The 144,179-nt window shown below is 41.2% G+C and overlaps 3 protein-coding genes and 3 long non-coding RNA genes across 7 annotated transcripts in view; 2 read left to right on the top strand and 4 right to left on the bottom strand.

Annotated features, from left to right (window-relative positions):
• abcc1 (ATP binding cassette subfamily C member 1 (ABCC1 blood group)) overlaps nucleotides 1-63,323 on the bottom strand; it is a 96,910-nt gene extending 33,587 nt beyond the window's left edge. Inside the window, exons 1-20 of one of the 2 annotated variants that reach the window (XM_081609656.1) lie at nucleotides 63,144-63,323; nucleotides 56,011-56,187; nucleotides 54,990-55,118; nucleotides 54,148-54,285; nucleotides 53,870-53,995; nucleotides 53,095-53,156; nucleotides 52,051-52,182; nucleotides 51,242-51,463; nucleotides 49,882-50,059; nucleotides 42,867-43,028; nucleotides 42,698-42,790; nucleotides 42,383-42,586; nucleotides 42,113-42,259; nucleotides 23,465-23,552; nucleotides 22,623-22,692; nucleotides 22,357-22,483; nucleotides 12,468-12,644; nucleotides 11,882-12,049; nucleotides 1,203-1,377; nucleotides 926-992 (exon numbers count right to left, since the gene is read on the bottom strand). In XM_081609656.1, the coding sequence (XP_081465782.1) occupies nucleotides 926-992; nucleotides 1,203-1,377; nucleotides 11,882-12,049; nucleotides 12,468-12,644; nucleotides 22,357-22,483; nucleotides 22,623-22,692; nucleotides 23,465-23,552; nucleotides 42,113-42,259; nucleotides 42,383-42,586; nucleotides 42,698-42,790; nucleotides 42,867-43,028; nucleotides 49,882-50,059; nucleotides 51,242-51,463; nucleotides 52,051-52,182; nucleotides 53,095-53,156; nucleotides 53,870-53,995; nucleotides 54,148-54,285; nucleotides 54,990-55,118; nucleotides 56,011-56,187; nucleotides 63,144-63,182 (2,681 nt within the window). In that variant the 5' untranslated portion in view covers nucleotides 63,183-63,323. The remainder of the gene's footprint in view (nucleotides 1-925; nucleotides 993-1,202; nucleotides 1,378-11,881; nucleotides 12,050-12,467; nucleotides 12,645-22,356; nucleotides 22,484-22,622; nucleotides 22,693-23,464; nucleotides 23,553-42,112; nucleotides 42,260-42,382; nucleotides 42,587-42,697; nucleotides 42,791-42,866; nucleotides 43,029-49,881; nucleotides 50,060-51,241; nucleotides 51,464-52,050; nucleotides 52,183-53,094; nucleotides 53,157-53,869; nucleotides 53,996-54,147; nucleotides 54,286-54,989; nucleotides 55,119-56,010; nucleotides 56,188-63,143) is intronic. The other variant, XM_081609657.1, reaches the window with a different exon arrangement.
• On the bottom strand, nucleotides 3,473-9,840 carry LOC145552580 (uncharacterized). The gene is made up of 3 exons (XM_081610086.1): nucleotides 9,063-9,840; nucleotides 4,829-9,014; nucleotides 3,473-3,743 (listed from the first exon to the last, which is right to left on the bottom strand). Exons 1-3 carry the CDS (start codon nucleotides 9,751-9,753, stop codon nucleotides 3,473-3,475), a joined length of 5,148 nt encoding a protein of 1,715 aa, XP_081466212.1. The 5' UTR covers nucleotides 9,754-9,840.
• A 255-nt stretch (nucleotides 63,324-63,578) lies between the features above and the next one.
• Nucleotides 63,579-65,804, top strand: LOC145552456 (uncharacterized). The gene is made up of 2 exons (XR_014088517.1): nucleotides 63,579-64,897; nucleotides 65,579-65,804. It is a non-coding gene; the product is annotated as an uncharacterized LOC145552456 (long non-coding RNA).
• LOC145552455 (uncharacterized) lies at nucleotides 65,406-68,534 on the bottom strand. Its single transcript, XR_014088516.1, has 2 exons — nucleotides 67,731-68,534; nucleotides 65,406-66,695 (listed from the first exon to the last, which is right to left on the bottom strand). It is a non-coding gene; the product is annotated as an uncharacterized LOC145552455 (long non-coding RNA).
• Nucleotides 68,535-88,018: 19,484 nt separating this feature from the next.
• Nucleotides 88,019-131,820, bottom strand: LOC103468136 (uncharacterized). The gene is made up of 6 exons (XM_008414999.3): nucleotides 130,857-131,820; nucleotides 128,186-128,253; nucleotides 127,992-128,060; nucleotides 122,140-122,191; nucleotides 89,417-89,453; nucleotides 88,019-89,078 (listed from the first exon to the last, which is right to left on the bottom strand). Exons 1-6 carry the CDS (start codon nucleotides 131,377-131,379, stop codon nucleotides 89,045-89,047), a joined length of 783 nt encoding a protein of 260 aa, XP_008413221.2. The 5' UTR covers nucleotides 131,380-131,820; the 3' UTR covers nucleotides 88,019-89,044.
• A 2,298-nt stretch (nucleotides 131,821-134,118) lies between these two features.
• Nucleotides 134,119-137,790, top strand: LOC103468135 (uncharacterized). The gene is made up of 3 exons (XR_534162.2): nucleotides 134,119-134,189; nucleotides 135,487-135,625; nucleotides 135,707-137,790. It is a non-coding gene; the product is annotated as an uncharacterized LOC103468135 (long non-coding RNA).
• The last annotated feature ends 6,389 nt before the right edge of the window (nucleotides 137,791-144,179 follow it).

Below are 144,179 nucleotides of genomic sequence, written 5' to 3'. Positions count from 1 at the left end.
GGTAAAAATGATGTGTGATAAGGAAAAAAGCAGAATATTGGGGAGATTTAAAGCAGTTCGTGCAGCTCTGATGTTCACATTCACTTATTATTGAAGAGATGTCATATTCATTTTGGTTGAAACTCAGCTGGATGTTCAAACTAGATAATGAGCCCAAATACGCATCAGAACTGGTTTTAGATTGGTCAAAGCAGGCTAACATGAAGCTTCTGAAGTGGCTTTGACCTCAAACCAAGTTTTGACACTTTTTTATTTACTGATGCCTTAAATGTTAATTCACACTGACGGACATTAAAACAAGGATTAAACATTACCGTTTTGCTGCTGCGAAGGAAACTAAATGAGGGCTGACGGATAGAGTTGGAGGAACGAGTCTGCAGTTGAGTGCTTAAATGACACGCTGTGAGGCTCATCAATGGTGTAGTTACTTCTCTGCATCCTGGTAGTTGCCAAAGAGGTGAATATATGACTTTGTAGGCGGGCCTTCTACGTGTAATCATTTCAGTGAACAGCCTCTCTATCACCCTGGATTTTCTGCAGGCAACTTCCTGCATGCAGTCTGAAACTGTCCATGTTGTCAGGGTTCAGGCCAGGTTTTTTTAGAGACGTCTTTCTTCCAACAATGCAATGTTACTCATTTCACTGCTCATTTCCACAGTTTCATAAACTCCACTCCTGCAACAGCATCCTACATGAACTGTGCTCCATTGACCACGTCACCCCGTTCAATACCAGACACAATACAAACTACTCTTCACTTACAAAGCCCTCAGTAACCTCACACCTCAATCCCCCAGATCTCACTGACCATTAAACCTCACTAAAAGGCCAAAATAAAAATACATTAATGCCTATAATGCATGGATGTAAACCTCAGATCAGAAATGCATATCTAAAGCTTGTCATTTTATCCAGATTCACTCACCCAATAAGAGCAGGTAGATCACCATTTTCTACTGCTTTGGATCCTCTCTTTGGTGCAGTTTTTAAATCTAAGACAAAGTAAAAATGAAAACTTTGTAATGGAGGGTCTACATCTAAATTAGGCCCTTCTACAGACACTACAGGAAGCATTAAGATTAATAACTGAAATACTATTGAAGCCTCCACATGGCAAAATTAGCAACTTTACTCTGGAGAGTAAAAAAACAACTCCTAGAACTGGCAACTGGAACATGTTGAAATGATGAAATGTTGCTTACCACCATCTTCAGTTTGGTCAACAGTGGCATACGTTCGCAGGAACTCGGCAAAGGCTCCCTCCTGGACCATAAGCTCTTGGTAGGAGCCTACTTCTGTGATCTCCCCGTCTACCATGACCAGGATCAGATCGGTTTGTGGTAGGAAGCTCAAACCATGAGTCACCAGCACACGAGTCTGTACACATACACATTGTTGCCAATTAATTCTGCTGCCTATTAATGCAGATGTTTTTGCTAAAACTAAAGGAGACAAGAAAGGACACTTCTATTCAGAAGTTTAATCACTAAGGGCATGAATAGCATTTAAAGTATGGGCCTTTTGGTCAGTTAGTACCACTTATCTTTCAGAGTTGAGTGAATATGCAGTAAACAATAGCCATACATTTTATAACCAAGAACTGGCTGCAAAAGTAAAATATTTTTGCAGATTTTCACAAATCCAAACAGCTTTAAAAGCGTATTATAAAGAATGACATGTATATTTACATCCTCTAATACTTAGTTAAAAATCCAATATCACAAGGTTTTGTAGTCATCAAAAAGTTTCCATTAAAAATTCTGGATGGTACAGGAATGCAGAGGCCTGGCTTCAGCAGGCTTCTGGAAGTAGAGGTCAAAACATTTTTGTACGTCTTAAGAACTTGAAACCGGATAATCAGACCACTTTTCTAGAAGTTCTCAAGTTAACACTTCCAAGTTTTTAAAAGTTTTTTTCTAGGAATTTAAAAAGAAACATGCATAGAGCTATAAAGAAAGATAATATCAATTGTGGATTAGCCTTTTCAAGACTTCAAACCAACGAAGAATTTGTGGACTGTGTTAATCGCCTTCTGCTGCATGCTTGCTTAATGTATTGCTGATTATGTGCAATACATTAAGCATATAATGTATTGCATATACATTATATGCTTAATGTATTGCATTAAGCAATACATTAAGTATTGCTTAATGCAATACTTAATGTACGTAAGGGGTGTGAAATAAAGGGTTTATTTCACACCCCTTGAAATAAACACTTTATTAGTTAAGTGTTTATTTCAAGGGGTGTGAAAAAGACTGTCATGACACTGTCATAAATATGACATAACTTTCATGAACATCAGTAAGTCTTCATGAATATCTATGACTGTTGTCATAAAGTGTCATTCGGTAAATCATGACGCTTTTAATACAAAGTTGACATTATTCAAATTGTCTTTGTTATGACAACTTGACATTAATCTAGACAAAATGTCGTCATTATGACAACTTGTCTTTAACCAAGAAATTATGATCTGACATAAATTTGTTATAAAAGTAATACTGATTAAACTTTAAAAATTAGCTTTATGTAGTAATATTATATAGCTCTGCCATGTTGTTTAGTCTTAATTTTCTCAATTTAATTGATCCTAAAGTTTTACAGCAAGATGTCTACAAAGCACTCAGGAACTTAGCATTTGAAACATTATTTAAAGCTGTTTTAATCCTTGTGCGTGCGAGAACTGAGACAAATGTAGAGGACTGTGGCAAATGATGCAAGTTTTACATGTGTGGGGTTGGTTGGACACCATTTCTAAACACAAGGGTTAAGTAGTGCAATACACCATCTCCACCAGTGAGAGGCAGCAGTGCACGAACAGGCGTGGAGTGTGTCTGTGAAGAAGAAATCTTTCATCTGGTGAGGCCTAATGGCCAGACCTCCTCTTTAAAAAGAAGCCGAAGTTTGACACCTAATACATATGAGGTATGTGTCTTATTAACTTTACATTTTCTTTGAGAAAATAACATTGACTATGTTCTTTTTCTTTGTAATGTTAGCTATGAGCAATTCAAGCCAATCCTACCTTGCTGTGAGTTAATGTTAGCTACAGTTATTGAACTCCATTACTGTAATGTTAACCCTTAATGTTAAACATATTTTAAAGACAGGCAAATTGGCTTTTTCCCTTCAATTTTAATCTAGCAAAATAAAAGCTAATATGTTAGTCAAAGTTATCCTTTATGTGCATTATTTAGCAACTTGGCTGATATGACACAGTGCTAGTGTTCTTTGCTTTGGCAACTTTAGCCACATGAAGACCCATGTTAGCCTAAGGAGACATGGTGGGGGAGACAAAGTTGGTTAATGAAGACATGCTACGTGTGTGGAGGATGATAATGAGGACCAGCCACCAGAAACTATCAAGGACTATGTGGAGGCTATGGCGAAGCCGCACTCTGCCTGCAAACGGCTCGGCTTCGCCATACGGATGGTGCTCCAGCTGGAGGACTGGATTTTACGTTTTCTGTCAGTCAGTGGGGTTGGAGGAGCTCCTGCTGGAGGCAGAGTGGGAACGGCAAACAGCGCTGGCCATCATGGCCAGCAACCCTCTGCCTCCCAGACCAGATGTTTCCCGTCTCCGCTCCACCACCACAGCTCCGAACCCTTCAGCCTCTCCGTTGTTTCCAGCCGCCACAGTCTGCCCATCACTTAAGCGAGTTCCAGTTTCCTCTCCAGCCGCCAATGTCAGCCCGTCTCCACCCGCCACCATCTGTCCGTCTCCTGTCGCCACAGTTTCCCTGGCCATGGGATTCCAGGTGGCCAGACTAGCCCCTGTTCAGCAAGCGGCACGGCTGCTGGCATGGCCTGCGCCTGCTTCGTCCGAACTCCCAGTGTCTGCTCCGTCCGAGCTCCCAGTCTCTGCTTCGTCCGAACTCCCAGTGTCTGCTCCGTCCGAGCTCCCAGTGTCTGCTCCGTCCGAGCTCCCAGTGTCTGCTCCGTCCGAGCTCCCAGTCTCTGCTCCGTCCGAGCTCCCAGTGTCTGCTCCGTCCGAGCTCCCAGTGTCTGCTCCGTCCGACCTCCCAGTCTCTGCTCCGTCCGACCTCCTAGTGTCTGCTCCGTCCGTGCTCCCAGTCTCTGCTCCGTCCGAGCTCCCAGTCTCTGCTTCGTCCGAGCTCCCAGTGTCTGCTCCGTCCGAGCTCCCAGTGTCTGCTCCGTCCGAGCTCCCAGTGTCTGCTCCGTCCGACCTCCCAGTCTCTGCTCCGTCCGACCTCCTAGTGTCTGCTCCGTCCGTGCTCCCAGTCTCTGCTCCGTCCGAGCTCCCAGTCTCTGCTTCGTCCGAACTCCCAGTGTCTGCTCCGTCCGAGCTCCCAGTCTCTGCTCCGTCCGAGCTCCCAGTGTCTGCTCCGTCCGAGCTCCCAGTGTCTGCTCCGTCCGAGCTCCCAGTGTCTGCTCCGTCCGAGCTCCCAGTCTCTGCTCCGTCCGAGCTCCCAGTGTCTGCTCCGTCCGAGCTCCCAGTGTCTGCTCCGTCCGAGCTCCCAGTGTCTGCTCCGTCCGAGCTCCCAGTCTCTGCTCCGTCCGAGCTCCCAGTGTCTGCTCCGTCCGTGCTCCCAGTGTCTGCTCCGTCCGAACTCCCAGTGTCTGCTCCGTCCGAGCTCCCAGTCTCTGCTCCGTCCGAGCTCCCAGTCTCTGCTCCGTCCGAGCTCCCAGTGTCTGCTCCGTCCGAGCTCCCAGTGTCTGCTCCGTCCGAGCTCTCAGTCTCTGCTCCGTCCGAGCTCCCAGTGTCTGCTCCGTCCGTGCTCCCAGTGTCTGCTCCGTCCGAGCTCCCAGTGTCTGCTCCGTCCGTGCTCCCAGTCTCTGCTCCGTCCGAGCTCCCAGTCTCTGCTCCGTCCGAGCTCCCAGTCTCTGCTCCGTCCGAGCTCCCAGTCTCTGCTCCGTCCGAGCTCCCAGTCTCTGCTCCGTCCGAGCTCCCAGTCTCTGCTCCGTCCGAGCTCCCAGTCTCTGCTCCGTCCGAGCTCCCAGTGTCTGCTCCGTCCGTGCTCCCAGTCTCTGCTCCGTCCGAGCTCCCAGTGTCTGCTCCGTCCGAGCTCCCAGTCTCTGCTCCGTCCGAGCTCCCAGTCTCTGCTCCGTCCGAGCTCCCAGTCTCTGCTCCGTCCGAGCTCCCAGTGTCTGCTCCGTCCGTGCTCCCAGTCTCTGCTCCGTCCGAGCTCCCAGTGTCTGCTCCGTCCGAGCTCCCAGTCTCTGCTCCGTCCGAGCTCTCAGTCTCTGCTCCGTCCGTGCTCCCAGTGTCTGCTCCGTCCAAGCTCCCAGTCTCTGCTCCGTCCGAGCTCCCAGTCTCTGCTCCGTCCGAGCTCCCAGTGTCTGCTCCGTCCGAGCTCCCAGTCTCTGCTCCGTCCGAGCTCCCAGTGTCTGCTCCGTCCGAGCTCCCAGTCTCTGCTCCGTCCGAGCTCTCAGTCTCTGCTCCGTCCGTGCTCCCAGTGTCTGCTCCGTCCAAGCTCCCAGTCTCTGCTCCGTCCGACCTCCTAGTGTCTGCTCCGTCCGACCTCCCAGTGTCTGCTCCGTCCGACCTCCCAGTGTCTGCTCCGTCCGAGCTCTCAGTCTCTGCTCCGTCCGTGCTCCCAGTGTCTGCTCCGTCCAAGCTCCCAGTGTCTGCTCCGTCCGAGCTCTCAGTCTCTGCTCCGTCCGAGCTCCCAGTGTCTGCTCCGTCCGAGCTCTCAGTCTCTGCTCCGTCCGAGCTCCCAGTCTCTGCTCCGTCCGACCTCCTAGTGTCTGCTCCGTCCGACCTCCCAGTGTCTGCTCCGTCCGACCTCCCAGTGTCTGCTCCGTCCGACCTCCCAGTGTCTGCTCCGTCCGACCTCCCAGTCTCTGCTCCGTCCGAGCTCCCAGTCTCTGCTCCGTCCGAGCTCCCAGTGTCTGCTCCGTCCGTGCTCCCAGTCTCTGCTCCGTCCGAGCTCCCAGTGTCTGCTCCGTCCGAGCTCCCAGTCTCTGCTCCGTCCGAGCTCCCAGTCTCTGCTCCGTCCGAGCTCCCAGTCTCTGCTCCGTCCGAGCTCCCAGTCTCTGCTCCGTCCGAGCTCCCAGTGTCTGCTCCGTCCGAGCTCCCAGTGTCTGCTCCGTCCGAGCTCCCAGTCTCTGCTCCGTCCGAGCTCTCAGTCTCTGCTCCGTCCGTGCTCCCAGTGTCTGCTCCGTCCGAGCTCCCAGTCTCTGCTCCGTCCGAGCTCCCAGTGTCTGCTCCGTCCGAGCTCCCAGTCTCTGCTCCGTCCGAGCTCTCAGTCTCTGCTCCGTCCGTGCTCCCAGTGTCTGCTCCGTCCAAGCTCCCAGTCTCTGCTCCGTCCGACCTCCCAGTGTCTGCTCCGTCCGACCTCCTAGTGTCTGCTCCGTCCGAGCTCTCAGTCTCTGCTCCGTCCGTGCTCCCAGTGTCTGCTCCGTCCAAGCTCCCAGTGTCTGCTCCGTCCGAGCTCTCAGTCTCTGCTCCGTCCGAGCTCCCAGTGTCTGCTCCGTCCGTGCTCCCAGTGTCTGCTCCGTCCGTGCTCCCAGTCTCTGCTCCGTCCGAGCTCTCAGTCTCTGCTCCGTCCGAGCTCCCAGTCTCTGCTCCGTCCGACCTCCTAGTGTCTGCTCCGTCCGACCTCCCAGTCTCTGCTCCGTCCGACCTCCTAGTGTCTGCTCCGTCCGACCTCCTAGTGTCTGCTCCGTCCGTGCTCCCAGTCTCTGCTCCGTCCGACCTCCTAGTGTCTGCTCCGTCCGTGCTCCCAGTCTCTGCTCCGTCCGAGCTCTCAGTCTCTGCTCCGTCCGAGCTCTCAGTCTCTGCTCCGTCCGTGCTCCCAGTCTCTGCTCCGTCCGAGCTCCCAGTCTCTGCTCCGTCCGACCTCCTAGTGTCTGCTCCGTCCGACCTCCCAGTGTCTGCTCCGTCCGACCTCCCAGTGTCTGCTCCGTCCGACCTCCCAGTCTCTGCTCCGTCCGACCTCCTAGTGTCTGCTCCGTCCGACCTCCCAGTCTCTGCTCCGTCCGACCTCCTAGTGTCTGCTCCGTCCGTGCTCCCAGTCTCTGCTCCGTCCGAGCTTCCAGTCTCTGCTCCGTCCGAGCTCCCAGTCTCTGCTCCGTCCGACCTCCTAGTGTCTGCTCCGTCCGACCTCCCAGTCTCTGCTCCGTCCGACCTCCCAGTCTCTGCTCCGTCCGAGCTCCCAGTCTCTGCTCCGTCCGAGCTCCCAGTCTCTGCTCCGTCCGACCTCCCAGTGTCTGCTCCGTCCGACCTCCCAGTGTCTGCTCCGTCCGACCTCCCAGTCTCTGCTCCGTCCGACCTCCTAGTGTCTGCTCCGTCCGACCTCCCAGTGTCTGCTCCGTCCGAGCTCCCAGTGTCTGCTCCGTCCGAGCTCTCAGTCTCTGCTCCGTCCGTGCTCCCAGTGTCTGCTCCGTCCGAGCTCTCAGTCTCTGCTCCGTCCGAGCTCTCAGTCTCTGCTCCGTCCGAGCTCCCAGTGTCTGCTCCGTCCGAGCTCTCAGTCTCTGCTCCGTCCGAGCTCCCAGTGTCTGCTCCGTCCGACCTCCCAGTGTCTGCTCCGTCCGACCTCCCAGTCTCTGCTCCGTCCGACCTCCTAGTGTCTGCTCCGTCCGAGCTCTCAGTCTCTGCTCCGTCCGAGCTCTCAGTCTCTGCTCCGTCCGTGCTCCCAGTCTCTGCTCCGTCCGAGCTCCCAGTCTCTGCTCCGTCCGACCTCCTAGTGTCTGCTCCGTCCGACCTCCCAGTGTCTGCTCCGTCCGACCTCCCAGTGTCTGCTCCGTCCGACCTCCCAGTCTCTGCTCCGTCCGACCTCCTAGTGTCTGCTCCGTCCGACCTCCTAGTGTCTGCTCCGTCCGACCTCCCAGTCTCTGCTCCGTCCGACCTCCTAGTGTCTGCTCCGTCCGTGCTCCCAGTCTCTGCTCCGTCCGAGCTCCCAGTCTCTGCTCCGTCCGAGCTCCCAGTCTCTGCTCCGTCCGACCTCCTAGTGTCTGCTCCGTCCGACCTCCCAGTCTCTGCTCCGTCCGACCTCCCAGTCTCTGCTCCGTCCGAGCTCCCAGTCTCTGCTCCGTCCGAGCTCCCAGTCTCTGCTCCGTCCGACCTCCCAGTGTCTGCTCCGTCCGACCTCCCAGTGTCTGCTCCGTCCGTGCTCCCAGTCTCTGCTCCGTCCGAGCTCCCAGTCTCTGCTCCGTCCGACCTCCTAGTGTCTGCTCCGTCCGACCTCCCAGTGTCTGCTCCGTCCGACCTCCCAGTGTCTGCTCCGTCCGACCTCCCAGTCTCTGCTCCGTCCGACCTCCTAGTGTCTGCTCCGTCCGACCTCCCAGTCTCTGCTCCGTCCGACCTCCTAGTGTCTGCTCCGTCCGTGCTCCCAGTCTCTGCTCCGTCCGAGCTCCCAGTCTCTGCTCCGTCCGAGCTCCCAGTCTCTGCTCCGTCCGACCTCCTAGTGTCTGCTCCGTCCGACCTCCCAGTCTCTGCTCCGTCCGACCTCCCAGTCTCTGCTCCGTCCGAGCTCCCAGTCTCTGCTCCGTCCGAGCTCCCAGTCTCTGCTCCGTCCGACCTCCCAGTGTCTGCTCCGTCCGACCTCCCAGTGTCTGCTCCGTCCGACCTCCCAGTCTCTGCTCCGTCCGACCTCCTAGTGTCTGCTCCGTCCGACCTCCCAGTGTCTGCTCCGTCCGAGCTCCCAGTGTCTGCTCCGTCCGAGCTCTCAGTCTCTGCTCCGTCCGTGCTCCCAGTGTCTGCTCCGTCCGAGCTCTCAGTCTCTGCTCCGTCCGAGCTCTCAGTCTCTGCTCCGTCCGAGCTCCCAGTGTCTGCTCCGTCCGAGCTTTCAGTCTCTGCTCCGTCCGAGCTCCCAGTGTCTGCTCCGTCCGACCTCCCAGTGTCTGCTCCGTCCGACCTCCCAGTCTCTGCTCCGTCCGACCTCCTAGTGTCTGCTCCGTCCGAGCTCTCAGTCTCTGCTCCGTCCGAGCTCTCAGTCTCTGCTCCGTCCGTGCTCCCAGTCTCTGCTCCGTCCGAGCTCCCAGTCTCTGCTCCGTCCGACCTCCTAGTGTCTGCTCCGTCCGACCTCCCAGTGTCTGCTCCGTCCGACCTCCCAGTGTCTGCTCCGTCCGACCTCCCAGTCTCTGCTCCGTCCGACCTCCTAGTGTCTGCTCCGTCCGACCTCCCAGTCTCTGCTCCGTCCGACCTCCTAGTGTCTGCTCCGTCCGTGCTCCCAGTCTCTGCTCCGTCCGAGCTCCCAGTCTCTGCTCCGTCCGAGCTCCCAGTCTCTGCTCCGTCCGACCTCCTAGTGTCTGCTCCGTCCGACCTCCCAGTCTCTGCTCCGTCCGACCTCCCAGTCTCTGCTCCGTCCGAGCTCCCAGTCTCTGCTCCGTCCGAGCTCCCAGTCTCTGCTCCGTCCGACCTCCCAGTGTCTGCTCCGTCCGACCTCCCAGTGTCTGCTCCGTCCGACCTCCCAGTCTCTGCTCCGTCCGACCTCCTAGTGTCTGCTCCGTCCGACCTCCCAGTGTCTGCTCCGTCCGAGCTCCCAGTGTCTGCTCCGTCCGAGCTCTCAGTCTCTGCTCCGTCCGTGCTCCCAGTGTCTGCTCCGTCCGAGCTCTCAGTCTCTGCTCCGTCCGAGCTCTCAGTCTCTGCTCCGTCCGAGCTCCCAGTGTCTGCTCCGTCCGAGCTTTCAGTCTCTGCTCCGTCCGAGCTCCCAGTGTCTGCTCCGTCCGAGCTCCCAGTCTCTGCTCCGTCCGACCTCCTAGTGTCTGCTCCGTCCGAGCTCTCAGTCTCTGCTCCGTCCGAGCTCTCAGTCTCTGCACTGTCCGAGCTCCCAGTGTCTGCTCCATGCAAACCCCCGTCTCCAGTGTCTACTCCGTGCGAGCCCCCAGAGCCTGCAGCAGCCGGCGCTCCGCCCGGCCCACTGCGGCTCAAGCTCTGCCTACTGTAAATCATTTTACAGTGTAATAAAGCTTAATGAAATCTTTATTGCTTGACCTACTTGCTTCACTTTATTTCAGGGAGTGGAAATATTAATCACTGTTTTGGTAAAGCTTTTGCTAGTGTAATAATTAAATCATTATGACTACTATTATGACAAATTTATGTCATGTCATGATTTCTTGGTTAATGACAAGTTGTCATAAAGACATTTTGAATAATGTCAACTTTGTATTAAGTGTCATGATTTACCGAATGACACTTTATGACAGTCATAAATGTTCATGAAGACTTACTGATGTTCATGACAGCTGTTATGTCATGTTTATGACAGTGTCATGTCAGTCACAGCCCTTCAAATAAAGTATTACCAAAAACTTTTACAGCCTTGAGCTAAATATTTTCTCTGGAGCAAGTTTATTGTACATTTAAGTGCTGTATTGTTTGCTACTGTGTATTATTTCTGAAAGTTTATATGTTCATTTTTCAGTTTTACCCTGGCTTCAGTAAAGAGTCTTCGTAAGCCCTCTTGTCTGTGTGGTCATTTTTTAGAGGAGTTTTTCTGAATTTTGACTCCAACAAGGTGATGGAGGTTGAGGACACGACAGTGCCTGTTTTAGTATGTAACGCTGATACATTTAGATGCACTAAAACCCCATATTTGAATCCTACCTTCATAAAATAGACATGGTAGCACATGTTGATCTACCAAAACGGCAATCAAAATATCCCACTTGGTAAATATTTGGGTAGCACATTTACTAAAGCAGATTCCTTCATTTGGATATTGTTATAAAATATAGAGGTAGCACATGTTGATCACTAAAACTCCATCAGAATATCTTACCTGGTAAATGTGTGGGTAGCTCATATTGGTACATTAAGACAGTGCATAAGAATATCTAAAAGAATAATATTTAAATATTAATATTTTAAATACAGAGGTGTTTGTAAGAATGAAAGTATCAGAAAGAGGAACACATTTTTATTGAAATTAAATTAAACACATCTACAAAAATACAGATCCCTGCAAAAGATGTAGGGCAGTCTTTATCCAATGCAGTGCAGTGACCTGCGCATCGAACTGCGCAGGTCACTGTGCACCTGCAATGATAGGGTATGCTTAATTTAAAATATTACGCTGTAGACATACACAGATACAATTTCGCATAATATCACTAAACATGCTCTATTTAGCATGGTGTAAATTATTATTATTTTTATTAAACTAAAATATTTTAAAGTGTAACGACAAAATAGCCCACAAAAACAATGTAATTGGTCCTGATTCATGTGGTTGATGCCAAGCAATGGCTTTTGTGTTCACAGTATACAGTATAGTAACAACATTGCAGATGGCAAACTGAAGCCATTTATCAATATGCTGCCTCTCATCTAAACTTAAAACATTAAGTAATACAGCAGCTTAAGGAAAGCCAGGTATAAAATAAATGAAATAAAGCTTACCTTAATCTTTGACGAAATAAAACGGACAAAACGAAACCTCCATAGGTAGGACGTATAGATAAGAAATCTGCTGAGTAAGCAGTATGTGACGTAGCATCGATGTGTGCATGTGCCTTACCACAAGGCAGGACAGATTGATGGGTAGCACAGATAATTAGAACACCGGTTATGGGCTGGGAACATATTGATGGAGAAGTGCAGACTAATGTAAAACCACAATACTGGAAAAAGTTCTGGTACGCAGTGAATGCTGGAAAAAAGTACCAATACACTCAAAGATAAAATTTAGGGAGTATTCACAGCTAGAATCGGTTCCATTAGGGACCAAAATGGCAACATTTGCTACATTTTTCAGCTGGTGGGGTTTGCTTTCACATTGCAATGTGCCAAACCACAAACCAAGCTCTTTGAAATCCTTGTTCTGTCATGCACCTGTGGTAGCACTGCACGAACAACGAATGAAGGGAAAGAAACCTTTATAGGGAACCTATAAAGAAAACATGAGCGCTTCCTTCTTCATGAAATGTAAACAAAAATGGAGTGAGCTCAGATTCAGGTTGGTTCACCCACCTTGTCCCTCAGTATGCCCTGTGGGCCGATGACATAATCGAAGATGTACTTTCCAACATGAGCATCAACAGCAGACAGTGGGTCATCCAGCAAGTATACAGCACGGTCACAATACACTGCTCTGGCCAGGCTCACCCGTTGCTTCTGGCCACCAGACAGATTCACTCCCTAAACACAGAATGGGTAAGGAACTATATTGAAAACATCTCAGAGGCTACACAGAATTAATTACTTTTGGCTTTGGCATCACATAGAAAAAATGTTACTGCTTATCTATGGAATGAGCTCCAGAATGAGCTACATTAAAAATCTTTAACTGAACAAATGCCTAATATTTCAGATAGTCAAAATAGCTAAATGAGTACATCCCGGATATTCCTGCAGATATTTAAGCATATTTTTTCATGGGACAACAATGACAAAAATGACACTTTGACATAATGAAAAGTAGTGTGCGTGCAGCTTATGTAACAGTGTAAATTTATTTCTCCCTCAAAATAACTATATATACTGTCATTAATGTCTAAATACTATATACTATGTTATGTTATAGTGATTAATGGACAGACGGATCCTCAGTCAACACCTTCTCTCCAATCTCTGTCTCATCCCCAGCAGGGAGAATCTCCAGGTCTGGCTGGAGAGCACACACTTCCACCACATGGTTGTACCAGTCCTCCCTCCTCTTCTGACCAAACATGATGTTTTCTTTTAGTGTGGAGTTCTGGATCCAGGCCTGCTGTGGAACGTAGGCCACAGAACCCTGAAGACAACATAAATGTACACAGATTCATATTAAATCATCTCATTTTCAGATTAAATCTCACATTATTATTTCAGACAACAACCTTCGCTTTAAACCCAGGACATCATATATAGTGTAATGGTGACATGCGCCCGGTGTTTTTGTTTTGAGACCATCCATATCATGTCCCCTGCAACAGACTGGCGACCTGTCCAGGGTGAACCCCACCTCTCGCCCGGAACATTAGCTGGAGATAGGCACCAGCAACCCTCCCGACCCCACTTAGTGGGACCCTTGTCCCACTAAGGGACAAGCGTGTAAAGAAGATGGATGGATATCATGTCCCTCATCTCCCTTATTCCCTGCAGCTGTGTCGCTCCCTGATTGCTTCCCTTCTTAAGCCTCCCTCAGTAACCCACTCACTGCCAGATTATCGAACGCTTTCAGCAAGTAGTTTCTAGCTCTCCCTTCAGCCCTCTGTGTTACTGCCTCGCTCTTGTTCTCTGGATTTGCCCCTTTTGCCTTACCCTTGTTGGACTGCTGTTTTGCCTACCCGGATCTCGACCCTAGCCTGTTTCTTTGACGCCGCTCACGCCCACTCCCTCGGACTCTGCTCTCTTCCCCTTTGTGTATGACCTCGGCCCGGCTGACCAAGAACTTGGATCTGGACTTAATACCTGATTCCACGGTGAGTACACTGCCCTGCATCAGCGCTTCTCCCCCCGCCTCCATGCACCATCTCCTAGCCAGTGCTACAGCTGTCTATCCAGTGTGCCGCTCTTAACTATGTCTAATAAAGATCTGAGGTTTTCTGCTCACTTCTGTCTCGTGGCTGATTTCGGATCCTCCTAGTGTGCTTTTACAGTATAATCTGGCCACTATGGACCCGACGCCCGCGCAGGAGTGGTGCAGTTCTGTAGAGAGAGCCATTACCAAGCTAGAGGCTAATATGCAGGAAATGATGTCTATGCTCTCCAAGTTGTCTAGCCCCACAGCGCCTCCCAGTGCTCCGGCTCCCGCACGACAGCCGCAGCAATTAACTCTTCCCCAGGAGCCCCGTCTGTCCCCCCTTGAGGTCTTTTGTGGTGAGCCCTGCCTATGTCGCCCTTTTGTTACCCAGTGTGAGATTCAGTTTGAGCTTCAGCCCAGCTCCTTTCCCTCTGAGCGAGCTGAAGTCGCTTACATGATTTCGCTATTATCTGGCAAAGCTAAGATTTGGGGTACAGCTGAGTGGCAGAGGGACACGTTCCTCTGCTACAGTTTTGATGATTTCTCCAAGGAACTTATACGTGTTTTTGATCCCTGCCTCCCAGAGAGAGAGGCAGCTAGTGGGCTCTGGAGAATTAAACAGGGCAAGAGATGCATTAATGAGTACATTATTGACTTACACACCCTTTCTGCTGACAGTGATTGCAATGATGAAGCCTTGTGTGACGCCTTTTACCAGGGTTTGAGTGAAGGCATTAAGGATGAACTCTCTACCTGTGACCCCCTAAGGACCTGGCTGATCTGGAATCCATGGCGTCCCGGATTGACCAGCGGATGCATGAAAGAAGGCTAGAGAAGGCTTCTGACCAACTCTACCCATCGCCGGGGGCCCCCTCCAGGCTCGCAATGAGGTCTCCATTTCCCAAACCTTCTTCCTCTCCCCCCCAGGACCGACCTGAACCTATGCAGATTGGTCGCTCCAGGCTGACACCTGAGGAGAGGGATCGTAGGCTCAAGAAAGGCCTATGTTTCTACTGTGGCAGTGAGGATCATCAACTCCGCCAGTGTCCCTCCAAGAGGTTAGTTCCTTCGGTCTGTAGTGTTCTACTAAGTCAGTGCACTACAACAGCATCTTCATTAATTACCATTAAAGCTGAGATTTCTATGCAGGGTCGCTCCCACTCCTTAGCAGCTTTTGTTGATTCTGGAACTGACGCTGAACTTATGGATGCTGAGCTAGCTCGCTCTCTCCATTTGAATTTAAAACAAAGTACTCGCAAGTCTGAGGTCCAGGCTATTGATGGTCATGTTTTACACCAGGTCAAGCTGGAGACAGAGCCAGTCCGACTGATCATGGGAGGTAATCATCAGGAATCCATCACCTTTCTGATCATCAACTCTCCTAAAATCCCTGTAATTCTTGGTGCCACCTGGTTGAGACTGCACAACCCACACATAGACTGGGAGCAGGGTTTTGTCCTCGGATGGAGCCCTCGTTGTCTTTCCTCCTGTCTTCAAGCTGCCAATCATCCTGAGCCAGTTTCTCCTAGGTCTCCCAGATTTGGACCCTGTACTTTCAGGGATCCCCAAGGACTACCACGACCTCAAGGAGGTCTTCAGTAAACATCATGCTACTTCATCTGCCACCACATCGCCCCTATGATTGTGCCATCAACCTGCTTCCTGGCACCTCTCCTCCCAAGGGTCATCTTTATCCACTGACTGTCCCCGAAGACCGAGCCATGCGCGACTACATTGGGGAGGCCCTCCAGGCAGGAATCATTCGTCCTGCATCATCTCCTGCTGACGCAGGGTTTTTCTTTGTAGGAAAGAAGGATGGTTCATTTCGTCCCTGTATTGACTATGGAGCAGTGTTTTTCCAACCACTGTTCCGCGGCACACTAGTGTGCCGTGAGTGATCGTCAGGTGTGCCGTGGAAATTATTCAATTTCACCTAAGGTACCGTATTTTTCGGACTAAAAGCTGCTACTTTTTTTTTCTAAGCTTTGAACCATGCGGATTGTAGCCCGCTGTGGCTTTGCTGTGTATTTTTTTTCAACCACCAGGGGGCTCTCTAGCAGGAAGTGAATCATTAAAAGTCAAAATTGTAAATCAAAAGAAGAACGTGCTAATTTTCAACCTGTTAAGGGATATTTTTAAGCAGCAGGCACGATGAGAAATGTTTTCAAACTCATATGCAGCTTTTAAGTTGAGGGCTGTCGATCTGGCACTACAGGAGGGAAATGGAGCCGCTGCATTTAAGCTCGGTGTGAACGAAACCATGGTTCGGCTTTGGAGACGGAGTGCTGCGTCCTTAATATATGCAGCAGATTTATTAGGACGTCGCCCTCTGCTGGGTCCTTATGGAAAATCGAGAGCAGCTTCTAGTATTTTTTGTTTTTCAAAAAAAAATTGAAGGTGCTAGTATGGTGCGCTCTATAGTCCGAAAAATACGGTAATTGATTTTAAAAGATTTTTTGAAAATGAATTATCTGCAAATAATGCCATCTTTGAGTGTCTGCTGTAGCAGTGACTAGTGGCGTAATCATGTAATTTTCTTACCACTAGATGGCAGCAGGTACAGAGCATTTTACATTACAAGAGAATTAGTGATGCATGAATGTTACAGGTAGCGGTGAGAGCAAGACAGTGATGGAAAAGACAGAGAAGCTCAGCAGTAGTTGGGTTGGAAAGAACATGGGTCCATTTCCCAAAACATGTCTGTGTTAAGTGAGCTTCTCAAGTCTGGCTACTATAAAAACTAAAACCAGAGAAAGACTGAGAGCTGTGGAGGAAGAGCTTTGTCTTTCTTCAATTTCTGCCAGAAAATCAGCTGTTTTCATCCAAACAGGCACAGGTTTCACACTAGGTGGGTAAAATATACAGATATTGACATTTTGTACATGCAACTCTTCATATTGTAACAGTGAATATAAAGTGAAATGTTTTCCAAATATTATTGCTTCTTTCAGAATAAGACTTATTTTCTGTATTCCGGCTAAAAGATGCTTGTGGATTAGTTTGTAAAACACTTTGAAGTTTTCTACAACTTCTTTAAATTTAACACCACAGTGTTGTGGCACTGTTCAGGGGTATTTTTGAAGTGGACATGTTAAGTGCAATTTGAAATAAGAAATGTAAAATGTGATAAAAATGCATTTTTGGTGTTGATTCCTATTCAAGAGACTTTGATAAGAATGACTATATATGTAATATAGGCGGCTACAGAGTATCTTTGATTACATTTTTGGTTGGTGGTGCGCCTTGAGATTTTTTCAATTAAAATAATGTACCTTGGCTCAAAAAAGGTTGAAAAACACTGCTATAGAGGACTCAATGATATCACCATCAAGAATCGTTATCCCCTCCCACTCATAATCACTGCATTTGAATGCATCCAAGGCTCTACCATCTTCACAAAGTTGGATCTGAGAAATGCGTACCATCTGGTGCGTCTTCGGGAGGGGGACAAATGAAAGACTGCCTTCAACACCCCTACAGAGCAAGAGACGCATTAATGAGTACATTATTGACTTCCCCTTAAAGGGTGCCAGGGTCGTCTTTATCCACTATCTGTCCTCGAAGACCGAGCCATGCCCGACTACATTGGGGCACTATGAATATTTAGTGATGCCTTTTGGTTTGACTAATGCACCCGCAGTCTTTCAGGCCCTTGTGAATAATGTTCTTAAGAGACATGATTGGTCTCTACATTTTTATCTACCTACCTGGTTTTCTCTAAGGATCTTCCCTTGCATATGACCCATGTTCGTTCTGTGCTTCTTCGCCTACTACAGAATAAATTGTTTGTCAAACCTGAGAAGTGTGAATTTCATGTGTCCCAGACTACCTTCTTATGTTTTCTGGTCTCCCCCAACCAGCTATCCATGGAGGACCACAAGGTTTCCACTGTTCTAAATTGGCCAACTCCGCAAGTCCGTAAGCAGCTCCAAAGGTTTCTAGGTTTTGCTAATTTCTATCGGCGTTTCATTCGCAACTACAGTACTATTGCCTCACCACTTCATGCCCTAACCTCTCCCAAGTCTCGTTTTCAGTGGAATCCTAGAGAGGAGGAAGCTTTTCGAAGACTCAAACACCTGTTCTCTTCTGCACCTGTTCTCCAATCTCCGGACCTGAGTCGTCAGTTCATTGTGGAGGTTGACGCCTCTGAGTCTGGGGTCGGCGCAATCCTTAGCCAGAGGTATGAGGATGGTAAGATTCTTCCTTGTGCCTTCTTTTCCAGAAGTCTCTCCTCTGTTGAGCGCAACTACGACGTAGGGGACCGGGAATTACTGGCATTGGAGGAATGGAGACATTGGCAAGAGGGAGCTAAGGAACCCTTCCTAGTGTGAACCTCCAGTACCTCAAGACTGCCAAAAGACTCAACACCAGGCAAGCCAGGTGGGCCCTTTTCTTCTCTCGCTTTGTGTTCTTTGTCCTACAGGCCAGGCTCCAAGAATGTGAAGCCTGATGCGTTGTCATGAACCCCTGAGTGAGAGAGATTGACTGGAGATTTTATTCTTCCGAAGTCTGTTCGGCTGGCAGTAACCCACCTTGAGGTCGAGAACCAGGTCCGGGAGGCTAACCAACAACAACAGGTTCTTCTTCTGGGCTGGGCTTCTTCACCCTCTAACCCATTCCCCACGGGCCTTGATCTCATATTTCGATGGACTTCATCACTGCCTTACACTCCTCCAACAGGTACACCACCATACTCACTATTGCCGATCGATTCTCCAAGATTACTCACCTGGTTCCCCTAGTGAAGTTGCCCTCCTCCAAAGAGTTGAGTGAGATCCTCTCCAGGGAGGTGTTCCATCTTTATGGGCTTCCTGTAGACATCGTCTACGACCATGGTCCTCAATTTGTCTCTCGCTTTTGGAAGGAGTTTTGTGGACAACTAGGGATCCAGGTGAGCCTTTCCTCTGGTTTCCACCCACAAACTGATGGCCAGACCAAGCGTCTCAACCAAGAGTTGGAGATCAAGCTTTGCATGCTCTGTGAACAAGACCCTACCAAGTGGGCACAGAATCTGCCTTGGGTGGATCATGCTATCAATTCTCTTCCCTTCTGTGCCACGGGGCTGTTTCCCGTCCATAATGTTTATGGTTTCCAACCACCCATTTTCTCCTTGCAGGAGCGGTCTGCCATGGTTCCCTCTGCCCATGCCTCAGCCAGGAGGTGTCTTAAGGTATGGAGAAGGGCCTGCAGGGCATTCTTAACTACTTCTGCCATATATTCTAGGTCTGCCAACCGACACAGGATCCTGGCCCCTGCTTATCTGTTTGGGCAAAAGGTATGGCTGTCAACCAGGGACCTTCCGCTTCGGATGGTAAACAGGAAGCTGGCTCCACGTTTTGTCGGACCATTTCCCCTCTCCAAGGTGGTTAATCTGGTGGCCGTCCGTCTCCGGCTGCCTGCTTCTCTGAGGGTCCATCCCACCTTCCATTTCTCATGCATCAAGCCTGTCTCTGCTTCCCGATTCGCCGCTCTTAGCTATGTCTAATAAAGATCTGAGGTTTTCTGCTCACTTCTGTCTCGTGGCTGATTTCGGGTCCTCCTAGTCTGCTTTTACAATATAGTGCTTTACAAAAGTAAACATAGCCCTTACATGTTTTTACACTGTCACATTACAACCACAAACCTACTTTATTTTTTATTTTACTATTTACTTTTTCAACAGCTTTTATCAAAAATCCTGAAAAGCGACCTGTGAAGCATTCGTCCAGGCAAGGCAGGAGAATTCTACGAAACTCTTGAGCTTTCTGACATATGTTCTGCTCTCTGGGTGAAATTTACTAGCCAGTCTACCTTCTGCCGTACACTTATGCAAATGGTTGGTCCATATGAGTTTACTGTTGAAACACAGAGCTAGACTCTCTAAACTCTTAATGAAAAAGATTTTTGCGGGCCCAATGAAGAGATGGAATCTTATGGAACAGATCACTGTTGTTCAAGCTTGGTGCCACCTCAGATCTTCCGAAGTCTGACCATCTTATCAGAATGCAACAAATAGTTCTTATACTGTCCCAAAACATGCGTTATTTTCATGAGGCATGTGATAATGATGGAGCAAAAACAAGAGCCTAGGTGGATGTTCCTTAAGGATAGTTCATTAACCATGTAGGTAAATATTCACATATCAATTCTGGTGCCATACCTTTTCAAAGACCCCTGTTATATCCATGGGAGCAACACACTTCATCACTTCTAAACACATTCTGGTGTTCAGAATTGTAAGAATATCGGCTGTACTGAGGTATAGCCTGATTATCAGCTAACCCATTATGATGGGACAAACATGCTCTTTCATACTCTTTTTGTGTGCTTTGTTACCTTAACATAATTTTGTGGTTGTGACAAAATATCAGAAAGCTTGAGAGGTGTGAATATTTTTGCACAATACGATAAACTATACATAATGCTAGATTTCCCACAAAACTATACGTAGACTACCCACAAGACTAGACTACACAAAAGCCTATAGACTACACACAGGACTATAGACTACACACAAGTATATAAACTACACACAAGACTATAGGCGTGACATCACGTGCATAAGATCCCCCTCACTCCGCTACCCCCTTCTGGAGCTTGCAGACAATGACTATTAGTTTTAACTTTTAAGTTAACATAACGCACTAAATCTTAAATGTATGCCTGATATATAAAAGAAAAAGGGATGCAGCTTTGACAGTTATTGTCAACACTACGACAACTAGATAACAAGGTCAGGGAAAAGTTTTAATAAAAAATTTATTGAGAGGGTGAAGGTAGGTCAGTTATGATAACTTCACTTTGACAATGTCAACATGTAGATATTCTGCAAGAGTATTGTGTTTCAGTTAAATTAAAACTAAAATAAGCCAGCCCATATACCAACTTTCTGACAGGTCATAAGTAGAGCAGGTATTTCAATTAGTTAGCTACCACATTGGTAGTTAATCTACAACAGTGATCACTTAATAATCGCAAATCGCAAAATAATTGCAAAATAAACATCAAGCTAAATTAACATAAAACTAATGGACTGAATTTTCTGTTCTTTGTGAGGAAAATTCATTTAGTTAACGCAATTGTGTGTGTATATATATATATATATATATATGCCTTTGTGATGGGTAAATTTCCACCAAAAAGCTCAGATTTTCTAGAAAGAAAAGAACATTTCTGAGTTCTAAAACTTTAAAATTGACTATAAAATACTCAGAAATTTTGCAGAATAAATGTCAGGTTTTTTTCCCTGAAACTAAAAAAAAAAAAAAATCCATGTTTTTTCTAGAAAGTTTACTAAAAAATACTCTAGTATTTGCTAGAAAAAAGAACATTTAAATTTCTGAGTTTTTTGGTGGAAATTTACACTCTTTTTCTAAAATGACTAATTTTAGATAGTCCATCCATCCATCCATTTTCTTCCGCTTATCCGGGGTCGGGTCGCGGGGGCAGCAGCTTCAGAAGGGAGGCCCAGACTTCCCTCTCCCCAGCCACTTCTTCCAGCTCCTCCGGGGGAATCCCAAGGCGTTCCCAGGCCAGCTGAGAGACATAGTCCCTCCAGCGTGTCCTGGGTCTTCCCCGAGGCCTCCTCCCGGTGGGACGTGCCCGGAACACCTCACCAGGGAGGCGTCCAGGAGGCATCCTGACCAGATGCCCGAGCCTCAACTGGCTCCTCTCGACATGGAGGAGCAGCGGCTCTACTCTGAGTCCCTCCCGGATGACCGAGCTTCTCACCCTATCTCTAAGGGAGAGCCCAGCCACCCTGCGGAGGAAACCCATTTCGGCCGCTTGTATCCGTGATCTTGTTCTTTCGGTCATGACCCAAAGCTCATGACCATAGATGAGGGTGGGAACGTAGATCGACCGGTAAATCGAGAGCTTCGCTTTTTGGCTCAGCTCTCTCTTCACCACGACGGACCGGTACAGCGCCCGCTTCACGGCAGACGCTGCCCCAATCCGCCTGTCGATCTCCCGCTCCCTTCTTCCCTCATTCGTGAACAAGATCCCCAGATCTTTAGATAGTCATTTTATCTAAAATTAGATAAAACTACTGAATCATGAATCAGTAGTTTATGATTCAGTAGTATCGTGAACTACTGAACAGTAGCAGTAGTTCAGGATACTATTCAAGTAAAAGTAAAAAGTACAGTGCAGTAAAACTACTTCTATACCCTTCCCCCCGCAAAAAAGTTACTCAAGCAAATGTAATCAGTATTGCCCCTGAACAGACAACAAAGTTAGTAGCTTATTTTTGATACATAGTCATCAATTAGCCAAAATTATCGGCATCCAACAGCTTACTCGGTAGGTTTGAAAAATAAAAAAACTGTGCAAAGATCTTTGCCATTTGCTCATTTTCTGCCATGATTCTAACACACACTGGCATGCAGATTTACACAGCAGCAGCATGTCTCCGTTGCCGTCCCACAGGTACGATGTGCAGTCATGTTGTGTTTAAAGACGGCTCGGAAAACATGTTTAAAATGGGAGTGCGGGAGACAGATACAGGAAGTGCGGGAGCTCCTGCTGTATCAAATTGAGACAGGACTAATAGAAAGTGGGCTACTCTGAGATAAAAAAAAGAAATCTTAATCCCTGCCAGCATGCCTAGGTGGGCCGCATGTGGGGGAAAGGACGGCTGATATATGGGTCCCATATGGGTTTGTCTGCGGGTTCCACGATGGCCCCACATGGGTTTGCCCATGTGGGGCCACAGCCTACATGGGCCCTACATGGGCAAACCCATGTGGGGCCACCGTGGAACCCGCAGACAAACCCATATGGGACCCATCTGGTCTGCCCTTCTTTTCCCCACATGGGGTCCACCTAGCCATGCTGGCAGAGAATGCTCATTACGAGGATCACAATGAGCTCAAGATTATTTAGTACACATCACATTTTAGGTGCACAACAGTGGGACCAGATTTGCCAGAGTGAACCAGCAGTACAAGCACCAGGGTTTGGTTCAATGTCCACTATGTGTCTTTGCTTTGTGACAGTGTGAAAGAGTAAGAGCAGCCACCACCTTCACAACCACAGATCCTTCAACTTTGTCCATCTCCCCCAGGAGGGCAGAGAGCAGAGAGGACTTTCCTGAGCCAACGTGTCCCACCACTGCTACCAACGAGCCTTCTGGGATGCACACATTCAACCTGAACACAAACACATATACACAACAACAGATTCATCTTCTCAGTTCACTTTTAATCAGGAAATTCTCAGGCTCATTTGTACATTAATTAAATAATAAAGCTTGTAGGTTTCCACATACTCAGGGTAAATGGGACCTACCTCTTGAGCGTTGGTGATTCAGCTCTAGACCACCTGAAGATTCCGTCTACTATAGAGATGCTGTGTGGGGCTGGAAAAGAATATCTACATAAATAAAGTAACTTAACAATAAATAAGAGCCCTTTTCTTCAAGATTGGGTTGGAGACATATTGCTTTTTTTTTTTAAACAAATTTTCTTCTACAACTTGAACTTTTGGAGTGAGCTATATTACAGAACCCACTAAGGGACATGGGATTTTTTTTTCACAAAAGTATCACATTCCCTTGCAATACGTTTTGCATTCTCTCGCAATAAGCAAATACATGCTGGTCAATTTTGTATACAGTGAAAACTTCAGATATCTCACAAACGAGATATTAACATACATGGAAAAACCTTAAGAAAACCTTATAGCAGAAATACGGTGGCCACTGTAAGAAAGACTTTCAGTATTCAAGTATGCTGAATCAACTGATCAGTGCATTATTGCAAGAGAATGCAAACCTTTTGTGAGATAACTCGAAGGAAAAAAATCTTCCATGTCCCCCATGGGGCTCCGTACTATATAATACAGCTCTTTAGTAATATGTCCAACTGTTTCTTAAGACTTTATTTACAGAATTTTCAGTTAATCCTTTTACAAGACTAAGATCGAAATCATATCTTTCATTTTCATTTAGACATTTAACATATTGAATTAACAGCAATCCACCATTGAGGTCCAAAATTATCGACAATTAATTATTATTGACAGTTAGTTAATTAATAACTGTCAGCTTGGTGTGTAATCCTAATAGTATAGATCTGTAAAATCTTAAAGGTTTGTATTTCCTATTAGACAATACATTTGGGGAGACTTACAGCCAGCCATTGTTTTGTGCTCCACACTGTCTTCTTGCAGCTCCTCATGTGACAAAAATACTCTTAGCCTCTTCAGAGACACACTGACCTGAAAACAGACCAAATGAATGAAGTCTACAGTCAAGATTGATCAAGTTTTACAACATTCATGCAAGCCTTGAGGTAAGAATTGAACCAGTCTTTGTTATAACAGTTACATTACTGTGCAACAATGTTCTCATAGAAAGGTTGTACCATTTAATATATATATATATATATATATATATATATATATATATATATATATATATATATATATATATATATATATTTTTTTTTTTAGTTTTTTTTTGGCTCTAGTGGCCTTAATTTGAGAGTGGTTACACTCAAATTAATTAAATGGGTAATGAAAGAGAGGGAAGACATGCTGGGATCCAACCCTGTGACATCCACAATGAGAGCTATGGCCTCCATATGTGGGTTGTGCTTTACCCCATACCAACCCTGTCCTCAGCTTTTTAAAGTTGAGGACAATGTAATAAAAGTCGAGTCGACCAGTGGCTATCATGTCATAGAAACACCAAAAAAAAAAGACTTTATTAATTATACTGGCAGCAAAAAAAGACAAGACAGCTTGGAAAGAGATCTATAATGCAGAATAAAAATAACAAAACATCATCCCAGATTTCTTCAGTAGCAGCTGAGCAGTGATATTCTGTCACTGTGTTCTTGAAAGTTGCACAAAGTCAAGACTGACCTTTTTTTCTTCCAAACTAGATAGTGTAATGATCAGGTACATGCTCATCTTGGATAGCAGTATTTACTTATAAGTCAAATTATTATGCTGACCACAACTATGAATGTTGGAACATCATAAATTAAACTTTATCACCTTTTGATTCCAGTTAAATTCAGTGCACCCTATGCTTGCAACTGGACAATAGTGCTGGGTCATTCATGATCAATCTGTTCAAATGAACAAATCATTTGAGACTGGAATAAGGACGTTCACTGTCTAATCCCTGAGACAATCATGCAGGCTTAATGCAAAGCAACATAATAAATATTTAATTTGATGCATCAGAGTTATTTTGACTGAAGACTGAAGAATGAACACCGTGCGAATGCATTTCCAGCCTGTCAGACATCTAAATGTCTGACAGGTACGTGACCAAATCTCTTGTGGCTAAATGTTTTATTGCATTAAAATGAAAACCAGGCACATGCAGGCGGAGGGGGGGCTAAGGGGGCTTGAGCACCTGCCCCTTTTGCTCCTTGCCCCCAAGTGCCCTTTTGGTCAATTTTGTTTTTTTAGATTATTATTATTTCCTAAGGCCTCTGACACATAACATGTACTAAATTTATTTGTTTTTGTTCGTTTTTTTTTTCAAGAAAAACAACATAATAAGCCCTCCAGTCACCTTGAAACCTTTGACCTTTTTTTTTTGAGTCGATCTCGGCAGCAGGTGACAAACTGAACGCCGCCAGGACGCTGAGTCAGCACTTCCTCCTCTGATAGGCTTATCAAAAATATTCACTAAGATCCTGAACGTTTGTAGCTTCATTAAAAAAGAATAATTATAAAAAGTCAACGAAACATGTTAAAATGAATAATCTTAGTAATTATTGTTTCAACAAGGTGTTGCGCAATTCAGTGCGTTTCGGTTCCATTAACAAACAAAAGAGAAAAAAAAACGACTCAAAGACCGACTGAGAGCAGAGCAGGAGTTTAAATCAGCTACTCAACCACCGCTGTGTTCATGAGGCTTATTAAGAATCGAGAAATAAATGTCAAGCCTGGAAACCTGATATCATAATGGACTGAATGTTATGTTTTTAATGTAATTTTTGCTCGGCTTGTGGAGCATAGGCGGTTGCCACGGCAACGGGTGTGCTTAAACGACAAAGAGAGAGAGGGAGAGTAAAAAGGTAGAAGTGGTTTTGAGTTGATCTCTGTTCGGGTTGTTTTACCTTTGTTAACCTTTGCTGTGGCTCATTACACCTGCTGTAGTTTCTGACAAACTTGGACTAATTACCTCCTTCGTTTGTGAGTATAAGTCACAACAAACATCAAATAGGACAAACATATTTCATTAAGTTTTAACAAATTCTACCACGATAATTATGTGAAATTAAATTAATTATATCCCAACTTCAGAAGATTTGCCTTCACCTTTACTAGGCTCTGTGTTTCTTCCTATCAGTCTGTAGTTTCTCATATTTCAGTCATCAAACCAAATTTCAGATCCACCATGACTGACTGGTACCTGCTGGCTTCAGGTTTGCAACCAGCTTCTGATTGAGAAACCAGTAAGCTGCTCCCAGTGTCAGAATGAGGAAGAAACTGCATTAGGTTTTCTATCACTTTATTATTTCTGCTCTAACTGATGTATATTCGCATATAAAATAAGCCAATAGAGTTTAATTAACTATTTTGATGTCTTTGTGTCATAACGTAGATCTCAGGCGGCTGGTGAGAGAAAAAGTAGATCTTGCTCTCAAAAAGTTTGGGCACCCCAGGTTTAGAATTAGATTTGTGATTCTATGAATCATAATTTCAGGGATGGAAACATCTCGTCTCCTGTCCTAACATAGCATGAACTTCACTTTTTTGCCACTAGTGGCATTTATTTTGAAAGAAATCCCACTGAAAGGGTGGACAGGGACCGTCTCGTTGCAGAGAAACAAGCTCAGGGCTCCGTTAGTCAGTACCGTGAGTTAAAATGTTCACGAAAGTAAAATGTTCGTTTTTGTGGCGCTTCTGTATCTTATTTTGAAGGGATATATAAACGTTACCATAGCGACCAGAGTCAGAGCGTTTGGGCAGTGGTCGAGAGGAGATGAGTAGAGCTTGTGAGTCTTAAGTCTGGTTTAGACGGAAAGATTTAAGAATTGTCGGCCGATTCTCCAAACCTCTGTGACCACAGAGCTGATAAAAGTCCAACAGGTTCAATCGGTTCGTGTCTCCAAGGCAGGAGCAACACGAACATCCCGATTCCAGAGGATAATCCAGTAAAACCCCCAACATAGCGGGAATTTAGAATAACCAAACACGGATGAGGATGTAGAAGCAACAGTGATAGTTTGTAGAATCATTTTAAGAGATAAAAGACGTAACACAAAGAAAAGGCGGTGGATAAAAGACGACGGGAGCAGCCGCTCTATTTGCTGCACTATGATTTGGAGGTGAATATTTTTTTTCATAATGAACATTTTTAACTGAATTAACATAATAATGAACTATAGATTTAATAATAAACATTTCCACATATCATTTCCAATATCCACCGGACCCAGTTGCGCGATATGTCAGCTGTTTGGGATTCCCCTCTTTTCTACGTCACCGCGCTTTTTGATTGGCTACCTGTCACATTCAGCAGGTCATATTCTCGTTCCCAGTCTGGGAAAAACCCCACAGGTTGCGATAAAAACTCCAAGACAACCCAAATTGGGTATATTCAGGATTTAGCGGGAACACCAACACCGCCTCCCCCAGTTGCTTCTCAAATTGATCTGATAGATCCACATCCCATAAAAATACTCAGATATTAAATACTTAAGAGCTGAAATAAATTTAACTGGCATCAATTCAAACTCTTCTTCATTCTGTTTTGCTTTCATCTCTGTGCCACAATCCAGAGGTCTCCTGCCATCCATAAAAAAAATAACACCCTGGGTGGTTGCCTATACTGCCCATGTCAGAAACCACAACTGTCTGCACCATGAAGCATAGCAATTAATGGTAAACAACGCTTAACTATGAACACTGTCCAAGGCGCAATAAGCAATAAGTAACCAAGCAGAAGGAGGTGACTGTTCTCACCCTCCTGCTGCAATGTCTGCCACCATGACAAGAGACGAAAACAAAGAGCAATGAGCATGTTCTATGTTCTTATGTTCTTGTTTTATTTATTCAGCAATTATATTTTTTATGAAATAAAATAACTACTGCAGTGTACGCACGCAGAGCATTACAAGAACACAGAGCAGCTCTCAGTGAGGCTTCAGTACTATCAACCTTAGTAAAGATCCCTCCAGAAGAATTGGATTGTTCCTGAATGTCATATCACTATATTGCACTTTGGTCACAGTGTTGTCCCATATTTGCGACACCTCAGTCAAAACCTCCACACAATAATTCAGAGCATGAGTGACAACTTTTTTTCATCGCAGATGCAACATGTGTCTCAGTCAATACAGCTAGCTTTGCTAGCACAGATCTTACCTTTCTTAAAGCTTTCCTTTCAAGTGACGCTAAAAGTTGGACGAAGTCCCACCGTCTGTGAAAGCGAAGCAAATTGTGATAATAATATATCACAATTTGTTAGATACGGCAGGAGGCCGTGAGTTAATAGTATGGCCAGGGGAAAAAAAAAGAAGGTTCTTACCATGATCAACATGCAGTTTTTGGTAGTGAACAACATATTTAATACTACAAGGCAGTTATGTTAAGATGTACTAAATCTAGTTGTATATCTCACAAGTTGTAATTTATCATTGTTTATTAAACTCTGAAAGCTGTGTGACTTTAATATTTTGTCCTAGAATGCGGTTAGATGTGCCCTTTTTTTTGAGCACCTGCCCCTTTAGTGGTCTCTGCACGGCCCTGATGAAAACAAAAAAATAAAAGTGGTAAATAATAAATCAAGGGGAAATGAGAAACTAAGCCTAATACATACTGTACTTTTTTATTTTATTTTATATGTTATATGTCTCCTTTTCTCAAATTCAAAAATACTTTAATACCAAAGGGAATTAATACCAGCTCTGTTTAGAACATTTTAATCAGAATAATTTGTCTAGAATGTCTGATTTGTTGGGGAATGTGATGAAAATTTGAATTCCAAAACTGACTAAAAAAGTGAACTCTGATCCACTTAAAAAACTCGGTGTGGGGCTATCAAAATATGGGCAAAACAAATAAATTATTTTCCAACATAGACTTGTTTGTGAATAAAAAAGTAGGTCTGATGTTGAAGTTAGAAAAATTGCTTCGTAGTTGTCCTCAAGACAGTGGGGGGAAAATACCCTCCTCGCTCCCAAACACAGAAATAGTTCGGCAGCTGAGAAAACTTCACTTTAATTTTATCAGGCTGCCCCAGTCCTGGATTAATCCCTGGTTCGCTATAGCCAGTCAGAGTCAGTCCCACCGCTGTGCTCAGACATCCTGATATAAAGAAACAGTACAGCAACTGTCACTGTGGCGCACTTCAAAGTCCCAGTACCTGCTCACCGGCAACTCTCTGTCATGAGACCTTTATAATTGTGACATTATCCTCCTCAGTGTATCACAGTAAACTAGTAATGAAGATGTCATTGAGAGTCATTACACTATATGTGGTAATGACACATTTAGTGTGGTCCACTAAGTGACTGTCAAGGATTGAAAGGAGCTCAGTCCCGATGATTCTCTCAGCTGTCCTCACCACTCTGTCTACACCGTGTTCCAAATGATTAAGCAAGTGATATTTTCTTAAATGGTCAATGCAAATGATGGTCTGTATAATTTTCAAGTCATGAACTATTACAGTATAAATCAAATTTTACTGAACAAACCTCCCAATGAGAACAGTATTTTTGAAAAAAGAAAAATACTCAAAATGCAGTTCTAAATTATTATTGCACAGCAGATTTTCTAAATATTTTATTGATTATAAAGAACTGCAAATGGTAATTCTTTGAATGTGCAGCATTAAGTGGTCACAGGTACTAAAATCAAAAGCTATTTCAATGTAAAACATCTTAACAGACTGAGTTGCATGTTAACATAGGACCTCTTCTTTGATATCACCTGCACAATTCTTACATCCATTGAACTTGTGAGTTTGTGGATAGTTTCTGATTTAATTTCTTTGCAGGATGTCAGAATACCTTCCCAGAGCTGCTGTTTGATATGAACTGCATCTTGATATGAACCCTTAGATCTTCTGGTTGAGGAAACTCCAAAGGTTCTCAATAGGGTTGAGGTCAGAGGAGGATGGTGACCACATCATGAGTTTCTCCCATTTTATGCCCAATAAAAGGGGCACACAGGAATTCCTGTGTCATGCTGCAAGGAATAACACAGAGGTATTCCTTACTTATTGATGATTTTGCTACTGAAGGTATGGCTCTTCTTTTTGAACCATAAAAGAAGGTGATCAGTCAGAAAGTCCTTATACTTTGCTGAGGTCATTTTCACACCTTCGGGGTCTCTGAAGGGGCCGACCAGCTCTCTCCCCATGATTTCGGCCCAAAAAATGACTCCACCACCTCCTTGCTGACGTCACAGCCGTGTTGGGACGTGGTGACCATCCACCACCAATCCACTGTTGCGTCCATCTGGACCATCCATGGTAGCACAGCAGTCATCAGTGAACAAGCCTGTTAGAAAATTAATCTTCATGTACGGCTGGGGCCACTGCGACTGTTTCTGCTTGTGAGCACCGGTTAGGAGTAGCCAAATAGTAGGTTCATGCACCGCAAGCCTCTGGAGGATCTGACACCTTGAGGTTCCACAGGCACCAGCAGCTTCAAATAACTGTTTGCTGCTTTGTAAGGGCATTTTAACAGCTGCTTTCTTAATCCGATTAATTTGTCTAACAGAAACCTTCCTCATTGTGCCTTTATCTGCACAAATCCATCTTTGTTCTGAATCAGCCACAAATCTCTTCACAGTACAGCTTCAGTTTTTGTTAAATATCTAATGTTTTCATACCTTGTCATACTATCTGATGATTTTGGTCAGCAGAGATCTTTTCTCTTTCCAATATTGCTTGAAACCTGAGGCCTGCTTAATAATGTGGATCACCCTTCTTAAGTAGATTTCCTTTAATTGAGCTCACCAGACAAACTAATCAACCCAGCTCTGAAATTAATTATAGTGATTCAAAGAGCCCTGACACACAATACCATCTATAAATTTAATAGCACAACAAAACATTTAATCTTTGACACTTAATTCCAATTTGCATAATAATTTGGAACACGGTGTATACGTTGCCAGTCAGAGGTGTTGCAAGCTCCAAACCAGCCACAGATGCTGCTGGCCAATATGCAGTGTTGTGTTCAAGACCACCTAACCCGAGACCAAGACAAGACCAAGACCAGAGTGTATCAAGACCGAGGCAAGACCAAGACTTTTAGGGTCCGAGACCGAGTCAAGACCAAGACCAGCGTCCCGCGCTACATGACACAATAAAATGTAAAATATCATCAAAATTACTTTTCAAATTGATCTGAAAGATCCGTATTCCCATAAAAACATAGATATTAAACACTTAACAAATTTAACCAATATTAAATTTAACAAACTCTTTGTTCTGCTTTGCTTCCATCTCTGTGCTACAATCCGCAGTGGTCTCATGCCATCCCTAAAAACATAACGCCCTGGGTGTTTACCCATGTTGCTCATGTCAGAAACCATCTGCACCATTAAACATAGCAACTGAGGCAAAACCCTGACACTCAACTATGAACACTGACCACGGAGCAACAAGCAAGAAGTAGATACTTGTATGCCAGTGGTTCCCAAACTTTTTGTCCAGCGCCCCCCCAGTGGTTTCCAAACATTTTCAACCCCCCCAATCCCCCTGCACCCCTTCTCCTCAGCGCTTGAACCTGGGTTGGGATTCAAATCCCAATTGTTATTTAAGCAACTCTAAACAGGAGGGTTTTAAGTTGAGATTTAAAGGCACCCAGTGTTTCAGCTGTTTTACAGTTTTCTGGAAGTTTGTTCCAGATTTGTGGTGCTTAGAAACTGAATGCTGCTTCTCCTCGTTTGGTTCTGGTTCTGGGGATGCAGAGCAGGACCAGAACCAGAAGATCTGAGGGGTCTAGACGGTTGGTACAGCAGTAACAGATCTTTAAGGTATTGTGGTGCTAAACTGTTCAGTGATTTATAAACTAACATCAGTATTTTAAAGTCTATCCTCTGAGCTACAGGGAGCCAGTGTGTTCGAAGCCAGAAGCAGAAGACAAGACATTTTGGATACTGAGATGATGAAAATGTAATATGTGATTCCGCAGATGTGCATTAAATGTCTTCCTGGTTGTCAGTGAGCCGGAGAGAATGGAGTTTTGTGTATCGTCTCTTAATTCATGAGTTTAGCACCTTTGAATTCCTCCATAAAGTGGTGACCCCGACGTGCCGATTGAACTGATTCAAGTTAAGGAGGATGGAAGGTGACTCTTCGGACTGGCTGCAGTACAGAGAACCGCGGGCCCAGACACAAAAGAGGTGAGAATTTATCTCTTATCTCTTACTTATTAAATTGTAGAGCGGTTTCCTGTCTGCTGCCGGTTTGAAGAGCAAAAAAGAAATGAAGTTCTTTCCTGCTCATTGACAAACAGAACCTTGCGCAAGGTGGGGTTGTCACAAAACGTTAGACTCATAGGTATCTAGTACATTTTGGAAAGACAGACACCCTAAAGAATAAGCACCTTAGTCAGTCTGGCACCGCCCGTTTGGCGATGGTAACATTTAGGAATTTTTATTCCACGTTATAAGTTACCACATATCAGCAAGCCTGGTGTAGCTCTTCTGAGCAGGCACTTTCGCGAGCTGACTAATTAATAATATATCACAATTTGTTAGATACGGCAGGAGGCCGTGAGTTAATAGTATGGCAAGAAGCCATGAGTTCAAAAGTACGGCAAGAGGCCGTGAGTTAATACTAAGCCAGCTGAATCTGCGAAGAGAGATTGGGATCTCTGTGAAAAGCGCTATAGAAATAATAAGAGGCCGGAAGGTGCGCCTTCCGTAGTGGAGGAACGTATTTTCCTCCGTGGAGTGATTTACTGTAAAATCCTCCACGATATTGTCTGGCCTGGAAGAAGTTCAAGTGAATAAAATAGAGTTTTTACAGATTATTTTGTGAGTTAAACTGCAGTAATTGTTCTTTAATTTTTGTCTGAGATTTTGGTGAGGAGTTTAAAGTATTTCTCTCTGCCTTTGCTAAAATAACTTAAGTTCTAATCTAATTAAATGTGTGCACACAAAAATTGGACAGTGGCTAGATCACAAGCAAATTACATTTTATATATGTTTCACAAACGAGCATACTAACAAATTGAGCTCATATTAACTAGTTCCCCGGGGAAGAATGGAAGGACGGGAGAAATAAAAAATAATAAATAAATAAATGGCCTAAACTGCAGTGAAATCTGAGATCTCTGGTTTAGTTAAAATAAATAAAACTTGAAGTAATGATTAAATCAATTGTTCGGAAAAATAATGTGTCAATAATGTACACAACCGTGTACACCACAAATTAGAGAATGAACTAAATTTCCATGAGACTCTAAATTATGCCCTAAATACCCAGGAGGAAGGTATGGAGTGTGTGTGAGTAGGCCTACTGGAATGATGTGGATATGTGTGCAATGGGATGTATAGTGAATATAAGTGTGAAAATATGTAAGTCTGGATGAGTGTTGATGAAATATGATTGCATATGATGGCGGTTAAAGTTTGCATGTTTTGACTGTAAGCACCAAGAGTTTCGTTTTGTCACTTATCAGTCACTTTTAGCGCATATACAAATTTAGACAGAAAGGCACTGCCCTCGCTCCGTTCCAACAACAAAAAAAAAAGGAGCCTGAGAGCAGCTGACTATTGGACTTTCCGCTCGCTCTCTTGCTTGAGCGCGTCTTAACCTTACACACATACCACCACCCTCTCCGACACACTCACACACACATGCACATACATACACACCCCCCCCCCCGCCCACACACACACACACACACACACCCCGCCCATGATTATATGTACGAAGCAGTGGGATGAGTGTGAGCGAGATTATCTATGATATTGTTCCCATGTTGTCTGTTTGTTTAAATGTTGATTTGTTTGTCATAAGTGTGTTTTACTAAAATCTGTACAAACCTGTATAGTTGGTTATATTGCTGGGGTACAACTTCGAGTTCACTTTGACGGATCCATATCAAACTACAATTTTAAATATGTTTCAAGGCCTTTAGTCATCCACAGCATGCCTGACTCCACAGTACTCAAAAGTCTGGACTGTAGAGCAGGTTGGCAGGACACCTTTAAGATTCTGCAATTGATCATTTCAAATCTGTAGGAGTACTGGGTGGACAAAGTCAAATATGTGGATCTAAATTGTTTCCTAGTTCAAAAATTATTATCAAGGTTTGGGGAGAAATGGGCATAAAGCGTACGGAATGTAAAAGATGCTGTATATTGAGAAAAGAATGATTTTATTTTTAAGATTTATGATCATGAGACCCAAATGAGACCTTTTTGGATGAGTCGAAAGTGTTTGTTATGTTGAGTTAATTGTCATGTGAAAGTGTAATGTGTCTTATGAATTGTGTTTCAGTCTCTGCGCCTCTACGTCACACGAGGCAACAGGCCAGCAGCTGCACACAGGACGCAGCTCAGGCAGAGAGAGAAAAGCAGAGAAAACAAAGAGGGGGGTTTAGCTCCAGCTGCAACACGGGCGATCCAAAGGAAAACAGGGCCCTCACCTACCCATTCTGTTAGAGGGAATCGGAATATAGATTCTTAATTATAAGAAATACATTCAACAATTTAAAACAACTAACTGGCAAATGACTGTTGATTACGTAGAAATTAGTTAATGGAACAGCATACACTATTAGGAATTTGTTGCTCATGATTACCATTACTCATTAATATACACAGGAAACACAGTGAATCAGTGCAATAATAGCTAATAATAGGTTATGGGAAAACGTATTCTAGATAGAAAAAAATAGAAATTATTGTAATAAACTACTTATTGCTTTTCAAATTATGGTTAATATGGGGGTGAATTGTTTTGTTATGGGAGACCTCTGCAGTTGGAACATAAAGACACGGACAAAACAACAATTCTATCCATCCATCCATCCATCCATTTTCTTGCACCCTTTTTCCCTCAGTGGGGTCGGGAGGGGTGCTGGTGCCCATCTCCAGCCAACGTTTCGGGCGAGAGGCGGGGTCACCCTGGACAGGTCGCCAGTCTGTCGCAGGGCAACACAGAGACACACAGGACACACAACCATGCACACACACACACACTCATACCTAGGGGCAATTTGGAGAGACCAATTAACCTGACAGTCATGTTTTTGGACTGTGGGAGGAAACCGGAGTACCAGGAGAAAACCCACGCATACACAGGGAGAACATGGAGACTCCATGCAGAAAGACCCCAGGCTGGGAATCGAACCCAGAACCTTCTTGCTGCAAGGCAACAGCTCTACCAACTGCGCCACTGTGCAGCCCTCACAACAATTCTAATTGATCAAAATTAAGTGTGGCGGTGAATGAAAATTGATAAAACAATTAATTGATCACAGGTGAAATACAACAACTCAAATAATTACAATATTACTCACTAAGAGATGGATCTGTTGGCCATGATAGAGTTGCATGTGGCAACTTTGACAACTTTGGCACTGGAGGAAAAGTGCCTATAAAGCTGCTGACTGGTGACGATGGTTCCTCACAGCATGTCAACATGGAGAACCAAAACTCCTCTCCACAGCGGAAACCTGCGTGGACCATGGAGCACTGGCACAACGCCTGCTCAAGGAGTGATGCTCAGACCAGCAACAACAACGGCTGAGCTCAGGAAACGGTCTCCACTGGTTGACGACAGCCTTGGACGAAGGAGCAGCAGCACAGGAACCATCATGCAACCAAGGCCAACAGACTGTCCATCAGGAAGATCATAAAATTACCAATTAATTACATAAGTCTTCATTAATACCCTCTGAACCTTCCTTAATCTTAATTTGGCAATCTGGACGTTAATTTAATAGATTATCACGTTGAGCATTCAAACAATAGAAATAAATCCATAATAATTATTGAGAAGAAATTGAATCAATTCAACTGGACTTAAAAATAGGTGTAAATGCTATTTTTATTCTAATAATTTTTTCTCTCAATTCTTGTTCAAAGGTTGCTGGTTAACACTTTGTCTAAATTGTTCTAAACTAAACTAACATATTCTGTCAAAATTGAAGGTCATGAGTTCTCCCATGACAAAATAATTTATAACACTATACTCTGCTAAATAGGAGACAGATATTGTTCCTTTAGGAGTGAAAGGAAAAAGAATGCAGACATATCTGGATAGTAAAGGAGTCAGATAATTAAAAGCTCAAGTGAACCTGACAATGACGAAGTTCCTATCTTAGAGCCAGGAATATTTTCAAGGGGGGTCAGCAGGTTAAAGGTTAGACCAAAATATATTTAATTCTAGGAACTGCGTCTCAATAGGGTTTTTGCATTAAACAGTTGATGTTAGAGACAAAACAATTGGTAGAAACCAACTAGATCCAGTCTTCAATATGGCAATACTACATAAACATCATACTCAAAACAATGCTAAGAGACACATAAATCGGAAATTGTTTTGAAAATTTATACATTTATTTGAACTCTGAAGTAGGTGTTTCATTTGTACCCTTTCATCAGCAGACAGAATGTGCACTTCAGTTCATTTTTCTCTCTGTATTTTATTTAAACTCGTGTAGAGAACTTGAAATTTTACTCTAAGGTTAAAATATCATGGATTTCTGTTTGATTGGTCATGAATTTGTTTCTGTAACTTAAGGCTGTGGATAAGAATAAGTTTATATCTGGTATCTATCTGATTTTACTATATTTGTCAATTACAACACATTTCGTCAGCAACACATTATGGAAGAAGAAATGTTTCATATTCCGACCAGGACAACAGATTCAGCCTTGGTATACTAGAGTAAAGTCAGGACCAGGGTTGATTGCATGCTTTGTCTAATCAAATCACTAATTGTTTCTGCTTTTAAATCTGTCCTTTCAGAAGCTGTAAATCTGTCCTATTCTAGCCGCCTTCTCCTGATGGAAGACATCTAAATATCTCCAAAACAGGAGGAGTGAATCCTGGAGAGACGGTATGATGAAACAAAGTGAAATATGGATAATGTTAATTCTTGATTTAGGTCATCAGAACTACAGGGAACTGGAACAGATCTCTCCTGATATTTGGTCATCAAAACTCAATATAACAACTTTCTATGGAACCTATGCTATTGGACCGAACAAACATTGGAGTCACTTCTGACACATAGTGTACATTTAATATTATGACTTACATTTATGTACGACAGTTCTTCTTCAAATAGAAGACTTTTTGATAAATGGGTTGGCAGTTATGTAAGATTAATCTTGTGGAACTAATTTAAAGTGCTCAAGGTAATGTAATTTTAATTCATAAGCACCTTTTTAGCAAACAGGCAATTCAAAGAGTTTAAGAAGGGTTGAAATTTTCTAAGCTGGGGAGGCAACACATTTCACAGAGGAATGAAATTCAACAAGCTTGCTGAAAGGTTAAACGTTTAGAAAGTAAACTTAAGTCGAAGCTTCTTTTACCTGTGGCATAAACTCTGGCCTTGATGACTGAAAGTAGAGAACATGTAAAAGAGTCGAATGTAGAACAAAACTGCAGCACTATTTAAATTCAAATTATATACCTGTTTCAATTTAAATCGATAAGCTTGACATAAGACTTGTACACGATCTAATAGGAAACAAACTACTGACAGGTTATAGTACGACTTTTACAACAAAATCCTTATTTGGCCTTAAATAAATAAATGGACATATTATGATATTCTAGATGAATAGCATAATGTTAAATTGAAGGTGGAATCAGGAGAAGAGATTTTATGACAATTATGTTATAAGCTGTACAGAGAAAAAGTTTAATCACATTTGTAAAACTAAATTGGGACCTATCAATAATTGGCGGTTGTGAACTAAAGATAAACTAAATAGTTGATGGATATTTGATTTGGACATTTAAATTGACATTTTCCTTTTTCATAGTGGGGTAATTATGGTCATATGGGGGTATTTCACAATTTATACCTAGCCATTGCATGATATGACTCATGTAATAATGTGAATAGTTAGGCTTCGCAGCGCTGGATTGAATTAAAGGTTATCCAGCGTATCGGACCAGACAATGTTTCTACACATTCACAAACAAATTAGATGTTCCTAGATCTTTTGAGTGAAGATGGAGGTCTTCCAGAGGAGAAGGGGGTTTCTGATTCTCTTGCTATTCACCCTTGCTTCTTTCCTTGTTTCTCTTGCATGAAAACCCTGATCAATAAATTTATACAATCCCAAACATAACTCAATCCCGTTTAATGTATATTCCCAGCAGAACTATGTTTCAGAATCTGCAATCAGGTAGGAATGTTTACCCAGGAGAATGGCTGAATCTGAGTACTGGCTGAGTGAGTTGAAGCAACAATATCCTTTGAGTTGAGAATTGATAATTCATGATTGTTACATCCTTCATGTAATGTTCCTTACGGTTTTGATTGTTACTGTGACGTTGTTTTGGTGGTTATTTTATTGATGTGTTTATTTTTTGTTATTTTGCGTCTCGGTGGAGTCGTGGTTCCGGGACAACCATGTGGACTGTGAACAAGCGGACTGTGATAACTGGGGGAACTGACACCGTTAGGTTGCAAAGGTGATGTCATTATTATGCATCTAGATGGATAATTTGATTCTGTAGTGACATGGTTCGGATCAACCACATTGGATGTTGTGTGAACTGTTTTCTTTTTTATCAGATTCCTTTATTGTATTGTCACATGTTTTGTTCAATTCTGATTTACGATGTTCTTTCACTGAGTGATGGTGGGGAGGAATGTTGAGGTGGTAATAATATGACATGGACAATATGTTAAATGTATATGGAAGGTCCTCATGCGCAGGTCACATGTGAATTATTAATAGGACTTTAGAATCCAATAAGGAGCATCAAGGATTTCTCCATACAAGCAATGAAGACCTTTAATTGGAACATATTGTACTATAAGATACTGCTCAGTTTTCCTGTCTTCTCAGGACAACCAGAGTGACTGGCGGTTCAGGGACCCTCTGTGTGTTGGACTCAGAGACTCATGGACATGGGAATGTGTTGGAGCCCTGAACCTGGACAGTCAGAAGGCAGAGTAATAAAATCAAGGAAACATCAAACCGGAACAACAATTTGCTTCTGCGACCGAGGACAGGAACTGTACTACACAACGCTGCACTGCATCGCTGCTGAGAAGTCAAGCTACTGCTACTCGGTTCAAACCAAGCCGATTGTCCTATGACGGTGTTTGAGCAGAAATCATTGTGGGTACCATGGTCATTGATTTCACTGGAGCCTGAGGGCGGTCGCCTAGGAGGGCCATAGGATAATTTTTTCCCTCAGATGAAAGGATTGTCAGAGAGGGTGTTTTTCGATCCTATACCAATGGAACCTATGACCATGGGAGAGCAATGCCATACGAATTAACTAGAAAATAAGTGTACTTATTTTAGGGGGGAATGTAGAAGAATATAATTATATTAATAGTTAAAAGTTATGTTAATTTACATTAAGATATGTTCTACTGTCTTTTCATTATGTCGGAGCCGAAATATTATTAATTGAGTTGTTATTGCAGAAGATTTTGGTGCGTCTCTTTTCCTTCCATTGTGCGTTGCACGCAAATGGAACGAAAACAGAACATGGAAAGGACGTCTGTTTGGACAGATAAGAACTAACAATCTGACTAATGGTCCTCTGAAGGAGCAGATTTAACTTCCACGAGGTCAAACCCAGAATTCTCGGAACTTCCAATACACACTCAATGTAAAACAGAGCCAGAAGCAAGATTCAGAACGCCATTGGTCAAACAGTTTCCAATACACAATAGCAGACTGAAACGGTATAAATGCTCGAAGCCAGAAGCAGAAGACAAGACATTTTGGATACTGAGATGATGAAAATGAGATGATGAAAATGTAATGTGTGATGCCACAGATGTGCATTAAATGTCTTCCTGGTTGCCAGTGAACCGGAGAGAATGGAGTTTTGTGTATCGTCTCTTAATTCATGAGTTTAGCACCTTTGAATTCCTCCATACGTTATGTCTCTATCTTCCTGGTTTTAGTGAGAACATGAGCAGCAGCATCTGGATCAGCTGTTTGATTGATTTATTAGTCAGACCTGTCAAGACGCTGTTGCAATAATCAGTGCGGCTAAAGATAAACTCATGGATGAGTTTCTCTAGATCCTGCTGAGACATCAGTCCTCTAACCCTGGAGATGTTCTTCAGGTGATAGAAGGCCGACTTTGTGACTGTCTTAATGTGGTTCTGAAGGTTCAGGTCAGAGTCCATCACTACTCCCAGGTTTCGTTCTGATCGCTGGTTTTTAGATGTGATAACTGAAGCTGTGCATTGATTCTGGTTCGCTCCTCTTTAGGTCCAAAGATAATAACTTCAGTTTTGTTTCTGTTCAGCTGGAGAAAGTTTTGGCACATCCACACATTGATCTGTTCTAAGCATCTATTCAGTGATTGGATGGGTTCAGAGTCACCTGGTGACATCGTGATGTAGAGCTGTGTATCATCCGCATAATTGTGGTAGCTAATCCTATGTCCTGTTATAACCTTAGCCAGTGGGAGCATATAAATGTTGAAAAGAAGGGGTCTTAGGTTTGAACCTTGGGTACCCCAAAAAAGCAGAGACAATGCTGATCTCTCTTCACCAGGCCAGAGGTTTGGAAGGACCAGGTCAAAGTGTCAGTGATCTGTATCTCCAAAAATTTTATGTTTCACGTCCCACCGAGAGGAGACCTTGGGGAAGACCCAGGACACCCTGGAGGGACTATGTCTCTTGGCTGGCCTGGGAACGCCTTGGGATTCCTCCGGAGGAGCTGGAAGAAGTGGCTGGGGAGAGGGAAGTCTGGGCCTCCCTTCTGAAGCTGCTGCCCCCGCGACCCAACCGGGATAAGCGGAAGAAAATGGATGGATGGACCTGCTCCACTGCAACATCAATGATGAGGAGGGGGTGTGTGACTTGGCTGAGTTTTCCTGAAAACAATTATAATATATCTTTTGTGTTGTTAGCATTCAGGATTAAATTGTTTGTATCACACCAGTCCACCAGATGTTTCACCCCTTTCCTGTAGGTCAGTTCGTTGTTGCCCCTGATGGCACCCACCATTGTGTCTCCGATGAGACCCACTGACATGGCAGTCATGAATCATCAGCGTCCATGACTCTGCAGCCAGTTGCATATGGAGGTGATGAGCCCAAGAGGATCTAGTTTGCTCACCTAGTGCTGGGGGATGATTGTGTTGAATGCTGTGCTGAAGTCCAGAAACAGAATTCGCACAAGTATTCTTCTCCTCCAGGTCTTTCAGTTACAATGCAGTGTGGTGGAAACAGTATCCTCTGGGCAGCGGTTAGAGCTGCAGGCAAATTGGAGCAGATCAAATGAGGAAGGAAGGTTTGAGATGATCTGATCCTTCACCAGCCTCTCGAAACACTTCATCCTGCAGATTGGAGTTAGTGCAACAAGGTGGTAGTTGTTCAGTGATGAGATTGTTGGTTTTTAGGGCTCTGGTATGATGATGGCCGTCTTGAGGCAGAATGGAACAACAGTACAAGTCAGCGAGGTGTTAAATATGTCCATGAGGACGTAAGCCAGCTGGCCAGCACGGTTTTTGAGAACCAGACCTGGTATGTTAGCCGGGCCTGTTGCTTTATGGATGTTGAGTCTTCTCAAGGTCCTCCGGACATCAGCTGTCTCAAGTCTGAGTATCTGTTCACTTGGTCGAAGAATAGATTTTCTCACAGCAGCTGCTTAGTTTGCTTATGCCTTGGGCTGACCCTGGTTTCAACATAAATTTAATGAAATCTGGGAGAGTGAGGTTAGTTTAATTGGCCAACCTTAAAAGCAATCAGTAAAAATTAAAGGTTAAAGGTTTACTGAGATGCCTTTATGAACAAACAGAGCTCAAACTCAAAGATTAAACTCAGCACCAGATTGTAGCTATGTAACAAAACAATTTAACTATGAAGACTGTTCTTTGACCTTTTACAAAGTAAATTTGCCAGCTACTTAAAATCTTAAATTAAAATTTTAAACAAATGATAATCTTTTAATTAATCTCTGCTGAAACCAGTTAACAGTAATATCATTTTGAATAAACAAATGTTAAAAATGTATATCTATGGTTTGTATTAAAATGTAAGCATTTATGGGGCCCCTGAAGCCCTGGGGGGCCTTTTGCAGCTGCTTAGTTCATTTATATCATGGGGCGGTTCTAAATGTGATCAGCATTACATCATCCCTTTATATCCACTAACTGATTAATTAATTTGGATTTAACATAAGCGACAAAGGACAACCTTGGCATAGTTCAACTCTCACTGGGAACAAGTCTGACTTAGTACTGGCAATGCGAACCAGACTGACAGTGGCCACACAGGGGCCCAACAGCCAGTATAAAAGGGCCTTGTGCCCTATACTCCTGGAGTAACCCCCATTGGAGTCCCAGAGGATCAAAACACATGTAAATTGGTTGGGTGAATTCCCATGCACCCTCCAGGATCCTGCTGAGAGTGTAGAGCTGCTCCAGCGTTCCACAACCAGGACAAAAACCACACTGCTCTTCCTGAATCAAAGATTTGACTATCCAACGGACCCCCTTCTCCATAACTCCTGAATAGATCTTGCTAGGAAGGTTTAGGAGTGTGACCCCCTTGTAGTTGGCGCACACTTAAGTAAAGCACGTCTCCACACATTGAGGCTGTGTAAAAGTGGTAAATTGTTTAGCAGGTTAGTATCAAACAAAACAAGTTGAGGGTCCCTCAGAAGTGCACCAACCTGCACAATGCTACTTATGACCATCGGCAGCATGTTGAGAGGAAAGCGCAGAATATTGAAAAGTGCCAGTGACACAAAGGCCTTCTGCGCATCGAGCACATTCTGATCATCAATCAGCACATACACGGCAAATGTGGACAGGGCAACCTGTAGAGCAGCAGAAAACACTCAATCATTTTAACATTTTTATGGGTTTTTAATCACTTAAATGTTTTTATAGGCAGAGAAGAAGTGGAATGATGAACATAATTCTCCCAGAGAAGGACTCACCAGAAAGGGAGCACAGACCCAGGTGAAGGTGGACATGGCACCCAGGTAAGCTGTCTTCTTCAGCACACGCAGCTCGCTCTCTCGGATTTCTGACACCTTTTCTTTGAAGGCCAGCTCCCATGCATAAAGCTTTAGCACCTTTATGCCATTCAGCATCTCATTCATTAGCTTAATGCGACTGTCCTTGCTTTTCATCTGAGCCACCTGTTCAACACATGATTACGGCAAAAGATTAGCTTAACCATGCAATGTATTTATTGTGAAGAGTCATTAGGATATAGACAGCCAGAGGTGAGGAGTTGTGAGACGGTGTACCTGGTACGTTTTAGTTTTCATGGCAATCACGGCATTAATCGGAACCATCAGAACCATCACAGCTACTCCTGCTAGGACAGATGGACCCAAGTTCTGGACAAATAAACAGATAGAAAAGCATCAGCAATCAATAATTTAAAGAACAGCTTTACATTCTCGGTAAATTTACCTGCCAGAGAAAATAGAGAGCTAGCACCACCTGCAGAGGGGCAGACCAAACCATATTGATGTATGTGACCAGATCCATGAAGCGCTGAGCATCCACAGACATCAGATTGACAATTTCTCCCACAGTTGATGTGCGCCGTGCTGCGTTGCTTATGACCAAAGCCTGAAAGAGCAAATCCACTAAGTGATATGTCCCTATGTGGGTTAAAGTTAAACTCTACATTGGCATTTAAAAGTATGATCAAATCTGACTACAAACAAGCTAACTTTCAATTGTGCATTGTGTTCATTCGTTTTGTAATGACGGTTAGGATTAGAGTTAGGGTTAGGACATTGCAAGGAATGCAATGTCCTTCATGCATTCCTTGTCCATGAAGGACACGGCACTTGAAAGCATTGGGTTCTCTAAACTGAACATATATTAAGGCATACATGATTTCAAGAAAACAGCCAACATCACCCACTGAAGAAGAAAAGAACGTCATTATTCTGTATGTGGCTGGATTATCTGAGAAACTAAGGAAGATATTTTGTAGAAATAATATTCTGGTGCATTTTAAACCCATCAACATTCCCAAAGATTGGTTCATCCCAAGGACTGAGCATCCAAACAAAGCAAAGCAGTGCCTTGCAAAAGTATTTGGCAAACTTAAACTTTTCAACCTTTTGTCACTTTTCAGGCTTCAAACATAAAAAAATCTAAAAACTTTTATTATTTTGTGAAGAACCAACAAGTGGGGCACAATTGTGAGGTGGAACAAAATTTATTGGATATTTTAAAGTTTTTTAACAAATAAAAAACTGCAAAGACACAAGAAACTTGAGGCCCAGTCTAAGGTTTCCACAATCTTTGATGGTTTAGGTTCCATGTCATCTGCTGGTGATGGTTCACTGTGTTTTCTGAGGTCTGAGGTCAAAGCAGCCATCTACCAGGAAGCTTCATGCTTCCTTCATCCATCCATCCATCCATTTTCTTCCGCTTATCCAGGGTCAGGTCGCGGGGGCACCAGCTTCAGAAAGGAGGCCCAGACTTCCCTCTCCCCAGCCACTTCTTCCAGCTCCTCCGGAGGAATCCCAAGGCGTTCCCAGGCCAGCCGAGAGACATAGTCCCTCCAGCGTGTCCTGGGTCTTCCCCGAGGCCTCCTCCCGGTGGGACGTGCCCGGAACACCTCACCAGGGAGGCGTCCAGGAGGCATCCTGACCAGATGCCCGAGCCACCTCAACTGGCTCCTCTCGACGTGGAGGAGCAGCGGCTCTACTCTGAGTTTCTGATGACCGAGCTTCTCACCCTATCTCTAAGGGAGAGCCCAGCCACCCTGCGGAGGAAACCCATTTCGGCCGCTTGTTCCCGTGATCTTGTTCTTTCGGTCATGACCCAAAGCTCATGACCATAGATGAGGGTGGGAACGTAGATTGACCGGTAAATCGAGAGCTTTGCTTTTTGGCTCAGCTCTCTCTTCACCTTGATGGACCGGTACAGCGCCCGCTTCACGGCAGTTCTGCCCCAATCCGCCTGTCTATCTCCCGCTCCCTTCTTCCCTCATTCGTGAACAAGATCCCCAGATACTTAAACTCCTCCACTTGAGGCAGGACGACCCCCCTGACCTGGAGAAGGCACTCTACCCTTTTCCGGCTCAAGACCATGGCCTCGGATTTGGAGGCACTGAGCCTCATCCCGGCCGCTTCACACTCGGCTGCGAACCGCTCCAGTGAGAGCTGCAGATCACGTTCCGATGAAGCCAGCAGGACCACATCATCCGCAAAAAGCAGAGATGTGATCCTAAGGCCACCAAAACGGATCCCCTCAACACCTCGGCTGCGCCTAGAAATTCTGTCCATAAAAGTAATGAACAGAATCGGTGACAAAGGGCAGCCTTGGCGGAGTCCAACTCTCACCGGAAACGAGCCCGACTTACTGCCGGCAATGCGGACCAGACTTTGACACCAGTCATACAGGGACCTGACAGCCCGTATCAAAGGGCCCGGTACCCCATACTCCCGGAGTACCCCCCCACAGGGCTCCCCGAGGGACACGGTCGAACGCCTTCTCCAAGTCCACAAAACACATGTAGACTGGTTGGGCGAACTCCCATGCACCCTCGGGACCCCAGGCTCAGCTTCCTCAACAGAAGGTATGTTGGTGGGATTGAGGAGGGCTTCATGCTTCCTGCTGCTGAAAACTTTGTTTGATTTTCCAACAGGACTTGGCACCTGCACACAGTGCCAAAGCACCAGTACCTGGTTTAAGGACCATAGCATCTCTGCTCTTAATTGGCCAGCAAACTCGCCTGACCTCAACTCCATAGAAATTCTATGGGCTATTGTGAAGAGGAAGATGTGATACACCAGACCCAATAAGTCAGAATAGCTGAAGGTCATCATCAGGACAACCTGGGCTCTCATAACACCTGAACAGTGCCACAGACTGATCAACTCCATGTCACACCACATTGCTGCAGTAATCTGGGCAAAAGGAGCACCAACTAAGTACTGAGTGCTGAACATTCTCATACTTTTATGTTCACACTTTTCAGTTGGCCAAGATTTCTAAAAATCCTTTTTTGTATTGGTCTTAACATCCCAATTTTCTGAGATACTGAATTTGGGGTTTTCATTAGTTGTGAGTTATAATCAACAACATAAAAATAAATAAACATTTAAAATATGTCAGTCTGTGTGTAATGAATGAACATAATATACAAGTTTAACTTTTTGACTGGAATTGCTGATTTAAAACAAATTTTTCATAATATTCAAATTTTTTGACCAGCACCTGTACTCTTCCCACTCTGGCCAAGATGCTGAGAATATGGTATCACTTGATGCTGAGAGCGCATTTGATCGGTAGAATAGGAATATCTATACTTTATACTTTTCTCTCTTGAAATAAGTGTAATCAGTGTAAGTGTAATCTGGAAAAATGCATAAGATATCAACAATTTAACATTACCAACAGATAGCTGCTTTCTCTTTACCTAGAGCAGTGTTTCTCAACCTTTTTCAGCCCAGCGCCCCCCTAGCCTTTATCCAGATCCCTCACCGCCCCCACCAGAGAATTTTTAGGCCACTTTGCACTGCATTATTTTATTATTAATATTACTATCACTATTGTAGATGTTTTGATTTTTATGCTTGTTTCTGTATTTATCATCAAAAATAATTTCCCAGAGAACAAAAAAGTCATGGGAATAGAAATTATTTTCACAGGCGTCTGAAAAATGCAATGAACATTCAAATTAAAATTGGTAGGCCTAACAGTAGCCAATCAGAGTGGAACAAATATTCTTATTCTTTGCTATTTTCTAGTTATTAAATATTCCACAAAATGAGCAGATAAAAGATGTTCAACATGCCAGTTTGAACTTTGAACTATTTGATCTATAATGACTAACTACATTAATCATAACTCTTCTTCTCTTCAGTGTTTGTCAGTTTCTGGTGGTGCAGCTCTGTGCTGCCTTCAGGAGAATGGGACATCAGAGTATCATCCATAAAACTTCACCCTCATGGCATTTATTGTGCAAACCAGAGCTTTCAGTGGAAAAACAAAAGTTCCAGATCCTTTTAATGCCATAGAAATATGAGACAGAAACATGGATTATATCTTTATATAGATCTGTCTATTGATTTATAGATTAATAGTTTTACTGGACAGAAATGACAAAGAACAAATCGGGTTCTTAATCAAATCCTAATGAGTCAAATTGAAAGTGTCATGGAGTCATCAGCCTCATGACATTAACACTGACATGAAAAATAATATTGAAGAAATAAATATATCAAATCTAGTTAAAAACATGAATAAGTGATCAGTTCTTTACTGTTATGGTCTGTAAGATATATTTATTCTCAGTACTAGATATGGTCTTAAACTCATGGCACTTCAACAATATTATTTTACCTTTTATCTGGAAATAGTGTCTGTTTATTCTTGCCATACAGTCTCTGTATTAATTATTGCTAGAAAGGTCTTGCCATACCAGTTTATTCCTCTGTATTTACTTTAGTTTCTTAGTTTATTCTTGCATTTTGTTCTTCATTCATTTCCATTTAGTTTCCTTTGATTAGTTTTATCCTCTCTTGGTTTATTGCTATGTCCACTTTAGTTTCTTTCCTGTTGCTAGATTTATTTGATCATTTATTGACCATCAGTAATCTTCACTCATCACCTGGCGTGATCACTCATCACGCCTAATCGTCATGTGTTTCACATCATGTGTTGATTTTTCACTGTTCAGCGTCGGATTCTGTTTTTATGCCATAATTCACATCTAGATCGTTGCTCCGTTTTATGTCCCGCGTCTCCCGTTTCAGAATTTTTCGCAATGTGCACGTTGTTTTTTTTTTTTGTTTGTTTGTTTGTTTTTTTAACCCTCTAAGGTGCAGGGCGGTCGGGAAACGTATCGATGGGGAAAAGGCAGACTGACATAAACCTTTTAAAAACAATGGAAACAATTTCGGTATTCTGATTATTGAAATTTAAAAGTGCTGTGATACCGTTGTTCTATCACACCCGTTTCATATCGGACCACTTACAGCTCCGTGTTAACGCTATAAAATGAACGCTCTCTATCGTGGTATCACCCATGGAGGGATTTCTTTATTTAAATGGGTTCATTTTTCAGAGGGATACAAAGTCAGGGTATCGTGATTTTAGTAATTACATGTTTATAAGAGCAATTTTCTGTTGTCCTTCCATGGAAGCGGGCAGCCTTCAAACGGAAATAAAACACTTTTTAATATAAGTTGCTGCTTTGACATGATCACAGAACTGCCAAAACATGTACAAAAATACCAGACAAAGTGAATCACAGCAATATCATCAGCCGGTGTAACACTGAACTGATGCGGTGAAGCTACTAGCAGGAGCAAAGCTGCACCAAGAAGCTACAAACACTGAATAGAAGAAGAACTGCCATCAATACAGCTGCAGCCAAGTATGATTTAATGTTACACAATACAGTTTTAGCAAGTCGCTAAAAGTCTAAACTGGTATTGTTATGCATTTACGGTGTAAAGTTTGCCTTCGACGAAACGCCCCCCAGAGGAATCCCAGTGCCCCCGTTTTGTAAAAATTTCTGCCAGCGCCCCCTGCTGCCCTCTGAATACCCACCCCCCCCCTCCCCCCTGGGGGCGGAACCGCCCACGTTGAGAACCGCTAACCTAGGCTGAAGAAGTAACTTACTTGGGAATTAAAATTACTAGGGCTGCATGATAAATATCGGCCTAATAATAATAAATTATGACATCATTCTTATGGGATATGACTTATCGGTCACAGCACCGATAACACTTTTGGTGCCATGGGTGTATTTTTAATCAATCACTCCCACTCCTGCATGAGACCTGTGTGAAGTTCAAGTGGCATATACCATATTTTCCGCACTGTAAGGCGCACCTAAAAACCTTAAATTTCCTCAAAAGCCAACAATGCACCTTATAATCCAGTGCGCCTTATATATGGACCAATATTGAGCCAAAACAGGTCTAGCAACTACGGTCAGCAGCCGCCGACTTCATTTTCGCCCACAGAAGAAGAAGCGCACGGTGCATGCTGGGATAGTTGTCAGAATGCTGGTTTGTTAATATAACATGCTGTGTGCGAACGGAGAAGGGTGACCATCGTCCGGCCACGCCGCGGCCCAGTCGCGGAAGGCTCTCCTCGCCGACCCGAGTGGCTTTAGATATTCATCCGGGGTGCTTCGACTACGGTTACCAAGGGACCAGCCTCTATACATTTAAAGTCTGGGGGGGTCGGGGGAAGAGAGACAGAGACTCTCTTCCCCCGAAGAGAGTCTTCCCCCGAAGAAGGGAAGACTCTTCGGGGGAAGAGTCTTCCCCAGCGTGTCGGTTGTTCTGTGTTACCCAGAAAGCAGTTGGGCACAATATCGCAACACCAACACCGTGAGTGAAACAATGACTGGGGCAGACTACTATATAAAGTACTCGAGGACCACTTCTTTATTATTACACATCCACATTTGTAGAGTACGGAACAAATCGCATCCCGTATCGTAAATAAATCATACTAAAATTAACTCATGTCAGAAATTTACTCAATCATAATTTAAATAATAGCTAAAAAAATAATACACCAATTTCAGCAGTGCGCTACACGCAAACAACAGAAACATAAACAAAAAGGTCACAAATGACCCACAAACTGGGAACTTTCAACGCCATGTGAATGGGACCCAGCTTGTCAGTAAAGAGAAACCATAAACGCTGTAGTTTTGTTAGAGGTTAATATGCTGGCTTTGTTAAACAAATGTTGAAAGAAAGTTCCATGAGAAGCAAAAACAGCATGACCTTTAACACGTAAAATTTGATCAATCACCGTAAACATAACCATAACCAATGCTTTGACAGAGTATTCAAAGCATTTGAGGACACCCACAGTGCTAAAGATGGTAGCAACATGCCAGCCTAATTCAAGCCATTGGGACTGAAATCCATCTGTGAAGTTTTGAAAAAACTAAAATTTCCCCGAGGGGATACAAGGGCTAGAGCTATTAAAGATCTCATAATGAAATGTCGGCATTTCACAACCAGCTGTCTGCCCTTGAAGACAGGGGCTGTTTTCGGCTCATTAGCCTTATGTTGGTCTGTCACATAACATTCGATGAAATGCATTGAGGTTTGTGGCAAGACAAAATGTGGAAACAGTGAAAATTCAAGAGGTACCTCAAGTATTCCATACTTAAAGTAAACTCAATTTCTGCCTTTTTCTGGACTTTTCCCCATAAATTTATTATACTGGTTTAGAGTATTTGAAACATAATCAATTACGAATTTAGTGATGGCACTTGCCTTAATGTAATGTTTTGATTGTTGATTCTATGTTGCATGACTTTGTGTTTTTGTGTTTGTTATGATGTAAATGTGTTTGTCCTGCTGGAATTTGAAATGCCTTGCTGCTGAAATGTGCTATACAAATAAAATTTGATTTGATTCGATTTGATATACAGAGAAGGTTCTACAATGTTTTTGAAGCACAGTGCTGCTGTTGTCAGTACCTTTCTGTAGACAGCTCCAACGATGGCAGTCCGCAGACGCATGCCTGAGACAAAGCAGACATGAAAGTACCTCTGAAGAATCAGCGACTGCACACAGGTGCATATGAAGAGCAAAGCAGTGTAAAAATAGCCCTGCCAGGAGGGGGCGCTGGAGTCATTCACAAAGTGTATAAGCAGTCTGGTGGAATCAAGAAAAAAGACAACATAATGGCCACAATGAATAATTGTTCCTTACATGAACAGTAATTTTTCAGTCTTGTTCTAAAGGACTTCTACTATGAACAACCATGGATTCAGTTGCAAACTTTCTTCATCTTACTTTATTGCAGTTTTCTAGCCAATTACCGATCTTTAAAAAGCCTGACCTGTTGATTCCAATTTTGACCAATATCAATTTCTTTGCCAGAAATGTCGCTAAATATAGCAAGAAAGTTGCTGAGCTGGCAACCACTATTGTTACCTGCTGTCATGTCTGCATGTCTTATTCAGGCGTTGGCTCAATAAACTCTGTCTACTTAGCAACAACTGCATATGCGGCACCTTTTGTAAATTGCAGTTGGTGATTTTACAGCAGGCATATGAATTCGACACTTTCAAATGACAAACTCAACTTCTGATTAACTTTGCAATGCCTTAAGACAGGGGTGTCAAACTCCAGTCCTCGAGGGCCGGTGTCCTGCAACTTTTAGAAGTGCCTCTGCTGCACCACACCTGAATAGAATAATTAGGTCATTAGCAAGGCTCTGGAGAACTGAGGAGGTAATTAAGCCATTTGATTCAGGTGTTTTGTACCTGTGGCACATCTAAAAACTGCAGGACAGCGGCCCTTCAGGACTGGAGTTTGACACCCCTGCCTTAAGACCTCTAGTGGAGCCAGTTGTGCATTGTCCACAAAGGCCAGTGCCTCCAAACAAGCACTTTGCTGCAGCATATTAACTGGAGTAGCTTGTGTGGTGCAACAAAAAGTGTATTTATTATATGCATTATATAAATTTTAAAAAATGGATGTATTATTTTTTGTAATTCTAATTTAGTCAATTATGTCAGTCGAAACCCAGAATGTAACTGTTCTGACATCTTTATTTCTGTCAGCCACTGTTTGGAGGCACTGTTCTGAAATAATTTAAAAGTAATGGAAGGTTTAAGAATCGCCTTGTCCAACCAGCTCAAAAGATAAAATTTAATAATTCCATCTACAAGCTTGATATAGATACACTAGCCCATGCAATTAATACTTTAAGTGTGATTAGAAAAACAATCATGCAAGCCATTAATCATTAACCAAGCAATGCTACAAATAGAATTTCATTGTATAAAACTCTAAATATAAAGTCAAAAACTTGATATTTAATATACTCACCTAAGGATCTCGGGACCAACAAACATGAGAATGTCCTGGATTATTTTATAGAGGCAAGAGATGAGGAAGTAGGGTCCGAAGGTCAAGCACAATGCCCAAAGCAACGAAGGCTCTTTTGTTTTCCTGGGAGACTTTAGGAGCAGGATTTCAGACTCTTCCACAGGTTGGCCCTCTCTGTTCTGAGCCCGTTTAGGGGAGTATACCATTTGTTGCTCGGTTCTGCTTAAGACAGAATGGATGGGTATTTTATCACGCACTACCTTGCAAAAATATTCACACTACTTAAATTTTAGTTATATTTGCATCACAACCAAAAATGTCAATGTCAATTATTAGGATTTTAAAAGACAAAACAATTCCAAATAGTGCATAATTGTTAATTGTGGAAGGAAAATGATACATGGTTTTCAAAATATTAATGGTTTCAAAAATAAAATTTGGAAGAGTGTTGTATTCAACTACAAAGTCAGTAATTTACAAGATCATCTTTCAGCTGCAGGTCTTTTGAGGTATGTCTGTACTAGCTTTAAACATCTCCAGACTGATTTTGTCCCAAATCTTTTTTTGAACCTGGGTGGACCATTATAACACATTAATCTGCGTTGATTTAAACAATTCCACAATATGCTTGTCCCGCTGGAATGTGGATTAATTAATTATATGTCTTAGGTTTACTGAAAGACATTGAATACATCATGTAGAAGGTGCTGAATTCATAAAAAATGGTTGGAGAGAAGCAGCAGAGATTACCAAGATTACCAAGTTAGTCCTGCTTAACAAAGTTGAACCTCACTGTTTATCTTGCTGACCTCTTGACTTTTTGGCACTCTGAATTCCAGCGATGCACCAACTGTGGTACCACTCTGTGGGAGCAGTCATCAGCGTTTAAAGACCAAAGATCTTTCTCTTCCAGGGGGCGTCTGTATCCAACCATCATCATCCTGAGAGAGAGAAAATGACTCCAAAGATGAACACAAATGATCTAAAGGTATAAATTCTTCATCCCTCTTTATCCTGCATTATACAAGTCTCCAGAGATGTAGTGAATAGAATTTCTTCCTCAGTTCTGATTTACTGTAATTTATCTAGTTTTAGTGTACTTCAGTAATCACTTGCACACATTTCACTCCTCTGACCATTTATTTTAGTCCAGGGTTTCCCCAAGTGTATATTATAGGCCTGGCGGGCGCCATACTTTACGTGTCCCCCCCGCCAAGCGTTGTTTGATTTTGTTAAATAAGCCGGACTGCAAGCGTCTCTCTTCTGCAGTGCGCATTACACTGGCAGGGCAGAATTATTCCTAAAAGAAAGATGGGTTTGTAGTCTTTATAGTTTTTAATAGTTGATGCACTGAACAGGGAGCGCCTGTTCAGTGCATCAAACTCGGCGCTGTTCGCTCATATAGACTCACCTATATGGACATTTTATATCGAAAATCCTAAATGTACTCTATCTATTACTTGAAGGAAAATCTCAAGGTACGTACAGTGCAACCATACAGCTGAAGGCCCTACTGCCCTCTGATAGTAAGTAGGCACCCTTGCGTCTGCGCATAATTCCGAACTTTAACCCTAGAAAAGATTACTACGTTTTATACATTAAGCAATTTATTTTAAACATTCTTTTTTTATTTTTTTTTATTTAAATTCTACATATAAACAAATATTATTTCAATGTAAAAATATTTAATTACATATTTGTTTTGGCAGTGCTCTCTGATGACAATTGCTATTTTTAGAACTTTCTATACGGGGCACCATGTTAGTGACTCCTGGTTGTGGTGGTTGGACCACCAAGATAACCAACAAGTTAGCACTACATTCACTGTACTGGTATGCTTTCTGTGTGCTTACCCTGTAATCCACCAGAAGGTTATCCTGGAGAGGAAAGAAGCTCCAGGCTCAGGACAGGGATTCTGTGGGAGGAAACTTTACACTTTACAACTAGAAAGTATGTGATGATTCTTTGGACTTGGATTCAGGAAGCCAGACTTTGGTAATATTTTTGATTAGCTACCAATTTGCAGTAATTGCCAAAATGTTTTTCAATGACATAATAATGTTTTGCAAACTTTAATTTTTGAAATCTGTAGATTTTCTAGAATTATGTACCAGAAGGTAAAGTTATGACAAAGAGTTTCAGGTATCAGAACATTCAGGAAAATTCTAGGATTTTACCCCCACTTAGAAGCTGTTGCCAGTTCTGAGAAACAAGGAGAAGAAACAGCAGCAACCAAACGTCGATAACCTTCAAGCTCTAAGACAACATTTGGTCATAGTCGATTAGGATTTTGTTCAGAAGTTAGTTTCTAGCATGTGAGAGAGATCTACTACATAAGTTGGTAAGAAAATGATCAACAATGAAAACATTGATCTTTAGAAAAATATTATTTCTTTGGTAATAAAACATTTAAACTTCTGAGAAGTTCTTAAAGTTTTTTTCCAATAAACCATAGAAACAAGTGAAAAGTAAAATGAATGAAGCCACAAAACGACATGTGGGTCACAGCCAGAGAAAGCTGTGGTCGTCTCAGTAAACCAAAGTGATAAGTGTTGCATAATTTAACTGTGAAATAGCAGTGTGGGTTAGTGTTTACAACATTCCTTAGACTGTAGGTGACTGTCTCACCAATTCCTTGACAGCCTGGGAGAAAAGCGGTGGTTGGTCAGTCAGGCAGGAGAGAACCAGAGCGACCAGAAGAAAAGCATAGTAGATGTAGAAGGTGGTGTACTTCCATATGCACACAGTCTCTGGCTAAAAGAAAAAAAGAAAGAAAGCATAACTAATAACAATGGTCTTTTGTGGTACACTAACTGTAATTTTTTAACTGTTTAGATAAAATCAACAAACATATCCTTGAATAATTGATTTTCTGGTAGAAAATGTGCAGAATCTTTTAAACTGACCTCATTCAGCGCCTGGAGGATCTTTGACCTAAAGGAGACCGTAGCACACAGCAGAGCTAACAGCCAGAAGATCAGCAGAACTCCACAGGACTGCACCCCTTTTATTCGTTCATATTGAATTATGAAGGTGGCCAGCAGCTGGAAAAATTAAAGCACATTTACATGAATTAATTTCAGCAAACTCGTCACAGTCATGCAGAATTCTATAACCATCTAATCACTGACAAAATATCTGCGCACCTGTTGGAATAATGGTTGGGTAACACTTTGACTGGGTGTGCATAAGACTGACATGACACTGTCATAAAGATGACATAACATCTGCCATGAATATGAAGGAGTCTTTATGAATGTTTATGACTGTTGTCATGAAGTGACATTCGGTAAATAATGACATTTTAATGCAAAGTTGCTCTAAAAGTTGCATTGAAAGTCCATTAAAAGTGCCAACTTTGCAATAAAGTGTCATATAAAAACATAAGGCAAAATTGGTCATTTTAATGGCCTTATAATGCAACTTTTAAAGTAACTTTGAATTAAAAGTGTCATTATTTACAGAATCACACTTCATCACAACAGTCAAACATTCATAGACTTCTTCATGTTCATGACACATGTTATGTCATGCTTATAACACTGTCATGTTAGTCTTATGCACACCCCGTCAAATAAATTATAATTATAATAAATCAAATGTTTTTACAAAATTTGAACAAACATATAGCAATCCGTTCTAAATAAGAGATACAGAACAAAAACAAGAATCTTTTAATTAGAAATGTCACAAAATATTTTCTCTGTTCCACAGGGAGATGATGGATAAAAGTCAAAAAATCTCTCACCATCGTGAGGCCAAGTAAGGTTGGACTGACGAGGTGGACGGGTGCAGTTTGGCTGCTACTGTGATTTCTTTCCCAGAAAGAATAGAACACATCTGACCAGCAGACGACCCACAATAGAAAACCTACCACCTGGAAAAAGGAACAATTCTGGACTTCAGAAAAAGCAAAATCTAAAATTGGTGAAATTAAATCACACAGCTTGCATGTTAATATTAATAGTCTCCCTGAATTATTAAAAAGTCACTATTGAAAGCAACAAAATTCATTTTTCATTCTAAGTACCAAAAATTGAGAGAAGAAACCCCCTTCAAGTTTTACATATCAAGACATGGTGAAAAGAAATTAGCCTCTAGAAATTCTGACCTCATATATAATAAAAATACTAATTTCACAACAGTATTGTTTTCTCTCCATATATAAAACCAAATTGCGACTCCCTCCATTACTGCTTCTAATAAATTTTATCATAAAATAGTAATGGTAGTAGTGGTAACTAATTAAAACATGGTTAACTGATCGACTGCGTCAATCAAAACAAACAAATCATATGATGATAATGTCATACTTTAACACTTTATTTGAAGGGGGGTGAATAAGACTGTCATGACACTTTCATAAACATAACATAACACATGTCATGAACATGAATAAGCCCCAAGACAACTTGGCATTAACCAAGAAATCATTACTGATATAAATTTGTTATAAAACTATTACTGATTGCACTTTAAAAATTAGGCAACTTTATGTTATTAAAAGTAGTTTAAACAGTAATGATTTATTGGTTAATGCCAAGTTGTCTTAACAAAGACATTTTGAATAATGTCATCATTGTATTAAAAGTGTCATAATTTACCGAATGACGCTTTATGACAACAGTCATAAATATTCATGAAGGCTTATTGATGTTCATGACAGGAGTTATGACAGTCTTATTCACCCCCCTTCAAATAAAGTATTACCAAACTTTTAACTTTAGAAAAAAGCAGAGCAGAAAATAAGACCAAAGGCTTTCACTCACAGTTTTTGCTTTGTTGAGATGACTCATACATATGTAGCCACGGCCATGACTGTGGAGGTAGAGGAGGTAGATGGGGGCACACATCCACAGGTAAAAGCATGGCACCCACACCAGGACGGTATTTTGGAAGCACTGAGTTAGGTCTGGATTAGACGTGTTCCACGTACTGTTCCAATCCTGTCGGAGACAAATGGATTGAAAAGGATTGGAAAAGGGCATGGTAAAACCAAAAAGTAGTAAAAGATTTGACTATGAATAATCCTAATAAGTGGCAATTTACTTCTTCCTGTTTCATGAAGGAAGAAGTAAATTTATGCACTGGCATAAATTTGGGAATTGTAGAGATTGCAATGAGGATAAATTAGCTCTGAAGTTAACAAAGAAAACTTGCTAAATGTTCAAACAACCAGTCCAAAATACAGACATATCAAACATTAAACTACCGTATTTTCCGCACTATAAGCCGCACCTTCAATGAATGGCCTATTTTAAAACTTTTTTCATATAAGACGCACCGCATTATAAGGCGCATAGAACAGACGCTAAGGTTAGTGTTGCAACCCATCCCGTATTGAACCTATACGGGACACGATTTATTCTGTACTCTACAAGTGTCTCCGAGTACATTTTATAGTAGGCTGCCCCAGTCATTGATCATATATAAGGCACACCAGATTATAAGGCGCACTGTCGGCTTTTGAGGAAATTGAAGGTTTTAAGGTGCGCCTTATAGAGCGGAAAATACGGTAGGTGTGCGCCAAGTAATCGCCCAACTGATTTATCAACGCTGTTTTCCTTAGTTTTGGGAGATCGGTGATTGGCCAATACTTCCATGTGAAGTTGATTTTATCCTCCGATCTTATGGACCTCAAAAAAAGTCTAAAAATTAACCACTGTCCTCTTTCTGCTCTGCCATGAGACTGACAAACTGGACCACCAGGTCATGTCTGCATGTTTGAAGTTATCCCACTCTCGCCAATTCAGCAACTTTCTTGTTATATTTAGCGATGTTTCAGACAAATAAAAAACGGTATTGGCTAAAATCAGAATTGGCAGGTCAGGCTTTTTAAAGATTTGGTAATCGCCTAGAGAACACCAATCAGTGCACCCCTACATTAAACCCACAAAATGCTGTGTACTGTATTGCGATCTAGACAAAGGACAACGTTTAAGTAATTGTGGAAAGCGTAAAATTAGGAAGACAAAATAAATGATAAATGGATTTTTAAAAATTCAAGTACAAAAATAATAAAATATGTTCAGAATCATTGCTTTGATTCTGCCAAATAAAAATCAGTGCTACCAATTGCTTTTAGAAGTCACTTTCAAGCAGACACCCTGACACACAGTCCAGGCTACAATGGCATGGGCAAACTCACTCACATTATTTCACATCCAAACTATTTTCAGTCAAAAATCCAACTGGTACTGGTAAACTGTGGGAAAAGATCCATCCATCCATCCATCCACCCACCCATCCACCCACTTATCTGGGGCCGGATTGCGGGGGTAGCAGCCTAAGAAAGGAGGCCCAGACTTCCCTCTCCCCAGCCGTTTGTTTCAGCTCCTCCAGGGAAATCCCAAGGTGTTCCCAGGCCAGCCAAGAAACAGTCCCTCCAGCATGCCCTGGGTCTTCCTTGGGGTCTCCTCCCGGTGGGACGTGCCTGGAACACCTTCACATGGAGGCGTCCAGGAGGCATCCTAACCAGATGCCTGAGCCACCTCAACTGGCTAATCTCGACGTGGAGGAGCAGCGGCTCTACTGAGTCCCTCTCGAATGACTGAGCTTCTCACCCTATCTCTAAAAAAAAAATCAAATATAACAGCCAAAGGGGCTGGTGGAGAAAATGTTTAATTCTCGCCCTTGCTTAGGGTTAGTGTTCCAGAGGTTCCTCTTCTTAGTCTGCCTTCTCTCAAATTTAGATTATAAAATAAAATTTCAGATCTGCCATAACTGATTGATACCTGCTGGCCTCATTTTTGCAACCACCTTCTGACTATAAAGAAACCGGCAACTTGACCAGTGTCTCTATTTTCTTAGATAACTCAGATTGTTATTATGTTGATCTTTTATAAGACAACCATCGACTCTATTCTAAAATATGGCATTACTGGATGGTTTGGAAATCTTACTGTTAAATTAAAAATCCAAATTTAAAGTCAGGTGAAGATGGCAAGTAAGATCATTAACACTCTGGGTCTATTCTCTACACATCTATTTGAGGAGGCTACCATCAGGCAAGATCAGAACATCTTGTCAGTTAGGTCAGATAGGTTGCATCAGAATATGTCCTCCTGAATTCAGGGAGAAGATTCAGGGTTCCTTTGTGTAAATAAAACTGTCTGAAACATTCGTTTGCACCACTCTCCATTAGCCTGATCAATGACCGACTAGTGGGGCCTGCACAGAGTACTAGGAGGTCCAGACAGTGATCAAGAGTAGCATGAAGAGAATGTGTTATGTGAATGGAAATGAGATGATTATGGGGATGTACTGATGATCTGACATTTGTGTTTTTATTTATTTTTGTTTTTATGTATTTATGGCTATTGTCCTTTTTGGATGTGCTGTTTTTATTGCTGTACTGCATTGCTTTCTAGACACATTTATCCAACAGGAGACTAATAAATTATCTCATTTTTTGGTGATAGAAATTTGGCGCATCTAGCCCTCCATATTGTCTTGATTTTGGTAAGGTTGATAACATTATTATTGGTGGCTTATTTTTCCAATAAAATTTGGTGATTATTCCATGTGGAGACTTAATCTTAAATTCATACCTCTTTTACAAACACCACAAAATATATTTAAACAATGGTTACATTTACCACTTTCACCTGCTGGCAGAACAGCGACTATTGAAATGAAAATAGTTCCTCAAATTAATTATTTATTTTCCAGGTTACTCATCCAACCAACTAAAGAAGTGTTTAAACAGTTCTGACAATCTAGGAAATCATTTAATCCCAATGTCATATGGCTTGTGCATATTGCCATATTACATGGTAGTTATCTAAGGATAACCACATGTAATTAGATTACATGTAATCCAATTATCTAAAATAATTAGATATTTTCAGAATATCCAATTATGAAAATTACATATGAAAATAATTGTAGCATTAAATGTGGTGGATTATTGATAGTTATGTTGTTTAGCAATATTAAATCTAAGTCACTGAACTTATTCTAGCCGTTAACAAGTGCCGTTATGTTAGGAGAGGAGCTACCGTTAACAGGAGTGGTTGTAGGGGTTATGCAGCTGTGAGGGCTACTCAGCTGATTGTTCCTCAACTGTAAAGGGTCATAACTTCTGGATCGAAGGTAGTCAGAGCTAGACGAGTCCTTTCTGCCCCCAGTTTAAACAGATAATTCTCCACAAACTATCTCTAGGGTAAGACCCGAGTTCTGGGGATTTTCCGGACCTGTTAGACAGAGAACTGGGCCGTAGTGAGTCCAAAGAGTTGTGAGGAGTAGGAGGGACTTACTATTGGGTAGTAACAAACAATTTACAATGTCTGAATCTTCTTTAAAGATGTGTTAAAGCCATTAAGTTCAAAGTCTCCATATATTGTATGAGGATTGTCTGTTTTTAATCAAGCTAGTTTGAAATGAATTAATTATGGATGAAATTATTTTCTCAATTCTGTTAATGTCTTGATTATAATTTTCATATCTGTATTCATTAGTGAGTTTTCAAAAACTCTCATTGATTAAGAGGTGACAGTGACTTTGTCAGAACAGACCACTGGAAAGAACTATAAATAGCAGTTGTTAAATTAAGGGAAATTATACCAGTTTGTTTTATTTCTTCTATTCCTTTTTAAATGTCTTGGATTAAGCATACCCCAAAATGTTTATAGAACTCAGCCGGAAAGCCGTTTGACCCTGGTCCTTTATGGTTGGCATACAATTTATTGCATTGGTATATTTTTTTTCCGTTAATGGAGCTTCAAGCATACTAATCTGTTCAAATGTCAAATGTTGTAGATCAATATTGTTTAGAGATTAGTTAACAAGTACTATAATTCTAAATATATATAAAAGGCAACAATAAAAACAATATTGATCTGTTGAGACATTCAGTAAAGATATATAATTTCAGACTCTAAGGGGAAGAAGATTATTAAACTGGCTGTAATTTTTATAGCAAAAACTGGTTCTACAAATTACTGACTGTGGAAGTAATTTGTGTAATTTGTAATTTGTGTTATTCTGAAAGTGTTTTATATTAAACACTTTCAGAGTTTAATACAAAATAAATATGTTTAAAATCCACAAATCACATACATTTTGACTGGTAGTTGACAAAACACCACAAAGCAAATTTTGTATAATTTCCGAGAGCTCTCTTATGAGTGTATTTAATGCTGTCTAGTATTAAATGCTAATGTTCCGGGTGAGAGGCGGGGTCACCCTGGACAGGTCGCCAGTCTGTTGCAGGGCAACACAGAGACAAACAACCATGCACACACACACTCACACCTAGGGGCAATTTGGAGAGACCAATTAACCTGAAAGTCATGTTTTTGTACTGTGGGAGGAAACCGGAGTACCTGGAGAAAACCCACCATGCACAGGGAGAACATGCAAACAACGCAGAAAGACCGGGGCCGGGAATCGAACCCAGAACCTTCTTGCTGCAAAGCAACAGCTCTATCAACTGCGCCACTGTAAGAGCCGTGGGATTTTAAATAAAATGTTTAAAAAGATCAACTAGCTGTTATTTCATATCTCCCTCATATTGTATGATATTTCAAATAGATATCCACAGAAACAGCAAAATCTTGTAAAACACTGTTTCTGTAACATGTTATAGCTTATATCCTAGTTCATTTACAGAAGACATGGCTACTGCAGAGCTATGTAGCAGTGTCATTTCTTCGTTATTGATATTTTTTTCTTGTAATTTAACTGAACATCTTTATTCTTTTCATCAAGTGACCATAAACTCAACCATAGGAGAAAATGCTGAAAAAACAATTGTCTTATAATGGGTTAAAATATTCACTCAAACAGATTCTGAAAGTGTCACCAGTTAATCCAGGTTCGCTTCTTAAAGTGCGTGGTGTCCGTTAGATGACGATCAATGACAAGTAGGATTGTCGGACTTCTGACGGCCCATATAGATTAGTGGGTAAAACAGCGCTGTTGGAACTCAGCGACCGCTGGTACGAGTTTAGTTAGCACTGTCGTCTGGTTAACGTTTTGGACCAGTTTATCTTATTGTCTAAAAAAACATAATATTCACTTGCTGCCAGCGTTTTGGAGGTAATATTGTTTAACAGGTTTGCCAGACAAACTTTAACTGTAAGAATATTGTCAGATTACCAAGGTGCACAGCTTTGCTTCTGCAGCCCAGCGAAGTCTTAAAGTGAAAACGAAATAATGTGGCTTCCATTAAATGAGCAATGAATCAGTTTGCATGATATCAGAACTGTTTACATTTATTAATATGTTTGCATTGCATGTCAGTCAATATAAGACTGAGAAAATGTAAAATAATCGTCAGTACTAACAATGCTGGATGATAGTACAAATTCTGACTGTTTAGTCTCCTCCTGAAGTGTAGTATTGTGGAAGTCAGCAGAAAAAGACAAAAAAGTCATTTGAGTCCTGATTTGTTCTCAATGTCTTCCAACCAAAAACAAAAATCAAATGAATAACAACCGTTGGTGTCTTCACACCTCACCTTCTCCCCTTCACAATAAAAGCGTACATTCGGGTGTGAAATATATATATTGTATCCGCCACAGTATATTTTGGTGATCTTTCAATATATTCTTCAATATTCCTTCATATACAAGGAATTATTATGTTTTGAAGAGCTCTTAGAGAAAGTAGAGACATTTTCATATTCGTTTATTGTTTGTCGCGTTTTGATCAGGAAACGACACCCATAATTTTTTACAAACATCTGCATTGATGACCCTGTTTGACTGTCGCTAGTTAAATCTTAATGCCGCTCATTTTGTTTTTAAGTTTATTTCCCCTCGTCAACAGCCTGCAAACTGTTTCCCAGTAGAGAACACACGAACAAATACTGTAGATATGACTCATAATCTGTTGGTGGCATCCAATAGTAGGAACTTTTATTATTATAATTTTAACTTGTCAATTTGGATATCACCACCAACCAAGTTGGTGTTAATTGGCTGTTAACTTTATATTATTTAGATGAGATTATTTTTGCAGTACAATTTACTGACATTACTTAATATTCCTCTATTTGGACACGTAAACACCACAAGCAATACCATCAGGTATGTGATTTAAATTTTATTAAATATTATGACACCAAACTCATTGTTTAGCGACACTTAAAAAAAGTTCAGAAAAAGGGCATTTGCATTACAGAATTTGAGCCAAAAACACAACTGCTAGAAGTGTTAAGAAACTCACTACAGGTACTTGAGATCAGTGCTGGTTACAAAAAGCAGAAACTTTTCACTTATGTTTACATTGCGGTTAATCATGAGTTGAAATTCATTTATCCTGGTGAACCTAAATGTGAATGTCTTGTTACTCATTGATGTGGTTATGCTCAAATGCGGTGTTTTCAAAGCGCACTGAATGCTGCTTGGTTAATTTTCACATGCAACATTAAACACATATGCGTCAAATGGGATTTATAGTAAAGTTTTGCAAACGGTTTTGTCAACATAAGTAGCATTTTTCAGCAGGCATCGACATAGTCACCTGCAATTTAGAAACATCTGCGCACGCATAGTTTCAACCAGTTCATTTTACATAACTCCCGTATAAATCTAAGGTTTACTGTCCCACTGATCACTGATCGCTGCTAGTGATCGTGTGTCACGTGCCTGGTTCAGTTGCCACGATCCAGAAGGTTAGTTACATCATAGACTTCAATCTCTGCTACAATGACACCGGAACACTACATTCAATTCTGTTAGACTAGTATATAAACGTTGAGACTAAAGTAAATGGCTTATTATAGCTGTATTATGTAACAAAGACCAGCATTGACTCTGTCAGGGAAACCCAAACCAAACTTCCGGGGTCATAGCTACAGTCTGTTAGCATGTGCAACCCGGCGGCTAACGACAGCCGACCGGCCGGCAGACGACTTTAGACAGAGGAAATAAAGAGGGACCGAAAAGAAACGCACCCAAAACGGATCCGAACTGCAGAACCTTTCCAGCCCCATTCGCCGCCACGTTCAGATCCCCACAGTTTTCTTCGTTTTTTTATATTCAGCAGTTGTTTTGTAACCAGAAGGTAAACCTAATCTAAAGGTACAGCAGAAGGTTGTTTTCTCATTTCTTCTTTTGAGTAGTGAAAAAAGCAAGGTGCTGCCACCTACTGTCAAAAAGATGTGTTACCGAGAATATCTTTTCAGGTTTGGCCTGACTATCCAACTGCAGTGAATCAATTCATTGTCTTTTATTTGCATTTATACAAGTATTAGGGGGGGAAAGTCTCAGGGAAGAAGCATTATTTGTCTTTGTTTTGTTGTTTTTATTCTACTTTAAAATAAAAACTTCAAATTCTGCTATCAAGGTAAAATAATTACTTCACATTGTCATAGAGTGTGCACAAGTATGGAGAGCCATTTCAGCCAAAATTAAATAAATAAATGGGTGAAATAAATAAAAAATGAGTAAAATAAATCAAAAAATGAAGAAAATGAGTGAAATAAATAAATAATTTGTTAAATAAATAATTTAGCTTTTTCATTAACCCATTTTTTCATTTATTTATTTTTCATATTATCAATTTCTCAATTTCCCTTTTTTCATTAATCTATTTTTCATTTACCCACTTTTCATTAATCTATTTTTCATTTAACCATTTTTCAATTTAGCTTTTTCATTAACCCCATTTTTCATTTCTTTATTTTTCACATTATCAATTTCCCAATTTCTCTTTTTCATTTATCTATTTTTTATTTATCCCTTTATCCATTTACCCATTTTTCATTAATTTATTTTTCAATTAACCACTTTTCAATTTCCCTTTTTTATTAACCCAATTTTTTCATTTATTTATTTTTCCGATTATCAATTTCTCTATTTCTCTTTTCATTTATCTATTTTTCATTAATCTATTTTTCATTTGTCCATTTTTTCATTTATCCCTTTATCTATTTACCCATTTTTCATTAATCTATTTTTTAATTTAAACATTTTTGATTTCCTTTTTCCATTAACCCGATTTTCTATTTCCCAGTTTCATTAATCAATTTCTCATATATCCCTTTTTTATTTACCCAATTTTCTTTTATCTATTTTTTATTCAACATTTGTTTGAAAAATCTTTACTTTTCCCATTTTCCAATTCCCCTTATTCATTTAGTATTTCCTTATTTTCTTATTTATCACATTCTATTTCCCCGCAAAACTTAGGGAAAAAATAAATGCAAATGAGGAAAGGCACGTCATCAGGCTACAACTTCCCCAATTGGTTGGTTAGCGTCACACCCATACTTTGCTTCAAGAAAGATGGCGACCTACTAACGGGTTATCAATAAGCTGAAGCTCATTAACTTCATTAGAAAATAGTGTTATTACTCCTGGCTTTAGTTCTCGTGTGGCCGCTCAGACAGAACGTGTTTCAGTTGGCGGCTCTCATGGACTCAGAGCTTCACCGTCGGGAGTTTTTATAGTTTGAACGAACCGGCCGCTGAAGTTGGCTTACGATTGAAGGTTCGGGACACCTTCGTAGCTACCAGCTGTGATCCAACTATAAGGAGCAACTTTACTGTACATCGTAAGTGAACTGCAATATCCAGAGGCAGCTCTATGGAGCATCGACCTGAAAGAATGAGAGTGGAGAGCCTTGGAGATCTGCATCGGAGGCCATCTTTCAGACATGCACCGCTGCTGTCCGTCCAGGATCCTCCGGTTGTCCAGACGTTGCACGGTAAGCTACTAACGCTGATGTTTGTTTTCCAACTACAGTCATATTTAATCAATGGGGCTCAATTACGATCGCGGGAGGTTTTGAGTTGATCTCGGCAGTAGGTGACAAACTGAACGTCTCCAGGATGTTGAGACCAGCACGTCCTCTGATCCAATACATCTTATTAAGGATAAAATCAACAAAACGTCTTCAAATTAATGGCCCAACAGGTTGATTAAAGACAGTAAAAAGGTTGGAGTGGTTTCGAGTCGATCGCCTTGTTTTACCTTTGTAAACAGACAACCGGAATACAGTGACATTTAGTGAGGGTTCAGAATGGATAAAAGCTGAACTCCTGCTACAATCTTTGCCTCTCTTGGTTACATCCCTGAGGTGTGCCAAGTGTGGCCCACATGCATATGCACTGTTGAAAATGAGAAGCTGACATTCACAAATGACATTGAAATAAATTCTAGTCCAACTTCTGGTTTGTTGCGATTCCTCTGGATCCTGTTGGAGGAAAAATATCCCAACTTCACAAGATGTGGCTTTAACCTAACTCCTGTCAGTCTGAAGCTTCTCATATTTAGGTCATCAAACCAAAGTTCAGATCTACCATAACTGGTTCCATCGCCACCAGGTCAAAAGTACAGCTTTTTGGCGCAGCACATTCATTAATGTTTCCATCATGTATGTTTTCAGATGCAGACCATCCTGCAGGCCTCTGGTCTCAGTGTTTCCCTTCAGACTCCCAGTGGGCTCACAGCTTCAGGATGACCAGAGACCTTCAGCTTTCTGGAGCAGGAACACTCGGCCACATGCACTGGTGACACATTCATTTAAAAAAATGTGGCTGTTCTTATACCATTGATATGCATTAACCGTCTGTATTTTACTGTTTTGAATAAACAAACTGATTATTATGAAATCTGTGTTCCTTCTAATATGTGAAGTTCTAATTTAATCAAATCTCATGTTTTCACGTCCCAGAGACAATAAAATGATCGTTTGTTTGTGGCTTAAAATAAAGGAAGCGATCTTAATAGAACAAAGCTACAAAAATAGAATACAGATTGAAAGTTTTGGATCTGTTTTATTTTTTGGTTTCGTTACACTGAAGATTCTTCAACATGAAGCTAAACAGTGAGTGGAGGACCTTGTATGTACGACAACGTAGAAATGAACAAACATGACATATTGGGTTCTTAATAGCAACCCTAGCAGTTATTTTACACAGCTTGGTTTATTGAATAATGATTGTGTTCATTTACGGACGCCTTCAATTGGAAATCTGCAATCTGAAGTGTCAGTGAAATAGTTTAACCAGTCAGTCTTCAGGTCGTCTGCCCTGCATGTTTCAGGCCTCAGTAAATGTCTGATGGATGAGCTAATGCTATTGTTTGTATCAGGTGCTCTGGAACAAACACTTTAAAATGTTAATGTCCTGTATAACAGAGTGATATAGACAAATGTTTTCATCTCACTGTGTCATTTCCACTCTATAGCTGAAGTTCATCACATTTCTGGATGTTCTGTGTTTCAGTTAAATTGAAGTTAGCAGGTTTTTAATCAGGCCACAACACCCTGTGTGTGTTGGGTTTAAGAAAAGAGGCTGCTCTGTTGAGCACCAGCATTCATTTTTCCTCTGATGTTTGGGTGAACTCTTCTCTGTGGAGGTCGGCCATCTCTCTGCTTCTTCCTGAAGGAGACCCATCAGGAGTTCTGGTGCTGCTCACAGTGCAGACGGTTCTCCTCACTGTTTGCCATGTCAGCCCTGGTCCCTCTCAGCCAGAACCTCCAGTCATTCTGTTCCTTCACCCTTGAATAAACATAACAGAATATGTTCTGGGTGTTATGATTCATTTGTTAATTGAAACAATGTTTAGTATCAAAATAAGATTAATTTATTTCCTTAACAGTTCCTTCTCCCATTCCCTCAGAAAGGCAGAGTTTAGGAGTGACTAATTACATTTACTTAAATATAGTTGAGTAACTTTTTGAAACTCAAATGAACTTTTAGGAATACTCTTACTATGCTGAACTTTTTACTTTTACTCAAGTCATTTTATTATGAGGCATCACTATTATTTAAACTAATTTTTCATTTTGTCTTTAAAATACCAAAATTTCCACTGAACTTAATATTTTGGGCCTTCTAATTGTGTATTTTTTTTAGATATGAAATAATTGATAACTTGATCAGTTACTCAGTACTGATCAACTTTTTACCAAATGCTTATTTACTCTTGTTTAATTTCTTATTCAGCTACGATTTACTTTGAGTAAAAACATGTTGTAGTGCTACTGTTATTCCTGGAGGATAAATTGTGGGTCCTCTGTCCACCTCTAAGGAACAGTAACCACATGTTGAGGCACACGTTGACCAAAAACAGGCAAACTAAGGTGGGCAAGTTATACATACAAAGAAATACTTAAATTAATAGTCATATTTACTTTATATGCATGTGGGCCACACTTGGCACACCTCAGGGATGTAACCAAGAGACGCAAAGATTGTAGCAGGAGTTCAGCTTTTATCCGTTCTGAACCCTCACTAAAGGTCACTGTATTCAGGTTGTCTGTTTACAAAGGTAAAACAAGGTGATCGACTGGAAACCACTCCAACCTTTTTACTGTCTTTAATCAACCTGTTGGGCCATTAATTTGAACGCGTTTTGTTGATTTTATCCTTAATAAGATGTATTGGATCAGAGGACGTGCTGGTCTCAACATCCTGGAGACGTTCAGTTTGTCACCTACTGCCGAGATCAACTCAAAACCTCCCGCGATCGTAATTGAGCCCTATTGATTAAATATGACTGTAGTTGGAAAACAAACATCAGCGGTAGCTTACCGTGTAACGTCTGGGCAACCGGAGGATCCTGGACGGACAGCAGCGGTGCATGTCTGAAAGATGACCTCCGACGCAGATCTCCAAGGCTCTCCACTCTCATTCTTTCAGGTCGATGCTCCGTAGAGCTGCCTCTGGATATTGCAGTTCACTTACGATGTACAGTAAAGTTGCTCCTTATAGTTGGATCACAGCTGGTAGCTACGAAGGTGTCCCGAACCTTCAATCGTAAGCCAACTTCAGCGGCCGCTTCGTTCAAACTATAAAAACTCCCGACGGTGAAGCTCTGAGTCCATGAGAGCCGCCAACTGAAACACGTTCTGTCTGAGCGGCCACACGAGAATAAAGTCAGGAGTAATAACACTATTTTCTAATGAAGTTAATGAGCTTCAGCTTATTGATAACCCGTTAGTAGGTCGCCATCTTTCTTGAAGCAAAGTATGGGTGTGACGCTAACCAACCAATTGGGGAAGTTGTAGCCTGATGACGTGCCTCTCCTCATTTGCATTTATTTTTTCCCTAAGTTTTGCGGGGAAATAGAATGTGATAAATAAGAAAATAAGGAAATACTAAATGAATAAGGGGAATTGGAAAATGGGAAAAGTAAAGATTTTTCAAACAAATGTTGAATGAAAAATAGATAAAAGAAAATTGGGTAAATAAAAAAGGGATATATGAGAAATTGATTAATGAAACTGGGAAATAGAAAATCGGGTTAATGGAAAAAGGAAATCAAAAAATGTTTAAATTAAAAAATGAAAAATGGGTAAATAGATAAAGGGATAAATGAAAAATGGACAAATGAAAAATAGATTAATGAAAATAGATAAATGAAAAGAGAAATAGAGAAATTGATAATCGGAAAAATAAATAAATGAAAAATTGGGTTAATAAAAAAGGGAAATTGAAAAGTGGTTAATTGAAAAATAAATTAATGAAAATGGGTAAATGGATAAAGGGATAAATAAAAATAGATAAATGAAAAGAGAAATTGGGAAATTGATAATGTGAAAATAAAGAAATGAAAAATGGGGTTAATGAAAAAGCTAAATTAAAAAATGGTTAAATGAAAAATAGATTAATGAAAAGTGGGTAAATGAAAAATAGATTAATGAAAAAAGGGAAATTGAGAAATTGATAATATGAAAAATAAATAAATGAAAAAATGGGTTAATGAAAAAGCTAAATTATTTATTTAACAAATTATTTATTTATTTCACTCATTTTCTTCATTTTTTGATTTATTTTACTCATTTTTTTATTTATTTCACCCATTTATTTATTTATTTAATTTTGGCTGAAATGGCTCTCCATACACAAGCATGACAAAACTGGGCCACAGTTCTTGGTGCAAATGTGTTTCATAATAAACATAAATAAATATAAGTATAAACAATAAAAACAAACAATCCTTCAAGCAAACAGTGTATGAAAATAAAAGCACTTTCTGTTACATTAATTTAGAAAATCTATGCAAACAATAGATAATTAACATAACTCATTATATTGTAATCATGTCTTAAATTTGAGCGACTGCTATTTAGAATGTTTTTTTATTTAGATTTAGGAAAATAATGAAAAACTATCTCAAGCTCAGAGAGAAGAAAATGCTCCAGACCAGCGGAATATCTAAAGGGGTGGAATTATGTTACCATAAATGGATATTGTAACAGGATTCTAAAGACTGTTACCTTTTATGTCAGTTAGGGTAAGAAGCAATTTGTGATTTCAATGTCTGTGACAGGTGCTAGAAACATACATTTTACCAACTTACTCTCAGAAAAATATTGTACACTCAATAGAAAACTATCAAGTGCATTGTGGTTAGTGGTTAGCTCATACTAGACCACTCTGCGGTCGAGTCTGAGCTCAGTTGGATGGAGAAGCCTGCCACTGAAGGAGATGCTTGGTGCTGACAGAGGGCAATGCATTGAGTGGGAGATCAAATCAAATCAAATTTTATTTGTATAGCATATTTCAGCAGCAAGGCATTTCAAAGTGCTTTACATCATAACAAAAACAAAAATACAAAGTCATGCAACATAGAATCAACAATCAAAACATTACATTAAGTCAAATACCATCATTAAATTCATAATTGATTACGTTTCAAATACAACTCTAAACAGGTGGGCTTTAAGTCGAGATTTAAAGGAAGTCAGTGTTTCAGTTGTTTTACAGTTTTCTGGAAGTTTGTTCCAGATTTGAGGTGCATAGAAACTGAATCCTGCTTCTCCTCGTTTGGTTCTGGTTCTGGGGATGCAGAGCAGAACCAGAACCAGAAGATCTGAGGGGTCTAGACGGTTGGTACAGCAGTAACAGATCTTTAAGGTTTTGTGGTGCTAAACCGTTCAGTGATTTATAAACTAACATCAGTATTTTAAAGTCTATCCTCTGAGCTACAGGGAGCCAGTGTAGGGACTTTAAAACTGGTGTTATGTCTCTATCTTCCTGGTTTTAGTGAGAACGCGAGCAGCAGCATCTGGATCAGCTGTTTGATTGATTTATTAGTCAGACCTGTGAAGACGCTGTTGCAATAATCAATGCGGCTAAAGATAAACGCATGGATGAGTTTCTCTAGATCAGTGGTTCCCAACTCCCGGTCCGTGGACCGGTACTGGTCCATGGACCAATTGGTACCGGTCCGCGCAAGAAATAATTAAATATTTCCTTTTTATGTATTATTTGAGTCTGGAGGATCTTTTATTTTGAAAATCCTTTAACCCACAGGTGTCAAACTCAAGGCCCGGGGGCCAAATCTGGCCCGCCGCAGCTTTTTATGTGGCCCTCTGGACTCCAAATTACATCAATAAGTCCTTCCAGTTTTTCACAAATCTGCAAAAATCACACAAAATCAACAAATTTCCAAATTTTTCCTGATTTTACTGCTAATTTTCGCAAAATTGGTCAAAAACGTTGAATCTGTAACCAATACAACGAGTGATAAAGTCACATTTGACATCATACATTAGCGTAAATATTGTAAAAAAATAATGATTACAAATATTTCTTAATATTCACCACACAATCTGTCATTTTGATTGCAAAAATAAACACTAAAATAATCACAAATCCCAGAGGAAGAGCTATTTATTGATATTTTAACAGTTTTATTGGTTTTATCAATAGATTCTGGTGCAACCGGCCCTTTAAGGACATTCAGATTTTTGATTCGGCCCAAAATAAAAATGAGTTTGACACCACTGCTTTAACCGGATTCTCTTGGTTACTTGCGCGCCAACGCTGAGTCCCCAAGCAGCAAAATGAGTCAGAAACAAATCAGATGTCTTTGGAAAGTTTCTTTGTAAAGGGGAAAAGGCCCAGAGAAGAGACAGGAGAATGGATTCATCCCGGACCGGTAGGTGAGTCCCACATTACAAGCCGCTCTGCGTAACATGCAGCGACCGGTGTTACATCAATCCGCGTTTCCCCATCAGATACGGTTCCCCCGGCGTCTTCTTGCCGCTCCGCCCCGCCCACGCGGCAAAATACGCGCGTGCTCGTGATGAGCACTGAGAAAGCACGCGCTTTTTCGGTGCGCTTGTCTGAGGAACTACAGACACCGTTAAAGCTCAAACAACATGTTTCGGCAAAGTTCTCAAACTTTCTTCACGTTTTTGCGGGAAACTAATAGCTACTACTATTAATAATAATTTTATTACTATTATAAAAAGAGAATAGTAATAATAATACAAAATAATAGCAATCATAAATACATATCAGTCACATATATATTATAATTATTATTAATGTGTATATATATATATATATATATAAACCACCCATCAGATACCGTTCCCCTGGTTTTACAGTGGGGGAACTGTATCTGATGGGTAAAATATGGCCATCAGATAGGGTTCCCGGGCGACTGTGGCTCTGCAGGTAGGGTAGGCGTCTTGCGATCGGAAGGTTGTAGGTTCGATTCCAGCTTCCTCCTGCCATGTGTCAATGTGCCCTTGGGCAAGGCACTTAATCCTAAATTGCCTACCGAGCTGCGTATCGGTGTATAAATGTGTGAGCGTTTGTGAATCCGAATGGGTGAATGTGACTCTAGTGTAAAGCGCTTTGACTGGTCAAAAATGATCGGATAAAGAGCTATACAAGTTCAGTCCATTTACCATTTACCATTCCCCCACTGTAAAGCAAGGTGAATGATATCTGATGGGTAATATTGAGCATTAAAATGCATTGCCCTGTTTATATATATATATAATAATTATAATATATATATATATATATTTATAATAATTAATATATATGTGACAGATGTATTTATCATTACTATTATTTTGTATTATTATTACTATTCTTCTTATTATAATTATAATAATAATTATTAGTAGTAGTAGTATTACTATTAGTCTCCCGCAAAAACATGAAGAAAGTTTGACAACTTTGCCGAAACATGTTGTTTGAGCTTTAACAGTGTCCGTAGTTCCTCAGACAAGCGCACCGAACAAGCGCATGCTTTCTCAGTGCTCATCACGAGCACGTGCGTATTTTGCCGCGTGGGCGGGGCGGAGCGGCAAGAAGACGCCGGGGGAACCGTATCTGATGGGGAAACGCGGATTGATGTAACACCGGCTGCTAATGAGGCAATGAAGCTTCAAACTGCTTCGCCACGTAGAAACTAGCAGGCTGTGGATATAAGCAACACTTCAGGTGTCATTGTCTCCCATCACTCCCTGATGAGACCGTTTCGTTGCAGAGAAACAAGCTCAGGGCTCCGTTAGTCATTATTGTAAGTTAAAATTTTCACGAAAGTAAAATGTTCGTTTTTGTGGCGCTTCTGTATCTTATTTTGAAGGGATATGTAAAAGTTACCATAGCGACCAGAGTCAGAGCGTTTGGGCAGTGGTCGAGATGAGATGATAGCTTGTGAGTATTAAGTCTGGTTTTGACGGCAAGATTTAAGGATTGTCGGCCGATTCTCCAAACCTCTGTGACCACAGAGCTGATAAAAATACAACAGGTTCGATCGGTTCTTGTCTCCAGCCACACGGCAGGAGCAACACACCACATGAACCGATTCCAGTCACAAACATCCCAATTCCATAAGAAAATCCACAAAACTCCCAACATAGCATACGGGAATTTAAAATAACCAAACACGGATGACGATGTAGAAGCAATAGTGACAGTTTGTGAAGTCATTTAAGAGATAAAAGACATAACAAAAAGAAAAGGCGGTGGATAAAAGATGACGGGAGCAGCCGCTCTATTTGCTGCACTATGATTTTGAGGTAACTGTGTTTTTTCATGGTTAACATTTTTAATTGAATAAACATAAACATATATAATAATGACCTTTACCTATAATAATAAACATTTCCACATATCATCTCCGATATCCACCGTACTCTCAGTTGCGTGATATGTCAGCTGTTTCCCTCTGTTCTTACGTCACCGTGCTTTCTGATTGGCTGACAGTTCAGTCAATCAGAAAGCTCCATCCTCACCACCACCACCGCCCCCCACCTCCTCCCCCCGCCCCCCGGGCCACAGCAAAATTTCCAAGTCTTGACCGGTCCGCGGTAATAAAAAAGGTTGGGGACCACTGCTCTAGATCGTGCTGAGACATCAGTCCTCTAATCCTGGAGATGTTCTTCAGGTGATAGAAGGCCGACTTTGTGACTGTCTTAATGTGGCTCTGAAGGTTCAGGTCAGAGTCCATCACTATTCCCAGGTTTTGTTCTGATCGCTGGTTTTCAGTTGTAATAACTGAAGCTGTGCATTGATTCTAGTTCGCTCCTCTTTAGGTCCAAAGATAATAACTTCAGTTTTGTTTCTATTCAGCTGGAGAAAGTTATTTCACATCCAAACATTTATCTGTTCTAAGCATCTGTTCAGTGATTGGATGGGTTCAGAGTCACCTGGTGAAATTGTGATGTAGAGCTGGATATCATCTGGATAGTAATGGTAGCTGACCTTATTTCCTGTTATAACCTGAGCCAGTGGGAGCATATAAATATTGAATAAGAGGGGATTGAACCTTGGGGTACCTCATATGTGACCTTTGACCTCTCTGATGAGAAGGTTCCGATTGAAACAAAGAAATCCCTGTTCTTTATGGGTACATTAATTCAAACCAGTTGAGCACTGGACCGGAGAGCCCGACCCAACTCTCCAGTCGATTCAGTAAAATGTCATGGTCAACAGTGTTGAAAGCTGCACTGAGGTCCAACAGAACCATCAGTCAGTGGCGCAACTACACATTATTCAGGTGGATGCGAAAACATAGATCGGCGCCCCCTCCCCCCCACCCCTGAGGGAAGGAGCATCAGGGTGAAGGAGCGACGCTCACTCGCTTTCCCTCCCCCCCGAGGCGACGACACGTGAAGGGTAAAACTCCCTACATTTACCTCGTTATGTGCACGAGGTGAAGGAGCGTAAGGCGCGTTGAAGTGTATGCGAAAACATCATCGGCGCGCTGCCCCCTCCAGACGGGGTTTTGGCGCCCCCTCTGGTGCTGTGCCCCTATGCGTTGCATACCCTGCATACCCACTTTTTGCGCCACTGCCATCACTGTGGCAGTGGCTATTTGGATCAGATCATTAGCAACGACAGGCAGGACTTTCTTAAAGAAATGTGTGGGTAGGACATCCAAACAGCAGGAACTGGAGCTTGATTGACTTATAATTTCTTCTAGGGTTTTATAATTAAGTAGTTGAAATTGGGTAATTTTTCCTGTACTTGCTTTTTGTGGGCACAGCATGAATAGTGGCTTTAGAGTTTTTTTAGATTTAGATTTTTTTTTTAAAACAGCTTTATTTCTGTTCATTTTCAAATGCATAACAAACAATTAAAATAACCTGCCTAATTCAACACAACTGGTCATTAATCCTCAGATTTTTTGAAATTTCTCTTAAAAGGAGCTGAAAAACTTGTTGCAGGTGGCATTAGATTGAAATTCAGGTGGAAACGTCATAGGAGGGTTTGTGAGTTTATGACTTTATGACATCTGCAAAGAAAGCCTCTCTTGCATGTTTTAGTGTTGAGTGATAGTTACGTAGTCTTTCTTCATAGATTTCATAGTAAATGTGAAGTTGAGTTTTATGCCATTTCTGTTTGGCCCTACGCCTGAATTGTCTTGCAGATTGAACTGTTAGTGCATTTCTCCATGGAGATTTGCACTCCATGGAGTGCAGACACAACCTTCACTTTAATGGGGGCAATGTAATCAATATCAGAAACTTTAGACTCAAAATCATCAGGCTGAGGTTTGAATTAAGACCACTGTATTTTACATTTTTGTTTTTTGTAACTTTTCTTGTAATGATCCGGACAGGTAATGTCCTGTTATGCTGTGCCGGGGGGCCAGACACATTCTGGATGAAAACGGGTGCAAAGATAATATCTGGACCTGGCCTCAGACCTCAGAAACGCAGAGTGCTGGATCCTCTGGGAAGTCAGGTGGCTTAGATGAAGTGAGGTCTGCTATGTTAGCGCTAAGGAGAGACGTGCCGAGGCGAACCTGTTCATTCATTCTATCTGTAAATTTGAGAAACTCTGGTCCAGAAGACATTTCTTTGAAGGTATCTTGTGAATGAGTGGAGGAGCAGAGAGGAAGGAGGGGAGGAGGAGGGGAACCAGTTGCTCTGACCCAAGTCGATGTTTTATCACTTTGTTTTGGGACACTTTGCTCCTGATACACAGAGGGTTCCATCCTAGTCAGACATCCTTGAGCCTGTTCTTCTGAAGCAATGATCACATTGTTGTTCTTGTTGATAAAAGGAAAAATGTTTGCAGTGAGCAGCTTGATCCCATGTTTGTTAAGATTGCGTCCACCTCTTCCAAAGAGGTGAAAGCGCTACCAATAGATCCAGAGGATGTCGATGAAGGTCACTGAGCTGGTAGAGCAGATTTTAATCAGCCATTTGTTTATCATGTCCAGCCTGGAATGTTTTTTGTCTCCCCATTGAGGTGATGGAATTGGACCACTGAGAAATAACTTCATTTTTAATTTTTCCATAGTGTTCAGAAGGACATTAAAGTCCTTTTACAGAATCTCTGATTTTTGCTTTGCCAGATCGTTGGCTCCAACATGTACAACTAAAGTCTCCATGTTTGGCTGATCAGTGGTTAGAGAGAGCACTTTGCGAGTTAAATCAGATACCGTGTCACCAGAAAAAGAAATCACTCTCGTTTTCTTGGGATTGGAAATGTGACTGATTCCATTTACTGCCTCATCTCCAAGAATAAGCATTTTTGGCATACCTTTCATTTTCCTGGTGGTCGCTTTGGCCTTTGGAACTTTGTAGGGTGGATGTGTTGGTCTAGCCTCATTGTTGATGTTTGAAGGTGAGGTTTCACTCAGAAGCTCGTGCTGGAGTGCAGGAAATCTGTTTTTCAGTGGGATTCCCATGGAGTCCGAATGTTTTGAGGCTTGGGCTGGTCACTTTATCCTTGGGAGCAGGGTTGGTGCAACCGTTTTGGTTCCAGCTGGTTGTGTTTCTTTGGCGGAGCAGGTGTTGAAGTTGAAGGTGGGTTTCGGCTCGGAGCCGGCCCCCTGATTCGTCCAGGTGAGGGGGTCTCCCTGTTAGTCGTCTCATGGGATCTGCAGTGTGAGACTTTTGTTTCGGCTTGGCGCTCTGAGCGATCCAGCAGGGTGAGCTGCTTGGTGCAGGGCTTACGACCTCTCTGCTGATTTGAGAAAGAGTTGTTTCATTTCCACAGATTGCGTTGATTTAAAAGTTCACCTCCAGCCGTTTAATCTTCATTTCTATTGAATGAAATCTTCGTGTAATACTGCTGGGGTCGAACGGAGGCATTTTGCCCTGGTTCAAAGGCAAAGATAAAAAACTGGATTATGTCAAGAAAAGGATGACAGCTTCACAACCATTCTCCTTTCACTCACCACCTTCACAGGGTTGCATAGGGGAGGGCATCCTATTATTAGGCCCGAGCAGCTAAGCGCTGCGAAGGCCTATTGTTTTTCAAATGTTTTTTTTTTTATCCTGACAAATGAATTGGCCTTTTGGGGGTTTTAACATATTCAAAAACTCACCAAAATAGGTAGGCCCATAGAGACTGTGAAATATTTACGTATTTTAATGTCTACGCAAAAATCTCAAAAGAAACGGCTCAACAGCGCCCCCTAGAAAATTTCAAAAGTCCCTTTCCTATTCAGTTACTTTATCATAGAGACTTGAAATTTGGTATACTTGTAGAATTCCCCAAGCCACTCAGAATTTATAATTATTCTTATAGTGTAAGTCAAACAGGAAGACGGCCATTTTGGATTGAAGTTGCGAATTTGACCCCATTTAGGCCGTTTATAGCCTTCGCATTTGATCAAACTCCTAGGGCTTTTGATGGATTGGCTTCAAACTTGGTCAGTTGGTTCATAAGGCATGCCCGATTCAAAGTTATCAAAATCATTGAAAATCATGCATGCTGAAGGGGTGATACCAGGGGTCAAATTTCACCGACTCACCAAGAAAAATGACACTGTTATATCTCCTACAAAGAAACTCACAGTGCCACCAAACTTTCTGTGTGTGATGACCTTTGGATGCCCTACAAGACCCAATCGTGAAATTTTTAGGTCACCTAAGCCACGCCCCCTTAGAACAGGAAGTGTCATGTTTTACTGTGAACGGGCGCTATCTGACCCCTTTATCCTAATCAACATGAAACTGTGTCCACAGACAGAAGACATGTTGGTGCGTTATGGTTTCCAACCCTATGTGGTTTGGATGCAGCAGGTGGGCGTGGCGGCGTGGCGAATTGACCTGTAACGCCATATACATACGTTTGGCTCTAAATTCCACAATTTTGAGTGCAGCTGCACCAAACTCACGGGAATGGATCCTTATCCGACTCCGGACAGGAATCCAATGCAATATTTTGTGGGCGTGGCCTAATGTCTCAACAGCGCCCCCTTGAATATTTCAAATAATCAGCCCCAAGCCATGCTTTGACCTAGAATTATGAAACTTGGTACACATGTGTATCTTGTCAGGATGTACAAAAAGATCTCTTGGAGCCATGGTCCAAACCAAACAGAAAGTCGGCCATTTTGGATCAAAGCCGCCATTTTCCGGTTTTTCATAGACATGGCATCTGATCAAACTGCTCCTACAGCTTTTAAGATACAGACTTCAAACTAACTCAGCACACACTTAAGACATTGAATATGAAAATTTATCAAAAGAATCCTCGTACATCAAAGCATGTGGGCGTGGCTAAATGTCAAACTTTGGTTTGTGCCATGAAATACTGAAATGCAATAACTTCTAAAGGAAAAGTGACAACTTCATCAGACTTTCCATGTCTCATTATTGGCCAGCCTTTATCACATTCACAAGGTCATATGATGACATCACCGTAGCCACGGCCCCCTCCAACAGGAAGTCACCTGTTTTTGTCTGCCGGAAGTCTTACTTTTACTCTGATTCAAATGGGTTCAATGCTGTGCAAATTGATATGAAATGACATGATGATGAACTCTGTGTATGTTGGCTGCTAGCTGAAGCATGTGGGCGTGCCTTATTAGCAAATAGCAATGCCAGCCATGTCTACGATCATCTCTAAATCAACCAGGCTTCATCCAATTTGCACCAGATTTTCTATGAACGACTCTGGTGAACCTCTAAAGAGCCCAATAGCATTAGATTATAATTTGACTCCACTGCACCCCTTAGGTTAATAAAACAGCTGTATCTCCTCTCTACATTGGCTAATCTGCCTGAGAGGTTGCATGCTTCACCAAGGAGCGCTGCTGGAAACACAATGCAGCTAATGCCAACATAAGTGACTAGATAAAGTATCAATCCAGCTGTTCAGATACACATATTTTCTCCCAAAACTTAAACTGTTATAAACTGTGGTTGGTGGTGGTGAGGATGAACGCTGAGACCAATATGATGATGATGATGATGTTTATTATAATTTAATAAAGAGAAGCTCAAACACAGTCCAGTACGGGCAACACAGCAGGAAAACTTGCACACAGCTAATACACGTAGCCACTGAAAAAACTGAAGACTGAATGTGACAGCTACATTATTACATTATAACTTGACTCCACTTTGCCCTCTAGGTTTATCAAACCAAACCAACTTTATTTATAAAGCACTTTAAATCAACCACAGCTGATACAAAGTGCTGTACATTAAAACACAACATAATAAAAAAATAAAAACTTACAGTTTAAAAACAAAAACATACAATTTAAAACTAGATCCTTCTGGTGTTGAAAGCCAAGTAAAATAGATGGTGCAGTGGTGCATGCACAGCAGCTATGAAGGTTGTCAGCCTGTTTGGTTCAACCTATCTCTGTGAATCAGAGTTTTCTGACATTAACTTCATCAAGAAAAAACACAGAACATGCCTCACTGATGCACATCTGAAAGATGCACTCACAGTTGCAGTTTCAAGTTACACACCAGATTATGGAGCACTGGTGAACAGCATGCAATGCCAGTCTTCTCACTAATAAGGAAACCAATACCAGATGTCAGTGGCAACATGGCAGTGTCATGGCAAAGTTTAATTAAAATACTGAGGAATTGTGTTCAATTTAAAAGTGTGTTCATGACATATAACAGTTATAATTTTGTTAAAAATGCAGCAGTCATGAGTTCAAAATGTGATAAGATTTATTTAAAAATATGTAAGTTGAATTTTCTTTAACATTACATAATTGATAACTTTTTGAAGCATGGTGCAACAAAGTTCATGATTTGTTTGAATATGTGCTGAGTTTAGTGCTGAATACTGATATCTGTTTCCCCCCTTGTTTTCAAATCATTAACGTAATCAGTGTCTTCTCATAGATGAGTATCATTAATCATTATTGATAATGTATAACTAAAGGCAAACTGAGTAAATTTGTTATTTCAGAAGAGCGTGTCAAACTGGTAGCCCATTGTATCACTCAGTACCCATGAAGTAGCTCTCAGTTTCAAAAAGGTTAGTGACCACTGATCTACTTGCTGCAGCCAATCAGCAACAGATTTTTGCGCATTGTCTGTGAGCAAAGCCAAACTGACACACTGAGTAATTCAAGGAGGGCGGGTTCGACTGCTCCGTCAGAGCATCAGGGGTGGCTGGGGGAAGGCGGTGCTGGGACCACGCGGTGGCTATCGGCCGAGCGGCGCTTGGCTGCGAGGGCCACTCGTTGTTGTAGTTGTTGTTTTTCTTATTATTTTTCCGTCACTTCGCGGGGCTGTTTGGGGGCTTTATCATTTTCAAAAACTCACTAAACTTCACCCAAAATTGTCCCCCGACGAAAATATTCGGATTCTGGTGGAATCCAAAGTGGGGGTTGCCAAACGGCTCTACAACCCTCCCCCCCCCAAAGTGAGATGTGGGAAAACGTAGGTCGTAGAGATCTGAAATTTGGTATGTAGGTAGATCTCCCCAAATCAAGAAAAAAAAGTCTCTTGGAGCTACCCCCTAAAATGCTCAGGGAGGTGGCCATTTTGGGTCAAAGATCAAATTTTGGCCATTTTTCCATTTTACTCACGTTGAACTTTAACGAACTCCTCCTAGGGACTTTAACCTATCGACTTCATTTTTGGTCAGGATGCAGTTAAGGGGTGTGGCATTAAAAATGATCAAAATGGTGAGTTTTCGTACATGTTTAGGGGGCGTTCCGGGGCGCCGAATTTGGCGTACTCGCCACAGAAAACCAACCGCTCCAACTTTCGCATAGAAAGGTCAATTGGCATCAACCTCGGTATGAGTGATCCTGGTTGAATGCCTGACAATCCTATGTCGTCATAGTCTGACCTCACCTAAGCCCTGCCCCCTCAGTACAAAAAGTGACCTTTTTTAACTGGGAAAGATCCAATTCTGGCTCTCTTGATCTAATCAACATGAGCTTGTGTGCGATGACTGATATTAAATTGCTCTCACTTGCTTTAAAGCACCAAGAGGGAATGTGGAGGGTGTGGCCAAGCCTCAAATCTGGCCATTCGCCATAAAACATAAAGGCTGGGGGGAACTGCCAAAGTGTCAGCGTTTAATGTCAGTTAAAGTTAATGTCAGAAAACTCTGATTCACGGAAATAGGTTGAACCAAACAGGCTGACAACCTTCATAGCTGCTGTGCATGCACCACTGCACTGCATCTATTTTACTTGGCTTTCGACACCAGCGGGATCTAGTTTTAAATTGTATGTTTTTGTTTTTAAACTGTAAGTTTTTATTTTTTTATTATGTTGTGTTTTAATGTACAGCACTTTGTATCAGCTGTGGTTGTTTTAAAGTGCTTTATAAATAAAGTTGGTTTGGTTTGATAAACCTAGAGGGCAAAGTGGAGTCAAGTTATAATGTAATAATGTAGCTGTCACATTCAGTCTTCAGTTTTTTCAGTGGCTACGTGTATTAGCTGTGTGCAAGTTTTCCTGCTGTGTTGCCCGTACTGGACTGTGTTTGAGCTTCTCTTTATTAAATTATAATAAACATCATCATCATCATCATATTGGTCTCAGTGTTCATCCTCACCACCACCAACCACAGTTTATGACAGTTTAAGTTTTGGGAGAAAATATGTGTATCTGAACAGCTGGATTGATACTTTATCTAGTCACTTATGTTGGCATTAGCTGCATTGTGTTTCCAGCAGCGCTCCTTGGTGAAGCATGCAACATCTCAGGCAGATTAGCCAATGTAGAGAGGAGATACAGCTGTTTGATTAACCTAGGGAGCGCAGTGGAGTCAAGTTATGATGTAATGCTATTGGGGTCTTTAGAGGTTCACTAAAGTCAACCATAAACGTCTGGTGGAAATCACATGAAGCCTGGTTGATTTAGAGACGATCGTAGACATGGCTGGTATTGCTATTTGCTAATAAGGCACGCCCACATGCTTCAGCTAGCAGCCACATTCACAGAGTTTATCATCATGTCATTTTATATCAATTTGCACAGCATTCAACTCATTTGATTCATAGAATAAAAGTAAGACTTCCGGCAGACAAAAACAGGTGACTTCCTGTTGGAGGGGGGCGTGGCTACGGTGATGTCATCAATTGACCATGTTAATGTGATCAAGGCTGGTCGATAATGAGACATGTAAAGTCTGATGCAGCTGTCACATTGCCTGTAGAATTTATTGCATTTTAATGTTTCATGGCACAAAGCCAAAGTTTGACGCTCAGCCACGCCCACAGGGTTTGATGTACAAGGATTCTTTTGATAACTTTTCATATTCAATGTCTTAAGTGTGTGCTGAGTGAGGTTGAAGTCTGTATTTCCAAAGCTGTAGGAGGAGTTCGATCAAATGCGTCGTCTATGGAAAACAGGAAATGGTGGCTTTGATCCAAAATGGCCGACTTCTTGTTGTGTTTGGACCATGGCTCCAAGAGACTTTTTGCACATCCTGTCAAGATACACATGTGTACCAAGTTTCATAATTCTAGGTCAAAGCATGGCTTGGGGCTGATTATTTGAAATATTCAAGGGGGCGCTGTTGAGACATTAGGCCACGCCCACAAAATATTGCATTGGATTGCTGTCCGGAGTTGGATAAGGATCCATCCCAGTGAGTTTGGTGCAGCTGGACTCAAAATTGTGGAATTCAGAGCCAAACGTATGGACATGGTGTTACAGGTAAATTCGCCACGCCCACCTGCTGCATCCAAACCAAACAGGGTTAGAAACCATTACACACCAACACGTCTTCTGTCTGTGGACACAGTCTCATGTTGATTAGGTCAAAGGGGTCAGATTGCGACCATTCACAGTAAAACATGACACTTCCTGTACTAAGGGGGCGTGGCTTTGGTGATCTCAAAATTTCACGATTGGTTCTTGTAGCGCACCCAAAGGTCATCACACACAGAAAGTTTGGTGGCTTTGTGAGTTTCTTTGTAGGAGATATAACAGTTTATTATTTTCTGGTGAGTCGGTGAACTTCGACCCCTGGTATCACCCCTTCAGCATGCACGAAAACTCACCATTTTGATAACTTTGAATCGGGCATGCCTTATGAACCAACTGACCAAGTTTGAAGCCGATCCATCAAAAGCCCTAGGAGTTTGATCAAATGCGAAGGCCAAAATGGGGTCATATTTGCAAATTCAATCCAAAATGGCAGACTTCCTGTTTGACTTGCACTATGAGAATAATTATAAATTCTGAGTGCCTTTGGGAGTTCTACAAATATAACAAATTTCAAGTCTCTACAATAAAGTAACTGAATAGGAAAGGGTCTTTTGAAATTTTCTAGGGGGCGCTGTGGAGACGTTTCTTTTGCGATATTTGCGTAGACCTGAAAATACGTAAATGTTTTACAGTCTCTATGAGCACACCAATTTTGGTGAGTTTTTGAATATGTTAAAGCCCCCAAAAAGCCAATTCATTTGTCAGGAGAAAATAAAAAAAAAAATAAAAAACAATAGGCCTTCGCAGCGCTTAGCTGCTCAGGCCTAATAACAAACTAAAGGAAAAGAGGAAGGGACACATCAGGGCAGATGGCAACATTCAGATATTCAGACAAAACAAAGGGGCAAAACAAAGACATGAGTGAAAGCGGTGACGTCAAAGGGCCATGGAGCCAGGAGGCTGTGTCCGACAGAGGTGTTTGTTATCGAGGAACGATGTCCTTAGGAGCGCTCAGCTCCACAGCTCCATGGAAAAAAGACAGGACAAAAAACAGAGCAAGCAGGGCATGCATGGGCAGGGAGGGAGCAGAGGAAAAAAAGCATCTGCCTTCATCAAGAGGAAGAGAGAAAGATAGTGCAGTACTATACATATCCTCATCACACCACATGCTTCTTACCATGTCTCATGACTGCCTGGATTTTGCAGATGTACTTCAATGTGCAGCTGTTCTTGAATCATCTGCATTTATTTTAGCTACTAATACGTAAGATCTTTCATTTGTTATATTTTTTCAAAAGCTGTATTGTTGCGCTTCAATGGGAATTGCACTTCCAGTTATGACAGAGGTCTGCAGCAACTATATTTCAGAAAGATTTATAGATTATGCCAGTCAACAGCAACAATTCTTTCATAAAATTTAAACCTGTATTTCTGTTCTCTAAATTGCAAAGCATTAGAAATGTCTTGGGTTTCTAATAAAATGAACGTGAAGTTATTTAAATCCTACATTAATAAGGTTTTGGGACTTAATTTTTACACCTGTGGCAAAACTAGAAATATCCTTTAAAGGAGTAACACTAAAAAACTAGTCTATGCATTTGTTTCTTCAAGAATATACTACTGAAATTCGTTGCCATAAGAAAGTCCACAAAATGCAGATATTAGCCTTTAGCTGATCAAAAACAGAGATCATATTTCTCCTTTTTAGCTTCTCTTCTTTGATGATGTTGATATTAAATTTAAAAAAGAATTTAAAATTCTCCTTAACACATAAAACCATGTTCCATCATACATCAGATTGTTCTATATTCCTAACAGAACAATTCAATTTCATACCACATGTTTACTAGCGGTTTCTAAAGGTTCTAAAGGTAGAATGACAGATCTATTGGTTATCAGGCTCCTCTCCTGTGAAACCACCTCCCAGTTTTAGTTTGTGAGGCAGACATCCTGTCTACTTTAAAAACTAGACTTAAAGCTTTCCAACATATGGTTAGACTGGCTCAGTCACTTTTCTGAGAAAGTACTCTTAGATCAGTGCTTCTATTTTTTGTGTACATCTGTCTTCAAATCCCAAGTTGGTCACGGCAAATGACTGCTCACTCCAAGTTACCCAAGCTCGCATTATGATCATTACAAATTTACATATTCAATAATTTAGAATATATGTTCCAGTGAGTCTTGTCAGATTAAAAGTACCTTTTGAAAAAAAAGGCAACCTTCAACAGATGTTAAACATACTTTTCATTAAGCACACAACTCTGTTTTTACAAATAGATTTTTATTGGTCTGATGTAATATTCAAATGTCAAATGTCGTGTTCAAAATGTGTTCAAATTAACAGGTGTAATTTATAGACTTTCAATAGGGTTGTGGAGAGACCTTTGGAGGGGCAGGGGCTCACAGTTAAAAAGGGGCACATTGAATAAAATCTTAAAACACTGTACAACAATATAGCAACAATCCATATTAAACAAGAGTAATATTTTTTTTAAAGGTTTTGTTGGGTCTAGTGGCCTTTATTTGAAAGTAGTTTGGCAGGAAAGAGGGCAATGAGGGAGGGGGAACATATGCAGCAAATGTTGCCAGGCCAGGAATCAAACCTGTGACCACAAGGACTAAGATAATACATGGGTTGTGCTTTGCCCCTGCCACTACCATGGCACCCCAAGAGTCTAACATTTAATCGGATCATACTGTATCATTGTCATTATGTGGGGACAATGAAAAACACATTCAGTCCATGCTTTTCCTGATCAATATAATGTTGCTGTTTCTGCTGTTGGCAGTGCTAGAGGGCTGTGTTGATCTGAAACTGTAGTTTTTAGCAAACCAGGCATTTAGTCCAGCCTGATAAAAATTTAAGTCAGAAGTTTTCTCAGCAGCCGAACTATTTCTGTGTTTAGGGTCCTGGAGGTTTTTTCCCCTCTTACAAGGACAATTATGAAAATAAATAGAAACAGTTTTTCTAACTTCAACATCAGACCTACGATTTTATTCACAAACAAGTGTGTGTTAAAAATATTTATATTCTTGCATGTAATCTGATAGTTAGAGGGTGCAGTTCCACCACCCTCCTCCTTACCATGGGCCCAGTGTCTTAACAGAGGTAAAGGCACTGAGAATCTGTTCAGAGATACATATTATTAGACCAAGAGCACAAGCAGGCTTCCTGACTCACAGATAAAAATAACAATATATTGTATCTGTAATAATAATAATAATAAGGGAATTATATATATATATATGCTCGGGTCCTCTACCAGAGGCCTGGGAGCTTGAGGTTCTCCTCCAGTATCTTGGCTGTGCCTAGAACTGAACATTTCTGGACTGAGATGTCTGATGTTGTTCCTAGGATCTGTTTTAGTCACTGCTCCAGTTTGGGGGTGTCTGCCCCGAGGGCCCCAATGACCACAGGCAACACTGTGGTCTTCACCTTCCAGGTCTTTTCCAGTTCCTCTCTGAGGTCCTGGTACTTCTCCAATTTCTCATGCTCCTTTTTCCTGATGTTGTAGTCACTTGGTATTGCTACATCCACCACAACGGCTTTCCTCTGTTCTTTATCCACCACCGCAATGTCCAGTTGGTTCGCCATTACCATCTTGTCTGTCTGGATCTGGAAGTCCCACAGGATCTTAGCTCGGTCATTCTCCACCACTTTTGGGGGTGTTCCCCACTTTGATCTCGGGGCTTCCAGTCCATATTCTGCACAGATGTTCCTGTACACTATGCCCGCCACTTGGTTATGTCGTTCCATGTACGCTTTCCCTGCCAGCATCTTGCACCCTGCTATTATGTGCTGGACTGTCTCAGGGGCCTCCTTGCACAACCTACACCTTGGGTCTTGTCTGGTGTGGTAGATCTGAGCCTCTATTGCTCTGGTGTTTAGGGCCTGTTCCTGGGCAGCCAGGAGGAGAGCCTCTGTGCTGTCCTTGAGTCCAGCTTTCTCCAGCCATTGGTAGGTTTTCCTGACATCAGCCACTTCAGTTATTTGTCGGTGGTACATCCCATGTAGGGGCTTGTCCTCCCATGATGGTACCTCCAGCACCTTGTCCTCTGTTCCCCATTATCTGAGAAATTCGCTGAGCACATCGTCCGTTGAGGCTTTGTCCTTGATGTATTTATGGATCTTGGATGTTTCATCCTGGACAGTGGCTCTCACACTCACTAGTCCTCTGCCTCCTTCCTTACGGCTCGTGTACAGTCTCAGGGTGCTGGATTTGGGGTGGAACCCTCCATGCATGGTTAGTAGCTTCCGAGTCTTGACTTCTGTGGTCTTTATCTCCTCCTTTGGCCAGCTAATTATTCCTGCAGGGTATCTTATTACTGGCAAGGCATAGCTGTTTATTGCACGGATCTTGTTCTTGCCATTGAGCTGGCTTCTCAGGACTTGCCTTATTCGTTGGAGGTATTTGGCTGTGGCTCCTTTCCTTGTGACCTCATCAAGGTTGCCATTTGCTTATGGTATTCCCAGGTACTTGTAACTGTCCTCAATGTCTGCTATTGTTCCTTCTGGGAGTGAGACCCCTTCTGTGTGGACGACCTTCCCTCTGTAACCGTCCGACCACACGTCTCTCGTCCGAATGACATCCCAATGTCAGTGCTGTAGATCCTGGTGGTGTGGATCAGTGAGTCGATGTCTCGCTCGCTCTTGGCGTACAGCTTGATGTCATCCGTGGAGAGGAGGTGACTGATCATGGCCCCATTCTTGAGTTGGTATTCGTAGCCAGTCTTGTTGATGATTTGGCTGAGAGGGTTCAGGCCTATGCAGAACAGCAGTGGGGACAGAGCATCTCCTTGGTATAGACCACATTTGATGGACACTTGTGCAAGTGGTTTGCAGTTGGCTTCAAGGGTGGTTTTCCACAACCCCATCGAGTTTGCAATGAAGGCTCTTAGAGTCCTGTTGATGTTGTACATCTCTAAGCATTCAATGATCCAAGTGTGTGGCATTGAGTCATAGGCTTTCTTGTAATCAATCCAAGCGGTACACAGGTTGGTGTGTCGGGTTTTGCAGTCACGGGCGACTGTACGGTCTTACAAGGAGTTGGTGTTTGGCTCCTGTGCTATTTATGCCTATGCCCTTCTGTGCCTTGCTCATGTATTTATCCATGTGCCCACTTATCTTAGTCGCTATGATGCCTGACATGAGCTTCCATGTTGTAGAGAGACAGGTTATTGGCCGATAGTTGGATGGGACTGAACCCTTTGAGGGATCCTTCTGGATCAGGATTGTACGCCCTTCAGTTAACCATTCAGGGTGAGTCCCATTTTGTAGCAGGTGGTTCATTTGAGCTGCCAGTCGCTCATGGAGGGCAGTGAGTTTCTTCAGCCAGTAGGCATGGATCATGTCAGGTCCTGGTGCTGTCCAGACCTGTTTTACCTGAGACTCTTTCTTGGATGTCTGCCATTGTGATAGTTACCGGGGCTTGCTCAGGGAGGTGGATGTGGTCCTCTCGTAGAGAGGTTCGCCATTACCATTTTGTCTGTCTGGATCTGGAAGTCCCACAGGATCTTAGCTCAGTCATTCTCCACCACCTTTGGGGTGTTCCCCATTTTGATCTCAGTGCTTCCAGTCCATATTCTGTCAGGATTTGGGCATCCAAAAGCTTCCATCCACTGCTTATTTAGAATTTTTTAAAGCTCTCACACACAAAACATTGATAACTCTAACATTTACACACACTAAAATTATAATAATAGAAAGTAGCAATAAAAACAGGATCTGATCCTCAGGTGTAGTAATAAAAAGTGAATTTATTTAAAATAATTCTCTATCCTTGGGTTACTCTGGGTCCTTCAGGCAATGTTCACAAACCAAAGTTTATATTGTTTCACAGATTGACATGGCAAATACAAAACCTGTATAATAAGTTAATATAAACTGTATGTTTAAACATGTAGTTTAAACATATAATCTAAACATACAGTTCAGTCTAAACATGTTTGTTGCTTTGCCTGCACAATTTCTGGTTTATCTAATAATCTAATAAGGTGAAGTACAAATTGCAATCAGGTAATGGTGAATTTAAGGGTCAAGCTTAAGTTGCAGAAATGATTGAAGCAGCTCCATTTCCCAAAAAGGATACATGTGTACATTGGTAAGGAAAGGAGGTTATTTTTTCCTTAGATGCATTAGCCTTTTGGGGACCTAAACAATGTTTTAGTTTTACTTCAGATTTTAGGATGTTTAGATAAGAAAGGTTTAGATAAGAAATGTCATGGTAAAGATTAGAATTGTTAGCTAAAAGTACAATATGCAGGATAAGATTATAATTTGTTCTGATAGAACAGTGTATAATATACTGTCTCAAACTGTAGTGAAAATGTATTATTATTTGTACAAAGTTTTGAAAAACCATACCCTTCCTTCCTTTTCAATATTGTGTGGTTCTTAGTGTTGGTCCATCATGTAAAATTCCAATTAAATAGATTCAAATTTGTGGGTGTAATTTGACAAAATGTGAATTCCTGGGTTACGGCTAGATATGCAAGGAACAACACTCTCACTTTTCAGCATTCTATATCCAATACATTGATTACTAAGCATATCTTTTAGATTTTTATTAGATATAATTCAGAACAAATTAAAAGTAACATTTTAAAAGTACGGATGGACAAGTAACAACAGTAAACATATATATTATTGCTTATTTTTCAGTTTTTGTTCAGTCATATTAATCAAATGTATAGGGAACTCAAAAAAAGAAAATGAAAGTGAAATGTATTAGTTGGGCCACATTGTGGCAACATATGGTTGGCCTCAGTTATCATCATCAAAGACGTCAGCTACAGTCCTGTGGGTACAGAGAGAAGAGTTTATTAGCTACCGGTTAGAAATACTTCAACAGAACTAGTCAGAGTCTACAGTTAGGGTAAAAAGAAAGTACATTCCCTTTAAATTCTTAGGTTTTTGTGCCACTTTATTTTTTGGACTACACCTAATTTTTCCACGGATTTCCAATTTAAAATAACAAATGAACAAAAAAAAAAAGTTAAAATTTACATTTTGAACACATGAAGTTTTATTTGAATAATACTTCAACCTATTAAACATCAGATCATGTTTCACATAAGAACCCAGAATTGGTGAAAGGGAGTACTTTCTGGTGTGACTGTCAATCATAAGACCTACTTGTAAATTGATCCAGTTACTTCATCAACTAGTCCTCCTGGGGTAAAAAGGGACAAAGAAAAGTAACAGCAAAGGCAAAAAATTCTGGTTATACAGAACAGCATTGTCTTTGTCTTTGACCTGTTGTCTTACTTAAGCCAGATATGTTCATACATACCTTATGTTGTTTCAAGAGTCTTTGACAACTTAGAAACATGCTATATAAATAAGATGTATTACTATTTACATAACCTGCATGTCATATAAATTTATGGCGTTTCATGATTTATTTTCCTAGTGAAATTATTAGAATATCAATATTTCTATCAATTTTAATTCATTTAAAAGAAAGGAGCTATGTTCACTTGCTTGAATTTTTTTGTGGGTTTCTTATAATCCAAATAGGCACAAATATAAACAAACAACCCAACTAATATTTGATGAAATGGTTATTAGCAAATTGCAAAAAAACATCTAGCTTCTGCCATAACCTTGGCTGGGTAGTTGACCACTCCTCAACTTTTTATGTAAAATATGGGCTTTTAAGCATAGTCCATAGATTTTTAACATGACTTGGATAAGAGCTTTTCCAGAAGTTTCAATTTAGCCTGCTTTATCCATTCCAAAACCAGGGTAAATGTGTGTTTTGTTATGATCCATCCAAAACACACACTTGAGATCATTTAAGTTATTATATTTTCATATATTTTATTACATTTTCTCACATCTTAATATTGCAAACAAGCATATATGCATACTTACATTCACTCACATGCCCATAACTTAAAGAGAGCCAAGTTACGAACCTTTCAACTTTAACTTGACCAACTTTATATTAAAAAAAGCAAAAAGTGGCTCTTATACGTACACGGGCCAAAGGGTTCAAAAAGGGGGAACAAAATTCAAGCTACTTCTTCAAACTTGAAAAGCAAAGAAACTAAAAAATGGTATCACTAAGCAAATTCAAATGACACAATTATTGATGACCCAAAAATGATTGCAAACATATGTGAAACTTTTTACAAATCATTGTATGAGTCTAGACCAGTGGTTCTTAACCTGGGTTCGATCGAACCCCAGGAGTTCGGTGAGTCGGTCTCAGGGGTTCGGCGGAGCCTCTGCCGCAGAGGTAAAGACACACTTGTGTAAAGTCGTGATGACGCCCCGCTTTGCCATCACTTGCTGCAGAGGATCACGTTACATTGCTTAGCTAATCAGAGGATCACGTTACATTGCTTAGCTAATCAGTGCTGCAGAGGAGCATGGACTCTCAGCATGGATTTGAACTTGTGTCTTTAATTACTTCAGCAAAGCTCACAGTTTTTACCCAATTCTGTAGTCTAAATCTGCTCCTTAGTTGCATCTTTTCGGGGTTGGTACTGCCTCTAGTGGTGTGGGGGTGGTAACACAGCTAATATAATTACATTACTAAATCAGAATGCCGCAACGTATTTTGTGTGTCGGGGGGGTTGGAATAAGGTTAAGAACCACCGGACTAGACATTCTCTGAAACAATTAGTGACCAAAACAAAGTATTATGTGACTCTCTAATCACACATGACGAAATTAAGCTATTAAGATTCTTAAATCAAATAAATCCACTGATACAGATGGACTTACATCACAGGGTTTCCGTCAGTGTATTATAAACATGGCGGCCTGCCAAGCTTATAATACACCACCAGGCTAAACATTGCTTGATTGTGGTTTTAGAAAAATAATAAAAAATAAAAATAAAAACTTTATTTTTTTTATTTAAAACCGGATTGCAAGTGTCTCTGTTGCTCTGAGTGTTTCACTGGTGGAGCAGCTTTATTTCTAAAGGATAAGTTGATAATTGATGCATTTAAAGCCAGGAGAGCAGACCAATCACACAGCTGGCGCCTCTGCGCATTGCCTTTCACTTTATCTCTGAAGTTTACCTCAGCACGGATCGCACACGCCTCCTTTCACTCAAACTGGACACAGGCACATTAAGCTCTATGTGAACCGCAGGAATAACTTGTAGTCGCACTTTCAGAAGTGCGTGTTGAGGGAGTGTTTAGAATGATTCATCTCTGTGAACAAAGCAAGGGCGGCTCAAGGCATAAGCACACAAAGTGGCCTTTTAGGGCCCTGGGGCCGCTAGGTGCTAAGTGGAACAGATTTTTTTTGTAATTATTTCAATGTGATTATATTAACAATAACACATAAATTCATTATAAAGTTGTGATTTTATTTTACACAACTTTATAATATATATGAAGGTGATAATATATGGTAATTACCAGTTTCTGGGGCTGAACAATCTGGAAGGAATGTGTTTAAGATAAAAGCATGAAAACAACCCCGGCAGCGGTTGTACAAGCGTGGCGTCGTGTTTGTACTGGAGAGGAAGACAATGGCTGTAAACATTTAAGAAATGGTAATGAGATAAGTACTGTATCCCTTCCGGAGAACACATGTATTTTAGCTCTCTCTTTCCTCTATGCTTAATGGCGCTCGGAAGAAAAGGAATTAACAACGGAGAGATTTGAATCTCTCCGTACATATAATATATGTATATAATATATACATATATTATATGTATATATTATATACATATAATATATGTATATAATATATACATATATTATATGTATATATTATAAATATACATATAATATATATTTGATGATGTATGTAGAAATATTTCTTTATATGGGCAAAAAGAAAAGTAAAAAAATAAATTGCTCTTGGGGACCCCTGGTGGCAGCGGTAGGTACCGTACTGCACGGTAATACAAGCTGCTCTGCAGTGCACATCCAAAAGCCAAATCACCGGCTTTTTTGCAACATCACAATGTTGCAAAAAAGAACTTATCCTTCACGGAGAGAGAAAAGAAAAAAGAACAGAAAAAAAGCCAAGATAAAAGTTTGTTTTCATGTGTCTTGGTAATGTAATGTTTAGCAAAAAGATTTGCTGAGCTTCTAATAGAAACTTAGCTTGATAGCGACCTTGATCAGTCCAGTTCAACAGCCAAACATTTATGCTAGAATGTTTGCATTGGTGTGAAATTGAGTTTTCACTTTAAAACAGTTTATTCTCATGACTTTTGAGGGCTTTTTTGGTTTCAAAAACGGCGTGTTTGATAAAGTTTGATAAGAATAATTAAAACTTCTCAATGTTTGACATCCATTTTCTTTCACCCTTGTCCCTCAGTGGGGTCAGGAGGTGCTGCTGCCTCTCCAGCTAACGTTCCGGGCGAGAGGCGGGTCACCCTGGACAGGTCACCAGTCTGTCGCAGGGCAACACAGAGACACACAGGACAAACAACCATGCACACACACACACACTCACACCTAGGGACAATTTGGAGAGGCCAATTAACCTGACAGTCATGTTTTTGGACTGTGGGAGGAAACCGGAGTACCCGGAGAAAACCCACCATGCACAGGGAGAACATGCAAACTCCATGCAGAAAGACCAGGGCCGGGAATCGAACCAAGAACCTTCTTGCAGCAAGGCAACAGCTCTACCAACTGTGCCACTATGCAGCCCACAATGTTTGACATTGTCTAGCAAAATTTGTTTGGTAACACTTTATTTGAAGGGGGGTGAATAAGACAGTCACTTGTTATACATACCTTTTGCTGTCATGAGACCCTTATAATTGTGACATTATCCTCCTCTGTTAAAGTGTATCACAGTAAACTAGTAATGAAGATGTCATTGAGTGTCATTACTCTATCACTTTAATGACAGAGTCATGAACATTTCCAGTTACCTCAAGTAAAGTGTGGTCCACTTGAGGTAACTGGAAATGTTCAAGACTTGTTAATGCTGTCTTATAAGGATAACATTTTAAAATTCACCTTTTATTACATTCATGACAAGTTATAATTTCTTGCTTATGTCAAGTTGTCATGACAATGACATTTTGAATAATGTCAATTTTGTATTAAAAGTGTCATAATTTACCTAATGACGCTTTATGACAACAGTCATAAATATTCATTAAGACTTATTCATGTTCATGACAGGTGTTTATGACAGTGTCATGTCAGTCTTGTTCACTCCCCTTCAAATAAAGTGTTACCATGTTTTTCTATCAGGTTGCATGGGTACTACATTGACATATCAATGAGCAACTCTAAGCTCTAGTTAGTTTGCCACTGAGCATGATCATTTATATATCTAAAACAAACATTATTTTTACATCAACTTCTAAGTAATGTGAGACTTCTCCAATTAAAATTTTTTGAAGGCTCAGAATCAGCCCCGTACTGGTTCACATTCTCAGGTGAGAAAGACTCACCTGGTATAAACAAAATTTTAATTACACCTAAGAAAAAATAATTTAATCAAAGTATGTCATGATTATGTGTGTATGTGGGGTGCACTGATTGCAGTTTTCTGGCCAATCCCTGATTGATTTTGGCCAATACCATTTTTTTTGTCTGAAATGTCGCTAAATGTAGCAAGAAAGTCACCGAGTTGGTAACAGTGGGATGAATATTAACTGCAAACGTGCAGACATGACCCATTGGGCCAGTCTGTCAATCAAACCTCTCACTGTAGAGCAGAAGAGGACAGAGGCTATTTTTTAAACCTTTGCTGAGGATAAGATCGGTGAATAAGATTGATTTCACATTTCAGTATCGGCTGATCACCCATTCCCCAAAATTAAAGAAATTGGTGCCGATAAATCGACCAATAAATGTATCCTATATTATGTGTGCATATAGGATATAATGTAAACAGCACTGTCAGAGATGCAAAAAGTTTGGCAGGCGTGTGAAATATGTAATAATATGATTGTTGATTGCAGCCAGTCCACAATATTAGCAAAACTAGAAAATTCCTGCAGAAATTTTACGGGGCCTGCCAAAGTGTGCCCGACAGATTTTTAATAAAGTGTTCTGATGCTAAAAATTAGCAGTAATGCTAAAGAAAGCTGCAATGTAGTCAATAACCTGTGGGGAGTCAGAAGCATGTTCACTAAGCTGTACTTGTACCATTTAGTATGTTGCATAAGCTAAAATGAGCCAAAATGCTAATAATAGCATGATTGCTATCAGTATCATGTTTGGCATCATTAGCATGTTGTCTGTAATTACTTACTCCATTCAGTATATGAAATATTGCTAATAAGTAAGAAAAGCATTCTGATGCTCAACAATAGCATCAATGCTAAGCTGAGCTAAATTGTAGTCAGAAACCTGTGGAGAGTCAGAAACATGTTGATGAAGCTGTACTTGCACCATAAATTTTGTTAAAATTAATGCATAAGGTGAAATGAGCCAAAATGCTAATCTTAGCACGATTGCTATCAGTATCATGTTTGGCATCACTAGCATGTTGTCTGTCATTACTTACTCCATTCACTATACAAAATGTTGCTAATAAGTAAGAAAGGTGTTCTGATGCTTATTATTAGCATCAATGCTAAGCTGAGCTAAATTGTAGTCCAAAAATGCTAATGCTCTGGCTTCCACAAGTCAGTTCTATAACCTGCAATAAATTGCTAATACTATCACCCTACCTATGGCAGTGCACTGACTCACACAGTAAGACTGGCGTATTCCAATTCAGTATTACACATACTGATGGATTTTACACTGTTCATCACCAAGGTCCAATGACTGAAGCTCTCATCAGATCCATCACATTTATATAGCTGATCTGATTCACTGCTACAATTCAACAGCTGAACCAAGTGCTCAATGAAATTCAGTCCCAGACTGACGACTATAAGCTTCGCACATCTTCTTCTCACTCACGGTCCGAAATAAATAAAAAAATAGACAGTCGGTAATTGTTATTTCTCTAATTTTTTCAAGCTTCATATGAAGTATTTCAATTCACACTCAAAAATTCAGAGAAAGAATTTTATGTAAGAAAAAATATAAACAGTCAAATGAAATATTTATTCTTCCCACAATGCATTGTGAGACCTGCCTCAGCGCCTGTTTGTGAGACTACTCACTGCCTCTCTCTGGGACCCGTTGCTATGGTAATCTGGACCTGGGCTGGCTCTCTCTTTCAGACAGTTTGCTGGAGTCAGAGTTTCTATACTTTAGACACTCAGCGTCGGTCTCAAGGACCCTGACAAAAAACCATAACTGTAAACTGTTGTTAAAAGCGTCACTAAAATTACTGACACCTTCCAACACTGTTGTTAAGAAAAGCATTTTAAATATTGATTTAAGCGCTATCTGCCAAATAATTTACATATTTTGATGTGATTTATTAAGAGAGGAAAAGTTATTCTAAAACTTTAAAAACCTTTTGACTCGTTATATCCTCTCTATGCCCGGATTCAGAAAATGCTGTGCGCAAGGACTGAGATCACAGTGATGACAGTGTCACAATAATCAGCATTTATTCAAGACAGATGAACACTATCACCAGAAAAGCACATCAGATAACATCATAAACCTCAGAGCACAAACAACACATGAATTTACCTGAGAAAAGGAAAAAGACAAAAAATGGAAATGAAAGACAGCAAAGACGTCTTTGGAGAATTGCAAGCGCAAATCTGATTTGTTACTCTGTGTGGAAAGTTTTATCTCCCTTTCTTTAATTTATTCAAATAAGGCGAATCTTTGCTCATCCAACCAGGACCCGTCTCTGACCCTCTCTAAAGCTATTTGCTCCCATTGTCTAAGGAGAGCTTCTCCGAACTCCTGCTGGTTTATGGCCTCCACAGATCAGTGTGAAGAGCTGGAACGTCCTACTGATTGTTTCCCGGACAGACAAAGGGCAGATCAGAGATCTTGGCCAACAACTACAGGTAAAATAAAGATCAATAGGCTAAAATAAGTTAGAATTTTAAAACTATAATTAGGCTATTTCAATCAAGTCATGTTAAATTTTAAAACTAGCTTATTTTAAATATATTTTCTTAACAGATTCATAATTTCTCCATTTGTTTTGTTGTCCATCTTTCTCAACAGTAGCCGACCTAACAACCTACCATATCTGGGATGGTCTTGTTCCTCTGTCCATGGCAGGTTCAGTCAATCAGCTGTGGGACACTTGCTGCCTAGTCAAAGTATCATGGGCCTCTAGATTTAAAAGGACAAACCAGTACAGAGCCTCTCTGCTCCTGCAAGTCATACTTCTTGGATGAACAATCACTACTGCTAGCAGCTGTTAGAAATGAAATCTTTGTGTATCTATTCTGTAGTTAATATCTATATGTATCTATTAATAAATGAATTGATGTTGTGTAGAGTTCTGTAAAAACTATTGTAAATAGCTTCTCTTGAGTAATCTACATATGTGTAACTTTTACATTTAAATTGCATCTTTTTGTAAATTTTAAACATGTGGCAACAAAGTATGTGGAGGATAGGAAATGCTAAAATTAAAGCTGCCATTGTGGAACAAAGACATAAGGTTTGTGGCTGTTTCTTTAAAACATTATTTAATAATTATATTAAACACTGTACATGGTTACTACATTACACAAACATAATTACCACAGTTAATAATTTAAGTCATTGACAGAGAAAATGTATTTACAAAAAGCATATCAATTTTATTTCAACAGTATGTACTCAGTGTTTACAACTTAAGAAGACGTCCATGTAGGGTCCTTGGCGGGTGCCAGTCTGCAGTGAACTGGTGGATGACAGAGACAATGCTATACTGTAGTGAGCAGTTTGAAGCAAAGTCCCACCATGTGATCCACAGGGTTTTCCCACCTGAGCACAAACTTCATGCACTTCGTTTCCATAGGCACCACAGCAGAATCAAGTGTAACCTGTTAAAAGGGATATGAAGTTGTTATTCCTATGTTATCAATTTTCTACTGCCAAGTCTACAACCACAGGAAGACAAAGTATAAGAAACTTAACCTTCTACTAACATTTGATAAATATTTATTGGAGAAATGTGAAGTTAATGAGCACATATATATATATGTATATACATACACAGGACAAAAAATGGGATTTTCGTCAGCTATTGACACCTTGTTCTGCCGTGCGCATGGAGATTGACAAAAACCTCTTGCCGAAAGCCCTCAGAGTCGAACACTGCCAAAAATGGTCAAACGCTGTGTGTCCATGTTCCCCTATCACCCCCCTCCCCTTATGCCTAGCAGAGGTTTTTGTATTTAAATGAAGTTGCTGAGTGCCATGCAAATGCAAATCAACTGTTGAGCACCACCTTTTGACTCTTATTCATTTTGTAGCTAATCCTTTTTAATTTCTGTTCACCATTAAGAAGTATGTTTGGAGAAAGAATATTAAAACAATAATCTATCTTATCCATTAAAATATATATTACATGTGTGTTAGGATCACTGAAAAACTTAGTTTTGGTTGAATTGATAATATAAAAGAAGAATATGCATGATTACATACAATAGACTTTTTGTGAAACGTGATCTTACTTTGACATTCCTTCTATCTGAAGATTTATCTTGTGATGGGAGGAATAAAAAAACCATGTTCCAGAGTGGTAGATTGTACATAAAGTATTAACCAGGCCTGTAATTATACAGGTCTAGTGTGTCCAATAGGTTGAAATCTACCGACCAATCACATGTAAGTAATGAATTGTGATGTCATTGTTTTTTCATCCAATGACTGACAATGGACCGCCTTTCATTGGCTAATGCCCATTTTACGTCACAGCGCAGCTATCACGTGGGTTACCGGGTCACAAACTCCTGCTAATGCACATTGTGGACTACCAGACCGACAAAGTTTTTGCGTCAGGACTCGAAAAAAAAAAAGGTTTTCCGTCAGTGGGGTATCTGTACAGGCGATGTCAGGTATCCTGATCGTGTTTGTGGAACTAAAATTCACAGATTTCCAAAATCTGAAATGGAAAGCCTTGCTTGGATCAAAGCTTGTGCACGACCGCATTTGCAGCTCAACCGTCGTAGGATCAATAAGAACAAAGTGTCTGCTGGCGTAAGTATTATAGCTTTGCTTTCTTTGTGTTTAGTGAATGAAAAAAATAAAGTCAATAATAAACACATCCATTATGAAAACCTTTTAGCCAAGTACAGCATAATGGCAGTACTGATACAACTTCTACATCCTGAAGCCTGTCTGTTACACAGCCTTACGTTAGCTGAACAGATCAATATGCAATGTATACCGTATCTGACATATATTAAAGATTTTATTTAACCTGAAAAAGCTTTTTACTAAACTGTAATTGTGTTAGCCACACTAACTATTACTAAACTGTAATCGTGTTAGCCACGCTAGCACCGAGTACCGTGTATAAGTCCTAGGCACATTCGAACCCTCTAAACCATGAATGCCCAACTTACCCAGCCTTGCAAGAACAATAGTCATCAGTGATCTTGTCCACAGCTACATTTATGCTGAGGGTCTGAGGATCTGCTGTTTTCCTCATCGACTGGTATCATTTAGCTGCAACTCGAACAATGTTAGAGGCATCGCGTAGTTAAAACATCTTGATGTCGTCCAAAAAAGATGACATGAACTTGTTGGTTTCCTTGTCCATCGTTGTGGCTGATATTTTGTGAAAATCCGGCAGAAATGTTAAACTAATCGACTCAGAAATACTCTGCAGTCAGTCGAAACAAAAAATCCCATAGAAGCTAAGCTCTGAGAGGAGGTTAATGTGAGACATAAAGTCACGAGGGGCGTTTCTGGGCGGAGCTTGGTAAGGTCCATTCACGTGGGTCTCCTGTTGCTATTCACATGTTAAGTAAAGTCGTTAAGCTGTTAACAACCCCCCCACCTCCCCTCCCCCCCTTGTAGGATTCCGCATTCGACAGCATTCGACTGCGGCCGGCGAAACTGCGCTGCCCCGCCAACTGTCGATTGCTGTCGATATCTGTCGCTGACTAGTTGCATTTGTGTCAGAATATAGGGTCAAAAATCCCCCTTTTCGTCCAGTGATATATATATGCAGTGCAGTTATGCACAGCCAAGAAACTGCACAGAACCCTCAAGCTCCCAGGCTCTGATAGAGGACCCGAGCTCAGAGGATGAAAGACAGAGAGCAAGAGAGAGAGAGACCACCTGCGGAGGGTGAAAAGGAAATTATATACTGTATATATATAAATAGATAGCTCATCACATTTCTCCAATGAAACGTTAATATCTATCTATCTATCTATCTATCTATCTATCTATCTATCTATCTATCTATCTATAACAGCGTCTTCCTCCTCATGTCTTGATCGTAGCAAGAGTTTGACTTCTCAGGACGTGATGGAGTAGCAGGTGTTTGGCATAACTGTCAAGTTTTGGACTTGTGGCTACAGGTAATGTCGCTACTTAGCGGGTGGTGAAACTAGCGTAAGTGAGGAGGGTTTAATACGATCACGCATTTTACATGACGCGTGGCAACCCCTGTCTATACTATAAAAATGTGATTAAGATTAGAGCCTAAATACGTTCTATTTCCAAAACAGAAAGCTGGCTAACATTACGTAACCTAACAAATTACTATTGCTAGCCTAGCATATCAACTAACAGCTATAAAAAAAAACACGTACCTTTGTAGTCAAACTGGTATCATTCAGCGAGGAATTTGTCCAGTTTAGATTATGTTGATGAAGAAAAATTGTTTGCAAATAGTGATATATCTTCAAATCATATTTGTGGCAGCAGCTTTAGAGTCCAGAAACAGCGTTCACTACACACACCGGAACTAAAGATACACTGGTTCGAGTCAAAATGGATGTTGTCTGACGTCATGTGAAAAGGGTCTATTCTCTGTTTAAACCAGCCTGTTTCTCGCAAAAACAGCACTTCGAACAACTCCTTCCCATTCAGGAACCATGACACATATTCGAAAACCGTTTGAAGCGTATGAGAGGGCTATTTGTCTTCTCTGATATTCTCGCGATTCATATCTCTACCTCGCTCACAGTATTAACAGTGATGAGAGAAATATGATGTGCGCTCAGGTCTGACATTTTTCAGAAATATATGGAAAAACATAGGTCTGAGCCTGATTTTATCCTGTCGCGCCACATCGGTCGAAAGCACCTGGAGAGAAAACTGTAAGACCTAGGGACATTTTGAAAACATTATACCAGAGCAGGCATGCTTATCTATGTCCTGACCGACTTCGAGTCAAATCGGGTGATATTTGTGGGCATGAGGGCGAGTTAGAAATTATTTTGGGGTCAGAAATCCAGTCTTTCCCACACTCTTGCGGAAATTGGGAAAGGGTTAGTGTAGTGATAGGGTTAGGAAAGTGAGCTGTGCAAGGCAGCTCACTATCCTGAGAAAAAACTCTTAAAAACAGCTAATTAATGCACCGCCTATGGCGGTGTACTGATGTAAAAGGAATTAGGCAGGCTTTTATTTTGAAAGTTTTAGTAAGCTTTATTTTAATGACCAAACTAGTTCAATGTGTAACTGTGGTTTGTTTAAACCAGTCACATAAAGCCCAAAAGAGCAATTACCTGATGTGAAAAATGTCAAGGCTTTTATTTTGAAATTTTCAGTAAGCTTCATTTTAAATGGCCACACTAATCCAATGTGTAACAGTAGTTGAGTTAAACCAGTTATATAATAACCAAAACAGCAAGTAGCTCTAACTGCAAGCTCAGGCCTTCTCTATATTAACTGAGTATTCCACCATGTTGTAGTTCTGACCTTCTGGTCTTCCCTCTGTAATAAAGTGTTCCGCCATGTTTAGAACTACAGAGACTCTGTAGTCCAAACCAGCAGCCTTTCTATGTATTCTGTTGCCATAGTGATCAAGCCTCAGTTTTAATGAAAAAAGCTGTCCGAACGACCCCTTCCCGTTCAGGATCCGTAATGCTGATCCAAAAACCTTTTGAAGCGTATGAGAGGGCTATTTGTTGTCTCCGATAGTCCCGTGATTCATATCTGTAGGTCATTCACAGTAATTGCAGTGATGAGAGAAATATGGTGTGCTGAGCTCAAACGGTTTTCAAAAATCTATGGGTTCGTTCACACTGCAGCCTGAAGTGACCCAATTCCGATTTTTTTGACGTAATGCGACCTGTATCCGATCTTTTCATGGCAGTGTGATCAGCACAGGTCGGATTCTTTTAGAATGTGACCCATATCCGATACGTATCCGATTCAAATGCGACCGATTCAGTGACGTTCATCCAAACTGAACGTCACTGATTCTCAACAAATCTCACTATTCTGCGTCCTGAGACGCGCAAGTGGGAAGAAAAACAACAACCATGACGGACTATATGAGGATTAAGTTGTTAATTTGCTGCTCTGGCCGGATAACAACTTCAAATATGTAAGCTAAGCTCCACCGTTAGCCTCCATGTTTACTTCCGCAAACACTGAGCTCTTCTTCTTCTTCTTATGGCGGTTGGCAGAACACTGGGAATGCTGACGCTATGGCGCCCTCTACTGCGCATGCGGGACACTTTCAGGTCGTTTGCCCGTTTACACTGCAGAACACATACAGGAAGCATTTACTGGCAGTGTGAATGACCCGGGAAAAAAAAACGGAATTGCCAAAATATCGGAATTGAGTTACTTCAGGCTGCAGTGTGAACGCACCCTATGTGAAACCCTGGGGAGGAGCGTCAGTTAGTCCTGTCCCATCACTTTGCTCTGAAGCACCATGACAGAAAACCGTAAGCCCTAGAGAAATTACGAAAACACTTTACCGGAGCAGGCATTCAGTGCGATTTCATGACCAACTTTCATACCAATAGTACACGTTTTGCGGCCATAAGAGCAATTTCAAAATTATTTTGGGGTCAAAATTCCACCCCGTTTCAAACTCTAAAAAAGCGGCAGTTGGTGTCAGTTACACTCTGTGTTTCGGCAGTTGGAAATTTTGCTCATTTTTCACTTTTTACGTCGCCGTCATAACTCCGATTCCCAATAAAAAAAAATAGCTCCCTTCGTGGGATTGAGCCGCACATTTTGATAGCACTTTTGTGGGTGAGCACACAGCGGTATGAGCTGCATTAACGATAATGTAAGAAGATGTTATGATAAACAGACATTCTATTAGGTGTAGAACAATAGGTGCCTGCCATGCATTACATGGGGGGGCATGCCAAAGTGTGCCCGTCGGCTTTGACCCAGCGTTATGATGCTAAAAATTTGCATTAATGCTAAAGAAAGCTGCAATGTAGTCAATAACCTGTGGAGAGGCAGAAGCATGTTAACTAAGCTGTACTGGTACCATTCAATATGTTAAAATTCATGCATAACCTAAAATTAGCCAATATGCTAATGTTAGCCTAAATGCTGGCAGTAGCATGTGGAGCAAAAGGACCATGTTGTTTTAATTTTACTTGCTCCATTCAGTATACTAAACATGTCTAATTATTGAGAAAATTAACTAATAGCTAAGTTTAGGTAAAAGGCTAGTGCCAATGCACTGCCTTGCTGTGCAATGTGTTACAGTAGTTTGTTTAAACCAGTCTCATAAAGCCCAAAAGAGCAATTACCTGATGTGAAAAATGTCAAGGCTTATATTTTAAAATTTTCAGTAGGCTTCATTATTGTTACACATTGGGTTAATGTCCACATTAATCCAACGTGTAACAGTCCAGCTATACAATGCCCAAAACAGCAAGTAGTTCTAAATGCCAGCTCAGCCCTAATGTGTGCTATTTGAGAGTTCTGCCATGTTGTAGTTCTGCTATAGTAATTAATCCTCAGCCAACTGCTGTGTGTGCTGCGCAACGCAATGCACTAGGGGGCAGTGAAGTACTACTCATTGTGCTAATATCCTGAGTAAAAAAGGTTAAAAAAAGCTACATATTATTGCGCCGCCATAGGCGGTGCACTGACATGAGATGAATATGCAGGCATTTATTTTGAAAGTTTCAGTAAGCTTTATTTTAATGACCACACTAATTCAATGTGCAACTGTGGTTTGTTTAAACCAGTCACATAAAGCTCAAAAGAGCAATTGCCTGATGTGAAAAATGTTCATGCTTTTATTTTGAAATTTTCAGTAAACTTCATTTTAAATAGCCACACTAATCCCATGTGTAACAGTGGTTTGGGTAATCCAGCTATACAATGCAAAAAAAGTAAGTAGTTCTAAATGTCAACTCAGCCCTCCTCTGTAATAACTGAGTGTTGCACCATGTTGTAGTTCTGACCTTCTGCTCTGCCCTCTGTATTAGTATTCCGCCATGTTTAGAACTACAGAGACTTCGTAGTCCAAACCAGCAGCTTCTAATTTCTCTATATTCTGTTGCCATAGTGATTAAGCCTCTGCCCACTGTGGTTGTGTGTGTGAGAGACTTTATCTGTCATTATGGGACACCCTGTCAGTTTTAATGAAAAAAGCAGTCCGAACGACCTCTTCCCATTCAGGATCCGTAAGACCGATCCAAAAACCGTTTGAAGTGTATGAGAGGGCTATTTGTCGTCTCCGATAGTCCCGTGATTCGTATCTGTAGGTCATTCACAATAATTGCAGCAATGAGAAAAATTTTGTGTGCTGAGCTCAGAAATTTTTCAGAAATGTATGTAAAACATGGGGAGGAGCGTCAATTTGTGCTGTCCCATCACTTTGCTCTGAAGCACCTTGACAGAAAACCGTAAGCCCTAGAGAAATTTTGAAAACATTTTCACGGAGCAGGTATTCGGTGCGATTTCATGACCAACTTTCATACCAATAGTACAAGTTTTGCGGCCATGAGAGCAATTTCAAAATTATTTTTGGGTCAATATTCCACTCCGTTTCTCACTCTAAAAAATCGGCAATTGGTGTCAGTTACACTCTGCGTTTCGGCAGTTGAAAATTTTGCTCGGTTTTCACTTTTTACGTCCCCGTCGTAACTCTGATCCCCAATAAAAATAATAGCTCCCTTCTAGGCATCGAGCCGCACGATTTGATACCACTTTTGTGGGTGGGCACGCAGCGGTATGAGTCGCATTAACGGTGACGGAAGAATAATAACTAGAAAATTCCAGCAGAAATTTTAAAGGGGCATGCCAAAGTGTGCTCGTAGGCTTTGACCCAGCGTTACAATGCTAAAAATTAGCATTAATGCTAAAGAAAGTTGCAATGTAGTCACTAACCTGTGGAGAGGCAGAAGCATGTTGACTAAGCTGTACTTGTACCATTCATTATGTTAAAATTAATGCATAAGCTAAAATATGCTAATGTTAGCCTAAATGCTGGCAGTAGCATGTGAAATCAACAGGACCATGTTGCTTTCATTTTACATGCTCCATTCAGTATACTAAACATGTCTAATTAATGAGAAAATTAGCTAATAGCTAACTTAAGGTAAAAGTGCTAGTGCACTAGTCAAAAGCTGTGAAATGCTAATGTTAATGTTCATTATCCTGAGAATAAATAACATAAAAAAAGTTTAATATTATTGCACCGCCTATGGTGGTGCACTAACCTGAGGGGAATATGCAGACTTTTATTTTGAAACTTTCATTAAGCTTCATTTTAACTACCTTACCAATTCAACGTGTAACAGTAGTTTGTTTAAACCAGTCACATAAAGGCCAAAAGAGTAATTACTTGATGTGAAAAAGGTCAAGGCTTTTATTTTGAAATTTTCAGTAGGCTTCATTATTGTTACACATTGGATTAATGGCCACGACTGTTACACGCTGGCCACATTAATCCAGCGTGTAACAGTCCAGCTATATAATGCCCAAAAAAGCAAGTAGTTCTAAATGCCAGCTCAGCCCTAATGTGTGCTATTTGAGAGTTTCACCATGTTGTGGTTCTGCTATAGTAATTAATCCTCAGCCAACTGCTGTGTGTGTGCTGCACAGGGCAATGCACTAGGGGGCAGTGATGTGCTATTCTTTGTGCTAATTTCCTGAGAAAAAAAGGTTAAAAAAAAAGCTACATATTATTGCACCGCACTGATGTGAGAGGAATATGCAGGCTTTTATTTTGAAAGTTTCAGTAAGCTTCATTTTAATGACCATTGTCGTGAAACCTGGTATAAGCATGTGAGATCTGTCCAGGTACACGCAGAAAATGGAATAAAGGCCTGAGAAATAACAGTAAACCTTGTATAATGATTTAATGATGATTATGGTTTGTAACAGGTTTAAAATAATAATACACATGCCAATGAAGGAATGTCTGTAATCTATGATCAAAAATATATGTTCTGTACTTTTAATCAGCTGAATGTTATAATGTTATAATGGAAATTGAGGTTTGAACAACTTGATTGTTGTATAATAATAATTGATTATTAAAGATTAAAGATAATGAGTGAGGAAGAAATATACTCAAGTAATAGGTCGACAAAGTAACACATTGATTATGTTTTGTAAGAAAAGAAAGACTTAGAAGGAGAAACTGTGTGGAATGAGTCATTACTGAGTGGGGGCGAGGGCGCGGCAGAATCAGAAACAGATGGTCAACGGAAAACAAGGAAAGTACCGGCGATGTTGTAATGAGGTATGAATGAGTCATAAGAGAGTTGGGGAAAGTTGGGACTTTCCACAGACAGTGAGACGCAGTGGGAAGGTTCTGAAGTAACGCAGCCCTGCCCCGTAGACCGCCCTGGGTTGAGAGGGCTTAAAAACTGGAGCACAGGGGAGGAAAGGAGTTCTTCGTCCGCGGCGCAGAAGAGGAGCCAACAAGAGGAAGCAGGCTAAAGACCAGCAGAGGACTAAACCCCGGGACCAAGGGAAGCTCAAAGACTTCACGCCGCCAAGAAGGGACTAGTTCCACTAGCCACCGACCCTGGTTCCAGATCCGACCAACTCCTCTGCCTCTACCCAACGCTCTCAACTCTGTTGCAGCCGACTTGGAGAAGAGACGGAGGTCATTTAATGACAAAGATTCTGCACGTTATAAGGACAACGCACAGTTTTGCTCCGCTTCTCTTCAGAAAGAGGACTTTGCTCCGACTGAACAAATACTCTGACCAAGGACATCTAAAGATTACAGCTGCTGAGACCAAGAACCATTGGGTATGAGTTGACCAGCTTCCCCCAAAGCCTCGCTCAGTGAACTTAGTGACACAGGTTAGGGATAAGAATAAGGATAGGATGTGATTGATTTTAATTTGATTTTATTATATTCTTACCCATTTCATAACCTTTGGGAAATTAACCTGCTTGTCATATGCCCCTGCTAAAGCTTGCTTAATAAAATTATATTCTAAAGTTTCAATGAGAATTGTGAACAGTGAGTTTAATTGTGTCAGTCTTAATTATTGTTGGTTCTCCTAAATATGCTAAAGTTAACATACATGATTCTAGAGATAGGGTGGCTTTGTGGTTTCCTCTGGTGAGTGTTAAAATAATGACCCTGGGACTTAAATCTAAGTCACTGAACTTATTCTAGCCGTTAACAAGTGCCGTTATGTTAGGAGAGGAGCTACCGTTAACAGGAGTGGTTGTAGGGGTTATGCAGCTGTGAGGGCTACTCAGCTGATTGTTCCTCAACTGTAAAGGGTCATAACTTCTGGATCGAAGGTAGTCAGGGCTAGACGAGTCCTTTCCTTCTACTCAGGCCTCTGTATTAAGGTGTTCCGCCATGGTTAGACTTGCTTCGCAAGTCAGTCACTGCTCTCCTTATGCATTGCTATGGCATGCCCCTAATAATAAAGAGGCATTCTATTAGGTGTAGAACAATAGGTGCCTGCCATGCAATGCATGGAGGCAGTGACTGACTTGCTTCGCAAGTCTGTTACTGCTCTCGCTATGCATTGCTATGGGCAGGCCCCAACTAGAAAATTCCTACAGAAATTTTATGGGGCCTGCCAAAGTGTGCCCATCGGCTTTAATCAAGCATTTTAGCTATAGTTTGCACACTGCTCTTTACACCTGAAATGAATATGGAGCTTAAACATACAATAGAGCTTCGGAGCGTGATGTCACTGGTCTAGTCGGAGGGGTATCAGCGCCATCTTTGTTGCCACCGACAAAAACGACTGTCTCACAGATATTTTAGCTATGGCACGAACTTGCTGCGTTATTGGGTGTAATGTCCGATCACACGACCAAAAAGGTAAAAAAGATGGAAAACGGACTTTCGTTTCACTATTTTCCTGCTTGGAAAGAATGCGAGGAGGCTAAGCTATCGGAGCTAACAAAAAGAAGACGAATGTCCTGAGTGTCAGCGGTTGAGACGTCCTGATATTTACCTTCTCCAACATCCCCAGATATCTACAAGTTTCTTCCAGACATTTCCATTCTGGTGAGTGTCTGAATTTGCTTTGTTGATGTGTCATAATTTTTTTGTTATGATTTTGTCTGAGTGTCATGTTCAGTTTATGTTGAGTTCATTTAAGTGGGTCAACCTTGTTTAGGTCGGGCTAATATTGTTTAGGTAGCATAGCCCGAGTTTTGTCAGTGGACATCAATGTTATTACATTATTGTGAAGTAAACTATTTTACTAGTGTTATCAAATTTACAGTATTAATACTGATGTGTTCTGTTATGTCCTCTTAAAGGCAAACCGACGTATGAAATGGATGAGCTCAATCCAGACTGGGTTTCAGTGCTGAATATGGGTCACTGAGGTAAACGCCACAACGTCGGACCGACATGGGCGTCAATTAAAGAGGCGATACAGCAAAACCATCAACAAGTGGGGGAGCGAGTTACAGAGACTGTTTTTATTATTAACCCCAGAAGAGGTAAATAATGCCACAAGAGGCTGTAGATGAGGAGCAAATTGGAGAGGCTGATGAGGAAATGCCAGGAGAGGAGCTCAGCAAGGCTGCAGAAATATGTATACAGTTGGAAGTGGCTGTTTTCTCTCATTCAATAATTTCATGTGGTAAACATTCATGAAACATTTGATTCAAGCACTTCAAGTTGCATGTAAACAGGTGAAGAAATAAATCACATTTAAAGTAAAAATGTGATATTTAAAATATTTCAGGTAATAAACATACACGTGGTAGATTATATTTTTAAATAAACATTGTATGTGATTAAAGTAAACAATTATATAATCAGACATCTGTCAGGACACTGGGTTCTTGGGTATGTTTTGCTTTTCGTTTTATTTAGCTTCATGTTTTAGTTCACTTTAGTTTAGCCCAGTGATGCCCAAAATGGGTCCTGGAGGCCCGGCATCCTGCATATTTTAGTTATCTCCCAGGTTTAACGCACTTGGATCAAATGATGGCTCGTTAGATGGCCTAAGGAACATTGACAAGCTGAAAAGGTTGTTGCTACCAGCAGGGAGAGAACTAAAACGTGCAGGATGCCGGAGCTAGAGGACCGACTTTGGACACCCCTGGTTTAGCCCTTCATAATTATTTTGATATTATTTGAGGTATTTAGTGTAGTTAGAATTTTATTATTGCTTTCCTTATTTTCAGTCCTTTACAGTGTTTCTAGTTAGGTTAATTCTTTAGTTAAGGTTCTGTCCTCGTTTGTCTGGGTCCATCTCAAGCCTTCTTTAATGACTATAGTTTAATTGTATTTTATCCTTCAAGTCACTTCTTATTTCAGCCTCGCTGCAGTGTTTCTAGTAATGTTAGCTGTTCTTCCATGTTCAAGTGTGTGTATATATATATATATTAGAGATGTGCCGATCAGGTTTTTTCCTGCCGATACCGATATCAATCACCCATGAGGGCCGATCACCGATACCGATCACATAATTATTATTTTTTTATCATAAACACTACCGTTTACATTATGTGGAAAAAGGAACCATGAATTCACCTTAATTTAGACAAAAACTTGTTTTTAAGAACTTTTTCCAAGAAGAAAACTAAACAAAACAGGCATTGTGCAAATTGTATTGCTATTGATAATACTATCTTTAACAGACTGATAACATATGAAGGCTCTGAAGAGGCTAAATAATGCAAAGAGTCCAAATAAAACCTCTCAACATTGCCAAAAAAATTCAAGTATAAAACTTAACATTAAAGGCAAATACAGGATCCATTACAATAAACAATCCAGAGTTACTGAATGAAAACTTCCTGATAGCATGGCGGCTAGCTGATTACTGCTAGTTCTGAGTGGCTGTTTCTGACTGAGTGGAGTAATTATGCAGAACAGGGAGGAGATCCATTATTTTTTAGAGATTATCTGTCTCATGTTAGGACAGCGATTAGCAGCGATTCAACAGCGAGAGCAGAACCAGCGTCTTACATTGCAGCTCGAAGACTTAAATAATTTTGCGGGTTATTTGTTTAGCTCTCTGACCGTCTGTGCGCTGCTTTACCTGCTATCTGATCCTCCATATGTCTTTTTTACTGCAGTGAGCCTCGATGTTGCCATTGTTTTTATGCCATATTAGATTCGTCGTGTCGTGCATTTTGACCTGCTTCAATTTTCCGCCACAACACGCAAACTTCCCCATTCACTCAGTGCGTTATAGTTCCACATCACTTAGGATTTGTTGCTGCGCGTTTGCGCAGTGAAGGAAAGAGGAGACCAGCTGCACAGGCAGGCTGAGAAATGAGATGCAGGTTATCGGTATTGGCAACAAGAGACCGTGATCGGCGATCACCGATCACCGATCATACACTTTTTCATGAAAATTGGCCGATTATGATCGGTGACCGATCGATCGGCACACCTCTAAAATATATATATATATATATATATATATATATATATATATATATATATACACTGCTCAAAAAAATAAAGGGAACACTTAAACAACACAATATAACTGCAAGTAAATCAAACTTTTGTGAAATCAAACTGTCCACTTAGGAAGCAACACTGATTGACCCGACGAGGGTCCCCGTTGTCAATCAGTGTTGCTTCCTAAGTGGACAGTTTGATTTCACAAAAGTTTGATTTACTTGCAGTTATATTGTGTTGTTTAAGTGTTCCCTTTATTTTTTGAGCAGTGTATATACTTTAGTAATTCTAGTTAGGTTTTTTCTTTGTTTAGATCTTCACCACGTGTTGCCAGTCGTTACCTTTGTCATCCCTTGTGTCTCCTATTTCATTGTGTTTTGGATTTCCTTGTTTTCCCTGGATTTTTGATTTAGTTTTGTTTAGTTTATTAAAAATAACATCTTCATAAAGTACATCAGCTGCCTGCTGCGTTTGTGTCCACAGCCACACCACATCATGACACAAACCAGATGAAAAGAGCCCATCTTTAAATAATTCATGTGTAATTAAACAATAAAGATGACGTACATTTTATGAAATAGATCACACTTTAAGTAGATATTTGTTGTAGTTTACATATTTCAGGTAAGTAAACATGCAATGAAATAGATACAGTCCTAGAATTTCATGTAATTTAACATTACAGGTTACAAATGTGCTTATCATCTGAGGTAATACATTTTATGAACTTTTAAAAAAATATATTTTTTAAATATAAATACGGTTAAAAATTAAAAAAGGGGTCAAAATGAAATAAAAATATGCCTCATCTATATGGTCTAGTAGAATAATTTCACTCAGATTTTGAGTTAATGGGGCACACAATTTGGAAGCTATTGAAGAAAACATTTAATATTTAAAATATTGAATATGACAAACATTTTATAGAGGATAGTGTGCCTCGTTTAATAGCATGAATGACCACTTTTTTGTATTAGTTGGTCAAAAGACAAAGCATTTATTTACAGGAGTGTTCGGAAATTGACGGTCCCGATGTGAACCTCCGAGCGCTTTAGGAGGCATCGGTAGAGAACAGCTGGCTGAAATTAGCGTTCATAAATCGGATCAACCTTGAGCTGAACGTCCCTTCCTCCGCGGAGGACGAATATCCAGTATCCAATTTGCAAAACAACTTTGCAGCGGTCGGTAATACAATGAAACACCAGTGTTCTATATAGTTTGTTTTGGTCTGTAGGCTGCAAACATGGTGCCGAATTACTTGAACATCATACGCTGTGACATCAGTTCTAAAATAATAACACTTACTTTGTTCAACAATGTCAATTGGCTGAGGCTCTTGCCAGATCCATCACCATAGTTCTATGACTGATCTGGTTTACTGCAACAATAAACTGTCAGAACCCAATGTTTATGAGCTTCACTCCGAGACTGACGAGTATAAGCTTCGCACATGTGGTTCTCACTCACGGTACAAAAAAAATAAAATAAAGGCAGTCGATAATTGTTTATTTCTCTAAATCTTTCAGCCTTCATACTAAGGATTGTAATTCACACTCAAAAATTCAGAGAAATAATAATTTTATCTAAACAAAATATGAATAGTCACAGGAACTATGTATTCTTCCCACAATGCATTGTGAGACCTCTCTCTGCGACTGTTTGTGAGACTACTCACTGCCTCTGGCTGGGACCCGTTGCTATGGTAATTAATTATCTGCACCTGAGCTGGCTCTGGAGACAGAGTTTCTATATTTGAGAGACACCCAGCTCAGTTTCAAGGACCCTGACAAAAAACCCTAAGTCCTAGCAAATTTCTATGTCATGGCCAACTTTTAGACCAATAAGGCGATATTTGTGCCTGTGAGGGGGAGTTAAAAAGAGTTTTGGAGTCAGAAATCCACAGTCCTGTGTGTGTGTTTCAGAGAGATAGATTACTGAGTCTGTGAGACACTCAGCCTCAAATTTTCTCGTTTTTCTTAATTTACGTCATCATTTTAACTCAGAATCCCACTAAAAGTAATAGCTCCCTTCTCGGCATCAAGCTGAAGGTTCTGATATCACATTTGTGGGGACGCACACAGAGGTACGAGCCGCATTAAAGGTAATGGAAGAAAAATAAATAAACTATAATAAAGAGATATTCTATTGGGTGTAGAACAATAGGTGCCTGCCATGCAATGCATAGAGGCAGTGACTGACTTCTGTCAGTCACTGCTCTCCCTATGCATTGCTATGGGCAGGCCCCAACTATAGGGCCCCCCAAGACCAAATTTCGCTTAGGGCCTTTAGGGGCTTGGGCTGGCCCTGCCCACACATCTAGTTTAGGACAGCTTATCAATGGATCGGGTGTTTAAATGAGCTAATCAACCACCAGGAGTGTTCAGGCGATCGCTTCTTAATGACCACAAAATAAATATCAAGCCTGAAAATTCCAAAAATATAAAACTATAACGGAGTGAATGTTCTGTTTTGATATTTCTGCATACTTTGTGTGGGAATTCTTTTAGTGTGCTTTTTTTTTATGTTAATTCCTAATACATTTGAACTTAATCTTTGCTCTTTCAACTCCTGGAGCTGTTGTCTGATGGTTGCCATGGCAAACGAGTCTACATCCAGAGAGAATTCATAGTTTACATATTCGAACATTGACACTTTTCGCATCTTTAATGTAAGCCACATATTAAAGAAATTGGATCAGTAATATGGTGACTGTAATTATTATTTGTAACAGATTACTACTCATTCAACATTGGAACAGTAAATGATTTTGTTTACTTGATTAATGGTGTCCGCCGTCCACAGGTGCACATCAATGGCTTTTGGAGCTAATAAGTGATGTTCAATCCAGTAACATATTATTATACATATACAGTAACCCTAGGAATCACAATCTCCTCCACCTCCTTCCTGAATTACAGTAATGCACCGCTCTGACCAAAAGCAACCAATCAGAACTCGTAGGACGCTCTTAGCGCTGTCAATTATCCTCATTCACTCGCTGCTAAATGTGCTAATGGTGGAGAAACAACTTATCATTATAAGAAATCTTTTATCTGCCATCATTGCTAACTTAACTGAACATTCACAGTTTGAATCTGCACAGCTCTATCTGCGTTAACTGACTGGTTGTTTCTAGCACTGGGAGAAAGCAGAGAAAATCGATTTTTCACAGATTACCTCTCATAACATACTGTCATAACATAATGACAGTTTTTAAAAATATGTGAAAAAATATTTATATAAAAGTTACATACTGTAGCTTTAATTTCACTCAGGAGAGGATGAATCGGTATGAATATATTGGTAATTTATTTCCTTAATTCATTAAATGCTAGTAAAAGGAGGCAAACAATAGTTTGTAACTAAGCTAACTATGCTAAATGCAGTGGTAGAGAAAGTACTCAAAAAATTTACTTAAGTAAAAGTCAAAGTACCACATTAACATTTTACTTAAGTAAAAGTAAAAAAGTACTGGTTTTTAAAAATACTTAAGTATTAAAAGTAAAAGTACTTGCTGAATGCATTACCTAATCACTAATATCATTAAGTGGACCGATCATATGATCATATGTCACAGATAAAACATGTTTTTATTGCGTTTACTCTGTAACATAGTTTAGACTTAGATATGTGATTCTATGCATCATAATTTCAGGGATGGAAACATCTCGTCTCCTGTCCTAACATAACATGAACTTCACTTTTTTGCCACACATTTATTTTGAAAGAAATTCAACTGGCAGAGGAGGACATGGAACCAAGGAGCCTCGTAGCAGAGTTGTAGTCTGGACCACTGAACCCAAGACCAAATCAAAACCAGCACCCCGCGCTACATGACAATAACATTTAGTGCACCTATCAAAACTGCTTCTCAAATTGATCTGAAAGATTCACTTTCCCACCTAGATATTAAATACTTAGAGCTGAAATAAATTTAACCAGTATCAATTCAAACTCTTCTTCATTCTGTTTTGCTTTCATCTCTGTGCCACAATACACAGAGGTCTCCTGCCACCCCTAAAAAAATAACGCCCTGTGCAGTTGCCCATATTGCCAATGTCAGAAATAATAATTGTCTGCACCATTAAACATAGCAATTAACAACGCTCAACTATGAACACTGTCCAAGGCCCAATAAGCAAGAAGTAACCAAGCAGGAGGAGCATGTGACTGTTCTCATCCTCCCTCCTGCTGCAAAGTCTGCCACCACGACAGGAGACGAAAACAAAGAGCAATGAGCATGCTCTGCGTTTCTACGTTCTTGTTTTATTTATTCACCAATTAAATATAAATATATTTTAATGAAATAAAATAGCTACTGCAGTGTACGCAGAGCATTACAAGAACAAAGAACGGCTCTCACTGAGGCTTCAGTACTATAGGACTTAGTCAAGATCCATCCAGAAGAATCGGATCGTCCATGAATGTCATATTACAATATTGCACTTTGGTCACAGCGTTGTCCCATATCTGCGACATGTCAGTCATCACAGATGCAACATGTGTCTCTGTACAGCTAGTTTTGCTAGCATCACGTCCACGGAGCTTACCTTTCTTAAAGCTTTCCTTCCAAGCGACGTTAAAAATTGGACCAAGTCCCACCGTCTGTGAAAGCGAAGCGCTGCTGATTTTACATGTCGCCATATCTTATGATTTATGCAGCGCTATTATATTACTGACGCTCAGAGGAAACCACTGCGCATGTCTGGAGCTCCGCAGCGAGTAAAGGTGGAGCCGATGGGTGACAACAGACACTAAGTCACGTTATTGCTTGGATTTTACGGCGCCACCTTAAGACCCTGAACTTCACATTTTAACGGGGGAAAAAAACACAACGCGACTTGGATGTAACGAGTAACGCGACAGTTTTGTAGAAATGTAGTGAAGTAGAAAGTACAGATACTTACTGTAAAATGTAGTGGAGTAAAAGTAGAAAGTATCCATTATTAAATCTACTTAAGTAAAGTACAGATACATGAAAATTGTACTTAAGTACAGTAACAAAGTACTTGTACTTCGTTACTTCCCACCACTGGCTAAATGGTTGATAATCTCACAGTCTACTCACCTCTCGGAGAAAAATTAGGTTAGAAATTAACACTCCTGCCTTTTTCTCTCTCCCCCTCTCTATTTTGTTTTGGAAAACCTGATTTTATAACTTTTCTAAGGGGCATAGTAATTGCCACAGTCGCCGCTGCATTCAGCTGCAGCTTCTGCCGACTGTAGCTGCATACGTCACTGTTAAGCGCTCTAAGCTGGAAATAACCATTTATCGCAAATAGGGGGGTTCAGGGCAAAAACGGATGTGTGTTTTTTGGTCTGGGAAGGGGCAGAGGGGCTTGAGCACCTGCCCCTTTTGCTCCTTGCCCCCAAGTGCCCTTTTGGTCAATTTTATTTTTTTTGTATTATTATTTCCTAAACCCTCTTCTGACACATAATAACATGTACTAAAATTATTTGGTTGTTTTTTGGGTTTTTTTTGTACAACATAATAAGCCCTCCGGTCACCTTGTTACCTTTGACCTTTTGAACATGACGCATGACGCAGTTGCCTCTCGCACAGTGAGATAAAGCGGCTAACGAGCTCAACATAGCGAACGTTCCAGATTACAGAACAGTTTTGGTGAATAAAGTGGAGTAGACTTGCTGCTTGTTAAATGACGAAAAACGAACGTTCTATCGTTTCCGCTTCAGCAGAGAGGTAATGAAATACAACAGACACTGACAGGCCTCTGCGTCTGCCTTTCTCTGAAGAACTACTGAGTGGGAGGAGACAGCCAGGTGAGGAGAAACTGTTCTTATCCATCGATTCAGGATATTTATCATACAGACATTAGGCTGTTGTTGTTGTGCTATTAGCTAGCTGCTAGCTAACGACTTTGCTAGCAAAGCAAGATAACTAAAAGCTTCTCCCCTGTATCTTTAATGATTTCAGTCATTCTTTAGTATTGCTTATGCAATAAGGCACATCGCCCGTCCAAAACTGATCATCTCCATAATGGATATATGTCAGATCTTCTAATTTCCTTTGCTGCATAATGTACATTGCATTTATTCTAGCGTTAGGTAAATGTATCTTGAAGGAGAATAACACTTAAATAAAAGTCCAACAAGGATATTAATTTAGAATTAAAAATAACTCACCCTGAATTACCATGATAGATATAATGTATGTAATAAAAGTGACATTAATGAAGGGGAAAAAACTCAACCCAGACTTTAAGTAAGCTTAGGGTCTGGTTCGCAGAGTATGAAGTTAATTTTTTTTCACAATTATTCAGTGAAACAAACAAACACACAAAAAAAACCGAACCTCAGTTAAGTAAAATAAAATTGTAATCAAAACTTTTGGAATTTTAATGATTTCTTTTTTTTTTTTTAAAGTTTTGTTTAAAAAAACTTTTTTTTTAAAATTAACTAATTTTTGTCTCATGAACTTAAAAAGTTATTTGCCAAACATAAACATTTATTTGCACACATCAGAAATATTTTGTTGTGATTTTAGACCCTGTTCAAGACGTCATGTGAGAATCACAAGCAAAACTTTGAGTCACAAACAAAAACTTAGAATAGCAAGAAAAGATTTATGACAAGCGCAAATAAGTTTGTTTTGCAAATAATTTTTTCACTTCATCAGACAAAAATGTTTGATTTGAATTTTAAAGAGTTTTTTTTAAGCTAAACTCAGTAGTCTTTTCTCATGGTGACATTCATTAATAATTCAATTTTTGCTTTTGTCTTTTTTCTGCAGTTCCACGTTAAAGTTTGCTGCAGCTCTGCTTTCCTGAATGGACCGTCTTCATCTCCACTGCAAGTGTAGCAAACAGGAAGCTCTTTGTTTTATAGATTACAGTCACTAAAAGGTTGCATTGAGCCCTTGTTTATATTTTAATAGTGTAATTCTGTAAAGACAAAATATGTCTGGTGGTCCAGCTCTGATTTACATATCCTGCTAAATTGCGGGTTTTAATATTGCAATACTTTCCTATAACAAAGTAGAACTGCATATGTAAGATAATAAAATATCTTACATATGCATATGCTCTATATAGAGATTTTCCTTAGCTTTGATTGTATATTTCACAATTTTGTAAATTATCATTGTTTATTAAACTCTGAAAGCTGAGAGGCTTTGTTAGGGTAGATGTGCCCTTTTTTTTTTTTTGAGCACCTGCCCCTTTAGTGGTCTCTGCACGGCCCTGGTTAACATTACATTTTTACTGCTAAAAACAATCTTTGAATCTTTGAATATGATTAATTTCATATTTGACGGGACCCCGATTTTTTTATTTTGTCTATGAACAAAATATAAAAAATTAAATTGTGGAGGGCCCCCTGCTGGTCAGGGCCCCTAGAATCGTCATCACTTTTCACTCTTTTACAGCGCCCCTGAGGAAAACTAAATATATATTTATGCTTTTATGTCTTATGTCGGTTTTGGTCCTCCATGCAGTTCATGTATTGGAGAAATAATTAAATGTTGATGACATTTAAGAATATTTTTAAAATGTTTTTTGTGGAATCCTTTATGCGGCCCAGCCTCACCCAGACTCTGCCTCCAGCGGCCCCCGGGTAAATTGAGTTTGAGACCCCTATTCTAAAGAAGCTGTTGAGCTCATTAAGGAAGCTTATGTAATTTGGACAAGGTGAAGATATGGTTTTATAATCAGTCACAGACTGGATGCCCTGCCACAGTTGTCAGGTGTTTTGTAATGTATTATTATTATTTTATATAACCAGGTAAATGCCGTTGAAATGTAGATCTCATTTTCAAGGGGCAGAAGTCTGCAACAGACAACAATCTGGTTACACAAAACTAAAACTAATTAATACATGTTGCTGGCATCATGAAAGAAACCTTGGATCTTTTGACTGTAGAGATGTTGTGCTGCCTTGATAACCCGGTTTAGATTACATACCAGATCCCAATCTAAGTGCGGCCATGTCACTAGATTTGAAGGCAGTATTACGCTTCCTCAGTCTAGAATATACCTACCTTAGTCATCCAAGGTTTCTGGTTGGCCTGTGTGACTATTGACTTTGTTGCGGTAGCCTTCTCCATACACCACTGGATGTAGTTGGTCTGTGTATTTTCAGTTAGTTCGTTTTTTCGTTTGAAATGAAAAAACAAAAATAGACTCGTTTTTTTGTTTATTAAACCAAAATCGGACATCGGATAACGGTTCGGCTAGTTATCCGATTTCCCATTTAGTGCAAAAAACGAAAATGGAAAACACAGATAACAAGTGCTCAATTTCTTTTTTCATGAGTTAATTTTTTGACAAGTGGTCTGACCCGGAAGTTCTCTCTTCCCGCCTTACACAAAGTGCACCTCACTGCAGCAAACAGAAAGGGGCGGGGACTGATCACTGCAATGTATCTAAACAGTTAAAGCAGTTAAAAACATCTCACAGTTTTTGTAACAAATTCTGTAGCTTTCCTTGTACTTCTAAATCTGCTCCTTGCTGCATCTTTTTGGGTCTACTACTCCCTCTAGTGGTGTGAGGGTGGTAACATAACATAATTACATTAAATGAGAATACCACAAAGTCAAACTGACCTGACTCCCTTCCATTTGCGTGCAAAGCGCAAATGGAACCAAAAATTACTTGGAAAGAATGTCTGTTTGGACAAGATAAGAACAACAGTTTGAGACAAATTGTCCTAAATGGAGCAGATGTTGAGTTCATGAGGTCTCAAATATTTTAAAGGTCGTCCAATACACACTTAGTATAAGGCACACCAGAATCTTTACACAAATCAAGAGTAGCAACGTCATTGGTTGAAACTTTCCAACTCACACCAGTGAAGATGAGAGTCTATAAAAAAAATGATCCCATGATCCAAAGATGATTCAATAAAAATGGTGACCCTGCATTGGAGAATTGAAAGGTGGCTATACTCTTAAAAATATAAGTAATAGAAATAACACACGGAGACGTAGTTTTTGCTGCTATGCCATAGACGAGCCGGAGATTTATTACACTACCATGGATTCCTCATTAGTTTCATCAGTTCAATACTCAAAAATCTTCCCAAGTCTCAACAAAAAATCTCCTCGTATTCTTAACATCAACCTTTTTTATAATGTAATAATGTAGCTGTCACATTCAGTCTTCAGTTTTTTTAGTGGCTACCTGTATTAGCTGTGTGCAAGTTTTCCTGCCGTGTTGCCCGTACTGGACTGTGTTTGAGCTTCTCTTTATTCAATTATAATAAACATCATCGTCGTCATCATCATCACCTGGGTCTCAGTGTTCATCCTCACCACCAACAACCACAAATCATGACAGTTAAGTTTTGGGAGAATGTATGTGCATCTGAACAGCTTGATTGATACTTTATCTTGTCACTTGTGTTGACAAGATAAAGAGAGAGGAATGTAGAGAGGAAATACAGCTTTTTGATTAACCTAAGGGGTGCAATGGAGTCAAATTATAATCTAATGCTATTGGGCTCTTTAGAGGTTCACCAGAGTCGATCATAGAAAATCTGGTGCAAATTGGATGAAGCCTGGTTGATTTAGAGACGATCGTAGACATGGCTGGCATTGCTATTTGCTAATAAGGCACGCCCACATGCTTCAGCTAGCAGCCAACATACACAGAGTTCATCATCATGTCATTTTATATCAATTTGCACAGCATTGAACCCATTTGAGTCAGAGTAAAAGTAAGACTTCCGGCAGACAAAAACAGGTGACTTCCTGTTGGAGGGGGGCGTGGCTAAGGTGATGTCATCATATGACCTTGTGAATGTGATCAAGGCTGGCCAATAATGAGACATGGAAAGTCTGATGAAGTTGTCACTTTTCCTGTAGAAGTTATTGCATTTTAGTATTTCATGGCACAAAGCCAAAGTTTTTGATAACTTTTCACCTTCTATGTCCTAATTGTGTGCTGAGCGAGTTTGAAGTCTGTATCTCAAAAGCTGTAGGAGGAGTTCGATCAGATGCCACGTCTATGAAAAACAGGAAATGGCGGCTTTGATCCAAAATGGCCGACTTCCTGTTGGGTTTGGACCATGGCTCCAAGAGACTTTTTTGTACATCCTGACAAAATACACATGTGTACCAAGTTTCATAATACTAGGTTAAAGCATGGCTTGGGGCTGATGATTTAAACTCTTCTAGGGGGCGCTGTTGAGACATTAGGCCACGCCCACCAAATATTGCACTGGATTACTGTCTGGAGTTGGATAAGGATCCATCTCAGTGAGTTTGGTGCAGCTGGACTCAAAATTGTGGAATTCAGAGCCAAACGTATGGACATGGTGTTACAGGTAAATTTGCCACGCCACCACGCCCACCTACTGCCTCCAAAACAGACAGCGTTGGAAACTATAACACACCAACATGTCTTCTGTTTGTGGACACAGTTTTATGTTGATGAGGTCAAAGGGGTCACATAGTGACCGTTCACAGTAAAACATGACACTTCCTGTACTAAGGGAGCGTGGCTTAGGTGATCTCAAAATTTCACAACTGGGTCTTGTAGGTCATCCAAAGGTGTTCACACACAGAAAGTTTGGTGGCTCTGTGCTTTTCTTTGTAGGAGATATAACAGTTTATTACTTTCTGGTTAGTCAGTGAACTTTGACCCCATGGTATCACCCCTTCAGCATGCACGAAAACTCACCATTTTGATAACTTTGAATCGGGCATGCCTTATGAACCAACTGACCAAGTTTGAAGCCGATCCATCAAAAGCCCTAGGAGGCGTTCGATCAAATGCGAAGGCCAAAATGGGGTGAAATTTGCAAATTCAATCCAAAATGGCCGACTTCCTGTTTGACATGCACTATGAGAACAATTATAAATTCTGAGTGCCTTGGGGAGTTCTACAAGTGTACCAAATTTCAAGTCTCTACAATAAAGTAACTGAATAGGAAAGGATCTTTTGAAATTTTCTAGGGGGCGCTGTTGAGCCATTTTTTTTGCAATTTTTGCGTAGACCTTAAAATACGTAAATTTTTCAGTCTCTATGGGCCCACCTATTTTGGTGAGTTTTTGAATATGTTAAAGCCCCCAAAAAGGCAATTCATTTGACAGAAGAAAAAAAAAAAAAAAAAGTTCAAAAAACAATAGGCCTTCGCAGCGCTTAGCTGCTCGGGCCTAATAAAGCAATCGCTGGAGATAGGCACCAGCACCTCCCGACCCCACTGAGGGACAAGGGTGTACAGAAGATGAATGGATGGGTAGCTTCCTTATTCCTCTGAGATTCCAGCTTGTAATATTAATATTTAAAATATTTATTTTCAGATTGTTCAATTTATTGTATACTAAAATAATGTAAACAATGATTGTTCTGAAGATGCATACTCATGAAGCAGCCAAAACTTTTTCTTGGTCTGCAGCGTTCTTAATTTTACACTCTCTTTACACCAATTAATTTAACACTCACTCACTGTAGACAGATATGCAGGTAACCCATCATTGTGCAGTCGGTGAAACATCTGGCCTCCTCTTGTAACTTTTTTCGAATTCGGAAGTTTACAGATATTTGGTCAGTATCAGATATTATTTTTTAAACCTTATGACTTGGATCAAACTTTTTGGGTTTCATTCCACAAGCTTCTCACAATTATTCCTCACAATATGATGCTGTCCCCCCCATACTTCTCTGCTATCTTTGTAATTATGCTGTAGTTTAGACTGCTGGAGGAAAAAGTGACTACTTCTCCTTATTCTGCTACATTATTTGCTTTCTTTGCTGTTATTTCAGTTTTCATGTAGTTACCTATGTTTTTTTTCTCTTCGTGACTCCTTCCTGACCTACTGCTGCCAACAGCTTAACATTCTCATTTAGATACTGCACTTGGCCTTGTCGTTCAGTATTTAACCTTGTCTCCAAAATTATTGGCTAAGCTTTTGTTGCTGCTAATGAATCCTCAGTGTGAGGATGCTTAGATTTTTAATCAGTTTAAATAACAAACTAATCTTGACAACAGTATTTTATCACTAGAATTAATTGGAATGTATGATTATATTGAATTAACTTTTATCAGGTGCCTTGGAACATTTATAAATTAATGCTATAAAAATAAACTGAAATGAACTAAATTCAAATTTAAGAAATTGAATGTTGTTTCATAATGAAACTCTAAGAAAGAGCTGAAATGCATAAATATCTCAAAGTTAATATTACATTCATCTCTTTTATAAATGATCTTGAGCGTCACATTTGACTTGATGCATAATTGTTCACATGAAAATTCTTTCAATAGGCTTTACTTTTTCTAATGTCATAAAATTTTGGGGATAAATTAAGCAGAAACTAATTGTCCTTTAATGTAATACTCACCAGGCTTGCAAACAGTTTCACAAAGAGGACATATGTTGCAGTAAGTGCACATCTGTGGAAAAAAAGAACAGACAGGATTGACTGAATTTGCAATGGGTACCATCTGTTTTCTCTCTATGTTTGTTTGAAACTTTCTTCCCAGATTCCAAAGATATGCATGGGAAGCAAGATAGACAACAGCTGATGTTTTTTTTTCTTTAAAGCCTGACTTCAAAAGAGGCTTAAAGACTTTTTTATTTAAGCAAGCCTACTCTGCCTCCACAAGATTTTTAAAATGTTGATTTTATCTACGATTTTAGTTGCACTTTGAGTTTTTTTCTAATGAAAAGTGCGGTACAAATTAAATTTATTATTATTATTATTATTATTATTATTATTATTATAACTCATTCCATCTGTCTGTCTCTCTGTCAGTCTCTGTTGTGAAATTATGTGTGCAGATGTTAATGTTTTGTCATGCCCCACAAACCTCAATTTACAACAAATTAAATAGGTGTTTTAAGTCACAGAGCAACACAGAGTATTGCATGTTTGTAAAGAACAAAAATATTTTACAAAAAAACAACAACCAAGGAGTGTGGTGTACATGTTTTCAACTTCTTTTACTCAGATAACAGAGCAACCAATAACCATAAGAAGCCTTCTACACTGCAAAAGCAAAAATTCGTAAGTATTTTTGGTCTAGTTTATAGTGAAAATATACCATATTTTCCGGACTATAGAGCGCACCATACTATAAGCCGCACCTACAAAAAAAACAAAAAAACTGGAAACGTACTTATGTAAGCCGCTGGTATCTCCTTTTTCACAAGGGCACAGCTGAGGACAACAGAGGGCTGCAATAAATCTGCTGAATTTATTAAGGACTCAGCCCTCCGTCTCCAACGTCAAACCATGGTTTCGTTCACGCTGAGCTTACGTACAGCAGCTCTATTTTCGTCCTGTACTGCCAGATCGATACTCCTCAACGTAAAAGCTGCATCATCCGAGTTTGAAGAAATTTCTCCATCGTGCCTGCTGCTAGCATGTGCTTGTTCTAAATAAAAATTTGCACCTTCTTCTTCGTCGTGTGAGAGGAGGGTGTGTGGAAGAGCGGAAGAAGAGCGAGAGAGCGAGTGTTTGTGTATTCTATATCTTTAGTTTTTCCTTACTGTTTTTTCACTGGGTGTTTATGTTACTTGTTTAATTGTGATTTTGTCTTAGTTTTTGTCATGTTTTAAGGGGTTTTTGTTTGGGTTCGGGTGTGGCCGGCGACACCCTGACTGATGCCATGGTTGTTGGTAGTGGGGCTTTCTCCACGTTGACACGGAAGAACGGCGTCAAGGTGGGGGCTGGTTCTCCGTGCAGCGTGTAGGAAGTTTGTTTGGCGGTAGGAGAGGTGGTCGAACATGGGTCCATAAGGTCTGCGGCTCGTATGAATGGAGCTGTAGTATTGTTTGTGGAAAAAGTGGAGCAAGCTCAATGGCTTGTTTTTACAGATGTCGCCGCTAACATTGCCTGCAACTAAGGCAACTCTTTCAAATGTACCTCCGTTCATTAGCGACTAGTTTTTGATAATAGAGTTGTCTCGGCATGGCAAGGTGGTGTCGCCAGTTAAAAAAGTTCCATCAGGCTGCAATCACCGTTGTTGAAACATGTCTCCCCTAGGAGACAACTGTTTATGATACTGAACCGCCGTGATGAGGAACTAAACTTGCGCTTTCATGTTAGGTTGGATGATTTCGATTATGTGCTTTTTGCAACATCTTCCAACATGAAGTGCTTTGGCTGCGGTCAGGAGGGGCACATTGTAAAAATGTGTCCAGACAGAGCCGGGCCGGCCCCGCCGAGTGCAGCGTGCAGGTGGAGGAGGCAGTGGAGGAGCCTATGGTGGCTGCGGGGAGGCCCGCAGTAGCGGCGGAGGAATCCACGGCAGTAGTGGAGGGGCCCGTTGTCGTGGTGGAGGAACCCGTGGTGGTGGCGGAAGAGTCTGCTACAGGGGAACTGGCGGAAGGTATTGTTGAGGGTTCAGTAGTGGACGGTGAGTAAGCTGTGTAAATGAGTGTATGTGTGGGAATGGATGGCACGGTGTTGTGTGGTGATGGGGTGAATGGTGGTGACGGTGAAAGTGAAGAGGTAGAGAGGGACGGTCTGCAGGGAGAGCAGCAGCAGGAGGAGGTGAGGCGCGATGAGGAGTATTTAGGTTGTGGCGATCAGGGAGGGAAAGGAGAGGTGCAGGCGGAGGAACAGAACAGTGCAGTTTGTTTTTGGAGCTGGAGTGGCAGGAGAGACGGATGAAGCAGAGGAGGCGATGGAGCTGGAGGCTTCAGCCCCAATAAAAAGGTGAAGTAAAAGGAGGAATGTAGTGGCTGCTGTACAGGCTCTAGCAAGCAGGCCAGTAATCTGGCTGCAGAAAGGAAAGAGGTGTCGGACAGCAGCAACGCTGAAAGCTGGTTCTCTGACAGCAGCAAGATATCTGTGTCACAAACGAGCATAAGAGAACGGAGATACCCTACAGGATCTTTTAAAACTTTTTTAGAACAAACTGAAGAATTCAGAGGAGTAAAAATCGAAAGTTATTTTCCTAATTTGAGATTATTTTATTTCTCTGCAAGGCATCACATTAGGAACAAAGAGGTATCAAGTTTTACAGATTCAGAAGTTTTTAGACTAAAGCAAATGACCAAAGTTAGAATACAACTTTGATTTAAATGATGCACAGTAGCACTTTAATATTTTTTTATAAGTTTTTGGTATTTTGTTTTTTGCTTCTTACCCAATATGGATTCTTTTTAAATAGCATCACTGAATCTTAACGGGGCAAGGGAGGCTGAAAAACGTGCTTTGATTTATCAAACACTGAACCAAAAGAAAATTGATGTAATTTACCTGCAAGAAACGCACAGTGATCAATTAATGGAGACAGACTGGGGCAGAGAGTGGAGGGGGGAGGTCATTTTAAGCCATGGCACCTCCCAGAGTGCAGGGGTGGGCTTCCTCTTTTCCAGAGCGTTCACCCCAAACTGTACTGAAGTTGAACATGTTATTCAGGGAAGGTGTCTTTTAGTCAAGACAAAGTTTGATCATTTTAGCATAGTTTTTAATCAATATTTATGCTCCAATCACCAATGCAGAGAAAAAGCGTTTTTTTGAGAAAATTGGGGAACGGTTGGGTGATTGTGAGTCTGAGGATTATGTTTTTATAGGTGGGGATTTTAATTGCACTGAAAATGAGTTTTTAGACCGCAATCATGCAGAGCCGCATCCAGCAGCCCAACATGCTCTGCAGCAGCGGGTCTCGTCTCACGGCCTGGTGGATGTATGGAGGAGGATGCATGCAGGCTCCAGGCAGGATACATGGTCCCACATTAAGGAAAATAGCATCTCTTTAGACCGTCTTGATTGTTTTTATTGTTTTAAACACCATTTTAATGTGTTTAAAACATGCCAGATTTTACCGGTGGCTTTTACAGATCACTCGTTGCTTTTAGATAGTGTTTTTATCAGAAACATTTTACCTAGAAGCGCTTACTGGCATTTTAACTCAGCTTTAACTTATGATCAGGGTTTTAAAGAGATTTTATGTTATTTTTGGACTGGTTTTAGACAAAGAAAGTCTGAATTTACTTGTCTTAAACAGTGGTGGGACTATGGAAAAGTTCATATCATTACTGATATAAATTTGTTCTAAAAGTATTACTGAATGCACTTTAAAAATTAGGTAACTTTATGTTATCAAAGGTAAAGTTTAAACATTAATGATTTCTTGGTTAATGTCAAGTTGTCATAACAAAGACATTTTGAATAATGTCAACTTTGTATTAAAAGTGTCACAATTTACCGAATGACGCTTTATGACAACAGTCATAAATATTCATGAAGGCTTATGACAGGAGTTATGACAGTCTTATTCACCCCCCTTCAAATAAAGTGTTACCCAATATTATTTTTTGCAGCTCTCTTAGCAAAACTATCAGCCAACTCATTTCCTATCACACCAATGTGGGCAGGAATCCAAACTAGTTCAACACGAGAACCATAATTTTTAATCCTGAAAATTGAGTGAATTATATCCAATATAATATCTTGCCTTGATTCTGAATTTATCTCTTGAATATTTATTAATGCACTACTTGAATCTGAACAAATCAAAACCTCTCTCTCTCACTTCCTCAATCCATTCTAAAGCCATTTGAATTGCCATTAATTCACCTGTAAACACTGTCAATTTATCTGTTATTCTTTTATTTCTCACAATACTTAAACCTGGAATTACAAATGATACACCTACTTTTTCATTTAACATTTTAGAAGCATCTAAAATGGGGGGGGAGCGCGTTACTCGATTGATTTTTACCCAGAAAGCACAAATGTGCACAAATGTGGAGGCGGGCCCGCGGGCCGTAGCTTGGGGACCACTGATGTGGAGGATGCACTTCATTATGTCCTTTAATATTTTGCCCAGTAAATTATGGCTAGTTGTTCTCTCCTAAGCTCCAGTGGCATCTCACCCATCTCACCCTGTAGACCTGAAACTGGAGTTGTTTTCATCGCTCCACAACAAAGTCTTAATACTGATATTGTATTCTATTTTTTTAATAAACTATTTGAAGCTGAATTGCATAAAATACATTCATAATCAAAAATTGATCTAAATAGTCCAATATAAATTGTTTTTAAAGCTTTCCTATCCGCTCCCCACTCTTTACCCTCTCAAACATCTCATTACATTTATTTATTTTTTTACTTTTTTCAACTATTATATCTACATGAATCTTCCATGTAATTTTTTTTAACAAACCAAATACACAAATATTTAATCTGATCTGACCTTTCTATAACATCCACATATAATTTAAGAATCAAATTAATATTTAATTTTCTATTTGTGAAAACAATAAATTTAGACTTGCATGTTGAGAATCTAAATCAACATGCAATTCTAAAGCCTAAGCTTCTACCCCTATTTAATGCCTCTTTCAGTTTCCAATTTATAAATTCTATATTTTTCCCTTCCTTCAAATAATACCATCATCTGCAAATAATGAAACATTAGCATTTCTTCTTTGATTTCCAATTTTGACTTCCAATGATTCACTTCCTGCTAAAGAGCCCCCTGGTGGTTGAAGAAAAATCCACAGAAAAGCCGCACTGGACTATAAACCGCATGATTCAAAGTGTGGGAAAAAGGTACGGGCTTATAGTCCGGAAAATACATTATTAGTAAACTTGAAATGAGACAAAACTAACTCAAAAGAAGCCTTTCAGCAAGATATAAAACCTATTCGAATAAATAATGAAAATTGACAAAAAATATTTGTTCCTTTGGTAGATTTTTCCACTTGTAATTCTTGTAAGATAGTGCACTTGAAATAAGACAAAGCTAAGATATTTTCCCTACAATCTAGACCGAAATTAATTGGTACGATTTTATGTTTTCGCAGGTGTAACTGGACACTTGTAAGATATTTTTTGCTTCAAACCACTGAGAATCCTATATTCACTTTGTTTACCCTAGTTGTGCACCATTTTCTGTTTAACTATAATCCTTTTTAACTGCTTTGAGCTATGTGGTTGTAAAATGACTAAATGTTAAAATGTTCAATGGATATGGTAAACTTGCATAAGCCACTATAAAAGTGACTTAAGTAGAAGGAGTCAACACAAAAGTGCTATGGAAATGATTAATTCATGATTTTATTGTGTGTCTGCTTGATTTAGCTGGTTTTAAGGAGTGAATATGAATATGGAATGTAACTATTAAGAAGTTCTGTGATTTAAGTGTAAACATGACATTGGCGTCAATAGTGTCTGGCTTTTGAAAAACCGGAGGTCATAGCCAAAGGTCAAATATCATATGCCTGTCTGCTCACCTTGCAGTCATCACAGTGTTCAGACTTTTCTCCTTCTTCACAGGGACATTTATCACAGCTGTCACAGTGCTGGAAGAAAGATCAGCAGTTAGGAAGCAGCTGCAGGGTATGCAAATACCTGTACATTGGGATGTTTATTTATTTTTTATTATATATTGTCCCACACTGACGTGATTTCTGTCATTTAGACATACCTGACAGAATTCACAATATGAGCACAGAGAGCCTTTGTGATAAGCATGCTCATCATCATCATCATCATCTGAAAAGATAAAAGAAAACATCTGGCTTGGAAAATTTGAGAATTATATTATTTTGATTCAGGATCTAGGCACTCATCAAAGCTCATGCACCTTAAGCAAGAAATAGAGTTAAGAGTGCACATTCTGATTTATTTGAGCTAGTCTTCTTACCTTTTAAAAAATAGTGGCACTAATTGGAATGTGAATAGCCCACATATTTCAAAAAAGGTACAGGCCTGAAACATCCCAAAAGCTTCCATTATTCCTATTTATCCATCCCCAAACAAACTTGCATATGTGTTTTTGGTTTGTTGGAATACCAAACCATGCTCAAATTTCACCCATCTAGGTGTTGATTTGGAATGAAGGTGACAAATTCAGAGTCCTTGTTGTTGTTTATTTCATACACTTTATGAAATGCACCCTTGCTGTTAAAACAGGACATTATCAAATTTTCTGTTATGGACCTTGTCACTGGTGAAAGGTAAAAATTCTGTCTCATTTGACTATATAACTTATATTCAGAGGACATTTGGATTGCATACATGAGTAGCCAGAGATTTCTTAAAGATGCTTATTTTCCTTTTTTTCTCAGCATGATCTCAGTCCATGTTAATATGAAATTTCCCTTAACTTTTGACAGTGACATAGGTGTTTCAGAAATTTTCAGTTTGTGACAAACTTGCTCCTTGATGGTCCATGAGTTAGTTTTGAACATTCTAACTAATTTCCTTTCATTTGAGGTTGACAGATTGAGTAAGATGGATAAAACTTGGACACGACTTTCAGTTGTAATATAATTGTGAACACAAAAACTGTAATTTCTGTAATGAAATGAAACATGGATATTAATCATTGTCCATCATCTGTCTATCCACTACATTTAGAACTGCTGTAACCTGCAAAACTATGCATTTACTGCTCACGTCTTACAGATTATTTTCAAAACAATACTCACTGACTCAGATGTCCCGTGTCCATGAGCCTGGTCCTCACACAGGCAAAATAGATTTTTGTGCAGATCTGGGATGAATCATGCTCTCCATGCAACTATGCAGCCCAAATTCAAAGCCCCTTTGGTAACGGATTTGCGCTGAAGCAGTTTGTGATCATTTGATTTATTGAATGAATGAAACAAGGGTTAAAGAAATGTGGACAGACATATTTTCTACATGATATTTAACATATCACATCTTTACCAAAGAAGAGACAACCCTGACATCTCTTTACAATTTGAAAAAAAAAAAAAAAAAACATTACTGTTGTTTCTCTCTTTTCCCAAAAACTCATTTCCTGAAAAAGCATCAGCAAAAATACTGCGGTAACATTTTACAACAAATAAATTCAGATTCTGAACTCACTTGTCCTTAATGTTTAGGATGAAGATAAATCAGTGTAAAATATGCTCCTAATAGCAAGGGGTTAAAAGCATTACTCTGAAAAAAGACTGAATTTAATGCTTTGAAAGTCTTGATTCTGAAAAACAGCATTTTAGAAAATGAAATTAGGTATGCCATAACAGTGAACACAGACATATTGAGCAAAGTTCTTGTTTCCTGTAATTAGCAGTTTGACATGTACACACAGCAGAGTTGAAAATGAAATAAATGGTCAGCAGCATAAATGCTCCACAGAGAAAGAAAGAGACTACAAGATATGGGGAAAGAGAGAAACTTTAAGATCTGACAGTAATTAAACTTGTAAATAAATAAATTTAGGTATTGGCCCTCCTGCACCTCCCCTCGCGCTTTATTCTCCTGTCTGTCTGTCTGTCTATCACCCCCATCTCACTCCCTATATCACTGTCTCTCTTTCTTTCTCTGCAGATTCACATAAAGACACAGATACATGTCAGTCTGATCCAAAACAAAAGAGAAAGGATGAACCATGTTTTCAAATGAAACACAAATCAAAAGATCTCAGACTAGTGACCCCCAATGACTGAATTCCAAGACGGGCTTGGCTTGTGGAATTGGTTTTTGGTTCTTTCTCTCTCTCTCTGTCTCTCTCTCTCAAATCATTGCTTCTGCAGTCCCCAAGTTCAAATCTAGCGTACTGTACGAAGGACCTCGGACAGTTGGACTTCAGATGGGCCAGTTCAATTTCCCCAGACTGTTCATAACTCTAGTTAAGCAGGGAAAGAGAACAGAGTGTCAGAGACAGCAAGGAAAATGGACAGCTGAAAGGGGTGGAGGAGGGACTGATTACCAATGAGCTCTGAGATAATACAAATCCACAGAGATGATGAGGTTGTAAGAATGTTATGGAAAAGGGAGGGGCTAATTCTGGTCTTAGCCACTCCCCTTTGATTTTAGTCCTGTAACATACTGTTTTAGTGAACAGTTGAATGTAATCTTATCACTGACTGTAATATCAGCCACTGCTGACAAACTTTCAATATGTTGATGAAAGTGAGTAAAATGTCTACGTATCAGGATGTGCAAATTGAAAAACTAGTCAATTCCTGACAGGAAAAATTCTAGACTACAATTTAGAAGTCAGCAGTGTCTGATGCACCAGTTGCACTCATCCTGCAATGTGCTGCAGGTCAAAGTAAAAACACATATAAGCAAAAACACAAAGGCATGTGACAACACAAACAGCAGCATCTACACAGACTTACCTTCATGACTATCATCATCGTCATCATCATCATCATCGTCATCATCATCGTCATCATCGTCGTCATCATCGTCATCATCGTCATCATCATCATCATCATCGTCATCGTCATCGTCGTCATCATCATCGTCGTCATCATCATCATCGTCATCATCATCATCGTCGTCATCATCATCGTCATCATCATCATCATCATCATCATCATCGTCGTCATCATCGTCATCATCGTCATCATCGTCGTCGTCATCGTCGTTGTCATCGTCATCATCATCGTCGTCATCGTCGTCGTCATCGTTGTCGTCATCATCGTCGTCATCATCATCGTCGTCATCGTCGTCATCATCATCGTCGTCGTCATCATCATCATCATCATCGTCATCATCGTCGTCGTCATCATCAGCCATTAGACCCTCCTCAGAGTGGAATGGCAGATCTTGGGCCTTTGCAGTGGGTGCCAATGGGGTGTGGAAGGAGCAGAGTAGTGCAAGCAGCATTGCAAGGATCAAACTTCTTAATGAAGCCATGTTTGCAGCCAAGATTTAGTCAACTAAAATGGAAATAACCTGGAATCACTGCAGGAGTCCAGTACCTGCCTACCCAAAACACACACGGCCTGAAGGATTCAACCCCAGTCAGAGTTACACAGTCGTTAATGGATCCAAGTACTGAGCATCCAGAAATTTAAGGTCCTGTCCAGAGGTTGTAGATCCAGTTTAGATCTAGATACTTGCTCCAATGTCCTGAAAATAATATTCCAGTGAAAGCAGATTAGTCTTGAACCTGGGGTCACTTAAAGACCCACTTTCTTTTAGTCCAGTGTAGTATGTAAACTGAATTAAGACTGCTGTAATACTCTGAGCAGAGAGCCGTCAGTAACTGGTCTCTGATGGAAGCACAGACAAGACTAATCTGAGAGCGACAGAAAAAGAAGTAAGCTGAGAAGAAGGGGGGCAGTCACACTGACTGACAGGGGCAAATGCTTGTGGGTAGGCCTGTGCTATCCACAAGTAAAGATACCAGGGGAAGAGGGAGTGGTTGATGGTGGGTATGAGGAATAAGTAGACCACGCTTAGTTTTTTATTATTGTCAAATGTTAAGGTTTACTGAAGAGAGTTGCATTGCAAAAGAACAATGACTTTAGGTGACAATGACTTGCTTTAAGAGGGAGCAACTACCCATTTAGACACTGAGCTGTGTGTAGTTTCTAGTTTTAGTGTCATTGGTATTCTTGTTGTTAGGTATCTCTGTAAGTTCTTGTTAAAGTTTTGCAGCAGTTTGTTTAGATTCATGTTCTTAGAAAATTAACACCAGCTGTACCTGTTTGCCTGCATTAGTCCTTTCAGTTGATCAATTCTTGGAATTCTAGGGTGTTCCTCTAAAGATATACAAGATTTTAAGAGACTGGATGCCAATAACAGCGGAATCCAACACATTTAATTTCTTTTATTATATAAGGAAATATAATAAAATAATTTTTGTGTTCACTGGCCTTATAGTAATTTTCTTATTTAATAAAAGTTACCCGCCTGCAGAAGTAATCTGCTAATAAATATTGTTTGTATTCTACATTTAATACTTAATACAACTTAATTCCTAGAGCCATGGACTGGAGACATTTTATGATCTAATGGGAAGACAGCAGTTTCCACATCCATGGTCCTAAGGGGATAAATCCATGTGGTTTTAATGAGGCCTTCCGTTACCCTGGCTAAATCATGGTTTGATATGCAATGTTATCATGGATTGTAATGAACATTTCGGTCAAAATCTTGGCACTGCCACAAACACTGGTAGACTATGAGAAATAAAAAAAAAGTTTTGACGTAGAATGGGGCATGGTGACATTAACTAAACCTGTTTGAATTAATTATGTCTCACAAATCCAGTATTTCAGAATCTGCTGACAAAGCCATTACGAAGCTTCTTTGCCAATCAAGACACTGATTCTCAACTCATCTTCTTTTTTCCCTCCACCCTCTACATGCTATCCCCAAAATAGAGTGATTTGTAAAGGGAGGAGTTGAAAACTGCTCTATTTAAAACTCTACACGGTCAGCGTCAGTGTAATGTGAGCAGCCTGGCTCTGTCTGACAGACCAACACAATTTTACCCACCTTCTTTCAATTCTCACTTCCACATGCAGGAAAAAGAGGCTGGTGACAAGAACATCTGAGACAACTCCTTATCCTTTTTAACAAAAATGAAGAAATACCGCTTTCCTCTGTGTTTGCATCATGAAGAAAACTAATTATTTTCAGTATTTGAGTGAAACAAAGCTAAAATTCTACCAGATGATTTTTTTGTTTTTTAATAAATGTGTTTGCAACATTTTATCAAAAAGGATTACGTTTGGGTGAGTTTGTGATCTATGATGAAGAGGTCAAGCTGGTATTTAGATAAAACAAACCTTAAGGTTCTATGACAGCAGATCTAAGTGAAAATATCAATATCAGCTGTCAATCCAGTGCTGACCAGTTTGTATCAGAGACAGAGAAGTAAGCCCATACACTCAAATATTTGAGTTTATGTCAAATGTAATTTTTTGTTAAAATTACATTTGATATAATCTCTATTATCAGTTAAAATTTCAGGTTTAAATAGTATTTGATCAGTATTTAGATTATTAAAGCAGAAGAAATTACGTTTTAATTTAAATTCTTGTTATATTGGAATTTCTAATAGTGAAATGTTAGTGGCAGCAGTAACAGCTGAGTTCGACCTCGCTGAGGGCAGAACGAGAGAGGAGATCAGGTCAAGATGAAGACTGCAAAGTGGCTGAAAGTGGAGAAGAGCTGATAGATGCCAACGGCATTTCTTCTTTCTTAGCTTGAACCAGAAGCATGTACACTCTGACCCCCAAGGCCCATTTAGTTAACTGCATATTCTAACATTTGCTAATGAAAAGCTTTCAGTTATCATCACATTAGAACATTAACTGAAATATATCAGGGTGTTTGACTGATTCTGAGGTAAAATGTTATAAAAAGTGAAAAATGCAGAGGTTTACAGCACAAAATGTTAATATCTGGTTTGAACAAAAAAAAAGTGTTGGAAAGGCTGGGCTGCGGTGAAAACATGACAGTGACTGCCCTGCATCGGCACATTCATTAATCAAATCTGAAATTCCCCAGCAGGATTTGTGTTCCTCTCCAAATTGAATCCATTGCCAAACTCATCCCAAACTCTTCCCATGTAAGGACTGTCTAAAGAGGGAAATCACTTTCCAAGATACAGTTACCCAAGGGGTGTGGTGTTTGTCTGTGTGTGTGTGCGTGTGTGTGTGTGTGTGTGTGCGTGTGTGCGTGTGTGGGCATGTGGTGGAAGTGATGCAGGGGTAAGCAATAATCTAAATGCTTTATGATAACGCTGTTCCAAAGATTCATCTTATACTTTTATTTAGGTTTATTAAATTCAGTGTTAGTGGACTGTGCTATCAGGATATTCTGGGAAAACATGTATTGTTGGGGCAATGGTGATAGGAGTTAGTCCCACAATCACTGAGTTGCTAGCTCAATCCATGCTCCAGCCACTTCTGTTGTTGTGTCCTTTAGCAAGACACTTTGCCTGCTGTTGGTGGCCAGGGGGTCTTGTGGTGCCGGTGAAAGGCAGCCTTGAATCTGTCAGTGTGCCCCATTGTGGGTACACCACAAATGAACTGAACTGAAAAAGACAGAATCTAAAACAAAAATCTAGAAAATCTCATTGAATGATTTGCATTCTATTGCATAAAATAAGTATTTATTGCAATGGAAAAATATAACTTAATATTAGGTAAAACCTAATATTGCTTATGTGGCCAGTAGGGGGGAAGATTCTATAAAAAAAGTTATGTATAAAATGCAGTGAAGTGACATGAGGTGAGGTTCATAGCTAGTGAGGCACTAACTTAATCAAAATCAGATTTACCAATATAGACCCCCTGCATGTTATTGATTACATAGGAAAATTTTGTTCCATCCATAGCCGCACTGCCGTGCGTGGCAGAACAATCCATTAACTCAATGAGACTTGGAAATGTAGGTATTATTAATTTACCTCCACAGAAAAGGGAAAACCAGGTGAAGTACAGCTCAAAAACACTTCTTTCCCGCTTTGTGTATCGGCCGAGCTACACACAGACTCGTTGCCATAACAACTGACACCAACGCCACTTTATGTTTATGTGACGATCTGTGTTTTCTGTGTAGTTATTTTTGAGGGTTTTCTGTGTTTTAGTGCTGTTTCCCCTGTGAGTCTCTGTGTCTTCCCTGTTGATTGCTCCCAGCTGTGTCCAGTTCGCTGTTTACCTCCCTTGTGTATTTAACCCCACCTGTTGTCTCTGACCTTCGTCGGGTCCTCATCGTGTGTCACCGTCTCATCAGTCTGCTCTCTGGTTTTTGGATTAATCATTAAATCATCATTTACATCCTGTCTACCTGGGCCTGCCAGCGTCTTCCTCACCAACAATACAACATCATGACAGTTTAAGGATTCAACACCAAAAAACACTAAAATATTCCCCACACAACAGAACATTCAGTCTTTTGCTGCAGTATTGTGTTTTTAGGTTTAATGTGTTGTGGTGGTAATAAAGACGTGGTGATCCTGGGTGCCCGGGTGGTTTTCCTGCTGCTTCTCGCTCCTTCCATCAGGGGCCGCCTGGTGGATGATCGCTGGAGGGCGTGACCAGGGACGCCGGGATCCTCACACCTGTCGGAGATTGTTTCATCTCCGAAGAGGCTTAAGAGTGGAGTCAGCAACACATCGATGCCAGATTGTTAACCAGTAATGGTAATGCAGGCCACCACTAGAGCATTTAGTGATTCCTCTGAGAACCTTCCAGTGACACCTGTTGTGTTTACTCGTTTCCAGACAACCTCCTCGTGATGTCCTGGATCAACCCCCGAGGCTTAGAGCTCCTGGCTGTACCTGACCCTCTTACCCCTCGCTGGTTGCCCACCTCGATCTGCCCCGGTAAGCTGAGGTCCGCAGCTGTCCGCCCTGCGACGCCGTCCCCTGGTTCCCACCTACACCGGCTGGTTCCGCAGCAGATCCCCATACCCGAAACGAACCCAGGAAGTCCCAGTATCCACCCCCACTTACATGCCGCCTGACATAGTAATACCGGTCCCGCTCGTTCAGAACCCAAACATCCCACAGACCTTTACTCATCATTCATCCTTTCTTCCAGCCGGTTCCTGTGCTGAGTTCCAAGAACCCTGCTGAAGCTGTATTGTCTTGTTGTTTTCCTATGTCTGTTACTACCCAATAGTAAGTCCCGCCTACTCCTCACAACTCTTTGGACTCACTACTGCCCAGTTCTCTGTCTAACAGGTCCGGAAAATCCCCAGAACTCGGGTCTTACCCTAGAGATAGTTTGTGGAGAATTATCTGTTTAAACTGGGGTCGGAAAGGACTCGTCTAGCCCTGACTACCTTCGATCCAGAAGTTATGACCCTTTACAGTTGAGGAACAATCAGCTGAGTAGCCCTCACAGCTGCATAACCCCTACAACCACTCCTGTTAACGGTAGCTCCTCTCCTAAAATAACGGCACTTGTTAACGGCTAGAATAAGTTCAGTGACCTAGATTTAAGTCCCAGGGTCATTATTTTAACACTCACCAGAGGAAAACACAAAGCCACCCTATCTCTAGAATCATGTATGTTAACTTTACCATATTTAGGAGAACCAACAATAATTAAGACTGACACAATTAAACTCACTGTTCACAATTCTCATTGGAATTTTAGAATATAATTTTATTAAGCAAGCTTTAGCAGGGGCATGTGACAACAGGTCAAATTCCCAAAGGTTATAAAAGAGGTAAAAATATAATAAAATCAAATTAAAATCAATCACATCCTATCCTTATTCTTATCCCTAACCTGTGTCACTAAGTTCACTGAGCGAGGCTTTGGGGGAAGCTGGTCAACTCATACCCGATGGTTCTTGGTCTCGGCAGCTGTAATCTTTAGATGTCCTTGGTCAGAGTCTCTGTCCAGCCGGAGCAAAGTCCTCTTTTCTGAAGAGAAGTGGAGCAAAACTGTGCGTTGTCCTTCTAACGTGCAGAATCTTTGTCATTAAATGACCTCCGTCTCTTCTCCAAGTCGGCTGCAACAGAGTTGAGAGCGTTGGGTAGAGGCAGAGGAGTTGGTTGGATCTGGAACCAGGGTCGGTGGCTGGTGGAACTAGTCCCTTCTTGGCGGTGTGAAGTCTTTGAGCTTCCCTTGGTCCCGGGGTGTGGTCCTCTGCTGGTCTTTAGCCTGCTTCCTCTTGTTGGCTCCTCTTCTGTACCGCGGACGAAGAACCCCGTTTCTCTCCTGAGCTCCACATTTTAAGCCCTCTCAACTTAGGGCAGTCTTCGGGGCAGGGCTGCGTCACTTTAGAACCTTCCCACTACGTCTCACTGTCTGTGGAAAGTCCCAACCTTCCCCAACTCCCTTGTGACTCATTCTTTCCTCATTACCCCATCGCCTGTACTTCCCTTGTTTACCGTTGACCATCTGTTTCTGATTCTGCCGCGCCCATTGCTTAGAAATGACTCATTTTCCACTGTTTCTCCTTCCAAGTCATTTTTGTCTTACGATACATAATCAATGTTTTACTTTGTCGACATTTTACTTCAGTATGTTTCTTCCTCATTATCTTTAGTCTTTAATAATCAGTGATTATTATACAGCAATCAAGTTATTCAAACTTCAATTTCCATTATGTATTATAACATTCAGCTGATTAAAAGTACAGAACATATATTTGATTATACATTACAGACATTCCTTCATTGGCATGTGTATTATTATTTTAAACCTGTTACAAACCATAATCATCATTAAATCATTATACAAGGTTTACTGTTATTTCTCAGGCCTTTATTCCGTTTTCTGCGTGTACCTGGACAGATCTCACATGCTCACACCAGATTTCATGACACCTATTAAACATCTTTTACTGATACTTGGTTCTCTTGTTTCTGCATGTGGGTCAAGAAGTTACCTTCCAGCATGACAAAAGAGTCCCGTTGAGTTTGCTGATATCTTGGTTTAATAATAACTGTTAGTCGATAGCATACAGAGCAGTAATGCATGGAGACAAACCCCAGTGCCAGCATAGACATAATCTAAGAGTAGACCCCACATTGGCTGCTCCGTTGCAGGAAATACGACGGCCATCTTGGAGCGGTCCTCCCTCCTACTTTGCTCAACCAAAACAGCAGAAGATGCCTCAGCACTGAGGGATATTGTTGTTCGGATCTTTGGAGTATTGATGTGAGGGCTCAACTAGAGTTGCCACCCGTCCCGTAAAATACAGAATCGTCTCGTATTTGGCTGTTAAATATTACGTCCCGTATTGAACCGATACGTAATGTAATTTGTTCCATATCTATAAATGTCAGACATGCCTATCACACACATAAACACTAAGTCTAACAATATATACATTGTGGGGGCTTGTCCGGGATTTGAACCCGGGACCTCTCGCAATGTTCCCAATGTTACGTCCACCAGGCTCGTTTGATGGGGTAACATTAAAGGAGACCACACAAGGAGAGCTGCAGATCATGATCTGATGATGCCAACAGGACCACATCATCCGCAAAAAGCAGAGATGCGATCCTAAGGCCACCAAAACGGATCCCCTCAACACCTCGGCTGCGCCTAGAAACTCTGTCCATAAAAGTAATGAACAGAATCGGTGACAAAGGGCAGCCTTGGTGGAGTCCAACTCTCACCAGAAACGAGCCCGACTTACTGCCGGCAATGCGGACCAGACTCTGACACCGGTCATACAGGGACCTGACAGCCCGTATCAAAGGGCCCGGTACCCCATACTCCCGGAGTACCCCCCACAGGGCCTCCCGAGGGACACGTTCGAACGCCTTCTCCAAGTCCACAAAACACATGTAGACCAGTTGGGCGAACTCCTATGCACCCTCCAGGACCCTGCTGAGGGTGTAGAGCTGGTCCAGTGTTCCACGACCAGGATGAAAACCACACTGCTCTTCCTGAATCCGAGGTTCGACTATCCGACGGACCCTCCTCTCCAGGAACCCTGAATAGACCTTACCAGGGAGGCTTAAGAGTGTGACCCCTCTGTAATTGGAGCACACCCTCCGGTCCCCCTTTTTGAACAGGGGACCACCACCCCAGTCTGCCAATCAAGGGGAACTGCCCTCGATGTCCATGCAATATTGCAGAGTCGCGTGAGCCAACACAATCCTACAACATCTAGAGCCTTAAGGAACTCCGGGCGGATCTCATCCACCCCCGGGGCCCTGCCACCGAGGAGCTTTTTGACCCCCTCCGCGACCTTGTCCCCAGAGATTGGAGAGCCCAATCCAGAGTCCCCAGGCTCAGCTTCCTCAACAGAAGGCATGTTGGTGGGATTGAGGAGGTCCTCGAAGTATTCTGCCCACCGGCCCACAACGTCCCGAGTTGAGGTCAGCAGCACACCATCCCCACTATAAACAGTGTTGGTGCTGCACTGCTACCCCCTCCTGAGACGCTGGATGATGGACCAGAACCGCCTCGAAGCCGTACGGACGTCTTTCTCCATGGTCTCTCCAAACTTCTCCCACGCCCGAGTTTTTGCCTCAGTGACCACCCGAGCCGCATGCCGCTTCGTCTGCTGGTACCCATAGGCTGCTTCTGGAGTCCCACAGGCCAAAAAGGCCCGATAGGACTCCTTCTTCAGCTTGACAGCATCCCTCACCGAAGATTTCCACCAACGGGTTAGAGCACATGTGTCAAACTCAAGGCCTGCGGGCCACATGTGGCCCGCCATGTCATTTTATGTGGCCCCCCCAGCGTTTTATAGGTCCATGATTGACTTAAAATAGGTTTTCAGCACGAATTGACTACAAACTACATCTACCATAATGCATTCCGATTGTTACCAGCCAACATTATGGCTTCCCGCCACTAGAGAGCAGCAGAGTCACCTCAAGCTGCTTATTGATTTTCCCAGCGAATAAAACTGAGACATCACAAGCTAACGTCAAAATGTCCAAGAAAAGAAACATCGATTTACAAGACTGTGAATGAAGATGTGTGTGAGTTGGTGTCAGGACGGCAGGTGGCGCTAGACTTTTTTTGTTATCCGTTATCTTGACCGACAACATAAAAAAAATCGTTCATGTACTATTTTTATCCGTGAAATTACAATCATATTAACATCGGCTATTTAGCCGCATTTTATGCGGTTTAGTTGATATTCACCGTGAATCCAGATCCCATCACAAATTAACCAGGTAAATGTATCTACATTTTTCTCCGTAGTGACAAAAACCTCTGACTGAGGCCTCAGTAACTTTTAATAAAATAAATTAAGCGACTTCACTTAAATTAGCATCACTTCACCCGCTGGGGTCTGAACGCACTTCTTCCTCTGCAGAAAAATCTGCGCTAATTCATCAGTCAGTTGGATCTGTCTGATCCAAACAGATCAACTGAACTCTGAGTGTTTTGCCCTGTGCGCGGTCCGGTTTGCGCTTTTACCAGGATTTTTTGTTGTTGTTTTGCATGTTTTCGCTTCTCCGAAACGGACAGATGTTCCGTCTGCAGCTCCTCCAGAGCGCCGCTCTCCTGGGTAATGTGCACCAAGAAGGCTCCATTTGTTAAATCTTCTGGATGAGTAACTTCCAGCGGTTTTTAATTCTTCGCAGCCGCGTCCGCAGTGGTTGAGCAGCGGACTGCGCATGTTACAGTCTAATTAACTTCTGCGTCATCATTTATTTCCTCAAGATAAACTCCCGGCTCCTCAAACGGATTAACACAACGTTGCATTCTCTTTAGTTTTATCTAGTCTGTAATGGAGACTTGAATTTAACACGCCATTTCAACCAAAGGTTTTGAATGCGCTTCCTAACCAGACGCTCCAAAGCGCTATTTAACAATATGAGGTGTTTAATTTATTTTTAACATTGTATTTTCATACATTTATGCTAGGGCTGCCAAAGTCTAGTTTTCCAGAGCTACCATCTGCAACTTTAGATGCGTTCTTTCTCCATCACACCTTGTTCATTGACTCATTATAAGCCTCTACAGAACTGAGTTGCTGCTGATGAGGGAAGTCAACCTTTTGTCTGGGGGGTTTTAGCAGGGATGCATGTAAAAGTTGCAGTCTGGAGGACTGGACCTGGGCACTCCTGATTTGTACCGTCAATGTGGCCCGTTGAGTGAGGCCAATATGCTGAAGTGGCCCTCGGTGAAATTGAGTTCGACACCCCTGGGTTAGAGGGTTGCTGCCGCGACAGGAACCAGCAAACTTGCGGCCACAGCTATGATAAGCCGCCACGGTGATGGACGCACGGAACATGGTCCACTCAGACTCAATGTCCCCAACCTCCCCCAGAACGTGTTCGAAGTTCTGCCAGAGATGAGAGTTGAAGCTCCGTCTCACAGGGGACTCCGCCAGACGTTCCCAGCAGATCCTCACAACACATTTGGGCCCGCCAGGTCTGACTGGCTTCCTCCCCCACCACCGGAGCCAACTCACCACTAGGTAGTGGTCAGCGGACAGCTCCGCACCTCTCTTCACCCGAGGGTCCAAGACATACGGCCGCAGATCCGATGAGACGATGACAAAGTCAATCATCAAACTGCGGCCTAGGGCGTCCTGGTGCCAAGTGCACATATTTATGCCTGAACATGGTGTTCGTTATGGACAATCCATGACAAGCACAGAAGTCCAACAACAGAACATCACTCGAGTTCAGTTCGGGGGGACCGTTCCTCCCAACCACACCCCTCCAGGTCTCACTGTCATTGCCCACGTGAGCGTTGAAGTCCCCCAGTAGAACAAGAAAGTCCCCAGGAGGGGCACTCTCCAGTACGCCCTCTAAGGACTCCAGGAAGTGTGGGTAATCTGAACTGCTGTTTGGCCCGTAAGCACAGACAACAGTCAGAATCCGTCCCCCCACCCGTAGGCGGAGGGAGACTACCCTCTCGTTCACCCTGGTAAACCCCAACTTACAGGCACCAAGATGGGGGGCAACAAGTATGCCCACTCCTGTCCGGCGCCTCTCACCGTGGGCAACTCCAGAGTGGAAGTACGTCTAGCCCTTCTCAAGAAGACTGGTTCCAGAACCAGAGTCATGCATTGAGGTGAGACCGACTATTTCTAGCCGCGCACTCTAGCTCCGGTTCCTTCCCCACCAGAGTGGTGACATTTCATGTCCCAAGAGCCAGCTTCTGCAGTCGAGGATCAGACCGCCAGGGTCACCTCCCTCGGCTGACGCCCATAACATAATGCACCCGACCCCTTTGGCACCTCCGACAGGTGGTGAGCCCATTGGAAGGGGGACCCACGACTCCTCTTTGGGCTGAGCCCTGCTGGGCTCCGTTGGTAAAAGCCCGGCCACCAGGCTTGCCATCGTGCCCCACCTCCAGGCCTGGCTCCAGAGTGGGGTCCTGGTGACCCACGTCTGGGCGAGGGAACGGAGATCCAAAGTTGTTTTCCATCATAAGGGTCTTCAGGCTGCACTTTGTCAGACAGGTCCTCACCTAGGACCTGTCTGCCTTGGGTGACCCTACCAGGGGCATAAAGCCCCCAGACACCATAGCTCCTAGGATCATTGGGACACTCAAACCCCTCCACCCCGATTATTATTAGTAGTTATTTCCAGTGTTTATTCTACCCTACTTACCTTCTGGCTACTCGCAAGTATTACCCTCCATGACCAAAGAATGGTCATGGAGGGTAATACTCCATGACCCTCCATGAAATGGTGTTCTCATTTCATGTATTGCGAAGATCCACTCCTTTTCAACGGTCTGCTCTGTTACCTGTTCGCCATCCAACGTTACATCTGCGGGAGGGCTGTGGGAGGATGCGGGAATGATGAGCATTGTCATTCGTTTCCACTACACTGTTCATCTGTACCCGGGCCAGACCTCTATTTCTCTCTCAAGCAATCCATACTCCAGTAACCCAATTTCTTCCCCCCAGGCTGATTAACCACAACATCATAAGTAAGCTAATACCTATCTACACTTCTAACTTCTTTACAAGCTGTCATCTTACCTGTCATCTTCGCTGCCTTCAGAGTGCTGATGATCCCAATCCTTTGGTTCCAGGACAAGAATCATCCACTTCACTCAATCATTCAAAAATAAACTTTACTGATCTGATTCTGCGGTCTCCTGGGTGTGTTCTGTATGTGGGTTAAATTATTAGCTTCCATTATGACACCTACACAATTAACATGTAATTAAAACATAATTCTATAAAAAAATTAAAAAAAACATGGACTGAGGCACACAACTTGGTTCCTGAAAAGATGAGGAATGTGTGAGGAAGAAAATTTCGATTATTGGCTTGAGGAAAGCCATGGACATTTGCAATGCAAAAAAATAAATAGTATTAAAAAAAAAGGAAAAACACATTAGTAAATTCAATAAAGCAACACAACAAAAACAAATAAATAAACCAAGCATTTCATGTAGTGGAACAACTGTCGATGTCCAGTTTCACACGCTGTTACCTCAGAGTCAGAGGAGGCATGCACTGTCCAATCAGCAAGCTGCCCAAGCAACAACAGATCCATTGGAGAAGCCTAACTAATCAATGGCAAGTCAAGACAGCAGAGCGTCCAGAGTGCTGCAGCTCAGTGTGCAGAGAATCATGTTTCCAGGAGCGGAAACACAGCCTACGCAGGGAGGGAGCCGATCAGCAGGTGAGAACCAGGTGGAAGCACACACAACTGACTAACTATAAAGGTATCTGCCCTGCCTATCAATCAGCAGTGTGCTTCTGGCTGCACCTGGTGCACAGAATGGGGAGGGTGGAACACCATCTCACCATATTCTACCCTCCAATGTATGATTGCCCAGACAAGGAGTTTGCATATGTCTTTATTGAATTTACTAATGTGTTTTTCCTTTTAGGCTGGTGTGTGTGCTTCCACCTGGTTCTCACCCAGACGAGGAGTCTGCATACATCTACATCAAGGACAATGGTAAACTGCTGTCTAGACCCTGTGGCTTGACGAAAGCCATGGACATTTGAATGCTGTCAAGCCTGGAATGCAAGGGCAGATGAACTACTTCAGAAGTTTGAATGGGGTAACCATTTCCTGAAGTCACATTTTTAGCAACCTGGTACCATTGATACTCTTGTACCCACTGTTTAATGTCACTAGACATCCCTGGCCATCTGGTCAGGATGCCTCCTGGACGCCTCCCTGGTGAGGTGTTTTGGGCACGTCCCACCGGGAGGAGGCCTCGGGGAAGACCCAGGACACGCTGGGGGGACTATGTCTTTCGGCTGGCCTGGGAACGCCTTGGGATTCCTGGAGGAGCTGAAAGAAGTGGCCGGGGAGAGGGAAGTCTGGGCCTCCCTTCTGA

Source organism: Poecilia reticulata, chromosome 8 (genome assembly GCF_904066995.2).
Source record: "Poecilia reticulata chromosome 8, P_reticulata-male-v2, whole genome shotgun sequence".
Lineage (NCBI taxonomy): Eukaryota > Metazoa > Chordata > Actinopteri > Cyprinodontiformes > Poeciliidae > Poecilia > Poecilia reticulata.
This window is presented reverse-complemented; position numbering and strand designations above follow the sequence as displayed.

What these genes read in the sequence shown, in the direction of transcription:
- LOC145552580 (XM_081610086.1), bottom strand. Translation starts at nt 9,753, where the DNA reads ATGGAGCAGACACTGGGAGCTCGGACAGTGCAGAGACTGAGAGCTCGG. An exon ending in GACGGAGCAGACACTAGGAG is followed by an intron (nt 9,015 to 9,062) that starts GTCGGACGGAGC and finishes AGACACTGGGAG; the next exon opens with GTCGGACGGAGCAGACACTG. An exon ending in AGACTGGGAGCTCGGACGGA is followed by an intron (nt 3,744 to 4,828) that starts GCAGAGACTGGG and finishes TCCCATGGCCAG; the next exon opens with GGAAACTGTGGCGACAGGAG.
- LOC103468136 (XM_008414999.3), bottom strand. Translation starts at nt 131,379, where the DNA reads ATGGCTTCATTAAGAAGTTTGATCCTTGCAATGCTGCTTGCACTACTC. An exon ending in AACACTGTGATGACTGCAAG is followed by an intron (nt 122,192 to 127,991) that starts GTGAGCAGACAG and finishes TTTTTTCCACAG; the next exon opens with ATGTGCACTTACTGCAACAT. An exon ending in TGAAACTGTTTGCAAGCCTG is followed by an intron (nt 89,454 to 122,139) that starts GTGAGTATTACA and finishes TTTTTACCCCAG; the next exon opens with GAGGACTAGTTGATGAAGTA.